Source organism: Lepidochelys kempii, chromosome 27, assembly GCF_965140265.1.
Source record: "Lepidochelys kempii isolate rLepKem1 chromosome 27, rLepKem1.hap2, whole genome shotgun sequence".
Classification (NCBI taxonomy): domain Eukaryota; kingdom Metazoa; phylum Chordata; order Testudines; family Cheloniidae; genus Lepidochelys; species Lepidochelys kempii.
Genome location: NC_133282.1, coordinates 19348860 through 19471942, shown reverse-complemented (window position 1 = coordinate 19471942; position 123083 = coordinate 19348860). Strand labels below are relative to the sequence as shown.

Here is a 123083-nt window from a genome sequence, read left to right as displayed (position 1 = left end):
CTTGAGTATTCCACAGAAGTGCTTTCTTCGTACATCACTCCACAAGTAACGAACATTCTGGTATCTACTGATGTTTCTTGTGTCATCCAAACTGAAAATATAAATGGTTATAAGCAAGTCTGGGGGGCAGTGGGAATGTCAAACAAAAGTGTGTCCCCAAATTCTATATAGGCCTCTGGCCATTGGTTTTGGAAGGGATCATTCTCACAAGGACAAGGGCTCCAATTAGAGCTGAGATGGCAGGCACCTTGCTGATACACCTGTGTGAATGAGATACTGGAGGTTTGTTTAATTAATCTTAGTGTAGCTGCTGAAATCAGAACATTAAATCTCACAGGGAATATTTTCAAACCAAACGGAATGAGGTCATGAATCATCACTGTTCTGCCCTGGACACTGAAATATAGCTGGTTATATCTTCTGAAAGAACTCTGCTCCTTTCTGATGTGTTTGTCACACTTGTTTCTGGAATGCCTCTGGGTATTACCTGCTGTTTCCTTTGTTACAACTCAGGGCTATCTGGGGGTGAGCAGAAAACAGTGTCCTTTGAAATGATTAGTTGAATTTATCAGTCTTAAGTTCTTGTTTCTTTTTCTCTTGGGATCAAAACTTTCTTCCAATAGGCATGCAGGTATGTTTATGTGAATTATGTCTGAATATACATGTCCATAATGTTCTATGGATAAATATTTACTATAGATGCACTCAGGGCTGGATTAACTCTCCTGTGGGCCCAGGGCTATTAGATTTTGTGGGGGCCCTGTATACAAGTCTTTTCCCTAATTTAAAACAAAATGATCACAATTATGGCGTAGAGGCTATTAAGTCTATACTAAACTTGCCTTTTAATCAACATAAAGCCATTCTGTGGTAATATTTCAGTCTTAAAACATGCAGAATATAGTTAAATTAATTCAAAATAGCCTACTTCTTACCTTAGAACAGCTGTTATATTAGTTTATTTCTGGGAGGGAGTTTGGGTGCAGGAGGGGGCTGGGGTGAGGTGGTGACCTGGGCCGGGGTGACCTGGGGCAGGGGTGAGGTGCAGCCTCTGGCTGGGAGGCGCTTACCACAGGTGGCTCCCAGCCGGTGGCGCAGCAGGGCTCAGGCCCCCTCCATTCCCAGAAGCAGCCAGCTGCTGGTACGTCTCTGCACGCTCCTGGGGGGAGGGGGACAGCGTGTCTCTGTGCGCTGCCCATGCCTGCAAGCACCACCCCCACTATGAGGACGGTGGTGGGGGCAGGAGCAGCGTGCGGAGCCGCTGCCACCTCTCTTCCCCCCTCCCCCTTGTCAGGGGCCGCAGAGACGTGCCAGTAGCCGGCCGCTTCCAGGAGCAGCGTGGGGCCACAGCATGCAGGCAGCCTGCCTGAGCCCTGCTGTGGCTGGGGCCCCCTTTAGCCCAGTGCCCTGGGCTTCAGCCCCTAAAGCCCCTGCGTTAATCCAACCCTGCATGCACTCCTAATCAATATTCAAGATCATCAAATTAGTAATTAATCATCTAACGAACTTAGTCCTTTTTTTCTGTTTCCAAACTTTCCACAGACAGACTAATTTTTGTGAATGTATTCACTGTTTGCAATTGTTTGAACACTTTATGCAAACAAATTTTAGCCTATGGATTGTTTGCAAACTATTTGCTTTCATTGTTTATGCTGTGTGATTGGTTGCCTATGCTGCATGGTATTGTTTCTGCTTCCTGATTAGATGACAAAAATTTTTAAAACAAAGGAGCCTAGCAAACCACAAGTGAAGAAAAGGAAACACGTCATAATCAATTATCTTGTTTGTGCACATCCTCTTCAGCATGTGAAATCAGGTGCTAGTAGGACGAACAGCCATTCCCCAAACATCCATGTGAGTAAAAACATGTTCATACAAAATGTTCATGGATATTGAATTAAAAGGAGCACAAACACAGGCAAACTGACCAGCTGTCTGGAACTCAAATGGAGGCGCATGAAGATTATTTTGCAGTATTCAGCCAGCTCTGTTATCCACCCCATGATATCACAGAGTCTGAGCCAGCCCCAAAGTGACAGGAAGTGAGTAACAGCCCAGCTTCCATTTAGGCATTACAAGAAGTAGCTCCATTTTGAAGAGAGCTCAGCATGGTGGGTACACATTGGCTGCCAAACTCCATTAAAAATCTGGCCACTCATTTAGGTGCTTAAAATAGGAGATGAGCAAGAAATGGACCCTTAGTGACCTCTACTGATCTCAGATCTGCACTGGAGCACTAGTAGCCAGCTGATTTTATGAGATGTGTCTGAGGACAGGATCCAGCCAAAACAATCCATAAACCATGCGGCAATTTGATATCAGTGGTGTTTGTTTAACCTCATTTTAATCAGCAAACACCAGATTCGGAGGGAAGCACGAGACTGCCACCTTCATGCACAATGGTCATGTACCATGACATAGTCCATCTAGCGTGCTCTGGGCTTCCCAGGAGCTTTGAAGAAGGTGCAGTCTCTGGAGGATTGCTGCAGCACTACCCACTTTGCAAGGCCTCCTGGTACAAAGAGAGAGAGTCCTGAAGAGACACAGTTAGGACCTAATTCACTTGAGTTATAAAATATCTGATGCAAGTGTTTTGTGCAAACATGCTGCAAAAGTACCAATATGATTCCAAGCCAGAAACACACTGAAATGATATCACAGTGCTATCATTCCATCTAGAACTGTCTGGAGGTGTTTCTCAGTGATTTGGGCACCTCCTAATTTAAGACAGTTCTTTGCCAAGTTGCCAACAGGGCACTTTACCTATAAAATGCCCTGAATGTTGACACCCCCATTCCCCCCCTTTTATAGTGTAACTAATCCTGTTACAGTTGCCAATGCATTGCTCCGATTTTGTCTCAAGATATTTAAATGCCCTGAACATCCCCAGCTGTCCCAACAATGCCACATGAAATTGGCCCCTTTTCACCAAAGTTTGGAGTATATCAAATTATAAATAGTTTTAGAAAAAAATATGGTGTCTATTCCTTTTGTTTAATGTATTCTAATGTAATGTTTCCATATTGTAACAGAATCTCTCTCTAACTTTCTTAGAATTATATATGAAATGTTGAGTTTTTAAAGGACTGAAATTCATGTTTAAACATTTGAAGGTAACATCTATTTGCTATCAGATTGTGTCATGCTATTTGCACATACCTGCAAGCCAGTATCATACTGTTTGTATTTTGATGTTACTCTGATGCACTGATAATGACAGACCCTAAATGTTCTAGCAAACTCCAGTCTCTGTTCTTTATTCCCAATGTATAAGCTTTGCAGAAATGGTTGGAAGCCCAGTTTCATATCTGAATTGTCAGTTAAAAAAATTATAACCATGTTACACTTTGCAAAAGATGTCCAAAAAAATAAATACAAAAGTTAAAGTTACCAAGAGTCTGGGATCCTTTTCCAGAGCTGAGAATTATTGTGTGTACTGAGCAAAATCATCTATTCAGATCCTTTTCTTTTAACATCTCCAACCTTTGTATGACTGATGGCAATGCACAAAGTTAAAATGTATATAATGATTTTAAAAATAAAGTGACTTGGTGAGGGAAAAGTTATACACACTATTTTCCTATTCAAACAATAAAGCCCATAAGAGAATATAGGTCTGTATAGAAATTTTAGAGGACATATTTTTATGTTCAAAAATTTTTAAGTCTCTAAAACTTTCCTTTCCATTAATCAAGAGACAAGGTAAATGAGGTAATATCTTTTATTGGACCAAATTCTGTTGGTGAGAAAGGTCCTGAAGAAGAACTCTGTGCAAGCTTGAAAGCTTGTCTCTCCCACCAACAGAAGTTGGTCCAATAAAATATTTTACTTCACCCACCTTGTTTCTCTCATAGCCTGGGACCAACATAGCTACACCAAAACTGCATACTTTCCATTATTTATATTTCTATTGTATGCTTGAAAAAGTAAGATTACTGACAACTTCACCGGCTTTCAACAGGTGACAATGAAATGTCACAACAGCTTGGGAGATGTTCAGATAATGGGCAGCAATGGCCTGTAATTCTCAAGACGTTCATGAAAACCCTTAAAAGCATCAGCTGGAGGCATGAACACATATCCCAGTTCTGTGCTCTCCTCCCAATACGAGGATGTAAGTGGCACACGGCCCTTGTGCTGGCCCTGTGCACAAGGATGAATTTCACCCAGTGAGACAATGAGTGCACACAATCTCAGGATGTTCTTTCCTACTCCATTTTATTGGTGCTAGCACACAATTGCTGTACATCCTGAGCAAAGACAGCTAAAGCATCAGTGAAGCTTCACAGAGCCGACTCCACTGCCCTGAGTGCTGCTGTGTTCATGAGCCTTAACCCTGACACGTACACACTAAGCCCCCTGTTTCAGAGGAGTGTTCAAAGTCACTTCTCAGACAGGTGGACAGATCTCCAACCACAACCAACATCTACCTGGAATCCCTCTGTTTGGGATTCTCCATCTAGAGAATACTCATGCCTCCCCACCCCCCCAAAAAGAAAAATTAAAATAACTCCTGCACTGAACATAAAAAGGATTTCACAGTGTAGTCATGACTTGGCAAGTCCTCCCCACTAGCACCTTTTAACAATTAAGGGAGCATCTGCACTAGCTAGCTTATTCTGAAGTCAGATATTACTGAAATGAAATATCAGCTTCATTTTTTCTGACTTCTTTCCTGCCGATAGGCTTGTGTTAGTGTTTGTTGGATGGTTTGTATATTTATGAGAAGACACCCTACCTGAGATCTTGTAGGCAGAGAACTCTATGCTGCAGCAGTAAAGAGTTAGGCTCATAATGGTGGGTTCCTGACAGACAGCAATCAGTGCTAAGGACTGAACCTAAAAGCCCTAGACAAGAACTCACTAGATGGAGGCAGAACCCAGGCTGGCAGGGAGCTGTCTAACCTGGCAGCAATGGGCTGTTGTTGTAACCTAAGCAGGGCCTTTCATGCTTTCTGATTGCTTAAAACTTAGAAGGTGACTTTTAGTTAAAACCTGCTTAACTCAAACTCCCAACAAATGCTTAAGAGAAAAGCTCTTTCTGTTTAAGTGCTGGTTAACCATGCAGTTTCCTGTGAGCATTTGATTAACAAACTCTCCAAAGAGGATAATTCCTGGAGGATATCCCAGGTCTTTGGGCTATTTAACTCCACATCTAACTCAGACACACATCTCATCTTCATTCTGAGGAATGGGACATTCCATATGGTGCATGTGTGCTCTTATGCTCACTTCCCTATAAGCTGCAAGGGCAGTATTGCTATGTGCCCCAGCCCATAACTGTGTTTGGGCAGTTCCTAAACTGCATCCAAAGCTGGCTCTATGCTAAAATCTGCTGGGGCCCTGACTGCTGACAGAACAAGCCAAACCAAAGAGCAATTCAGACTGACTCCTCACATTGGAAAGAGGATAATAAATCTTCCCACATGGAGAAGCAGTCCACAGTGGTAGGTTGGATTCCAGTTCCATGGCCCTACAAAGTGTATGAACAGGATCTCTGTGTGTGCCTTAAATCACAGCTTCCAACCAGGAGTGACTCTTGAGAAATAACGTACAGTCACCTGTGAGCCAGGCCCATTTGATGCTGGAGCTTCCACATGAAGCCATCTGCTCATTCTTCAATTTTAGTGTTTTGTGCAGGAACATTTAATTCCTGACATCAAAGCTTTTGACCCTTGAACCCTTGGTGCCAAGAATCTTTCAGGAAAAGTCAGTCATCTGTGAGCAAAAGCTCTGACCTGCAATTATTTTTCTCAGAAATACACATTAGGATTTATTCTCCTCACAGAAAGGAAGTGAAATATTTGGGGATGTTTGGCAACACTTCCCATGCATGATTCTCAATAAATAATCTGTGCACAGTCACCAACATACCGTAGGATGAATAGGGCAAGTCTGAGATTGGTGTACAGATACTTCCACAGGAAGTGCATGCAGGCAGGGAAATGAGGCTTTCTTCCCATAAAAGGCCTATTCAAAGAGACCCAGGAGGAATGGAAATCTCTGCTCAAGCTCAGGAATATGCGCTGTACACCCCTGTTTGTGAAGTTATTATTTAAAATGCACTGACAAAAGTAGGAAGAGCATTTTCTTTGGATTCTTGGATTCACAGATTTTTGAGGCCAGAAAGGACAATTATCATGGGTAGCAGGTATCGTAGGCAGGGGGAGGCTATGCCTCCCCAAATAACCTAGGGCGGCCCCACCCACACTCCGTCCCCAGACCAGGCCTCCTCCTGCTGTGCTGTTCCCACTGCTCTGCCCTGGCTGGCCCAGGCTGCCTGGGGCTGGCTGCAGTGGCTGCTGCCGCCCACAGGGACTCAGGGCCGCTGAGGCTGGGGCCATGCTGCCCGCCTTGTGCTTGGAACCCCCTGCCCAGCACTCTGGGGCTGGCCACCTGGAGCACTGGGCCTGGGGCCTCGTCGGGCAGAAGAGGAGAAGGCAAAGGGGGCCAGAAGGGGAGGGGAGGGGTCTCAGTCACAAGGGAAGGGGCCAATGCTAGCCTCCCCAGGCGGCCTAGTCTGACCTTCTGCATAACACAAGCTCTAATTTCTTCTCTGTGGTGTTCAGTACCTCGCAATTGCAGGTTCTGTGAAATTTTGGTGATCCATCCTGGATACTGGACTAGATGGACTGTTACTCTGAACCAGTATGGCTATTCTTTGTTCTTATAAAGTCCCACTTCCTCCTCTGACTCTGCGTTCCCCCTCACTACCCCGATGAGCTTGTGAAGGTGACTTTTTGCAAAAAATTCCAATGGTTTTGCAATTTCACAAACTGTAAATTTCATATAAAATTACAGTCTCTACAAAACTTGGGCAATTTTAAATTGAGCAATACAAAGAAAATCTCATAAATATCAGAATTATATAGACAGACTTAGTCACACCTATTCCCCACGTCAGGTGGGGAGAGAAATCGTCTTGGACATATGCATTCTGGTTCCCCTTCCAGAAGCTGAATGGAGATCTATACACACCAGGTGGAGAAATACATGTCTTTAAACTGTAATTTTGGGAAGCTGGCATGAGGAAAGAGACAATGAGGCCAAGAGCAGACTGGCCATTGTTGTTGCTTGTTGCCAATATGATGTGGCAGCTGGTAGAACAAGTGACCAGGAGAATCACAGAATTGTAGGACTGGAAGGGACCTCGAGAGGTCATCTCCAGTCCCTTGCACTCATGGCAGGACTAAGTATCATCTAATAAATAAATAAATAAATAAAAACACATACAAATACCAACTTCACTGTGGCCAAAGGGGAGCATCTGAATCTATGGAGGATCCCACCTACCTAAGATGACCAGACATCTCAAAATTATTAGGACGATTCAGATATTAGGGGCTTTGTTATAAGGCCATTGCGGAGAAACTAAATTAATTCTTTGCATTGGTCTTCATGGCTGAGGATGTGAAGGAGATTCCCAAACCTGAGCCATTCTTTTTAGGTGACAAATCTGAGGATCTGTCCCAGATTGAGGTGTCATTAGAGGAGGTTTTGGAACAAATTAATAAACTAAAGAGTAATAAGTCACCAAGACCAGATAGTATTCACCCAAGAGTTCTGAAGGAACTCAAATGTGAAATTGCAGAACTACTAACTGTAGTGTATAACCTATCATTTAAATCAGCTTCTGTACCAAATGACTGGAGGATAGCTAATGTGACGCCAATTTTTAAAAAGGGCTCCAGAGGTGATCCTGGAAATTACAGGCCTGTAAGCCTGACTTCAGTACCAGGCAAACTGGTTGAACCTATAGTAAAGAACAAAATTGTCAGACACATAGATGAACATAATTTCTTGGGGAATAGTCAACATGGCTTTTGTAAAGGGAAATCATGCCTCACCAATCTACTAGAATTCTCTGAGGGCGTCAACAAGCATGTGGACAAGGGAGATCCAGTGGATACAGTGTATTTAGATTTTCAGAAAGCCTTTGACAAGGTCCCTCACCAAAGGCTCTTAAACAAAGTAAGCAGTCATGGGATAAGAGGGAAGGTTCTCTCATGGATTGGTACCTGGTTAAAAGATAGGAAACAAAGGGTAGGAATAAATGGTCAGTTTTCAGAATGGAGAGAGGTAAATAGTGGTGTCCCCCAGGGGTCTGTACAGGGACCAGTCCTATTTAACATATTCATAAATGATCTGGAAAAAGGGGTAAACAGTGAGGTGGCAAAATCTGCAGATGATACAAAACTACTCAAGATAATTAAGTCTCAGGCAGACTGCAAAGAGCTACAAAAGGATCTCTCAAAACTGGGTGACTGGGCCACAAAATGGCAGATGAAATTCAATGTTGATAAATGCAAAGTAATGCACACTGGAAAACATAATCCCAACTATACATATACAATAATGGGGTCTAAATTAGCTGTTACCACTCAAGAAAGAGATCTTGGAGTCATTGCAGATAGTTCTCTGAAAACATCCACTCAATGTGCAGCAGCAGTCAAAAAAGTGAACAGAATGTTGGGAATCATTAAGAAAGGGATAGATAATAAAACAGAAAATATCATATTGCCTCTATATAAATCCATGGTACGCCCACATCTTGAATACTGCGTGCAGATGTGGTCACCCCTTCTCAGAAAAGATATATTGGAATTGGAAAAGGTTCAGAAAAGGACAACAAAATTATTAGGAGTATGGAACGGCTTCCGTATGAGGAGAGATTAATAAGACTGGGACTCTTCAGCTTGGAAAAGAGACGACTAAGGGGGAGATATGACAGAGGTCTATAAAATCATGACTGGTGTGGAAAAAGTAAATAAGGAAGCGTTATTTACTCCTTCTCACAACACTAGAACTAGGAGTCACCAAATGAAATTAATAGGCAGCAGGTTTAAAACAAACAAAAGGGAGTATTTTTTCACACAATGCACAGACAACCTGTGGAACTCCTTGCCAGAGGATGTTGTTAAAGCCAAGATTATAACAGGGTTCAAAAAAGAACTAGGTAAGTTCATGGAGGATAGGTCCACCAATGGCTATTAGCTAGGATGGGCAGGGATGGTGTCCCTAGCCTCTGTTTGCCAGAAGCTGGGAATGAGCGACAGGGGATGGATCACTTGATGATTACCTGTTCTGTTCATTCCCTGTGGGGCACCTGGCATTGGCCACTGTCAGAAGACAGGATACTGGGGTAGATGTACCTTTGGTCTGATCCAATATGGCCGTTCTTATGTCTTATATAGGCAACTATATCCACCACCCCGAAAAAAACATGTCCCGATCTTTCACACTTGCTAACTGGTCACCCTGCACCAACCCATCATCCCTTGATAAGACTCTATTCCCAGCATAATCCCCCTCCAGCCTTTCTTTTGGGGATGGTCCCTTGCATCACCAATGGCAGAAGTACTGCTCCCCCTTGTGTTGAGGGGGGTTACTGCCCCCTAAAATCTTCAGTAGTCCTTGGGGGCATGGACAATGCTTCGCCACTCCCACCAGACTGCAGCAGGAGCATCACAGAGCTGTTCCCTCCTACTGCTTATGGCAGATTTTTTTCCTTACTGGTTCAAAGAGAGCACAAAGAGCAGCCAGGAGTCAAAATGGCTCTGCTAACCCACCTGACTAGATGGGGAAGGCACAGCCAATCTGGGAGCCAGAAAAATACCATGTGACCCATCCCACTCAACTAGCCCAACCCAAAATACAATACAATCATATGACTTGTTGTTTGCATTTACTGCCCCAGTCAGGGATCAGAGCCCCATTTCATACGCACAGCACCTCACACAACAAAACAATGGTTCCCAAAAGCTCTCAGCTGAAATTTGTCACAAATTTTCCACATTCACCCTATCAGCAAAAAACATTTCACATGAATTTTGCTTCCGTTTCCTGAACAAAAAACTGAGCAATTTTAGAGGAAAACACCACTGTTCTGGATTGTTGATCCAACTTTCTAGCTGCTCTGTGACAGTCCAGTGCATGATTTTATGTTAAGTAAACAGCAGCCATGTCAGATGGGCGACTGCTGGCTATTTGTGGTAGTTAGCAGGTGGGAATAGGTATTTATTTACGTTTGAATTTTAAGTAGCACTCTGCCTGTAGCATGGCTCAGGGCACAGAGACAAATAACCTTCCCCAAACTACATTATTTCCTACCAAGCTTGACAAATCCCCTTGAGAAACAACTTGGATCTGGCACTATTCCCTCAGAAGACAGGCTCCTACTCTGCTGAGCTGTGGGGAAAATGAATTCCAGAGTTAAGGTCCACAGCTGAGAACACCCTTCCCCCAGGGGATCAGTGCAAGTGGCCCAGCTGACCTTGGGCTGCCCATAGCACACATGGGACAGTGGCAATCACTCAGCTTGCCAGGACCCAAGCCTCTAGGGATTTCATTTGAGAGCATGAATTCTCTCCCATCCAGCCTGCACTTCAGGATGGTGGCTGAACCAGCCACATCTATAGTAATTAGAATCCAGAAAACCAAACAAAATGATAGATTTCCTCTTTTTCCCAGTGGCTTTTTAGAACTTCATGCTAGTAATGCTGCTCTGAATTATCAGGTTATTTACTTACAACCTGGACTCAGTCTATGTCCCCACCCCTTGGCTCCATAAGATGATTTAAGAAACATTTTAGTACTTTCTCATTCACCTAATTTTAAAGTGATTCCTGAAATAAGTGGCTATCTGCTAGGACAGCTTGAGTGTCTGAGCATCGAGAGAGGTGGCTGCTACATTATAGTCTCTCTATATAAAGTTGTCTGGAGCATAGACCCCACTCACTATGCAAGCATTGACAAGCAGGGAAATCACGTAGAAAGCTACAGAAAGTAGAAATGTTGGAAGGGGTGGAGGACAGAAGGAGAGAGACCAGAAACCTGAAAAGGGCTGAGGTGCTGCTGTCCTACTGAATCTGATAATAGCTCTGCAGTGACATCAGGGTTAGGATTAATATCTGATTAATGGAGATCAGCATGACCTAACCTATTTTATATCATAGGAGTGTCCAAAGTCCTGGCACCTCTCTCTCTTTAGTAATGTCTGAATCCCGGCTGCTGGCTCTGAACACTGAACTATTTCCATCCTGTAGCCAGGTTCTGATTTTCTCCCCACCCCCTAAACTGAGCCAGCTTTCTATTCTTACCCCATTTCAGTTCTCTTATTTCCATTGAGCCATACAGTCACAGAGTATAGTTGAATCCTAAATAATTTCCACCATATTTCAGACTACACTAAATCCCGGAACTGAAATGTTTTAACACTCTCTCCTCCTGCTTGGTGCTACGAGTCCATGGTTTCTAACAACATCAGTGCCGTTTTCATTTCCCACACTAGGGACTTGCTCCTGCACAGCATGGATCACTCTAGGAGTCCATGGGACTGCTCCAGAGCTCAAAGTTAAGTGTATGCTTATAAATGGTTTGCTGGATTGGGGCCAGAATACTCACCGCTAGCAAAGGCTAAAAGCATCATGCATACATCTCACTTAACAACTCAAACACTGTTGTTTAAAATAACTTAATCCGAAAGGGCCCAGCTTCCTAGAGCAACAGTCCGAGCTGCTGCTGAGCTGAGAACCACCACAGTATCTATTGTAGAGACATACTTTATTAGAGGCATCCTAGGAACAGAGGGAGCCTGATGATAGAGTGAATGCCTGAGCTGCTGCTTAATTGAGTCAATTTTTGCACAGATGGGAAGCGTTCAGCTCATGCTTGCTCACGCTCTGCATTGCTGACTACAGAACTTGACAAGTAAAAAACAAAAGGATAAAATAAGGATGAACTGTGATTAATGTAATTTGTCTTTTTCTTAGGTTGGTTATGTTAAATCAAATAAAATCTTCTCATACTTTTTTTAAGTGGCCTCTTGTCTCACGTGAGACAATACACCACCCAATGAGGTGTCCCAGTTAGAATTCCACAGTAATAATTACGTCTCCTGTAATAATACTAATAAGGATAGAAATAATTAACAGATAGTGTAGCTAAACCTGTCTGGGCAAGAGCAGGGAGTTTATTACTCGACTATTAATCACAATCCCCATGTAGAATCATGAAGCCTGCATGAATCATTATTAACTCTATTGTTCAGCCTCTGCAAAAGCATTTCTAAGGAGGTGATAGCTACAATATTATGAGATAGAAAATGTTATCGTGTTCAGAATCCCAGCTTCAAATGAAGGATTTCAGTTCATTCCTTAGAAATATTGTCCTGGTCAAGGCTGGCTACAATCAAATCAATAAGACACAAATAGTTTAAGGTGGAATGGACAAATAAGTTTATTTCCTCTGTGTACAGATATAAGAGATTGTTATTATTCAGTGTTAATTAATGCAAGCAGTGTACACTGGAAAAGGTAATATGAACTACTCACGGACGTTGCTGGATTCTATATTAACTATAACCACTCAAGAAAATGATCTGCACATAACTGTAGACAACTCACTGAAAACCTCTGCTCAATGCACAGTGATGGTAAAAAAAAGCAAACAAACTATCCAGTTGATTTCAACGGGAGTTAGGAGCCTAGACTCTTGAAAATCCCTCTAGGCTGCCTATCTGCATCTTTAGGTGCCTCAATGCCTTTGAAAAGCTGACCTATCCTTCTATTTGCCATCTCTCCTTATACAAGAACAAGGGAACATTCAATTATATTGAAACCCAGCCAAGCGAATACTAACAAAAGGAAACCGCATTTTACGCAACACAAGTTGTTACCAACGCTTTTCCAACCTAAAATCAACAGAGCTCCTGAGAAGAAATGTTTTACAGTCAGCACTTCTTGGAGAATAAGGACAGGTGTGTTAAGCAAGTGCATGAATCAGGAGAAATGACAAATTCCTGTGTTAGAGAAAATGTTCAAATTCCTTTACAGATGGATGGGTGATGAGAATTGTGATCTGGAGGAGTTTGCCTCTCATATTCTGTGATCTTCTTGTCAGTGAGTCCATGCCTAGACTAGGAAAGCAGGTTATGTCTTCTAATGTGACATGATCGTCAAGCAGGATTTTTGCATCCAGTGTAGACAATGCAAATCTATCTGTCTTCCGTTTTATACTGCTGCCCATCCTTGAGGTAATGCCTTCCATGTAAAATTGATAGCCTAGGGGATGTTGTGGAGTCTCTGCCTCTCCTCCCTTTTGGGGTAAAAATGCTGGAGTATTCCTTTGGTTTTGGTTGATTGGCTACAAGGGTTTTTTCTGGTGGGTGGGGAAGGGATGTTTCAGTAGATGTAGGTGCCAATGTTGTGAGTGTCGTGTTTAAAAAGGCGTTAGCTGATTGTTGTCACCCATGGCTCACCACAACCAGCTAACAAATTTTTAAAACAATCTGTTTTCCTAGTCTATACAAGGCCTTTGTGCTCTGTAGTTCCAGCTCAGGACACAAGAGGAAATTCCCTCAGCAGTGGCTTTAACTATATTGTACCATCTCTGCATTTCCTTCAAAGACTTTGGTTTTCCCCTGAAGCTCCCTGAAGTCCCCTGTGATCATTAGTGTGACAGATACACTTTGAACTGGCGCCATCCCAGGGAATTTCCCATGACTTTGTCACATTCACATTAGCCCTTACAAGGAGAGGAACATACTTTGACACTGGAAGTGAACTTGATTGAACTAAATTAACAATCTAGTCTAAATCACAGACTTAATTTGGAGAAACAGCCCTATAGCACACACAGTAGCATCAGCCTTCATAAATTATACCTCGGCCTGGAGGGGCCACTCAGGACCCTAAACCATTTCCACATATTATAGCTCCTGCTGGATGTAACTCTGACTCCCTAATTCGGAGCCTTTCTCTGTCAGGATTACAAACTGGTGAAAGGCCTAAGGAATGGATACCTGCTCACAACTACACTTTTCACCAAGCCTGGTAATAAAGGTGTCCAATAAAAACACAACATTTCCTTTTCCATAAGGCATTACTTAAGTGGATATGACTGTATTTCATCAGGGAGACAGTCGAGTGAAAAATTGAAAGTAACAGCTCTGTTTCCCTTCAAACACTTTAAAAACCTATGACATAGCCTTGCTAATGTTTTCTTAAGCCCACCTGCTCATGCTTTTCCCTGACAGTGTGAGGGGCGAAGATCTCAGAGAGAATACCCAGTCTCCACAACGGTAAAACTGTTTGAATCTGCCTGCTGTAACTGGAGGGAAAGCTGTGATGTCTTCTACACATCCTCCCAAGGGGACCATTGAAAGGGAGGGGGAAATAAGGTGCTAAAGAGTAACAAGCAAGACAAAATATGCAGGGTCTCTGTGTCCATAGGATCTACTCAGCCAGAACCACTGGGTTTTTATCCAAGTAAATTTGTGATCCTTCTGGGGCAGATAACTATTCCCTTCCTACTAAGCACAATAAGTCTGGACAAGCTACAATTATATGACACAACATTAAATTACCTGCCCTTCCTGAGTTCCTTTTCCTCTGACAGTTTATTCTGTGTAATGGATGCCAAAGTTTAATGAGGTGGACAATGGCTCTTTTTATCACAGAGATCTGGTCCCAGCATTCAGAGCTGTTCAGAAAAGGAAATTAGACAATGTTTTTGCAAAGTAACCTCAACCCAGCATAATCCGGGGATACTTTATCATATGAAACGGTGGTGGCACTTCCTGAAGCTGAGCTATGTCACACAACCCTCCTGGCAAGCAGTTCTGAGAGGACATCTCTTCTTTGGAGTAATGACAATTTAAACTTTGCTTCCTGTCCAGTGCTGGAGGCTTTGGTGGAAGTTTGATCCATGCTGTATACAGGTTACCATTACACATATCCAGTTGAAGGGTGTTTTCCTGCTGCACAGTAGAGTTTTCATGGAACAGTAGGCATTGTTATTTGAGATTAAGTGTTAGCTCCTATCCATCTTCTTCCAGTGTTTGTGTTGCTATGTAGTTGTGTAGGGCCAGAAGCAGGCCAGAGGCCTTCAGTCCTGTGTGTGCTTACAGCACATAGCACAGCAGGCCCACGATCCCTGACTAGGGTCTTTAGGTCTACTAATAACATCTCAGGGTTTGTCTACATAGGGACACTCAAAAAAATTAATCTGAATTAAGTAAAGATATGAATTTAAAGTGAATTAGTTAAACTGCATTAAACCCCTTTGCGGACATACTCATTCAGCACCGGAGTGGCCTTAATTAATTTTAGCCTAATTCACTGAAGTGAATTCACTTCAAAGTGAATTAAGCTAAACCAAATTAAGGCCACTTCAGTTCTGAATGAGAGCATCCAAACACATTTTTCATAAAGTTTAACAAATCCCCTTTAAATTCACACCTTTAGTTCATTCAGATTAATGTTCCTGAATGTAATGTCCCCATGTAGACAAGCCCTCAGATAGTTTGATGGCAATTCCACTGCCCACATCCTATTTTAAAATATGTTGAGTTTCCCAGCAGAGTAATTTGCATTGTGAAACACTGAAAATGCTGTTGCTGAGTCTGAGTTTGGTTCAGATCCCAGTTCTGACATATCTGCCTAGCTAAGTGATCTTTCACTTTAGTCTGCTGTAGCTTCCAGATAAATACCTCATTTACTGTCTGACACTGCACACGGGAGAGTGTGTCAACTTCTTGTATACATTACGAGTTACCCAAAGCCTAGGTCTGAACCATGTGTTAATGGTCTCGTCTCTTTTCGTTCAAATACAATGGTGATGGGTCCCAGATAAGAGCACAGGACAGACAGATTTTTCAGTGCTGACCATCAGACTGCAGGGTGAAGCTAACTTTATGGAAGTAATGTGATTCTCAGGAAATGTTAAATGTGAAAAGCAACTTTCAATAGTTTGTAGATAAGACTCCTACGCTCCAGGTATTTTTATTCAGTGAGTGTACAATGCTTTTATTATGTGTTTCATTGGCTGTCTGTATTGTCAGTCAATATCTTGCTGGGCCAGTGATGTGGGAGGAGGCTGGAATAAGCCCATACTGTCTTGCTCATGTGGGTGAACTTAATCATTTAGTAAAATCAGTTATTTTTCTAACTCACCTCTAGGATTTTTACTGCTGTTGCTCTGGTCACAGCAATGAGAATGAAGAGCTATCACAAGGAGACCTTTCAAAATGCTCAAGATGTATGCAGTGTTGTCGTAGCTGTGTCAGCTCCAGGGTATTAGAGAGACAAAGTAGATGAGGTCGTATATTTTACTAGACCAGCTTCTGTTGGTGAAAGAGAGAAGCTTTCAATCTTGCACAGAGCTCTTCTTCAGGTCTCCCATACTGGGACAGGTTTCAGAGTAGCAGCCGTGTTAGTCTGTATTTGCAAAAAGAAAAGGAGGACTTGTGGCACCTTAGAGACTAACAATTTGTTTGAGCATAAGCTTTCGTGAGCTACAGCTCACTTCATCAGATGCATGTAGTGGAAAATACAGTGGGGAGATTTTATATACACAGAGAACATGAAACAATGGGAGTTACCATACAGACTGTAACAAGAATGATCAGGTAAGGTGAGCTATTACCAGCAGGAGAGCGGGGGTGGGGAGGACATTTTGTAGTGATAATCAAGGTGAGCCATTTCCAGCAGTTGACAAGAACGTGTGAGGAACAGTGCGGGGGGGAAATAAACATGGGGAAATAGTTTTACTTTGTGTAATGACAAATGCCACTATCCATCACCTTCAGCCCCCAGCTAAAACCTCTCCAACGCATCATCAAGGATCTACAACCTATCCTGAAGGATGACCCATCACTCTCACAGATCTTGGGAGACAGGCCAATCCTTGCCTACAGACAGCCCCCCAACCTGAAGCAAATACTCACCAGCAACCACACACCACACAACAGAACCACTAACCCAGGAACCTATCCTTGAACAAAGCCCGTTGCCAACTGTGTCCACATATCTATTCAGGGGACACCATCATAGGGCCTAATCACATTAGCCACATCATCAGAGGCTCGTTCACCTGCACATCTACCAATGTGATCTATGCCATCATGTGCCAACAATGCCCCTCTGCCATGTACATTGGCCAAACTGGACAGTCACTACGTAAAAGAATAAATAGACACAAATCAGACGTCAAGAATTCAAAAACCAGTCGGAGAACACTTCAATCTCTTTGGTCACTCGATTACAGACCTAAAAGTGGCAATTCTTCAATAAAAAAACTTCAAAAACAGACTCCCAACGAGAGACTGCTGAATTGGAATTAATTTGCAAACTGGATACAATTAACTTAGGCTTGAATAGAGACTGGGAGTGGATGTCATTACACAAAGTAAAACTATTTCCCCATGTTTATTTCCCTTCCCTTCCCTCCCCTCCTTCCCCCTTCCCCCCCCCCCGTTCCTCACACGTTCTTGTCAAGTGCTGGAAATGGCCCACCTTGATTATCACTACAAAAGGTCCGTCCCCCGTCCCCCGTCCCCCCACCCCCCACCCCGCTCTCCTGCTGGTAATAGAGTAACAGCCGTGTTAGTCTGTATTCGCAAAAAGAAAAGGAGTACTTGTGGCACCTTAGAGACTAACCAATTTATTTGAGCATGAGTTTTCATGAGCTACATGATGCATCCGATGAAGTGAGCTGTAGCTCACGAAAGCTCATGCTCAAATAAATTGGTTAGTCTCTAAGGTGCCACAAGTACTCCTTTTCTTTCTGCTGGTAATAGCTCACCTTACCTGATCACTCTTGTTACAGTCTGTATGGTAACACCCATTGTTTCATGTTCTCTGCGAATATAAAATCTCCTTACTGTATTTTCCATTACATGCATCCGATGAAGTGAGCTGTAGCTCATGAAAGCTTATGCTCAAATAAATTTGTTAGTCTCTAAGGTGCCACAAGTACTCCTTTTTCTTCATACTGGGACAGTCCAACATCCCAAATTCCAGCTGCTGCTTCACACATCGAATAGATGGATTTTTCTATTACCACTTTCATGCCAATTACAGGCATCTCACAACACTTTACACAGCACTGGGTTCTATAACGACAGTGCAACAGGTCTCCTGCACACAACTCACACTTTGTCTGAGACACTAGCATTAGTTTTATTGACACATGAATCATGGTCTTTTAGTGCCCATCTAACACTAACCAATCGTCTTTACCCAATTGGTGAAGTGTCAGCATAGTACAGGATCCTGGTATGGGACCCACGGAGACAGGAGGCATACTGGTTGTGGTGGCTTTAGATTCTGCATGCTTGCAATGAAAATGGGTCTCAAATGGGGACACTTGGTTATGTGCAAGTGGCTTTTCAGCAGAGGGGGGACATCACATTCCAGCTGGCCTCTGAGGAGTAGAATGCTGAAAGCTAAACAGACTGGTCACCAGATGTGAACTGATGCAGTGGGAGGACAAATTGAACTGGCAGTTACAGTGGAAGGCCAATATATCCATGTTGTCATTAAATCAGTGCAACTCCCACCAAACCAGAGTTGCATCTATTGCAAAACAGTTTAATTGTTATGATTTAAGTGGAGTCAATCATTGTTAAAAGACAATTTGTGTATGGACATGAGGAAAGTTATGGCAGCGCACTCTCTCATGCAGACAACCCCTACAGGACTGCATTGATAGTACTAACAGAGTTTGGTTTAACATCCCCTTTGATGGGAACATGAGAACAAGTGTTATCCTGTTGTCATTATATCACTGCCATAAAAGCCATTCTCCACCAGGCAATTGAAAACTGGGCAGCATAGAACTTAGCCAGTATCTTCCAGAGACTTAGTGAGCCATTCCCAGAGGCTTGTGATAAAACTGTGTCCCTAGACGCATGAGGCAGGTCTTCTTCACCTTGTGCATTAAGCTGATGAAGGAATGATTATGCCAAGTGAAATTCTAAATGGCACCCACATAAAGGGCCAGGCTCAGTCTTTCCGGGCACATTCCTGACATTTCCTGAAGGGTCTTGCTTGGGTGCTTGCTCTCTGCCTTTAGCCTGTAAAGGCTCTAACGAATCCTGAAGCAATTTATCTTGCAGAGGAAATGAGAAAAAGTTCCACCATCTGCACTGAGCCAGGTGTCCACATCTGGGCTGCAGGCATGTGAACTTCAAAAGGGTCACTCCCGTTTGACATTATAAACATATAGATAAGCCCTGTGGGTGAGCATTTCTGAATATATAGCCTGAAGCACCAGGCTGAGTCACCCAAAAGTGTAGGGGCCCAGAAAATAGGCAAAACAGAGCTCAGAGACTGCCTGCTGGGACGCTACTTGGACACCTCCCTCAGATACTCTGCATTCCTAAGAGATAATTGTCATGCTCCTGTATCAGATATGGACAGGCTATAGAACTTCCTTATGAGCCAGATACATACCAGATGTGTTCACTATAAGATCTTTTAATGCTCTGCCTGGAATGGCTAAGGTCAACTTAAATAAGGTTTCAGAGTAGCAGCCGTGTTAGTCAGTAGTCGCAAAAAGAAAAGGAGGACTAGTGGCACCTTAGAGACTAACCAATTTATTTGAGCATGAGCTTTCATCGGATGAAGTGAGCTGTGCTCAAATTGGTTAGTCTCTAAGGTGCCACAAATACTCCTTTTCTTTTAACTTAAATTAGGTATTTTACATACAGTGCCATCTAGTGGATGAACAGTATACTACAGTTTAGCATTCCATTCCATCTCCCCCTTTAAGTTCTACATCCCTCTCAATTACAAAATTTACACTAATGTGCTATCTTTGAAGTTCAGTAAGTACTGTTTTAACAGTGATTGTAGCTGTTCCTTTTGCAATAGGCAAGTTAGCTAAGATTTTTAAATGGATGAGCCACCTAAATCCCCCGACTCCTTTAAAAATCTCATCCATCAGACATACAACATATTCTACAGACAGGTACTTACACATTAAAGGTTACAACCATGTACCTACCCTTTTTTTTTTTAAGTAGTATGATTCTGAGTGAGCCGCCTCAGTGCTATACAAACATGGAAGGAGACAGGGTCCATTCCCTGGTTAGTTTACAGTGTAGTCATAGACAAAGCATCTCAGGCACACATTGCATAGGAGCCGGTGTGAATTCCAGATGGTGTAGGAATCTTGCAGAAGTCATTTTTGAAAGGTTTAATGGAAGAAATGTGTTTGGAGCAGGGATTTAAAGGCAGAGAGGGAAATCATTTGGCACACGGGACAAGGAGACTGCTCCAGCTACCAAACAGTTATATGATACAGAGTCCTAGAGGTACTGCCTTCCATTCTCCTGAACAGACATTTCCTCGTTAATGATTGTGACAATGATACCAACAGCACCTTCCTGAATAATAAGCCCTTCAAGGCCAGGTGTGCTCAGGACCTGAACCACAGAAAGTTTTTCATGTGGATTTTATATTTGCATGTTCTACAGTGAATGTCTAAGTGCATAGGGAGGCATTGCTTCCCGTGGCCAGTGTGGTGGTATCGTACACTGTCCCAGAAGGGACGCAGTACTGCTCTGCTGCAATAATAAGTCTCCACTGATGTAATTTGAAAGAATAACCTCCCAATTTTCTCATCCCCTTTCAGTGGATATACCTTATCATGTAACTGGCAAAGCCTAATGTTTGGTTAAGGAGTTCAAAGGTTAATACACAACAGATGGGCAAGTTGCATATTTCTATGGTGGCTAGAGAACGGTTCTACTGAAAATACAGCAGACTTGAAATCTAGGCCAGAAATGTCAGACAATTGCTTAGCATTTCATACTGAAAATATGATTGTTTGCAGCCAAACTGAGCCTTCCCAATATCCTCCCCTTCATGTAGGCACCAAACACGGAACAATGTTGTTAAAAGGGTTCCCATAGCTTCCCATTTTTGAGTAGCTTTGTTTAGGAGGTTTTACACTAATTAGTTAATAGGATAACTTGCATATTTGCAACCTCCCTGTGCATGGCTGGGTCCAGCCGTCAGGGGAACAGAGAGCAGCCACATGAGGAGGCCAGAGGGCCTGCCTGGCTCACTGTTCAGCAGGCATCACACAGAGGCCCCTGGAGGCAGCCAGCATCAGTTGAAGCCCAAGACCACCTGCTTGCCCGGAGCCCAGCTGAATGCACCATTGTCACGCGAAATGCATGACCCGCAGCGGGTCTGCAGGGCTCCTCGTCTTCCTGTTGCACTCCAACAGCTTCTCAGAGGATGCGTCACTGCCCTAATACTCTCATGAGTTAATGTAAAGAACAAATGCGTGTTGTGCACACAGCCCTGTAGCCAAACATTCAGATCACCCAGCCTGGATGATAAAAAAGCCATTAAAAGAATCACTTTGTAACCAGGCATTTGATCAGTCAGTTCTTGTTCTACACACACAAATCCTGCTTCCAATAAAATCCCTCGCTCACAAATCTGGCATAGTTTAGCAATTAAACTTCAATACTGCATGAAACAGCCACAGTCCTTCCCCCTCAGGCCACGCTCATACAAAGTTTCATCAGCCACTATCTCATATTCTGGATAATTCCCATCCCCTGGGGAGGGGGTAATGCCCCTCCAAGAAATATTATATGTCTGCATTAGTGAATGGACTATAAATGTTGGGATCCCTGCAGCAACACAACCTCTAAAGGAATAGACAGGAAACCCATTTTCTCCTAGCGATTATAGTCGACGGGCTTCTGTCTGAGTTGAACCTGCCGGGTGCTGACGGTAAACCAATCTCAGTGTCAGGCTATCAGCTTTCAAGCTGTATTTGTGAATTATGATGGAGCAGTATTCATTGCAGTGCTGGGTGCAGGCAGGTGCCTGCAGAGCCACACGGCTTCCTTTCCCCACCCTCGTCTCACACACTGCCACATTGTTTTAATTTAGCCATAAAGGAGCGGCTTTTATTCAGGGCCAGACCTTTCCCCCCACCATTTTGCACTCTTTTTTTTTTTTTTTTTACAGACGTAAGCAGCTGGTTGTCTAGCAGATCCTCTGGGAACAGATTGCAAAGAGAGATAATGGAGGTGAGTAACAGAGAGGAGGGTGACTTCATGTCAGGGAGACTCGAGTCATGTTTCTTGCTTTCCTTTTACACAGGAAAATGTTTGGTTTGTTTTAAAACCCTCTTACTCATGCTGCGGGTTCCTGGCTTTGAAGCCAGAATCAGGAGACATGTTGGATTTGACACTTAGACTTTTTAATGGCTTTAGTTTTTAATTTCGTGAAATGGATTCCACACCCCAAATTCCCAACCTGTGATTGCCTGCCATTCAGGGTCTCACATGCACAGTCTCTATTCGTCAGGCTCTGGGGTTTGTCTCTGCAGTGAACGTTAACCCAGCAAGACCCCAGAAGAGCTGTCACTTTCTCTGATGTCTCTCTTATGAATGTTTCCCCCCTTTTATTACTCACTGGACTAGTCTTATCTCCTCTCCTCCCTCGTCTATATTTCTCTTGTCAAGGATGATCATCAAATGATAGCACTAATAGATTCAGAACACAGATTCCCCCTTGGGTTGGGAGAAGGAAATCATCAGAGCTAAGCTCATTGCTCCGTCCATCCAACCAGCAAGTGGGGTTGGAGAGAGGGACAAAGGACAGTCTGACTGTCTAACAATTTCCTCCAATATCCTGAATGGACTTTCCTGAATTAAGTTAAACCTTATTGAACTAGGTTTAATACAGTTGGGATCCATTGCATTAAAAATACAATTGCCTATGCATTATTATGGAATTGCATGGAACTTTTCTAGTAGGAGGGGCATGCTAATATAATTTCTCCATTATCAACCCTTCGAAGCCACCCCTGGAGAGGTACGCATATACCAGTTCAAACTGGATTTTCCAGGAACCAAAAGACAAAGAAAGGTTTTTGGATAAATAACCTGGTTTGAAACAAGCTCAGGGCCTTCTTCCTTTCCTGATCCACCAAACGGACACGACCCCTGGAGGGCCCAGTTCTGAGGGAAGGGTTGGAAGGACTGGGCCTACTGAGACCCTTAAGACTGAGGGCTTGTTCTGAGTGGAAGCTGTGATGAACTGCAGACCACAAGGAAACCCTTGGGTCAGGTGTTGATGGGCTGCTCCTGCCAGAGCCCATCTGAGGGGTGGGGTGATCAATGGTAAGGTCACTAGCAGCTTCGTGGATTCTTCTATTGTTTTAATATGTTTTCTCTGTAATTCTTTTTATCTTAAGGATGAAATAGGCTTGCTTAGAAAGAGCTGTGTGGTGCCTCACAGCTGTGGCAGTCACACTGTTAACTGTCTCCGAAGAGAAAGCCAGCAGGTGTGCTTGGGCATCCTGTCTCTGCCAGGAATAACACAGTGAAGGCAGGGAACGGTTCAGCCTGGGCCCCCACTCAGAAGGGGGAGAGACGTATCTCCACCCAACAGAGGTGACTGCCCGGAGAGCTGGAAGAACCAAGAGTGGGCGCCCCGGCAGCGCCATAGAGAGGGGTACAGGTTGCCTGAACTGGGACACAGCCCTCTGCTCCCACAGTCAGCAGCAGCAGATCAGGCTGCCCCAGGATTTGCCAAGTCAACACAGAACCCCAAGAAGTCAGTGACAGAGCTAGCCAGGAAATGCTTTTTTCCTGTGAACATTTTTGACAAAAGTGAAATTATTTTGTTTGTCAATTTTGATAATTTTTCGGGGGCGAAAGCGGGGAAGCATGTTGAAAAGTTGAAAATTTTCAATCAAACAGGCATTTTTTCTCAGACATTTTCCTTGAGTCAAAAAGTGTTTCAACGGGAATTTTTTTTACCAGGTCTAGCTCCACTGGCACCCAAAGATAGCACCACTGCACCTTCCTTTGCCTGAGCAATTCTGGTAAAAAAATGAAAGATTAATCTGCCTCGTGACCTGTCCGGAAGCTCCTGGGGATTTCTGACCTCAGGCTGGAGTCCAGCCCCAGACACCCAGAGCTCAGTCTCTGGTTACCAGCCTCAGCCCACCCTGACAACAGAATTTCATGCAGATTCCAAGAGAGTTTTTAAAGGCAGTTTGAGTCCTGATCTGTCCACAAAGCTGGAATGGGGTCATCTACAGAGTCTGAGTGTTTGCAGTGCCAAAGTGGGGCTGCAAAATGCAGCCATAGCAGAAAAGTGAGTGGATGTAAAGAAGACAACATTAATTCAAGTAAAACAGGCAAATGCTGCTCTGCTCTCCTAGATTCGTTCTGCTTTTAAATGTACATCTACTTCTCAGAGAGAGAAGCAGAATCCAGAGGAGGAAAACTCAGAAGAGAATCCAAAGGAGACTAGTCTGCCCTGGTCTGGCAGTTCCTCTGCTCCAGTGCTAAGGAGAAAGAGTTTAATGGAATTCTGCTGTTGCAGAGCAGTGAAGCAAATCTTATTAAGAAAATTAACTGAGCTCTTACTTTTATCAAACTAAGGGGGATTACAACACACAGGCATCAAGGACCCCAATTCTATTCTCAGGCTGTGAAGCTCCCCTTGCATATTGTTTGCTCTGATGCTGTTCTCTGTCAGATTTCATTTCTCATGAATGAGTCTCTCCCAAAAGTTTCTAAAAAACGTATGATTTTTTCCCTGCAACATCTGCGTTTACACGTGGCAAGTTCATAGTCAGAGGAGTTCCTATCTATTGACTCCGGGCTCCATTTATCACATTGATGCCCAGACTACCTCCCATTCTGGCATGCCAAGATCTAGAAAAACCTGTATGTTCACAGAAGATCAGGGACCAAGATACCGCCTGTCCTTTGACAACAGATAGCTTGGTTCTTGATGTTCGTGCACCTCAGAGTTGCCAGGCTGAGATGAGCATTGTGTGGGACAGCTATAAATATGGGAGATGTGTCCAGTTCAGCACGGTGACCATCTGCTTCGGGAGTCTGCGCACTTTACTGTTCTCATAAGGGCGGTGTGGGGAGCAGCTCAGTTGCTGCCTCTGATAACCATCACGGGACCAGGACATGCTCCACATCCCTCACCTCTCTGCACCCTGAAACCACAAAGGACTTCCAGACATCTGTGGGGTGCAATGTCACATCCCCCATGTGCCAGCAGCAAAGCTGCAGAGAGGTTTCTCCCCTTTCCAGACGGTGCATGGGCATGGCTGGTGGCTCTCTGCTGCTCTGGCACCATTCCGCTGACTGTAGTCTAAGACGGCTGTGGTGTCTAGGCTGATGGAAGCCACGCATCTGCCCTGATGGAAAGAGAGCAGAACAAAGGCCGCAGTGCTTACTGCTGGGAAAGGGCTCGGGGATCTAAAAGGGAACAAGGTGACATCAGAACAAACAGCAGAGAAAACCATTAATTCGTACCAGGAGTTTGCAAATAGAGAAGAAAACAGGAGAAAAATATAAATTAAAATTTGCTGTCACTTGTGAGTGTGTCTCAGCTTAAACACGTGCCAACACACGTGCATCTACCCAACGGCCCAAGCCATCTGCTCTATCAGGAAAATACAAGGCTTTATTACGCACAAGGCCTAGCAGCATGCCAGAATTGGAGGGTGCTTCCTAACTGCAAGTAGCCTCGCTTCAACTGAAATATGTTATACCAAAATGTCCTTTAAATATCATGTCTTTAAAAAATGTCAGTAAAAAGGGGAAATAAAGAATAAGATGGGAAACTTCGGCCTCAAAGAGAAAGATTTTAGAGACATCTCCCTCTTGTTTATTTGTAAAAGGGAACACAGCCACAACTGGTATATGTTTTACATTACACCAAATAAGGGCTTGTGGCATTCCTGTCTGCACTCAAGACATGTTTATACTGTTGGGTTCCATTATGAATCTGTTTAATATCCTGTGAATTCTCAGAGTCCTTCAGACACTCCAGGCAGGAAGTCTTTAATGCACACACTGGGAAGAAATTTCCAACCATTCAAACTTTAAATAAATAAGCATTTAAAAAATCTTCCTATTGCAAGAATTAAATTCTTCCTGCTCAAGTGTCTTTACAACAATATCTTGCCTGTAGAAAACTGGCCTGATTTTATAGCATGGTTGCTCATAGGCTCAGAGAAATGGGCATAGGGGAAATAAAACCCAGACACAAATATAAGGGGCCTGATTCTGATCTCACTTGCACTTTTGATTTGTATTTGGTAGCACTAGAGGCCCCAGCTAAAATCAGGGCCCCCGTTGGGCTGGGCACTGCACAGCCACATAAGTAAGGGAAAATCCCTGTCAAAAATGTTTATAATCTAAATAGACAAGGGAGGCAAAGGATGGGGGAAAGGAAGCATTATCGCTATTTTACAGAGAGAGACCCCAGTGACTTGCTCAAGATGATACAGGGAGTCTGTAATAGAACTGGGAAATGATCGAGATCTCCACAGTTCCACTCCAGTGACTTAACAACATGGCCTTTCTCGCACTGATGTGACTCATAGACTCATAGACTTTAAGGTCAGAAGGGACCATTATGATCATCTAGTTTGACCTCCTGCAAAACACAGGCCACAGAATCTCACCCACCCACTCCTGCAATAAACCTCTCACCTGTGTCTGAGCTATTGAAGACCTCAAATCATGGTTGAAAGACTTCAAGGTGCAGAGAATACTCCAGCAAGTGACCCGTGCCCCACGCTGCGAAGGCGAAAAATCCCCAGGGCCTCTGCCAATCTGCCCTAGAGGAAAATTCCTTCCCAACCCCAAATATGGCAATCAGCTAAACCGTGAGCATGTGGGCAAGACTCACCAGCCAGACACCCAGGAAAGAATTCTCTGTAATAACTCAGATCCCACCCCATCTAACATCCCATCACAGGCCATTGGGCCTATTTACCACTAATAGTCAAAGATCAATTAATTCCCAAAATCATGTTATCCCATCATACCATCTCCTCGATAAATTTATCAAGCTTAATCTTGAAGCCAGATAGGTCTTTTGCCCCCACTGGTTCCCTTGGAAGCCTATTCCAGAACTTCACTCCTCTGATGGTTAGAAACCTTCATCTAATTTCAAGTCTAAACTTCCTGATGGCCATTTTATATCCATTTGTTCTTGTGTCCACATTGGTACTGAGCTTAAATTCCTCTCCCTCCCTGATATTTATCCCTCTGATATATTTATAGAGAGCAATCATATCTTCCCTCAGCCTTCTTTTGGCTAGGCTAAACAGGCAACCTAGTGACAGAGGATGTGGAAAAAGCTAATGTACTCAATACTTTTTTTGCCTCTGTCTTCACGAACAAGGTCAGCTCCCAGACTACTGCACTGGTAGCACAGCATGGGGAGGAGGTGACCAGCCCTTTGTGGAGAAAGAAGTGATTCAGGACTATTTAGAAAAGCTGGACGTGCACAAGTCCATGGGGCCCGATGAGTTGCATCCAAGAGTGCTAAAGGAGTTGGCGGATGTGATTGCGGAGCCATTGTCCATTATCTTTGAAAACTCATGGCAATCTGGGGAAGTCCCGGACGACTGGAAAAAGGCTAATGTAGTGCCCATCTTTAAAAAAGGGAAGAACGAGGATCCTGGGAACTACAGGCCAGTCAGTCTCACCTCAATACCTCAATTCTCAGTGGCAGCGGATGACAGGAGAAGGAGTAATGATCTCAAGTTGCAGTGGGGGAGATTTAGGTTGGATATCAGGAAAAACTTTTTCACTAGGAGGGTGGTGAAACACTGGAATGCGTTACCTAGGGAGGTGGTGGAATCTCCTTCCTTAGAAGTTTTTAAGGTCAGGCTTGACAAAGCCCTGGCTGGGATGATTTAATTGGGGATTGGTCCTGCTTTGAGTAGGGGGTTGGACTAGATGACCTCCTGAGGTCCCTTCCAACCCTGATATTCTATGATTCTATGATTCTAAGCCAAGCTGCTTGAGTCTCCCTTCATAAGACAGGTTTTCCATTCCACGATCATCCTAGTAGCCCTTCTCTGTACCTGTTCCATTTTGTTACCTAGGCTCCTCGCACTGGTGTCCAAACATCTTAATTTTTGCTGTTTGGCCTCACTCACTTTCTTCACCTGATTAGGCACTCCACTGACTTCAGGGGAGTTACTCCTCATTTACACCAGTGAGGGATTAGAATCAGGCTCAAAATGTGTCATTACCAATGATAAATCATTGTCTCTTTTGTACCGTGAGAAGTGCGCAGCCAGCAACAAATTGGAAGAGCAGCTGGCAAGGAAGTTTTGTGCGTGGGACTCTCTAGAACTGAAGAAGAAACCCTAGGTTTGGGGCCAAATGTCCCAAGGCCAATTGAAAGCTGGTCTTCTGGACATTATCTATCAGATGTTCCCAGGAGCAGTTGCAGTTGCTTTGCCATCTTTTACACATGCAAAGAATATAACACATGATTTGGAAAACAATGTAAGGTTAATAATGTTGGATTTGGATTATGGACATAAATTCAAACATGAAACTTGGCAAGAATTCCACTTTCCTTGGCAGCTGCTTGGGCTAACTCGAGTAGCATTATTTTAGCGAGAAAAATGAGCTCCCTTTTATTACCATCTTCCCTCTGCAAAAATGTCACTCTCTCTATGCCAAAACCAAAATGAGAGGATGCCAAGAAAAAGGATGAGCTCATGGCATTTAAGTGTATGAGATCTTCCAAATAAAAACCTACACTGCCTTGCTCAGAGAGACACTGGCCATGCGGCAGAGTTAAATAGCAGGTGTCTTTCTAGTGGCAATGAAAGGAAACTGCTCCATTCTTCAGGTGCAAATGGTGGTTGCTAGTGCAGAGAATGTATTTCCTGCAATATTAAATAGATCATTCCACCATGAGCCCAACCGTGGGGCACTGCTCTCTGTTAGCCTTATTCCTAAAGCAACCTTTGGTATAAGATAGTTACTCAGGGCCTGATTTTCAAAGGTGCTGAACACCAGCAGCTCCCACTTACTTTGCTGCATTGTGTGTGCGCTCAGCATTTCAGAACATCAGGCCACCGCTGATACTTGCAGCAAGGCTCCAGACGCTCTCATAAGCTCCCGGCGCATTGGGAAGGACAGATGTCAGGGTAAAGGGTGGGGAAAGGTCGCTTTGTTTTACAGAGTTTGTAAGGCACCTAGGATTTGCTGAGATGCTTTTATAAAATGTAAATGAAGATAATGCAGTGTATGCATTGCCCACATCTCTCATTGTAGGGTGAGTCCAGCTCCATGGGCTGTCAGCAACCTTGTGCGTGCAGCCTGGCTCTACCCCAGCCTTCTCCCTGCCTGTCCTCTCTCCATTAACTGTGTGGGGTCTTTCAAACAGAGAGTTATGGAACAGTTTAAATCATAGAATATCAGGGTTGGAAGGGACCTCAGGAGGTCATCTAGTCCAACCCCCTGCTCAAAGCAGGACCAATCCCCAATTAAATCATCCCAGCCAGGGCTTTGTCAAGCCTGACCTTAAAAATATCTAAGGAAGGAGATTCCACCACCTCCCTAGGTAACGCATTCCAGTGTTTCACCACCCTCCTAGTGAAAAAGTTTTTCCTAATATCCAACCTAAAACTCCCCCACTGCAACTTGAGACCATTACTCCTTGTTCTGTCATCAGCTACCACTGAGAACAGTCTAGATCCATCCTCTTTGGAACCCCCTTTCAGGTAGTTGAAAGCAGCTATCAAATCCCCCCTCATTCTTCTCTTCCGTAGACTAAACATCCCCAGTTCCCTCAGCCTCTCCTCATAAGTCATGTGTTCCAGTCCCCTCATCATTTTTGTTGCCCTCTGCTGGACTCTTTCCAATTTTTCCACATCCTTCTTGTAGTGTGGGGCCGAAAACTGGACACAGTACTCCAGATGAGGCCTCACCAATGTCGAATAGAGGGAAATGATCACGTCCCTCGATCTGCTGGCAATGCCCCTACATATACATCCCAAAATGCCATTGGCCTTCTTGGCAACAAGGCATACTGTTGACTCATATCTAGCTTCTCATCCACTGTAACCCCTAGGTCCTTTTCTGCAGAACTGCTGCCTAGCCATTCGGTCCCTAGTCTGTAGCGGTGCATGGGATTCTTCCGTCCTAAGTGCAGGACTCTGCACTTGTCCTTGTTGAACCTCATCAGATTTCTTTTGGCCCAATCCTCTAATTTATCTAGGGCCCTCTGTATCCTATCCCTACCCTCCAGCGTATCTACCTCTCCTCCCAGTTTAGTGTCATCTGCAAACTTGCAGAGGGTGCAATCCACACCATCCTCCAGATAATTTATGAAGATATTGAACAAAACCGGCCCGAGGACCGACCCTTGAGGCACTCCACTTCATACCGGCTGCCAACTAGACATGGAGCCATGGATCACTACCCGTTGAGCCCGGCAATCTATACACCTTATAGTCCATTCATCCAGCCCATACTTCTTTAACTTGCTGGCAAGAATACTGTGGGAGACCGTGTCAAAAGCTTCGCTAAAGTCAAGGAACAACACGTCCACCGCTTTCCCCTCATCCACAGAGCCAGTTATCTCATCATAGAAGGCAATTAGATTAGTCAGGCATGACTTGCCCTTGGTGAATCCATGCTGACTGTTCCTGATCACTTTCCTCTCCTCTAAGTGCTTCAGAATTGATTCCTTGAGGACCTGCTCCATGATTTTTCCAGGGACTGAGGTGAGGCTGACAGGCCTGTAGTTCCCAGGATCCTCCTTCTTCCCTTTTTCAAAGATAGGCACTACATTAGCCTTTTTCCAGTCGTCCGGGACTTCCTCTGATCGCCATGAGTTTTCAAAGATAATGGCCAATGGCTCTGCAATCACATCCGCCAACTCCTTTAGCGCTCTCGGCCCCATGGACTTGTGCTCGTCCAGCTTTTCTAAATAGGCCCGAACCACTTCTTTCTCCACAGAGGGCTGTAGCCCAGGACCCAATGATTAGGGCACTCACCCGGGCGGTAGGTGAGCCCTTGGCAAATCCCTTGTGCTCATCAGGCAGAGGGGCGAGTTAAGAACGTGAATGGGCAGACTGCATCAGACCGATGGCCCAGCTAGCCCACGGTCCTGTCTTCCCACAGCGGCCAACGCCGGCTGCTTCAAAGGCAATGAACAGAAGAGGCCGATTCTCAAGCGATCCGTCCCATCGGCCCCCTCCCAGCAGCTGGCCGTCAGCGGGTGAAGGACGCCCGGAGCACGGGGCCGCGTCACTGACCGCCTCGGCTAATAGCCACGGGTGGACCCATTCGCCATGCACTTTCTCAGTCTTTCTTTTCGAACCCACTTACAGTTTTGGCCCACCCCACCTCCACCGGCAACCAGTTCCACAGGCTGACTGCGCGTTGCGGGGCGAACTACTGCCTTTGGTTTGGGTTAAACCTGCTGCCTGCTCATTTCAGCGGGTGACCCCCTGGTTCTTGCGTTGCGTGAAGGGGTAAATAACACGTCTCGATTCCCCTTCTCCACCCCAGTCGTGACTGGCTAGCCCTCTGTCAGATCCAACCTTAACTGTCCCTTTTTTCCCAGCTGAACCTGAAGCAGCCCCCAAGCCCCATCACGGACGAGGCCCCCTAACCACGAGGTTAAAAGTTACACGGGCGGGGCGGCCTCTGCCTCCTTCCCCCTGGGCTGTTTTGTGGGGCGTTCGGCCGGTCCCTAACCAGCTCACGCTAAATGGGTTAGGCACCTAAGTCACCGGAGGGATTCCTGGCCGTGGCTGGCAAGCAGAGGGCGGTACCTGGGAGGGGAAGACGCTGGGTCGATTTCCTTCTCCCCGCCTGATGGGCGCCAGGGAGTTGAAGAGGGCTCTGCAGTCTCCCAAGTGTGAGCCCCAATACTGAAGTAAAGGACAGCCTGAGGAGGCTTGCTCGTTGTAGCTTGTCGGGGCTGTGCCACTTTCATGAAGTGGTAACTGGCCAGCCTTGTGCCATGAATCCCTCTGCAGTCCAGTGGTTTGAGTACTTACCCAGTGTGTGGGTGATGCTGGTTCAACTCCTCCCACAGCTTGCTGAGGAAGGACTTAAACAAACAGCCATCTCCCTGCTCTCAAGTGAGTATCCAGCTTCTGGACTAAGAGGGATTCTCCCGGGGCGCTTGGGCCCCTGTCCCCCTTTTTTTCCTGCTGAAGCTGTTCCACTTACATGACATATTCGTGGGGCCAGCAGCCCACCCAGCAGCCCGCTGTAGTCTGGTGGGTGTGGTGTGCACCCAGCGTGTGGGAGGCTGGGGTTCAAAGCCCCTCTCTTCTTGCTGAGAAGGGATTTGAACTTTGATCTCCTGCCTCTCAGGCGAAAGGCCTAAGTGCTGGGCTCGGAGGGATCTCCAATATGGGAGATCTCTCGGTCTTTTCTCTTGCAGGAGGGCCATGTTCGGTTACATATTCACGGGGGCAAAGGCAAAGCAAGTGGCCCTGGGTAGTCTAGTGGCTTGGTGAGCTGCCCAGCAGGGGGAAGCCTGGGGTTCAAATCCCCTTTCTTTCTTTCTTCTTCTTCTTCTTGAAGAGAAGGGGCTTGAGCCTTGATGACTTATCTCTCAACTGAAAGGCCTAAGTGCCTGGCGAGTGGGATGTGGGGGATCCCTCAGTCTCTTCTGTTGAAGGCGGGCCACTTTCAGGAACTATTACATGAGAATTGGGAAACCAGCTTGCCAGGGCTCCCTGTGTAGTCCCGTGGGTTGGCTATTTGCCCCAGAAGCAGTGAGCCACTGTTTCAAACCCCCTTTCTGTTTGTTGAGATCAAGGCTTGGGAGCTTAATCTCTTGCCCCGCCAGCGTTCCGCTTTCACTATATATTAACCGGGGCAAAGGCAGCCCTCCAAGCCCTCTATGGTACGGGGGTTAAGGTGCTCACCTGGCGTGTGCGTGCTCCTGGTTCAACTCCCCTGGGCGTTGATTGAGATGGCAGGGGGTGCCTCGATCTCTTACCGCTCCAGCCTTCCACTTTAACTATATATTAACCGGGGCGAGGTAAGCTCTCAAGTCCCTCTACGGTATGGGGCTTAGGGCGCTCGCTTGGATTGCGGGTGACCCTGGTTCGCATCCCTGCTTGGCAGGACAGGAGGGCCTCTGGCGGGTGAGAGGAGGCCCCTCCTAGCTGAGCAAGAGGTCTGGCACAGGGCCTCTTGCTCTTTTAATTAAAGAGGCAATGCTGCTCTACAGTAAAACCCCCCTCTCACTCTTGTCCACCCTGATCAGGATACATGCCCAGGTTGTGGCAGACCCCAGGGCACTCCCCTGCTCTTTTGAGGGGTGTGAACTGGGGGCCGCCACCTCCTGGGGAGAGTCACTGGCTTCAGAATTGATTCCTTGAGGACCTACTCCATGATTTTTCCAGGGACTGAGGTGAGGCTGACCGGCCTGTAATTCCCAGGATCCTCGTTCTTCCCTTTTTTAAAGATGGGCACTACATTAGCCTTTTTCCAGTCGTCCGGGACTTCCCCGGATCACCATGAGTTTTCAAAGATAATGGCCATTGGCTCTGCAATCATATCCGCCAACTCCTTTAGCACTCTCGGATGCAGCGCATCCCGCCCCATGGACTTGTGCTCGTCCAGCTTTTCTAAATAGTCCTGAACCACTTGTTTCTCCACAGGGGGCTGGTCACCTCCTCCCCATGCTTTGCTGCCCAGTGCAGTAGTCTGGGAGCTGACCTTGTTTGTGAAGACAGAGGCAAAAAAAGCATTGAGTACATTAGCTTCTTCCACATCCTCTGTCACTAGGTTGCCTCCCTCATTCAGTAAGGGGCTCACACTTTCCTTGACTTTCTTCTTGTTGCTAACATACCTGAAGAAACCCTTCTTGTTACTCTTAACATCTCTTGCTAGCTGCAACTCCAGGTGTGATTTGGCCTTTCTGATTTCACACCTGCATCCCCGAGCAATATTTTTATACTCTTCCCTGGTCATTTGTTCAATCTTCCACTTCTTGTAAGCTTCTTTTTTGTGTTCAAGATCAGCAAGGATTTCACTGTTAAGCCAAGCTGGTCGCCTGCCATATTTACTATTCTTTCTACACATCAGGATGGTTTGTCACTGTAACCTCACTAAGCATTCTTTAAAATACAGCCAGCTCTCCTGGACTCCTTTCCCCCTCATGTTATTCTCCCAGGGGATCCTGCCCATCAGTTCCCTGAGGGAGTCAAAGTCTGCTTTTCTGAAGTCCAGGGTCCGTATTCTGCTGCTCTCCTTTCTTCCCTGTGTCAGGATCCTGAACTCTACCATCTCATGGTCACTGCCTCCCAGGTTCCCATCCACTTTAGCTTCCCCTGCTAATTCTTCCCGGTTTGTGAGCATCAGGTCAAGAAGAGCTCTGCTCCTAGTTGGTTCCTCCAGCACTTGCACCAGGAAATTGTCCCCTACCCTTTCCAAAAACTTCCAGGATTGTCTGTGCACTGCTGTATTGCTCTCCCAGCAGATATCAGGGTGATTGAAGTATCCCATGAGAACCAGGGCCTGCAGTCTTTTGCTCTCCCACCTGGGAACCTCAAAGAGGTTTATAAACATCCATTAGCAAAGCCTCACAGCCCACCTGCAAAGCGCCCAGTCTTGTCCTCATGCTACAGATGAGCGAACGGAGGCACCAAGAGTGAAAGTGATGTCTCCAAGGTCACACAGGAAGTCCGTGACTGATGAAGCAGGATGTTCAGCTGGAACCCCTCTATCCCTCGCATCCTTCTAGCGGGGTGGGGGGACACTGAAGTGAGTGGAAGTTACAGACATTCAGTCATCGGAGCCCTGCAGCATGACTGCATCTTGCTTGTGTCAAAGATGGACTGGGGCTGCACTCAGTGGCCAGACAGATAGCGACGCACACCAGACTGCCTTGTAACAGCAGATAAGGAGAGCAGGGATATTTTCCACAGATGCCATAGGTCCCAAACTATCCAGTGATTTCTCTCTCATTACCAAGGCCTGAAATGCTAAATCAACATCTACATCTGGCAACAAACAGAAAACAGTGCAAAGCATGGCACATCAATGTTCTATGCTGTCACAGCAACTCCTGTCTTCTGCACTGGCTTGAGCAGTTGGCTGCTTTTCCATTGGCACTCCTGTCTGTGGGACTCAGTAATTGCTCTGAAACACTGGAAGATAGCAGTCCTCATGCACTCTCTGCTCATCCAGTTTGCCAGTTATTAGTTTAAGTGTCTGGTAGGTGCGTACACAGCTTTCTCTGTTCAGTCTAAAGAGGAGAGAGCCAGGGCTGAACATATCCCAGCTGGGGTCATTCACATATTATGTCACACTTGCTGAACATCCGCTTTTGTTTTTTCCAGTGTAGAATTGCAGGCTAATGCAAATAACTAGTGTTTGCAGACAGAGTAAATCATGCGTTTAAACTGTCTGCTGGTTTCCCATTTCTGTGCCGCAATAGGTGAGCTCTTGGCTGTGCTTTGCTGCCTGCTGCCAAGTGCCAGGAATTATGTCATAAAATACAGTTATCTTTTCATGATTGGCCAGAGATTTTTTCTAGCCTTTTTCAGCTGCCATTTAAAAATGGAAAATAATTCAAAACATAAGCTGTGCATTTTCTGCTCTGATTCCCCTGGGGGAAAGAAGTGTTCTGAGGGGGCCACCTGCCCCCCACATGGGGTCTGTTTTGTGTCGTCTATGGCACAATAGAGCAGAGCTGCATAAAAACACCACAATAAATAACACAATAAGCTGTGCTGTGGTGAAGGCATTGCCTTCTGCCTGGCCTGCAGGGGCAGCAGAGTCACACCCTACATGGAGGCCCAGGCCACTCTAGATACCTCACCTCCTTCGATGAGCCTTTACTTAAAAGGGTCTGTGCAGTCCTCATTTGACTCTGCATCTCACTTCACTTGACCCTTGACAATCTGTGAAACAAACAGTTCGGTCTGGAACCACTGGAAAATTTGCCCTAGTCAGTGGGGTCACAGAGCAGGTGCTCAAACCTATCCTTTCAGGATGATGGAATTTACTTGCATTAATTTTGGATTATTACAGAGATTTAATGAATTTCAAAAGTTTAAGTTTTATTAATAAAACAACATACAGGGGAAAAGATGACGTGCAATGAGAAGATGAATTAGGTTTTTCAGTTCAAACCGCGGTTCAGAATTCCATTCTGTGGCTTATTGCTCTGTGAACTCCATGGGTCCTGCAAGATCCTGCTGGTGAAGGAGATGCTGTCACAGGGTGATGCACTGTTTAGGAGTCTCCTCTCAGGACTGCCAGCCACAAGTGGCATTGGCTCTCCTTTACTGCCCTCCTTTCTGATATGGAAAGAAATTAGAGGGGTGTCCCAAGGAAGCCCCACCTGGAGAGCCTTCCTAGATCAGATCATGGCATAATCAGCATGCCTGCCTCAGTTTCCCCCTTCAGGTAACCCAATAACTTCACTTCAGTCTTTCTTGTCTCAATACCAGCCCTCCTTGGGGCTGGGATATTTTAACATAGTCTAAAGAGTCTTTAACAAAAAATCTAAATAGTCCATTTCTCAGCCCAGTGCAAGCAGTCATTAAAACTCAAGACATCTCATCCCTTGCTTCCCCATGTGCCACACACTGGCGCCTTCAGCCATGCCTGGACTGTTAGTCCTCTCCTGTCCTTGTACCAGGACAGCCACCCTGGCCCTTCAAACTGGAGCACAACCCCACTCTTCCCAGCAGGAGCCCCCACAGCCTCTGTTAGGTGCACCCCCGACCCTCACTGTTCCTCTGGGTCCAGCTCTCTGCTTTAGAGCTAGAAGACTACTCCCACTGCTGCTGCTCCTGCCTGCAGCCCTCTCCCAGCCCTCCGGCCCTGGATCTCTGGCAGGAGGACATGGACTACCAAACCTCTCTTGCTACTTTCCTGTCCCCAGGCTTCTCCTAGGAACCCACCTTCTGCATCCTTCCAGGACTCCTCCAGTCCCCTGGTCTCTGGCAGCTCTTACTTGCCCTTCCTATCTGAACCAGTCTGCTGTGGCTCACCAGGACTCTCCCTGATCCTTGTAGACTCCAGGTGCTGCCCCCACTTACCTGGCCAAATGGGAGCACCTGCCCTGGCACAGGGGTGCTGGACCTACTTCATTGACTGGGGCCAGCCATCCTGTGACAGAGGGGGTCATACTGGCTCTGTGCAATCTTTTCACACAAAAAGGGGGAAACAGTTCAACAACCATCGCAGTCATGCTTCTAAAGCCCCAGATTTGCTTGCTTCATTTGGCGTTTTGCTTTAAAGAGAGAATTTGGTGCCATCTGGGGAGGCCGAGTCCTTCCTTTATCAGGAAGGTACAGCATGGGCAGCAGCAGCAAAGCAAGCTTCCCAGACACCCTCTCCCTGCTACATGACTTATCCCTGTCCTGCAAGGGGCCAGCTCTAGAAATGACAGGGAGTTCTGTGTCTCCTTCCACCCAGTCCTTGGTCTCACTCCTGCAACTGCCAGCAAGGGGGGAAACTCATGTCAGCTCTAACACTGTCAAAATCTGCTAGGATCCTACCAGCTCCTTTCCTGCAGGCTGTACAGCCAGCAGGTGACGGTGACTATCCATCACTCCCAATGGCTCACATTCAAAGGAGATGCTACAGGTGGAAGGCTCTGCTCTGTCTTGCAGTGTAATCCCCTGGTCGACCAGTTGAGGGTCTCAGGGTCTCTTTTTCAGAGAGTCAGAGGACTGGGATACCCTCTTCTCTCTCCTTTGTCCCCCCTGCAATCTCCATGGAGCACAGAGTCCCCCCCCCCGTTCCATTCCCACTACTGCCTGCTCCAAAGATTCATTGACAAGCAGTGACCTAATTTATTATGGCTGCTAAGAATCGAGAGAAATGAAATCCAGGGTCTGTAATTAACTGGGGTCAGGCTGAGATGATTTATGACCCGAGGAATGTGCTCACTGCTGACACTGTCACATGACCAATGGTATCACTTGGGCCAGCAGGCGGCAAACCGTGGATCCAAATTCAAGCCTGCATTTTCAGAAAATATGCTAAATAATATCAACAAGAAGGAAGAAGGCGAGGGGGTGGGAAACAGGGGCTGTATTTAACCTACAGAGCAGGGTGCTTTCCCTGGACCTCTCATTCCAGGCTGTCAATCAGTTAAACCTCAAACCTTGATTTACCATGATTCAGGGGAGAGATGCTGCCAGGAATGGGCCCTTGCCAGGAAAATTTCATCTGTCTGGAATCTAACAGGAAAAAAGAGGCTTGGAAGTTTCAGAGGAAGCTGGGATTTGTGCCGGTTACAGCGTCTCTGTTTGTGTTCACTCAGCTGGCCCGTGTTAGCAAGTTAGGCTTGCCGAGGAAAAGCGTCAAACGTTTTTTCCATCACTCAAAAACCTTGAGCTTGATCCCAAGGCAGCAGGCTGCATCGTGTGACCTGTGACCCCAAACAGCAGGAGCCTTCAGCAGGTTTCCCCAAGCCTTGTGCTGGATATCTTAAATCAACAGCTCTGTTTTCTCTATGGGCTTTAAACAAAAAGATTACAGAAGAGTTACTCTACTTTCTAATTCAAGGCCCTTTAACACGCTTCAGAAGTTAAGTACAACATGAAAATAAATTAATTCAATTTCATTTTAATTTCCTTTTAAAATATTTTACTTTGTTTTTCTTTTTTCTTGTTCTGCCTCTCCCTTTCCCCTCTCTTGGGCCCTGTCCTGCTTGCAGAATGGCACCAGGATTCAGCCAGCCTGGAGACTGGCATGCCCTGGTGCCAGTGGCATTTCCACAGTAAGCAAAGCCCGAGTTTAATAAGCAGCCCTACAGCTTTTTGTTCCTGGGAGGGCACACATCACTGTAGCAAGAGCAGCTGCAGTGGAAGTACAGGATGCGCATTGCCAGGGCTTGGAAGAAAGGAACACGTCTTACTGATAACTAATCAGTTTTTGCAAAGCTTATCCCAGCACTCTGAGTATGGAGTGCAGGCGGAATGACCCTGGCATGCTGCTCAAGAGGCCCTCCGGAACACCCTTGAGAAACCTGCACTCTGTCAAAGTCTGGAAATATTTGTGTTGCATGGAGTGATATAACAAGTGTGATCTTGGTTTTTTGTGTACTGCCTTTCTATAAATCTGCAGAGGTAGCTGCCATTTTGTGTGGCTGAATTGATGCAGCATGTTACTAAGGAGGTCCGTACTCTATGTTCTCACTTACAGACTTAACTTTTGTTCCTTCTTGGTTTACTGTTTTCCCTTTATCAAAAATTAAAGAATTTTATTCAGGATGAAAGTCCACAAAACCTGCTAAGGTATAAGAAAAAGTCCCCCTTCTCTCACAGCCACCTCCCCCTTCACCTTTCCCACAGCACCAGGAAAGTATTTCAATGCAGCTTTCATGCTGTTAGATGGTTTCTTATTTTTGGACAAATTCTGTTCCAAAACATCAAATGAAGAATAAAACCTCAAAGTGCATCCCCCAACCCAGCAACATGCCCATGCTGGGGCAGCTGGGCCAAGCTGTGAGGCAGTGCATTTCATGGACTCAAACTCTCTCCTTGGGCTAAATGGTGTGGGCAACTCAGCTGGTGAGAAAGGACCTGGCAGCTCCATTCAGGGCATGGGAATATTTGATGTGGCAGTAAATTCTTTATTCCTGGAGAACTCAGCAGATACTCAGAAGCACCAAATAAAGCAAAGGGCTTAGGGGCCAGAGAACTATACTGAGAGCATTGGACAGCTAGAGGTAAAGAAGGGAACTGACAGTGCCCAGTTGCTAGATGTACTAGGGAAAGAACTTCCCTTTAGCTGTATGGCAAATGTGAGCAGCCATGAAATACAGAATTTCTCAGGAAATAAAATTAAGGGTCAGAGAGAAACTAAGAAAAAAGCCTGCACCAGGCAAGGACCAGTAATATTGCCCTTCATTCCCTAGTAACCTGCATTGGGTCATATTAGCCTTTTATCAGAGCATTCCCATGTGGAGAAGCACGTTTGGGTCTGGTATTAAATGCCCAGACAGGTGACAAGATCGGTTCCTATGTGATGAGTCACCTACAGGCTATGGTATGGTATGGCAACCCCCATTTTTTCATGTTCTCTGTATATTTATATCTTCCTACTGTATTTTCCACTACATGCATCTGATGAAGTGGGTTTTAGCCCACGAAAGCTTATGCCCAAATAAATGTCTTAGTCTCTTAGGTGCCACAAGTACTCCTCGTTCTTTCTACAGGCTGTAGTTCTCCCCGAGGAGCTGGAATCATCTGTCATATTCAAAACCTCTTTTCTAAATCTTATCCAGAATAGGATTAGTGTGTCCTGGACCCAGCATGGATGTGCAGGGGAGACGTGTGCTCACCCTAATGGGAATTTAGCCTGTACTCTATCTGCCTGGTGCGTCTCTGAGAGATGAACCATGATGGAGGTTTCAGTGTTAGGACCCGTGAATACAGGAGGGACCCTAATGGGAGCTGCAAGCATTTGGTTTCATGATGTCTCCCCTTTAAACAGTGGTGTTCTTCCATTCAGTGCTCAACTCCTGGCTTTGTTGGGAGCATGATCGTGAGCAACTGGGCTTGAGAGTCACCAGTGGCAGTAACCTTGGAAATGCTCTTAAATTCCAGCCATAGCACCAGCACCTTACCCCCGTACCAGTGCAAGGCAACATGCTGCAAAACGTATGGGTGGTACTTGAAGACACAAGGGAGGAAGTGGAGATGCAGTGAGCAGTTATCGCAGGGAATAATCCTGCTTTGGCAGGGAGATGGACAGCAGGAACTGACACAGCTCTCCCTTCTCTAAAGGCTGTGACTGTCGGTGCCCTCCTGCATTGTTTCCTCCCTGGCTCAGAGGCCTCATGCGCTGTGCCCCATCTCCTCACTGCTGCACTGCGAGGAGTTCCTCCACAAACACCTTTCTCAGATTTGACACCCTCTCTCCCCACTGCCTGACTGGCTGTGATGTCTCCCAGCTGCAAAGCACATGACCTGCCCTCACACTGTGACACACACAGCTGATGCTACTTAGTTTGGATCCCACCAAATGAAGTTTCTTTTCTCCCCACCTTTGGGTTAGGGGCATGTGAGGGTTCTGATCATCCCTCAATCCCCATCCCCCACACTGCAGCCTCCAAATTCACGTCCCCTGCTTGCCTGCCACAGGCTGGATCCAGTGACCCTCAGACCAGAGAGCCCAAAAGCCCTGCTCAGGCTCTTAGCAGTTCCCTGTCCCACCATCCCTCTCATTTTGGTTGATTTTGAAAGGCCATTTTGCTTGAAAGAAAAAAAATCTGCCTACTCTCCAGATTCTAACATTCAGTGCTTTTTATCAAAGAATCAAAGAATTAAATGCAGGACCTGGGCAAGTCCTGCATTTCGCTGGGCTAAGATTTGCCCAGCTCTGAAATACGGGGAAGTGGGAAGGAGAAGGAAGGAGCCTATTCCAGCAGGAAAAACCTTTCACAAGGATACTTTCTCCCCAAATTCTGTTTCTCAACTTTGAGATGTCCCAACTCATAACAGGGAGAAGAGGCTTTTACTTCAACAGACAGCCCCATCCCCAAACACAGGCTCCAGGCTGAGTCCTAGGGAGCCCTGTTTATAAAAGCTTCCAGGTTTGACTGTGAGTTCCTGATGGGGCCTGCACCACCAGCCCTGCCTGATTACCCTGCCCATCACCTGCTGGCTAGCCAGAAAGGGAGTTAAGCCTCTATCTGCCAGGGCCCAGTAGGGGTACCCAAGGAGGCTACAGCTACCTCTCAGGAAGAATGAATTAGCTCCTGTAAAGCATTGGGAGATGCTGTGTAGTGGCAGAGTGTTGTTATTGGATGGGTCACGACAAGAAGTAATTTTCCCTCTGCTGATACTCACACCTTCTTGTCAACTGCTGGAAATGGGCCACCTTGATTGCATTGGCCTCGTTAGCACTATGAAAGTAATTTTCCCTCCCTAGGGATTCACCCCTTCTTGTCAACTGTTGCGAATAGGCGACTTCCACGCAGGGGTGAAAGTGACCCAGTTCGGGCCGGTACTGCGTACCGGTAAGAACCCGCACCGGACTATACCCAGCCCACATTCAATGTCGCTGCCCCTTCCCCCCGTTGGTGGCCCTGTCGGTAGGGTCCGTACCGGCAGGGCAGCTGCCAGGGGAGGCAAAAGGGGCCGACATGGGGAAGGAAGCAAAGGACCCTGCAGCGCTTTAACGTCCCTGCCCCTTTTGCCCTGACCTGGCCGCCAACGGGCCGGGGGGTGGGGGGGGGCAAAGGGAGCAGCTGCCCTGGGGCCAGCGATTTAAAAGGGCCCGGGGCTCTGGATGCCGCTGCAGCTACTGCAGCAGCAGCGTCCAGAGCCCCGGGCCCTTTGAATCAATACAGGAGTCCTGGGAGGCATGGGCCAGGTGGCCTGGAAGGGCTGGCTGGGGGATGCTGACCCCCCCAGCCCCGCTTCTTCCACCTGAGGCCCCGCCCCTTCTGTGGGCCGGAGCCACCCCAACGCTGTACCGTGTCCTCAGTTACTTTCACCCCTGCTTCCACCTTAATTGAATTGGCTTGTTAGCACTGACCCCCCACTTGGTAAGTCAACTCCCATCTTTTCATGTGTTATATATTCTTCTTACTATATTTTTCACTCCATGCATCTGATGAAGTGGGTTTTAGCCCATGAAAGCTTATGCTCAAATAAATTTGTTAATCTCTAAGGTGCCACAAGGACTCCTCGTTATTAGCAGTGTAATTGGAAACAGCCTGCACTTCCCAGGTTGGGATCCACATACTCTTCTTCCAGAGGAAGAGGGGCAGATGAAATCCCTGGTTATTACTGCCCCCTTCCCTTGGCTCTCCTGCCAGGGGGACTCCTGAGCACTCACAGCTCCGGCCTGGGAAATGCTAGGAACATAACCTCAGCTTTATAAACCCTTATCTCCAGCCCTTGTCTGCGGGATTCAGTTACTGGCTGCAGTGTGTGGAGATGAATATGTTTGGCCCTGCTCTTTGCTACCTGTACTTTCACTCCCAGCCAGGCAGGACAGAATAATGTGAGCTATTTATTCAGCTGTACCGCTCCCTGGATCCTGGGGAAAGAGGATGTGTTCTGGCCTCATTAATCACTTCATTCTTAGCCGGAATAAACAGGAGGAGCTGCGGGTGGTTGTCTCTGCTCAGGAGGTTCTGCAGGGCTCAGAGTTAGCTGAAAGGGAAGCCCCAAACAAAAGAACTCTGGCACTGGAAAACGCTGGGCTGGTTGAGCCCGAGGGTGCGATAGGGGGATGAGCAGCTCCCATCCAGATGGGCCAGGGGATGCCAGGCTGCCTGTCACTTCTTAATCATTAAACAGACTAACATTTACAAACAAAAGTCTGCAAAGAGAGTGGCCCAGAGGCAGATGCAACAGGCCAGAAGGAGCTCGAGGAGAAAGGGGGGTGCATTACAGACTTCCTGCTTTATAAATCTGTGTGTCCCCAGCCTCTGCTTTTTGACTGGCTGCAGGAGTGCAGGATGTGGCAAGGCTGCAATGGGCCTCTGTGCTCCGTTAATCTGGAGTCAATCAGGCCAGTCATAAAAGCACAGACCCCTTCTTCAGAGCTGTTAACCTAACTTAACTATGCATACATCCTGACCCCAGGGAGCTGCTTCCTCCTGCAGACTCCCTTCCCCAGCACCGCACCCACAGGGCAGGCCCAAAAAGCAGCAGCAGCATTGCCCCCAGTGCGATGAGGAAGAAACCAAAACGTGCTACACTCCGAGTACTCCTAGAGTCTGGCCTTATTTCACAGTGGCTCCATGTGAATCTGCTCCAGGAGAGTCTCAGAACCAGGCGCAGGGCATGACTCTGAAGTTGCTTCTCATTATCCTTATCTGACTCCATTCCAGCCACCATCAGAGGTACCTTGTCCTTCCTTGAGTACAATTCAGAACTCCACGTCTTGACTTTCCAAGCTGCAGCCACCCCCCCCCACCCCGCCCCACACTGATTCCCCTTTGCTAGGCCCAGCCTCCTCTCTTCCCTTCACATGATTATCCAGGGGAGAGGACTCTGCCCCTGCTCTTCTCTCCTCTACTCCCCACTGCTTCCGAGCTGGGCAGAGCAGAGAGATTGCTGGGTCACTCATGCTGCGCCATCTACCTGTTACCCTCAGTCTCTTGTCAAGAGCTGCCTTTTCCCTGCCGCTCCTGACTTGCCCTCTCATTGGTGGCATGGAGCTGGACAGAAGTGGGCATGCAAACCCCAGATAGGGAGTGGGATGTCTGTGCGACTCTCTGGGAGAGCAGACAGGATCCAGCACCGATAAAAAAGTCATCTGTAATGTTTGTGAAAAGTTCATCATTGCTGTGCATTTCTGAGGCTATTTTCTGTCCCTGAGACTTTCCCCTCCCCTGTCTCATTCCTCCCTGAGAACAGGAGCTGCTTTCTGCCAATGGGCAGCGTATTCCCTCAAGGACTAATGCTCTGTGCTTCCTGTTATTCTCTGCTTCATCCCAGGTGGCAGGGGGCGGTGAACAGTGTGGCTTCTCAAACTGGGGGGATTTCCGTCCTGCCTGGAACAGCTGCTCGGCTCTTGGTTACCTTGTCCTCTAGCCCTCTCCTGGAGCAACACCCAGCTCTGGTCTCACATTTTCCCTCCGTCCCATCATGCCTAGGAAGTCAATAGACATCTAATAAGACTCAAAGAGTCTCGTGGGAGATGCTGTAATGACATCCTCCTCAAATAAAGGATTTAGGCGAGATTTCCCAGAGTTAAAAACACATTTCCACTTGTAACATACACGTTTTAAACGTCTCTCCAAAAAGCCCCATTTATCCCATGCTGTGGAGCAGGAGGATCACTGTATCGAAAGTACCCTGTGAAGGCCAGTGAATCGTGTGGAACAGCAGCACTTGTGAGGGGTTCCCTATCCACGACCTTCCCAGAGTGAGGGGAACCCATCCAGTGACCCTGCTCATGGTGAAGAGACATCTCACCAGATCTGGGCCTGTGGGGTGAACGATCTCCAAAGACAGCTACGTCTGGGGTGAGACTCCAGGACAGTAATGGCTTTTACATCACCACGGAGATTATATGAGCTATCCAGTCGAAAATCTAACCTAGCCTGAAAGCTCTTTTCTAATTTGCCCCTAAAATGCCCTGCCCAGCTGTGATGCCTGAGAAATAACAGAAAACAGCTGTCCAAAATTTTCTGAGCTGTTATGTCACTCCAACAAACCCATCCCCTGGAATAATTCACTCCAGCCCAAGAGGCACAGACAGAATTCCCCCCTCACCAGGACTATGCCAGGGCCTTGCTGTGAAGGCTTCTGGTGGAATGCACTGGGCGATATAGTGAATATTGCATTCTCAGGGGATCAGGCATGCAATATACCCACATTTGGGACCATTTGGCTATTGTTAGACATCTGTGAACCTTAAACACGCTTGGAATTGCAGCTGCCATATGACATGACTGCGCTGGAAGGTCAAGGGCCCCCTGTAGCTCATCAGGAGTGAGATGAGTTGGGCCACCTCAAGGTTTCATGGGAATCAACATTCCCAGCCTCATTGAAGGTGGAAGCCCTTTAAGCAAAACAAATATTTTAACTTCATCCAGGTCTGGAAAGGGACTAAACACTTAGAGGGAAACAAACATACAGGTCAAGGGGGAAAGGATGTGGTGAGAAAGTTTGAAGTATTCCAGAGCTCTGCTAACTCTGTTGCCGAACATGAACATATGGCCGTGCCCAGCTCCACTCTGGGAGACCCAGTGCCACGGGTCCATGGGTGACAGGGATCCTTCAATCACAGGCTCTGTATTTTACTTTTCCTGTTGTACTGTTGATGTCTAACGCCACACTGTGGCGGCTGGTGTGAGTAAATACTGAGGGATTCTAATGAAACTCAAACCTCAGAGAGTGCCTTTGAAAGAGAAACCCTTCCTCATCTCAGAGTCCCCCAGACCTCAGCCACCTCCCCTCAGTCTGCTCTGGTTCTGCTCAAAGACATGGAAAATCCTCCACGTTCCAGAGAGAGAGAGAGAGAGAGAGAGGAAGCCAGAATGGGGATGGGGTGTACGAATGAGTGGGTGAAAGTACAAAGAGTTACTGGCCTCAACTGGGAACACAAGGTACATGAAGTACCATCGCTGAACATTTCAGTGACATGTGGGCCTTTGAGTGCTAGATATTGCTTCCAATACTGCCATCTGGTGGTGGTGACTTATAGCACATCAAACTCCTGTCCAGACGCAGACTCACCACAGAAGTTAGAGAAGACCCCTTAGATCAGTCAGTCCATCTGACAGTACAGGATTGTTCCCTGCTGGGCATTTGCTAGTGTCTTTTTCCATTACTCACAAAGATTTTCCCTGGCTTTTCCCATACAAATAAATCACTGCTCAGGGAAGATGACACCATTTACACACTGCTGCCAACATCCCAACAAGTAAAAGTGCAGACCACACTACCTGCAAGCGCAGCCTGAATTAAAGCTGTCTTTCATGGAGTCAGTCAAAAATTTTCATATGAATTTTTGTTAGTTTTTCAAACCAAATTTTTTCATGCACAATGTGCCTTTCTTGTTTCAATATATTTTTACTGAATTTTTAAAAATATTTTTTGCTTTCTGCAAAATCAGTTTTGGTACATGAAAGATTTCAATCACCATTTTAATAATGTTTCCTATAAAATTTTCACACCCTCCCAAAAAATCCCTTTAATTAATTGAACATTTTTTGAAAACATGAAAAATGAGTTTGTTTTGAACATTTTGAAATTAAAACAAGTCCAAAATTTTACAACTTTTTCATTAAAATAGGTTTTAATTTTTTGACCAGCTTGTCTTTCAGATTTCTTTACAAGATGCATCTCTGCAGCTGGGGACACAGTCACAGTTTTTAATGTTACAAAATGTGTCCTGTCCAGATACCAACATAATCCAGACTATCCAGAGAGGAGGAGTCACTGGACAAACATAACAGAAACAGAAGCACAGCTTATTGGTCACCAGTGCAGCCCTGAGTAAATCTCTGGGGTTTGTACATTTCATGGACTCTCAGAAAATAAATGCAATCAACAGCTGATAACTACCTCTTAATTTTAAATGTGCGTTGGGAGTGAGGAGGGGGACCAGAGCACCCAGGCCACATGGAAAACCCAGAGCTGTGAAAAATGTTCTTAGTCTCTGCACATCTTCCTCAGGCCTTGCAACATGGCTGGATTCCTGGCCATACTGCATCCCAGCCCACCAGCCAACAGTCAGTACCCCCTGTGCACTGTGTAAAAGCCACGGACTGGGTCTTACTGCTGTTCAGAGACTTCTCCCCTGAGTAAAGGGACACTACTGTGACAGCATGGAAGGATCCTTGCCCCTTCCCTCACCCCATGAATCAGGCCCTTTGTGACTCAGAGCTGCGTATACAGTTTCACTTGCTCACTTTCTAGAGGGTAAACTTGCAGTATCTCCACTTAGCTGCCGTGCTCTAGAGCAGTGGTTTTCAACCTTTTTCCATTTGAAAACCCCTAAAAAATTCAAATGGAGCTGTAAACACTTTTGGAAATCTTAGACATAGTCTGCGAGCCCACAGTGATCCGCGAACCACAGGTTGGAAACCACAGCTTTAGAACAAAAAGAAAAGGAGGACTTGTGGCACCTTAGAGACTAACAAATTTATTTGAGCATAAGCTTAAGTGAGCTACAGCTCACTTCATCGGATGCAGAAATGACACTGAGATGCACTGACAGCATGCTTTTGGAGAGTGGCCTCTAGTGGACTGTGTATGTCATTGCAACCCCATCCTAAGTTTTCAAAAACACAGGTACGGGTGTGGTTGGGAAGGGAGAGGGCAGTCCTGTGAAAAGTGCTGCGAGACCTTTAATGAGCCCAAAGGGTCAAGGCTCAGGTAATGGGCACTTCAGACATATGATGGTTTAGAGACATAAATGGTTCTTTAGAGTGATGCTGGAGGTTACTCTGCTCTGTAGTTGGAACAAAGCAGTCGGGGGAGGAGAAGGTTCTGAGAATAGCCAAGCAGAGCAGGTTTCAGGAAATGGCAAAATATTCCTAGGTTTTGGGAGGGGCCTGGAACTGGAGCCAGGAGAAAGGCGAGCTCTTCTGGGGGAATCTGCTCCTAAACCACTCAGCTGCTTTTGAAAAGGCCCAACACTCTGCTCTTCCTTAGAACCTGTGACTTGTTTGTTGTGGCTTCCCCACTGCACAGGCATGACGCTGTAGAAATAAAGGACTAACTCTTCAGCCACTGCATACTGGGGCCCCTCCACTGGAGTGAATGGAGTTAATGCCTGCTGAGTATCTGGCCCAATGCGTAACAGCAACAGAAAGAACTTTGCTAGCAGCTTCCACTGTGTCCTGAGGGCAGTTGACATGCTGTATTGAAGTGAAAATCAGATGAGCTATTTAAGGAAATGAAGAAGGTGCAAACAATTACACAGCACTCAATAAAGGTAAAGAAGAGGCACGCAAACGCAAACACCATTGGTGAGGAAGGTGTATGGGGCCTGTGTTGGGTAGCTAGTTGGGAGCAGAGGAGCTGTTAGCAGGTACTAGCAACTCTACCCATCATGGCTGAAGTAACCACCAAGAAAATCTAATCAATGAAATCCCTTTTAAGTTGGTTGGATCACTGACCCAGAAAATAGCTCCCCTGCAGAAAAGGAAATGATAGTCAATAAAGTGAGAAGTCAATGGGAAAAATCTATTAAAGAGAGTGAGCTACCAGGAGACCTTTGGTGTTAACTGAAACCTTTTGGAAAGAAGCCACAAAACTCACAGCAGACTTTTAACCCTTCAAATCCCAGCTTGCCAAAGCACAACCAACATTCATGCCATGCATCTGGCAGAGGATATAATCCATGTCCTGGCTCTACACCTGCCATCTCCTGCCAAAACCCACGTGTGCCTGACAGCAATGGGGGATGGGGTAGGACTATCAGGCAGGCAGAACCTCAGGTTTTGAATCTCAGTTAAAAGACCCAGGCACATTAGGAATATATTACTAATGGACAGACCCTGCTGGGATTTGAAACCCACTACACTGTCCCCTTCAGAATACACGACCCAACAGCAACCCTGAAAGCTGCTATGATATTTCTCTGTACTAAGGAAGGTGGTTTATTTTAGGCTGTGATTTAGGAGCAGAATCCCACCAGAAAGAGATTCCCCCGGAAGAGCTCGCCTTTCTTCTAGCTCCAGGTCCAGCTCCATTTTCCGCCCCCCTTCAGTGTTTTTCAAATGCTAATTAATGAAGCTTCATAGACCCCACCCTCCCCATGAGGCAGGTAATTGGGGTGGACACATCCCTTAGGGGAGGATTTATTAAAAGGGATACTCTATATCCTAGTAAAGAGGAGAAGATAGAAGCTGATAAAGTACAGGTAGGAGCTAAGAGCCTATTCAATTATATCACATGAAGGCAGACAGCTAAATATTGACACATTTTATAAGTGCTTGTATACAAATGCAAAAAGTTGAAATACTTGGATAAGTGAACTTGAGTGCCTGGCATTAAACAAGGATATTGATATAACCAACATCACAGAAACTTGGTGGAATGATGATTATCAATGAGACACAGTAATACCAGGGTACAAAATGTGTAGGAATTTTGTCATGCTTGTGGGATTGGCGCTATATGTGAAAGAAAGCGTAGAGTCAAATATAGTAAAAATCTTAAATGAATCAAACTACCATAGACTCTCTATGGATAGGAATTCCATGCTTGAATAATAAGAGTATAGCAGTAGGAATATACTACTGACCACCGGATCAGGCTGGTGCTGGTGATGCTGAAATGTATAGAGGGGCTACACAAACAGAAAACCCAATAATAATGGGGGATTTCAACTATTCCCATATTGACTGGGAACATGTCACCTCAAGACAAGATGCAGAGATAAAATTTCTAGACACCATTAATGACGGCTTCTTGGAGCAGCTAATGTTGGAACTCACAAGGGGAGAGGCAATTCTTGAGTTAGTCCTAAGTGATGCACAAAATCTGGTCCAAGAGGTGCATACAGCTGAATCACTCCGTTATAGTGACCATAATGTAGTTAAATTTAACATCCCTGTAGATGGAAAATATCAAAGAAACCTACCACAGTAGCATTTAACTTCACAAAGACAAACTACACAAAAATGAAGAGTCTAGGTAATCAGAAATTAAAAGGAAACAGTCACAAGAGTGAAATGCCTGCAAGCTGCATGGAAACTTTTTAAAAACACCATAAGAGAGGCTCAAACTATATGTATACCCCAAACAAAAACAAAACAGTAAGAGGACCAAGAAAAGTCACAATGGCTAAACAACAGAATAAAAGAGGCTGTTATATACAAAAAGATCCCTTTTAAAATTGGAAATCAAATTCTACTGAAGAAAATAGAAAGGAGCATAAACTCTGGCAAGTCAAGTGTAATTAGGCAGGCCACAAAAGAATTTGAAGAGCATCTAACAAACTCCACAAAACCCAACAATTTTTAAAGTACATTAGAAACAGGAAGCCTGCCAAACAATCAGTGGAGCCACTGGATGATCAGGTTGCTAAAGGAGCACTCAAGGAAGACAAGGCCGTTGCAGAGAAGCTAAATGAATTCTTTGCATCAGTCTTCACTGCAGAGGATATGAGGGAGATTCCCACACCTGAGCCATTCTTTTCTGGTGACAAATCTGAGGAACTGTCCCAGACTGAGGTGTCAGTAAAGGAGGTTTTGGAATTGGTAATTGATAAATTAAACAGTAATAAGTCACCAGGACCACATGGTATTCACCCAAGAGTTCTGAAGGAACTCAATATGAAATTGCAGAACTGCTAACTGTGGTATGTAACCTATCACTTAAATCAGCTTCTGTACCAGATGACTGGAAGATAGCTAATGTGACACCATTTTTTTAAAAAAGGCTCCAGAGGCAATCTTGACATTTACAAACTGGTGAGTCTAGCTTCAGTACCAGACAAATTCGTTGAAACTACAGTAAAGAACTGAACTATGAGATGAACACGATATGTTGGGGAAGAGTCAGCATGGCTTTTGTAAAGGGAAATCATGCATTGCCAATCTATTAGAATTCTTTGAGGAGGTCAACAAACATGTGGACAACAGTGATCCAGTGGATATAGTGTACTTGGCCTTTCAGAAAGTCTTTGACAAGGTCCCTCACCAAAGGCTCTTAAGCAAACTAAGCAGTCATGGGATAAGAGGGAAGGTGCTCTCATGGATCAGTGATTGGTTACAAGATAGGAAACAAAGGATAGGAATAAATGTTCAGTTTTCACAGTGGATTGAGGTAAATAGTGGGGTACTCCAAAGATCTGTACTGGGACCATGAATTAGACCCCAGGAGTCTTGACCCCAGGTCCCCTTCTCTAATCCCTATACACCATTCCTGCCCCAGAGCCAGAGATGGAATGAGCCCTGTATGCATGTGGGTAAGTGAGGCCCCTGCCAAATCTGAGTCAGTTAATTGTTCCTGTCACAGTAGCCAGGACCCTGATCTGCCCTGACAAATTCCCGCCTTTGAACCTACAGGGCCTGAACCTTTCTGTTTTGGTTGTGGCTCAGGCTAGAGCACAGAGGGGCACATGTGCTTTCACCAAAGGAAGTGTCTTATTAAAGGTGACTTGGAAGAGTCAGCCTCTGGGGTTAGTGAATCCCACAAGGTTAACTGTAAGAGCCACTGCCTGACAGAAGAAAGGCCACCCCTTCTTCTTCCTCATCAATTAAAGGGAGTGGGGACCCCCACCCCCCAGCTTCACCCCCAGGCACCAGAGAAATGACAGGGGAGATTATTTCCAGGTTGTTGTCTCCAATTTAATTTTCTCCACTCTAATTAGATTGTGAGCGCTTTGGGGCAGGAATCGAGCCTCGCTGTTTGTGCCTGGCCTGGCACAATGGGGCCCTGAGGAGCTTGATTACTATGATCCAATCCAGTGATTCTGTGCAAGGAGCTGGACTAAGAGCCCTGGAGGGCAAGGGCTTCTGTTTGTTCATAGAGCAGTGTCCTTCAAGAGTGCCTTGCCCTGATCCAGAGGGCCTTGCGCTAGGGGGCGAAAACAGGCATTGGGGCTGGAGTGGCCTGAGCTGGTGCAGTGTGTTGTTTTGGCTCCCCAGCTTGCTCTGCTGCTGGTGTTGGATGCTCTCCTTTGTTGCTCCTACCCTGTTAGGGCCCCACTCCTGTAGCACTTCTCCCCCCATCACAGCAGAGAAGAGAGCAAAAAATTAAATGCTGAAGCACTGGGACTTGGAAGTAAGAGACAAGAGGGGGGAGGAGGAGGAAAGTGCTCTAGCCCTATTCTCTTCCCGGCAGGTACAAGGCGCTGGAACGGAGGATGGCAGACTGCTGTCTGCTCCCATTTCCCTTTCTCTTCATTTTGTCTTAGCACTTCCCGAACAGACACATCTCTATTTGCTGCCACAACTGCCCTGGTGCATTATAACAAGATGACAATCAATTAACTGCTCACTCTATTGCAATAAAGAAGCCACCCAACCTTATATAACTCTTTTTAATTGTTTTCTTACATTATAACATTTTGCTAAACTTATTCTGCCATAAGTTATATCGTTTAATTTCTCAAAGTGCTAATAATTTAATGGCTTCCTTCCTGAAGACAAAGTGCCTGAACTGTCTTCTCCCATTCAGAAGATTATAAAAAAGGAGCTGGCATGAATACCTAAAAGGGCCGTTTTGGCTGGAAAAGAGGTTTCTCCGAAGTCTCTATGTTGAGTCTGAGACACAGTTGCAGAGGTGCAAAATACCTGTCCACTGCTGTCTCCTTGTGACTAGGGTATACGTTAATTGTAGTCAGTCACCTAATTACAGGATTGTTCTGTAAATATCGAGTCTCGCACGAAGAATCCTGTGGCTGTTGGGAAGCTCCTTAGTGCCATGAACAACCCCTTGGGAATGAAAGAGGAAATTTCCTTCAAGTTGCTAATAAGACCTTTCATGATGCTGCAAAGCTTAGACAGATTAGTCCGTAATTCGCAGTGCAATCACTTTACACTTTACATAGTTGTGCTTGAAAAAGTGAATTTACTAGCAGGCTTTGATTAATAATCGGCTGTCTGCAATTTAGACTTCCCTAGTCCTCTGCCAGTTGTATTCACCCTGTTTCTAGGAATATGGATTGATTATACCAGTGCTGTTCCTGGCCTTCCCTAGGCACACACCTCTCCTAGTTCCAGATTCCGTCTGCAGATGAGTTATGATGGGGATGCCATCAAATATCCTTCTAGGAACTGGGATTGTTTCACTTAACTGTTCTGGCTCAACTTAATGCTTCAGCTCACAGGGTTACAGACCCAGAGGGCAGTGTCCAATTCAGTCAGCTCTCTGACAGTGACACATCCTTGGGGATAGATCAACTGCTAATAATCGGATTACATTATTAAAATGAAATAACGTATTAAATGGTAAGAGGCAGTTGAATCGCTAGGACTCATGCAGCCTGACCACTTTGTCTTCTTACACTACCACATCTCTGAAGGTCAACAGGGTTATGGCAGGTAGGTTCTGGAATGGGAGATCTCCAAGTAACATCTAGGCCTGCTAGAAGTAGAGTTGCCATTACTGTCCTTTGAGCTAGTACCCGAGCAAGGTGGTGAAGGGCATAGTCATACCAGCTATAGACAGTTGGCTGTGGTGTAAAATCATGGTCCTGATTCTGTGTGATTCTTGAAGGTCCCATGACACTTTGTGTAAGCGTTGGTGTGTGAACTCCACTGCCCTGATCAATTTACATTTCTGCCAAACTAAACTCTGCACTGCAGTTTCAGTTGGGTACAAGACTCTTCTCTTTTTCTGTGTGTCACATTCCTGCTTGCTGCTAACCAGTGGCTATGTTACACACCAGATTTTCAGTGGCAGCTAGTGTGACTGTGTGTAGTTTGAGTTAGTAAGTGCTTTGGGATCCTGCAGAATGAAAGGCCCTACAGAAAATATAAATTGTTTTTGTGATCATAATTGTAATCCATCTTTCTGTAGCATTCGCAGCTGGGAAGGCATGTGGTAGGAGCATGAATTTCTGCTGGTTTAGGGATTTCACTTAACAAATTCCACAAGTAATAACAGCAGCTGGGATCTCATCTTTGGACCTGATTCCTGTTGATCATGACAAAGAACTGGCCTGATCCTGCAGTCCTTTATGCAAGCAAATTCCAGACAAAGTCAATGGATCTTTTTCCGCATGAGGACGGCAAGATGATTTCTAATATTGATATGATAGATAGCAGTGGACAAGTCTAGGTAATACTTGCTCTCTAGCCCTCACTGGTACTTTGGAGATGTTCATCTGTGCTGTGGCATAATGAACTCTTCTAAAAGCAGCCCAGATTAGAGAGAGAGCCATTTCTACTGCTGAATGAGATCTACAAGAATTGCCACAACACCGAGCTCCCAGTCCTAAAGTGATGCCTGCAGCAGAAATGCAATAGGTTAGGTAGAGGGCTATGTATAAGAATGAGAGCGAGAGCGTAAACTCACACATAATGCTCTTTCTCCTTGTGCTACTCCATAACAGTAAGGAGAGCTCAGCCCTGAGCTCCAGACTCTGCTGCCACTCTCTTCCTGGAGCAGGTCAGGTCAGGGCATGCTCAGCAAGATTCCTGCCCAAGTCACTTCATATCAGGCTGCAGGGAAGACACCCGCCTGCCCAAAGGGCAAACAGTACAGGCTTGTCAGCAGAGCAAACCCACTCACACACTCAAGAGCTATCAGCAGGGTTTGCCCTTCAGACCTCCCGCACCACAGCGCACTCCACTGGCAACAGAGCTAAAGGAGTAGCTGAGTGAGCTGGTAGCAATAATAGGGTGCTGTTTTTGAAGTAGGGGACTGGCCACTAGCAAGGGTTAGAGCAAACTCTTTGCCAGTATGTTACATGAACATCCATGAAAATGATAACCAGGAACTTTGGGTCAGTCCTTCTGGGGACAGCCCTCTTGGGCAATGCTCATTCATTTGCTGGAGTTTCCCCTTTCACAATCAACTACCCGTTCCGTTTCAGCTCCTTGCAGTGTCAGAAGCCAACTTGCTGTCTCCAGTCACGCGCCTCTTCCTGCAGAATGAGAGATGGAGGCAGCCCAGGCTGGGAAAGGGTTAGAGAGGCAGGCTACTCCTTTCTGACCCCCCCCCCGTGCCTGAAGGCTGCCATGTGTGCAGTTCCATCCCACACCACACACAGGCATTGGAAACGTGTCTCTAGTGTTAGGATTTCTGTGTTTTCTCAGATATCACAGCATCTTGCTAGACAAAGATGGCTAATAGCAATAGGCAATTAGTAGACTTAACACCTTATTCAGGATATTCCTGTCCAGGGAACAACCGGGTATTGAAGAGTGGATGGGCTGGTTTCACTCCAGATGTTAGGAAACCTGAGCTCTTCATCCAGCTGTGTATTATTATTTTTATAAAACATAAAGGTCTGTTCATGCCTCCCTCCTGAAAAACAGGCCCTTTTTTCAAAATTCAGTTTGCCACATTTTTAAGACATTTGCCATTTGTTCCTTTTGTATCAGGATCCATGACTGAGAAATCTGCATTGTACTAACCATAAATGGTGCGATTTACAGGGCAAGGAGCTGAGAACGAGAACTGGCTTTTCTCAGACCAACAGGCTGAGGAGGCAGGTGAATGGGTTGGGGGGGTGGGCTTAGCACAGAACTTAAGTGCTACTTAAAAAGAAACAAGCCACCAAGCAGTGAAAGAAACATCAGACACAGGTGACATAGGTCTGATTGTTTGGAGTAAATCCATGGCTAGTCCTGAGGGAGCAAGAGCCAATTGCCCTCTGTTTTATATTTCCCTTCAGTACTTCCACACTGGCAGAATCCCAGTAATTAATCATCCTGAGTGTTAATTTTTGGGCTGGGAAGGATGGACACCGGAACCATGTGTCCAAGCCCAGTTGCTTGGGCCTTTGTTAACTAGACTGGACAAACCGAAAGAACAAACACAACAGGGACCAGTTCGGGTCTAGCAGGAGGGTGAATTGGATGATCTAATAGGTCTCTTCTATCTATAACTTGTATGACTCTATGATTCCTTTGCTCAGTCGGAATTTTCCCATCCTGGCCTCAGCTCCTTTTGCACAAACAACACAAGCCCTCAGTGTTTTCCCCACTCCTGAATGATGCAGTGCCCTGCAATAAGAATGTTAATGTCTATTTTGCTTCTATTTTATTTGTATGAGAGTTGAAGAAAAGATTTGCTTGCTAGCTTGCTCTGGGGCATGAGTCTTCCCCAAAGCTATTGTTGTCATTGAGGGATAAATCAGAGAATTGACCTTGCTAGTGATAAGTAGCCTCTGTTTCACATTGAGACACTTAACTCACCAATGAGGTCAGCCGTCCCTATGATAATTACTGCTTCATTCTATTACTGCCTCTCTTGTATCGTAGCGTAATGGGTTTCTTTGCTCTTAAGGCAATGTGCTACCTGCTTTTTATTTCCAGCCTAGGAGCTCATAATATGAGTGAAACATCTCAAATAATTGGACTAAATTGCCCAGACCAATGCGGGAAAGACATCTTTTTAGTTTTAGTCATTTTTATGCTTTTGCTCTCTTCCTTGCTAATTACAGCCTGGATAGAAGTATCAGAACCCAGAAGAAGCCTGGTGAATCCTGGCCATCATAGCCTGGGCATTCTCCAGAAACCAAGAAATTCAAAAACCAGTCTGTTCCCACTACTGGCCCCCAACGCTCATGAGATTGGCTTGAAAATCATAATTTTTTTTAACAAAAAAGATAAATTGGGGGTTCTGTTTATGGCTTTCTGGTTTATGAGCCTTTGTGGTTCATGTTTTCCACCTTTTCACTGCTACAAACTAGTCAGGAGCTGTGGTTTTAGGAGGAACACCAAATATCCCTAGACTCACAATAAAATCTTGAGAGTTGTCAACACTGTGTTCCCATGGATTTTCCTTTGACGTTTAGTGTTTACGCTGATCCACTGCAAGACGTGAGGCTGAGGCTGTGCTCTAAAGGGAAACACGAATCCAGAGGGTGAAGTTCTGCTCTGGGTGGAGGGCACCAGATCGAGACCCAGCACCCAGGGACCACTTGGCCTCCTCCTAACACACTGCACAGGAGGAAATTGAACCTAGCATGAACATACAGGCCAAGCTCCCCTAGGAGGAGGAGTCATTTCTTAGAATTCCAGCAGTGAAGTGGGGAAATCCCTATGATGACTGTTCCTGGTGGGATTCAAACTTCAGCCCAGCAATTAATTAATATTATCTACCTCAGTGGTCTCCAAACTTTTTGGCTCGCGCACCCCCAGGATGAAGACCAGAAGACCTGCCACAGACACACCTCCGATGGAAGAAGACTGGAAGACCAGCCGCAGGTGCACCGCCGCCAGAAGAAGACTGGAAGATTTACCGCAGGCGGGCTGCTGACAGAAGAAGAATGGAAGACTTATCGCAGGCGGGCCGCCGGAGGGGAACACCGGCCGTGGACGTGCAGAGCTGCCACTGAAGAAAAAAAACGGCAGAGTGCCGTCTGGCAGCACTTCTGCTGCCGCACACCCCCTGGGACCATCTCGTGCACCCCCTGGGGTGCGTGCACCCCAGTTTGGAGACCACTGATCTACCTAACTGACTTATATGGCACTTTGTGCAGGGCTCAAAGCGCTTTGAAGAATTTCAGACTTTGGATCAGATCCTGCTTCTGCTGAATCCATGGCAAAATTCTCACTGAATTCCTTGGCAGAAAGATTGGGCCCTATATACCATAGCTACGAGGAATCAGGTGGCTCTCATAAATATAGATATAGATGTAGATAAAATCTTCATACCATGTATGCATGCACACAGATGCACAGGCATGCACAAACACACATACATATATACACATTTGCACAAGCTTGTCTCATCCAGGTGTAACAAGGCCCCAGTCTAGACTAGTGCCTCTGGGCACTACTGGAATACAAACAAATGATCAATAAAATAATAATAATTAATGGTAGCCTTGCAACAGATTTTAATGAATCACAGTGAAAAATGGCATCACCATCCAATTAGTGAAAAGGATGACTACTATAACACACACACGCCGTGTGACTCTCTCACATATTTGTTCACACTTGCTCACAGTGGGAAAAGGGAAAGGGAAGCAGTAGCTTTGCAGTAGACTGTCTGTACAACACGGGCGTGACCCTGGACCCTGCAGAACATTTGCTTGCAGCCTGAAATGGGGTTGGCTTTGTTTTAGACTTTATATCCTGTGCAGGTGAGACAGACCAGACCAGGGACTCAGAGAAGCCCAGGGCCAGGATCTGGGATTCTGACAGCCTGGGGCCATAGTATTGGGAGTATACCACCTTTCCACCTCTTCACACACTGGGGTAAGTAGCAACAGGGCCCTTCCATTCCCTTTGCCCTGACAGCTGCTTCCAGAAAGCCTGCCACTAGCCATCCTCCCCAAACATGCCACAAGGTGGCAGCCTCTCAAAGCATTACTGTGGTGGCCATGCTGGTTTGGCTCAGGGTTCTGCACTCAGAAGATTTCAGAGGAGCAGCCGTGCTAGTCTGTAGTCGCAAAAAGAACAGGAGGACTTGTGGCACCTTAGAGACTAACCCATTTATTTGAGCATGAGCTTTCGTGAGCTACAGCTCGCTTCCTCGGGTGCGTGCCAGAAGAGTTAAAGGTCATGCACTGCGGTAACCCAGAGGCTGTGAGGATGGGGATTACTCAGGGCTGCTGTTATGGGAGATGATACTAATTTACATCACAGCCCCGCTCACCCTAAAGGGCTTTACAGAGGGCAGTGTGGGCACACACCGGAATCACGGTGCCACTGCAGGGCAGCCAGCTTCTGTGTGAAGGCTGATAACACACTGCACAGTAAGGCAGCTTAAGGCAAGGACACCAGGGAAAAGCTCCTGTGAGAAGACTCTGAATCGCCACCATCTCAATTGCAAAGGCTAAGGGAACCTTGCCGGGTTCCTACCTGTGACACCAAGGGATCTGGGCGGATGAACTAATGCACATGCCGCTTGGTATCTGCCTCAAGTGCTCAGGACATGTCTTGCACAAAACTGCCTCTTACAACAGTGGGTCAAAGCCAGCACCCCAATGAGTTGGCTCCTAACGACCACAGCTATGGCTTTGTTAGAGCCTAATCTGGGATAAACCACTACTGTGGGGCTGAGTAACACGCTCTTGTTTGGGGTGACAAGCACTGTTGTGCACAGGGCTGGTGTCCCGAGAGTGAAGGGACTTAAGTCCTGTGCTAGCTCTTTGCACAGGGTTGAATTTCACCCTGATTCCATCTTATTCAAGGCCTGTTAAACCCAGAAGCATCCACTAGGTGGCAAGCTTCTGGCCAGAACAGAAAGGACAGGCCTTAGGGTCCCCAAATGCTTTCAGCATCCAGGTGAGGACATGTACCCTTCTTAAGCCTCAGCAAAGCAAAATATCTCCTTGGCGCGTGCCCACTGGGAGCCCCATGTCACATGCAAGCTCTGCAGCTACAGGGCGCACCCTAGTTCTTCCTCTGGCAGCAGGCATGGAGGAGAGGAAACCAAATTTGCTAGACACCCACCCACACAAACATGCCTGTCCTGACTCTCCCTCCTCCCTTGGCAGAGTAGGGTCCTGTGCATTGCAAAGCTGGACCCCCTGTTCCTCTCAGTGCCTCTCCTCCCTCCATGGAGCTGGCTGGGGGTAGCCAGGGTGGAGAACAAAACCTGAGGTGGCATGGCCATTGGGAGAGGAGAAGCAGGTTTATCTAACTTCTCTGATTCCTCCAGCCAAGATCAGTGAGTGTGTTCATGGAGCACCCTCCAAAGGAGAGCAGAACTATTCTCCTTTGGGGCTGAGAACATGAGCAGGGACATATAGGCCTGTGTTGCACAGAGCATTTGTCTGCAGAACGTCTGCCTTGTCCCCTTCCTTCCTGGGGGCTCTGATGAATGCGCATGGAATGCACATGGTGAGTTTCATGCTGTGGAAACGTGAAGGGCTGCAGTCAGTTTGGACACATGAGTGGGACAGCCACCTTCTCAACACCCTGCAGCTGTCAGAGAGGAAGGGAAATGCTCCCATGCAACAGTCTGCCACTGAAATCATAGAATTATAGGTAGGGCCCTACCAGATTCATGACCATGAAAAACACGTCATGGACTGTGAAATATGATCTCCCCTGTGAAATCTGTCTTTTACCCTATACTATAAAAGTACCCAATATTATATGGTAAAACTATACAAAATACACAGCATTTCTCAAACTGGGGGTCCTGACCCAAAAGGAGTCACGAGGCTATTGTAGGGCTCATGGTATTGTCACTCTTCCTTCTGCACTGCGGCTTGTGGCAGAGCTGCCTTCAGAGCTGGGCGACAGGCCAGCAGCTGCTGCGCTCCAGCCACCCAGCTCTGAAGGCAGTGCAGAAGGAAGGGTGGCAATACTGTGACCCCCCTACAATAGCCTTGCGACCCCCTTTTGGTCAGAACCCCCAGTTGAGAAACGCTGAGTCTTAAGGGCTTTACATGTTTATAGCTTGCTGTTTTCAAATACATATTCATGTTTTGTTACAACACTGTGACATTTAAGATTTAAATATCTGAAATCATGAAATTCAAGATTTTGAAAATGCTATGGCCATGAAATTTACAAAAATGGACTGTGAATTTTGTAAGGCCCTAATTATAGGAGGTGGTGATGGGAAAGGCCTGTTGGGTCATTCTGTCCCTCCCTGAGGGCTCTGTGCAAGATTACACCTTACAGTACCTTCTCCAGGGCTTCCTCCACTCTCAATGGAGCTTTCGCCACTTCCATAATCTAGGGCACACTGTGAGGAAATGTTTCCTGATATTCACTGAGTCATGCCTAGCTATGCTCTAACCCGTTTCTTCCCCTCCTTGCCTTTTATGCCCTTCACATAACTGTAGATGGTTAATATCACCTCCCTTAACTGACATGAAAAGGGGTACTTGTGGCACCTTAGAGACTAACAAATTTATTTGAGCATAAGCTTTCGTGAGCTACAGCTCACTTCATCAGATGTATCCGATGCTCAAATAAATTTGCTAGTCTCTAAGGTGCCACAAGTACTCCTTTTCTTTTTGCGGATACAGACTAACACGGCTGCTACTCTGAAACTTAACTGACATGTGGCCATGTTGTACGTACTCATCCTTTAATATCCCTGCAGACCCCTCATATTTGTTGACTAGGTGGCACAGTCACCTATTCTAGATCCGAATGAACTAGAAACCAGATTCTCAGGTATCAGGCCCTATAAATTAATCTTCCCATCCATCAAGTCTGAACTGTGAGCCAAGCTTGTATTGAGGCTGCTCCTAGCACTAACAGCCTGTCTGGTCCAGCAAGCCATGGCTACATCCCTTAATCATAAAGTTGTGATGAACTTTAAAGGCAACCCTTTTGTCCAGCCAGTTTGGCTTTGACACGGGCATAGGGTGTCAGAATTCTGTTTCCAAGCAGAACTGGACACGCCAGATCTGAAACCTTAGCAATGAAGCAAAGGTCGATGTTCCAGTAATATAACTAATAACTGACATTTGACACCACCAGTGGGGTGGCTTCGGGAGACCACATATAACAGACAGGACCTGGATGACATAATCTTTGTCTGAATTCGGCTTTTTTATTAAATGTTTCACACCAGTTCTAACATGGGTGCTGTCACTATATCACTGTATAGTAGACGTGCTCTGAGCTGAGTTAGGGGAACAGTGGTTAAAACAACAGCAGCTCCATAAAGCCTGGCTCTTTAGCTCAAGTATAGAGGCTCATGCTTTCTGCTCTGGAGATGCCTGGTGTGTCAGCCAAGACACAGCCTCATGAGTCCCATCCTCACATCTTCTGGGGTTTAAATGAATGTAGAGGCCTGGCTATTGCTTCTCAAAGAACTGCCTTCCCCAACCACAGCCGTAGCACATACAACAGTGCCTAAGGGGGGGAGGGGGGGCTGTTGTAGCAAAATTGCACCTTGGAGGTAAGAAAAACTTGTGCACAAGCAAAACAGGAAGGCATTTCTAATTAAAGCCTTGGATCATTTTTCTGACTCAGACCTCTCTGAACTGGCCTAGATAGACCCACGAGTAGAGCAGAGAGCAGTCTCTAGCTCCCTAATCAGTTTAGTTAATTCTTTAAAGTGATTTTCTTTGAGATGTGGATTTTCGAGGAATATGTGGAGAGGCTCTGTAAGGTGGCAGAGGTGGCTTTTCTTGCTCCTCTTTCCCTGCCTGTCCTGGTGTGTGTGTGTGTGTGTGTGTGTGTGTGTGTGTGTGTGTGTGTGTGTGTGTGTGTGTGTGTGTGTGTGTGTGTGTGTGTGTGAGAGAGAGAGAGAGAGAGAAGCGCCTGCATTGTCAGTGTCGAATATTCACACCCGCGGAAGGCAGTTACGCTTGAAGCTGCACTACCCTGCTGCGTACCTTGTGTGTCATTCATGCCAGTGCAAAGTGGGTGCACATTGCTGCCTGTCTGATCCAGGAGTGTTTTACACTCAATTTGCACTGGGGTAAATGATTGTACAAGGTGCAGGGCAACAGAGAGTCAGCCCTTGCCTATGGCTTTCGGTTCCAAACGTCTCAATTTTCAACCATTGCTCCCCCCACCCCTCCCCAAAATGGAAAAAATTATACAATAAAATACAATTGTGGGGGAGGGGGCTCCTAAAAGAGGCTGAGCCAGAACTTGAGTTGCTCTAGTGACCCTACAGTAAATAAAACATCATCTGCCTCCCTGTCTTCTGCACTACATTCCCTTGTAGTAAAGGGAAGAGGCCATAGGCTCCCATTTCTGTTCTGTTTTTAGCCTTCTTGAGATTTCCTTGTCCATTTTTCTCCCTCGTCCTGGCTTTAGGGGTTTTTTTGGCAGCTCTCAGAATTAGATTTGATGTGGAGTGAAATTTTCATAAGCAAATATGAGCCAAAATCCTAGTTAATCTTGAAATTCCTCAGCAGGCAATACCCTGGCTTACAAAGCACCGCTCAGCCTCTAGCCAGGAGGGCCCTTGTGGCACATAACACCATTTTCTGCCGTTCCTTAGTGTGAAAAGTAACAGCCTTCAACACCTACTTACTAATGCGAGTGGAGTTCCGCTTAGGAAAACGTTTGTCCTCACGGCACATAACTGCACCTCCCTCCCTCCACCCCCTTTCAACTACAGGGCAATGACTTCACTTCCTTAGGGAATGCAGACTCTTTACCCTGAGGGTTTTTACAAAAAAGAGAGAAATCTGCTCCTGAATATTTAGAACTTGATTATCTTCTCATTTGCACTGTTGTAAATCAGGAGCAGTCCCAATGAAGCCAGCAGAGTTATACTGCGATAAAAAATGCTGTAAGTGAGACAAGACCCCAGGCCCTAAAACTGTTGTGAAGTCCAGTTCACCGGAAAAACTTCTTTTCTCCCTCCAGGCTGGGCACAGGTGATGGCGGAAGGGAGCATCACTGATTGATGCTGTCCCCATCCTTGCCCCCTGCCAGATGTTTTAATAGCAGCCATGGAGCCGCCCACTCATTCACCTGCCTTACAGCTGGAGGAAAGTGTTTGACTCAAGGGTGCTTGAGCAGGGGGACACGGTGGCAGTGGGAAACGGGATGCAAAAACAGAACAGATTGGTGGATGTTTGCAGAAAATCATGGGGAATTTTCCTGATTTTTCTGCAGACTTTTAAAGATTCTTTTGCATGCATTCACTGTCATGCTCCTTAAAGGACCTGGCTGCACTATAAACAAAGCCATGGTTGTAGGCCACTCTTTATTACCTGTGCAGTCAGGAATAAACATGCTACAGCCATGTTAGGGAACTACTTTTAGCCTCAGTCCATACCAGGGTTAAAGACATGGTTTTTTAGAAGTCTTTTCTATGGCCCCCCTCCCATCACCATGATGCCAGAGCACCACACAAACATTAATGATTTTATCCTCTCCAACCTCCTGGGAGGTAGAATTGTCCCCATTTTAGAGGCATGGAAAGATTAAGTGACTGGCCCAAGGTCACAAAGGGAGGCTGTGGTAGAGCTGGAAATGGATCCCAGAGCTCCTGAGTCCTAGCCCAGTGCAGTAATCACAGGACCATCCTTCCTCGGAACCTCATCCTGTCCCTGACTTGTATTACTGCCATGCTTACACTAGTACTGTAGCAGAAATAATTCTTAAAGCCTTAATTAAGGTCAGGCTTGACAAAGCCCTGGCTGGGATGATTTACTTGGGGATCAGTCCTGCTTTGAGCAGGGGGTTGGACTAGATGACCTCCTGAGGTCCCTTCCCACCCTGAGATTCTGTGATTCTTAACAATGTGTAGGACTAATTCTGTAGTATCGATAATACAGCTTGGTTCCAGCTGAAGCGCCAAAGCAAAATGCATTGTAACAAGGCACTGACACGATTGTTTTCCCACTGTAATAGGCTCTTACGACTGGCTTCAGTCTTCCCCTTCCAGACACTGTAATAAGGGCTTGGCTGCTCAGAAAAGTCATACTGGTGTAAGCTAAGGTGTGAATTTAAGATGCTATGGTTATACTGGTATAATTCCCTGTGTGGACACTCTTATTCTGGTATGACTATTTTTAGTTTAGCTTTTGTTGCTTGGGAAAAGGTTTAAACGAAACAGAAATTTTATACTGGAATAAGAGTGTTCCCATGGGGTGGGGGTAGTGGAATTATACTGGTATAATTATATTGGCATAACTAGTGAAACTTTCCCATGTAGACAAGGCCTAAAAAGCTGGTTTTTGCAAAGCCCTCTCTTGCCAGATGATCTGCACAGCAGTTGGGGTTCTGAGCTTTGAGGCTCATACTTCATTCAGGTGCCTGGATTGCTGGGAGCTGACATTCACACCTTGGCTTCTGCTGCTGACCTTTGGCCTGGAGGAAGGTCATTCTACAAGGTCATTCGACCAGGTCCAGGGCATGGTTATCCTGTCTCACCAGAATGCTGTGATGGCTCAAATGAAGAGTCCACACACTGGACCTGAATGAATGCAATCTCCACCCCGTCTCCTCAGAAAGAGTCTCATCTATCATTTATATCGCAGTCATGCCTGGATGCCTCAGATGCATCAGGACACCATTGTGCTAGGTGCTGTACAACACATGTTAAATGATGGTCGCTGCCCCCAAACAGCTCACAAGCTAACACATATGAATGACTGTGGGGGAAACCCCTAGTCTTCTGTACTCCTTTTGATAGTTCTCCTGAGCCAATGGCTCATGGGGCTGATGTGATCAAGGCCAGTCAGTCTCACAGTCAATGGTACAGGGGAGTAATGACTGCCCTAACCAACAGATCAGGTACGCATTTTGCAGCTCGATGAGTTGGAGGTGGCTTTGATAGGGGTGCATGAATTTTTCTTTTGATATGAAATGTCTGTTGCAATTAACCCTTTCAGCTATTAGGAGAAGAGTATGAAATTGGGGAGGTGAATGACAGGCTGCGTATTTGAAGGTAAAAGGCTGGGGCTGCTCCATTTGTCACTATTAGAGCCTTGGAGTCTCTGATGTTAACACAGTAACGCGTGTGGGTGGGTGGGTGTGTGAGAGAGAGTGAGTGTAATACAGTAAAGATTGCTAGGAGGGCCGTTTGTATTGTTCAGAGGTATGGAAAGTAAAAAGAAGATGTTTACTGAGGCCTCTTCTTCCTTCTGCAATATTGCTACTGCCAGCTGGGTGGGAAATTAAAACACTGTAAAGTAAATAAATATTGCAGTAGAAAATCCCATCCGGTTTAGAGGTCAGAGTGTAACCATATGTTGAAATCAGAGCTGAAATAACAAAGGCTCCATTATCTCTCACCCAGGAAATGTGCCACCAGTAAAAGTCAAGTTGTTGTTTTACAGCAGTCTGCACAAGTGAGAGTGAATTATAGCATGAGTATTTGGTGTTAATTAATTATTTTAAGCAGAAATGGAACAGATAGATCAACAATAACCTAACTGGGAGGTTCTTCCCATTCAGTCTCATCCTGACTATTAAATACAGATTAATATTTATAGCCTGTTTGTTGTTCTGGAGGTCACAAAATATCTAAAAATTCATGGAAACGAAAAATATCCAGGCAATTTGCCTGAGCTGCAATCTCAACAACATAATCTCCTGCATTGAGGACTGAGTCCCAGCTAAACTACCCAGCTGCCTTGGTTGTGGGGAAGAGGGGAGGAACTATGCTGAAAGATGTTAATTGCATGATAGAGTTAAAACATTGTTCAGTCTTGTCTGTGCAGACAGTGTTGAACTGTGATTGAGCTATGTTTTCAGATAAAGCTACAGCCTGATTTGGTAGAAGGGTTCAAAAATGTTTAATTGACTGTTATGCCAAATAACAGTCTGAGACATCCACATACCAGAGAGAGAGAGAGAGAGAGAGAGAGAGAGAGAGAATGTCTTGCTCCAATCTACCATACTGAGGTTCCACATTGATATTTGTGATGTGCAGAACATGTCATTATGCCTAGTTTTCATGTAAAGACTCACACCTTTTTCTTTCTTTCTTTCTTGACTCTCTCTCCAGTATCAATCTTTGTCTAGGGGATAATTTCCCCCAGAACAATATCTTCTTGTAACTGAGTCCATGGCCCCATGGAACTCTAAGGAGAAATTTAAAAACTTGAGTCTACATAGGTTTATGAAAAACATTTATTTGGATATGCAAATGACATTTGAACAGGTAAATGCAAGAGATGGAGCACCTGGTTTGCACACACAAATGTTGACTGTACATGCAGGTGTTTATTTCTGGGTGTGCAAACTCAGGGACTGGAATTTTATTTTATTTTATTTTATTTTATTGGCACTAAGTAGTTATACCAAAGAAATTGGTATTGAAAGCCAGGGGCGCCTAGCTGGTACAACGGGACAGAAGGAGTGATAAATGCGAGTGATATTTTCAAAGTCTCACTGAAACTTTAAAAAAAATCCTTCATAACAGGAGTGTAGATACTTTAAAAGCTGCTTTTAAATGACCCCCACGTTGAGTGTGAGTTGGCAAGCCTGGATGTGTGTATGGTCCTGAGGGAGTCTGATGGTGTGAGCCGTGCACGCGCCGTGCCATGCACAAAACTCAGCTCAGCCCAGCTCTGGCTCCCCGTCCCTTGCAGACCTTTATGAATGAACTTTGGGAGTTTTTTTATGAATGGGAGCCCCAGCCTTGAATGAATCCCAGAGTGACGCGATCTGATTGGCCCTGGAAGCCGTAGCCTCTCCCCCTTCTGCTCTGGGTGAGGGCCAAGCCGAGCTGTGATTGGCGGGCGTGTCCCAGCCCGGGGCTTCATTCACAAAGTCAATGAAACAAAGAAGCAAGAAAGCAGAGCCTGGGAAGGAGGAAATGCACCAATGGGAGGCTCCCCCCGGGCACACTGTCTGAGCCGCCAGCAAAGCGAGCCCTTTCCCTGGGAGCGGGACTGGGGGAACATCTGCACGCACAGCCCTCGGGGCTGAGCCGCTCCGGGAGCCCCGCCGCAGGTGAGAGCCCGGGGGGACTGGGCGGGGGTGCAGGGTGGCAGTTCCCACTGGGGAGCGAGGCATCACCCCGCCTCTTCGCACAAGTTTTGCCAGATGCAGCACGAACGACGTCTCGTTGCACCTCACACCCAGCGCTGCAGCCGGGGAGCAGGGAGGGGGCGGTGGGGCTGCTGCTGGTAACCTGCCCCCAGGGTCGTTTTAGGAAGGGGCTGAATCTTCGAGCCCCGCTCCTGTAGCTAGGACAAGCCCGCGGGGGGGGGGGGGGGCGGGGATGGGGAGATGCCACGAGGCCCAGCCTGGGACGTGGTGGGCTAAAGCAGGTGCAGCCGAGACTAAGGGGCGCGCCCTGTTTGCCCCCCAGCCCTTGTGAAACAGGCTCCCTCTGCCCGTCTCCCGCAGGTCGCTGCGCTGAGCTGGCTGCTCCATGCCCACGAGGAGCTAACGTATGGACGGGAGGATGAAAGGGTACTTGGACCAGCAAGTGCCTTACACTTTCACACACGTGAGTAGCGCTAGAACCTCAGGGCCGAGGCTGCAGACAGCGCCCAGCTCTCAGCCCCGGGGGGAGGTGGCCCAGGGCCCAGTCCTGACATGACTTTCCCAAGCTGGTTTGTCCTTTTCTTCAGAAACCGCCCGGAAATGGGACCCTCAGCAGCCGAGCTCTGATGGGCACCAGGAGACCCATGGACCCAGGCTTAGCACCCCCTCAGGACTCGGAAGGTAAAGGCAGTTGCAGCACCCCACGGGCAGTGGGGGTGGGGGGGGAGGCAGGGCTCATGGGGGACAGTGGGTGGAGGTAGCAGGGGGAGGGACAGGGCTCATGGGTAGGGAGTAGATAGGGACCAGACCCTCCCCTCCCTCTGCTTCACTCCCCTATTTCCCTGCAGTGTTTGTGTTTCTTTCCCATCCCACATCACCAACCCTGGAGCATCCTGCTGTCAGTCCAGCCCAGGCCAGCCTTCAGTAAAGGCACCTTTCACTTTTCTTGCAGACCTCTTCCAGGATTTGAGCCAGTTTCAGGAGACTTGGCTGACAGAAGGTAGGCACCCATTCCTCTTTTTGTTTGTCTCTCATTTGTTTGTCTTTGGTGTTTGCTCTGTTCTTCCTTTACTTAGTTAGCCTAGTTCCAAACATTAAATATATTTTTCAGCCTGGCGAAACTCTAGTCTTGTGTAAGTCAAGGATTATGAATCACACTATTGTGCTGGGTATTTGCTTATGAATGGAACTTCGCCCTTGGCCCATTTTCAGTGTCTGCTGGCAACTGCTGGGATTTTGTGTTAATTTGTCACTTATCTTTGTTAGTTGCCAAAACACTGATGATTTCTTTAATAAACAATGGAATGTTGCCTTCAGTTTTGGGAGCAAAATGCTCTTCTGCTAATTCAGAAAAGCTAGTGCTCTGAGGAGGTTGTCTTGGAATTTCTTTGTGTCTCTAAACTGTGTATTTAGTTTTGATGTCTAAACTGTTTTGCCTTTTAACTTCAGCACTGAAGGGAAATTATAAAATCTCTATTAGCCTAATTAATTTAAATTGAAACTAATTCTAAGTGGTCTTTTGTATTTGCTTTAACTGTAACGCTACCAGCGGCCTGTCCTCTGAAAGAGTTAAAATGTTTGTTTAATTTATTTATTAGCTGAAGAAGTACTCTTGTGTCTCAGAAAGCCCCTAGTATGTTGTTGGTACTTAACAAATATTTAATAATAATATCCTAAATACATATGGTAATCTGAGCAGCAATCTTTCCCCTAATTCTACCACAACAAGAAAATATACTCCTGCAAAAGCAGGATTTTTTTAAACAAAAATTTGTGAGTGGAATACAAAAAATTGGCTTTTATTTAAAAAAAATGTTTTCTATTCAGTTAAAACCAAAGTGAGAAGACCTTTTGATCAGGCAATGTTCAGGAATGCAGACTTCATGGACACAAAATATCATCTGGAGGCCAGTCCAGGATTATAATACCCATTGTGTTCATGCTACAAGGGAAAAAGAGGAGGATTTGCTTGAAGTCCATCTATGTAAACACCCTTCATACACTCAGATTATGAAAGAAGTTCTTTTAACTCTCAAAACCTGTGGAGGTGTTAGTAAAAGGACTTCATGTCAGACTTGGGTTCTGGTGGAGTTTCAATTCTGGGCCTTCTGCTCTCTGATAGTTGTTTTAAGTTTGACACCATTAAAATTGGAAGAGCTTGCACAGAATCTCTTGTGCAATGTTCCATAAGTAAGCCCTGCAGTAACTAATTTGTGAAATTACTAGAGGGGAAGGAGAGGCCACATCAAGGTCTCACTGCTATGGACAGAGATAAGATTTCATTAGATAGTAATGCAAACCACAAAAAAATATAGTGAAGAAATGATGGTTCTCTGCCTGGGCATACGTTGGGTGAAAGTTGTGGAAAGCTGCCTAATGGTTAGAGTGCTGGACTGGAAGAAAGAACTTCTGGATTCTGTTTCCCAGCTTTTGTCACCGGCTTTCTGTGTGACCTTGGACAAGCCAATTCACCTCTCTGATCTCCAGCTTCCCCCACTTGCAAATTCATAATAAATGTTAATCCTTTTCACTTCTATAGTAACCTGCCATTCCAGGATCTCAAAGCACTTTACTGACAGTGATGAATGAACCTCTGTGAAGTATGTATTGCAATTCCCCTTTTGAGGCATGGAGCATCTCGGAGACTTGCTCCAGGTTGCACAGCAAGGAACAGACTCCAGGTCTCCTGATACTTGGTTGCACGGTATAACTGTAGGACCACACTCCCAGTCATGGGTGATAATATGGACCCACTTTACCCAGGCAATAAGTGTTTGTAAAGTGCTGTGTCATCTTTGGATGAAAATGCAGAGTTGTTATATTTGATTATTGAATATTTGTAGATGGGAAAATGAGATTTTTTGCATGGAGGAGTTGGTGGACTGGGGTAGACATTTCCCTTCCCCTGCCAAGGAAAGCATTAGATACAGTATATATTAGGGAGCGAAGAGAAGACCATCCATGATAAGTCTGTGAAGCTGCCTGCACCATACCAAACCCTATGGACTTTCCATTCCCACCACCTCTTTGTCTTTCATAAGATCTGACTTCCAGCGCAAAACTAAAGGGAAATCTTGAGCTTCCCAGTTATTTATAGACCACCTGCATTATAAGAAATGACTGACTATAACAAAAATGATAGTATTTATTTGTAAAAAAGTGAAATGCTGTTTCTGCGGGCACAGTTCTCCTGGAAACTGCCAAACTGCTAGTATTTTAAATCTAGCTCACTGAGTCTAGTCAGAGTCCAATTGGAGCCCTAGTTGAGATTGTGCACATGCTTTAACAATCCAGGTTCCGTTCCTTAGACTGTATGTGTATGGTGAAGTGGCTCTTCAGCTAATCTGAGATGCTGTAAATTTGTAAATGAAACAAACAAATTGCAGGCTGAGGATTTAAGTCCCAATTTCCCTGAGGAGAGCTCCCCTCTCAAGCAGGCTATTATTTGTTCTCCGTACTCGCATTCGCTGACGTGTTTGATAATCAGTTATTATCTAATGTCTGTGTATGTGGAGCTATCTGCTAGCATTTTTGTATCAGATTCAGACAATTCTAAACTACAGACATATCTTTGAACAGTGCCAGGGATAACTGACAAATTTAAGAATTATGAATAATGTGAAAAAGGTGAAACTTTTAAATATTTTATATATTTCCTGCCTCCACCTCATGCAGTTGAGAAATATAGCTTTCTGTTAAAGGCTTCCTGCAATTACTTTTAAAATAAAATACCGCAGGAAGGAACCAACTTGTAAATATAAAATCAGGAATTAGTTTGTGCCAAGCATCCAGCTATGCACAAAATAAAAAATGTAAGTATGTAACTTAACTTTGTTCTACAATTGGTTTAATTCAGGAGGTTTTTATAGCAGCAAATAGGGCCCAATTTCCACATTGCACTGGTATAAATCACCGGTCTCTGTACATATGTAAGTCTTTTTTAGCAGACACTGGAATCTTAGGCCTTATAGCCACAACTTTCATGCTCTTTTCCACATCACTTTCTGTTTGAATTGGAGTATGTTAGAATGAAATGTGACTCTAGCAGTAGATAACTGTGGAACTAGTTTTGTGCCAAAGCTTTCATAAACGTGACTCAGGATTCAAAGATGCAAAAGCTTCCCTGGAGAAAAGTTTCTGAACTTTCCTTAGTTGCCTGTGCGGACTCCATCTCTGTTTTTAGAACCAGTGGGGAAACGGGGTGGGGGAAATATTCTTCTTTGTGCGCCTCTGGTCTGAATGTGTTGGTTGTAACCCTAGGGAGCCCGTAAGTGCTATGGGATAAGATGGGGCAAGTGTTGATGGATTCAGGTTAAGTGACTAAAATAAGTCAGGAGAGAGGCTATGAGAAGCCTGTTTAGTTCCCAGCTCTCTTGGAAGCACGTCTGGTGGCTTAGGGGCAAAGAGGTTGGAAGTAAATTTCTTGGTTCTGTTGCAGTTATGTGAGATGGAGAACAAATTTGGAGAATTATGTTTCTCATGTAAGTGAGACTGACTGACAGCTCTGGCTTCAGGGCACAGGGCCTGTTGGTGCATCCTCCCACTGCCCTCCCCCAGCTCTACAGGGCTGTAGCTCTCAACCTTTCCAGACTCCTGTACCCCTTTCAGGAGTCTGATTTAGCTGGTGTACCCCCAAGTTCCACCTCACTTAAAAACTACTTGCTTACAAAATCAGACATAAAAATATAAGTGTCAAAGCACAGTATTACTGTACAATTGCTTACCTTCTCATTTTTACAATATGATTATAAAAAAATCCATTGGAATATAAATATTATACTTACATTTCAATGTATAGTATATAGAACAGTATAAACACATCATTGTCTGTATGAAATTTTAGTTTGTACTGGCTTCACTAGTGCTTTTTATGTAGCTTGTTGTAAAACTAAGCAAATATCTAGATGTGTTGCTGTTCCCCCTGAAAGACCTCTGTGTACCCACATGGGTACGCGTACCCCTGACTGAGTGCCACCGCTATAGGGCATCACACCTCAGAGTTGCATTCCAGCCATGCCCCTTCTGTTTGATTCCTCCATCTCAGAGCAGACACCATCCACTCTGTGGGGCTGAGATATGGACCATTGCCCTTTGTTCTCTGTTACCCTGAGTAAAACTGTCAGCAGCCCAGGGCAGGCAGCTGGCCATGATGCTCTATTAAAAATAACAGAATAGACATAGGTTCTTCGGGCAATAGACTGAGACCCCCAAACTCAGCTCATCTGTTGCTGAGACTGAATTTTAACCTACAGTCCCTTTGGTGCTATTGTCCAACTACTGCCTGGAGCCTGGGTGCCCTCGTCAGTCACTTGCGATGACAGAGTTCTCAGACTGTTCACTCTTTGAATTCTGTAGGAATTTTCTTTTCTTCACTCTTGGTTCCACTTAGAGCCATGCAGATTATTTCAAATGACAGTAAGTTGAGCTGGCAGAGTTTTACTGGCTCCAGTCTAGTCCGTTACTCAGACCAGTACTGGGTTATTCCCTACAGTATATTTCAGGGGTGCTTTGTCCAGTCTAGTTTTAAGTGCCTCACGTGGTTGGGTTTCCACCAGTGGATGTAGCTGGTACCTAGTCCTACTATTGTAGCATTCAGGTAGCTGCTAGTCCTTCCCTACCTCTGTCCTTTAAAGCGTATGGTATCTATCCCACTTTCTGCAGTGCAGTTGAAAATGGTTTTGTCCATTCAGCACTAGCAGCCGAAGTGTTTTCAGCAGCAATTTGATAGAGGCTTTGGGGAACAAGCATTCGCAGCTGGTACTCGTTTTCCTGCTGTGCAAAGGCCCAGGAAATGCTTGTAAGAAATAATAATAAAACATTAGCCGGGCCTGTGCTGTCTGGTCTGTATTGTCTCAAAGACAATTTTGTTTATGGCAATGGGCAGGTGCGGGCTCCTTTGGCAGATATCTTATGGACATGCCCTTTGCGGTCTCCGCACTGCGCTAGTGACCCGACGGTGTGTAACGGCAGGTCTGTCTGAGCGAGGCTCGGGACTCTGTCCCTATTTGTGTGTTCCAGAGAGCAGAGTTAACACTTAGCTAAGAGGAATTGGAAGAGTGGGCAGTGTGCACACAATCGCTAGTTGCCACCCTGATTCCAGCTCTGTCCCTGGGAGACTGTCTTGGGCTGTGAAGGAAATGTTTCCTGATATTCAGCCTACAACTTCCCCTGACCATTCAAGTGAACTGGCTATCCCCTGGGATCACACCCTAGTTTTCTCCCATCCTATGGTCTTCAGAGACTTGCAGATGTTTTTCATTCCCTCCTGCCCCCATCTACATTACCTAACATTTTCCACTCTTTCACCTCCACTGGTGGTGCCAATGCAGAGAAGGGTCTTGATGCTGCCGCTGTGGTCACATAGACCTGCTCTGAGCAGGGTTGGCATCAAGGTGTTAGCGCACTAGCAGCTGCTGGAGCCCTGTCTATACTGGAGCCCCAGGGGAGCTGGACCCTTGGGAGCAGTGGCAGAAGCAGCCGTAGTTGCTATTTGTCCAAGCAATGCACATTTACCTCTCATCATTGCTTTTTGTGAATCAGCTCGAGTCATTTGTGCTGCACTTTTGAGTTCCGGTGCTTTATTGGCATATTCCTGGCTGGAGCAAATGAAATGGTCACATGCTCTTGGAGTGTTAAAAACAGGTTACAAAAAATTTGTACCAAAGGAAACTTTCCCTTCCTAAGTGGTGTCGATCAGACAGCTGCTCCTGCACTTGCTGCTACCGCCCCTGCCCCAGTATGGCTCCGGCTGGAGATGCAATAAGTCCCCTCTTGCCCCCCGTGTACCATGGGGCAGTCAGGACGGTCGTTTTAAATTACACTAAACTACCTTTTTTACGCCAGCGTTTAAGAGTTACAGCACAAATGTGCTCCCTGCTGTGCAACAAGAGTGACCTCCTGTGGCAATTCAGGCAGCTCCTAAGTGCAGTGTCCATGGGCCTGTCCCCAGGGAGCACTGTCGGCTCTTCCTAGTTCAACTTGCATCTATGGTCAGCGATACATATTGGTCACTGTGAGTCCCAACAGTCGGGATTCCAGGTGGGATCAACTCCCTTCCAGCAGGCTGGAACCCTCTTTGCCGGGTTTCTGCTTGTTACTTCGTGTTTTCTCAGCACTATCCCTCTACTGCTGGGAAACTCAGAGGGGCAGTTCGCTTCAGACAGTTTCTCTGTTCAGTCCCCTTTGAGTCACTTCCAGTTTTTCGTGGGACTTTATCTCCCCTCTCCAGAAGGGAGGAAGCTGTGCACTTCATTTTTGGGGCTGGTGAATGGTGGGGCTAGCAGCTAGTACCCCTGGGGGGTAGCTCTCTGTTTAGCAGCAATAGAATCTGACACTGGTGGCTGCAGCTGACAGGCCAGGTCCCTGCACTGTCTTCTCCACTTATCTGTGATACCAGGGAAATCCTTGTCTAGCTTCACTCCCCTGCATGATTTTCACTAGCCTTGAACTTTGGTTTGTAGAGTTAACTGGAAAAAAGAACAAAACAACTTGCACAAAAACTATCCGTTTGCAAGTTTCCTAACTAGGTTTAAATGCGAACCCTTAGATCTCTCCCGAGAACATACCTCTGCAACTAGACACTGTGCTGCATCTTATTGTTCCTTAACCTGCAGAGCCTGATGTCTCCACGCCCCGGCTTCTTGACAATACAGATGAAAAACTTTGGATATGGAACACTTTCAGCCCCTGAGGAAGAGCAGCGTTGTTCCAGCCCAGCCTGGCAAAGATTAGTGCTATTGTTTCCTTTGGTGTCACTGTCAGTTTCCCCCCGCCCCCATTAGTTTCTGACAAGACTAGAGGTGGTGGCAGCATAAAGATCTCTCTTTAATCTGTTAATATGCAAGTAATATGGTAGCTGGTTGTTTAGACCCAAAATATTGCCTAAAAGTTAGAACTTCCTCCAGACCATAAACTTCTCTTTTTACCTGTAATAAAATAAACTCCCTGCTCTAGCCAAGGTGAGAACACGAGCTGTTATTTTCTAGTTCCTTAAGAAACCAAGTGAGTTTTTTCCTCTTCCTCCTGCAGCAGCAGCAAAGAGATGCTATTCTCTGGACTGGGCTGGCTGACCTACCTCACTGATGCTGTGAACAAAGTAACAGTAATAATATGTATTAGTATCTGTAAATTAGGCTCTTGTGTTCTCACCGCCCCTTGTAGGTGTAGGTGTAGGTGCTGTCTACATTACAAAGTGCAGCTATGCTGTGATCTGTTTTCAGGATTCATCTATATTAGAAATACCACCAAGACTTGCCTCTGACAGTGACATTATCTGTGGACCTGGCCATGATTAGAGAGCTCAGTTGTTCCTAGATCACAGTCCTGTGCGCTGTCTGCTAGATCACTCTTACAGCGTACAGAAAATGAGCTACGTTCCTTTCAGTTCTATTAGACACACAAAAGTTAGCCTTTTCACATAAAATCCATCTTTCCCAAGTGGACAAGAGCAAAAGCCAGTAAATACATCATGTTTCTCCCTTTGTTTGTAAAACCCAGTTCAAAGTTCTCATTGCTTTTAGAAGCATCTTTTCAACAAGAAAAGCAAAGCTGTATTCAAAACACACAAACCACTTACAAGTGAGCCAATTTGATCTCTGCTGTCCAAATCTAGCATTTAAAATGCATGAAACAGAGCACATGTAAATGTGGAGAATTTCCATGTTGCTTATCTCTGCTAAGCAGAGAAATACATATTTTCACTAAGCAGAGGGAGTAGGGTTGCCATGTCTCTGTGTATGTGATATACATTTTTCCTGCATCATAGTGCCATGATACAAAATATATTTCAGGGGACTATCCCATGGAAATCGAAATGGATGTCGGAGCAGCTCTTCTGAATCATGTTGTGATGTCCCTTTTACAAGCCCGATCTTAAATACTCACAGTGAGATTGCAAGTCTTGATTTCTGAACTGCGCAGTCTTTCTTCTAGTACTTTAGCCTCATTTAGACTAAAGTTCAGCACTTACTTCTACAACTTCTTGCTAAGTCTCCTTTATTTCTATTTTAAAAGTTTCTATAGGATTTTGATCATCTCATTTTAAACCTCAACAGATGAGCTGCTGCAGCCTGACTCTCATTTTCCTTACAGATTGTTCAGATTTATATTTATATATATAGGGATATTTTTTTCCTCTGTGGTCTAACTAGAACATCTCACCATAGTCAGTGGCTTGGTTCCTTAATTTGTTTCATACAGAAATGCTTAAAGGGATACTGTCAACTTGAATCTGGTCTCAGATTTAATTTTTATTTTCTTTTTTAAAAACCCAAGCTTTTATAAAAATGTGAGACTGAAATAAATGTTTCCACCATTTAAAAAAAAATTCAGACAAACAGGTTTTTTGGAAAGGCTCAAAACCCGAGCAATGCAGAGCCATAAACTTGACAATGAAACTAGATATAAACAAAAGATGAACCATTGGCTAAGTCCACATAAATTGCATCCACAATTTTTTTTAAAGGGTAACATTAAAATCTATTAATCTATTCTTTGGCCCCATGCTATTTAATATCTTTATCATTGACCTGGCTAAAAACCCCAAAGTCATCACCAATAAAGTTTGCAGATGACAGAAAAATTGGAGGAGTAAACAATGAAGAGGACAGATCTCTGATTCAGAGCAATCAGGATCACTCGGTAAACTGGGCACAAGCAAATAATGTGCATTTTAATGTTGTTTTTCTAGAAGATTTGCTCTAGGAATTATTTTGGGACAGTTCTATGACCTGTGCAATATAGGTCAGACTACACGATCACAAGGGTCCCTTCTGGCTTTGGAATCTATCTATGAGTCTCCTCACCAGCTAAGAGAAATACAAAAAGTGAATGAAGAGCATAATATTGAATGTTCCTAGTAACCTAGGGAAATAAATGTACCTGCTTGAAATGTGTTTTCAAGTTGACCAAGTCGCTCTAAAGTTCTGGGGCCTAATTGTTCCATCAGCAGGATCAGTCAATGGGAATTGTGTGTGTTCTATTGACAGGATAATGGGGGGCAGCTCCATGTCCCTCTAGTTCTAACCTCTTCTTCCATTATTGGAGCTTTATCTGATGGATAGGGCTCCGTGTCTGTCACGGAGGTTGCAGAAATCACAGATTCCGTGACTTTCCGCGACCTCCATGACTTCTGCAGCCACCAGTGTGGCTGACCCTGTGCTCAGGTAGACCTGGGGACAGCCACACTGGCCATTGCTCAAGTTGCTCTGCAGCCAACCGCTCGGGCGGCCCCGCAGCCAGCTGCATCAGCCGCTACTGGAGCAGCCCCGGGGCCAGCCACACCGGCCGCTGCTTGGACAGCCCCAGGCAGCTGGCCCCGGGGACTGCCTGAGCAGGGATCCTGGGGGTGGCAGGAGCAGCTGCTGCTCGGCAGCCTCCGGCAGCAGTCCTGGGGGCAGCCAGAGCAGTGGCAGTTGGGCGGCCCTGGGGGTGCCCAGAGCAAGCAGCCACTGCTCAGTGGCCCCCAGCAGCTGGTGCTGTTGACTCTCCCCGGCAGAGCCGCGGCCCTCCCTGTTCCCCCCCTCCGCAGCAGTAGCCCGCCAGGTGCCCCCCAGAGCAGTGGACCCCCACCTAAGATTTAGTCAGGGATATTTATAGTACAAGGCCATGAATTTTTTATTTATTGCCCGTGACCTGTCCATGACTTTTACTAAAAATACCCCTGACTCCATGCATCTGATGAAATGGGGTCTAGCCCACGAAAGCTTAGGCTCAAATAAATTTGTTAGTCTCTAAGGTGCCACAAGGACTCCTCGTTATTTTTCCTGACTAAATCGTAGCCTGACTGAGGGAGCTAGCAGTGATAGATCTCATCTGGTGCTTCTGGCTGCTCTAACCCCTTGCAGTGAAACTTGATGTAGAGTGCTGGTTCTCGGGTTTTGAAGCAAAGGATTCTTGCTTCTTGCCCCACTCATGTTTGTGTGTTCTGTATGTGTGTGTTCATTTGCTCTGACAATTGTCCAAAGGCCTGGTACTGATGATGTGTCAGTGCAGTGGAACTGGACAATCAGGTGCCAGTTGTAGGCACTATGTGTCCTAACCCTTGTCCTATGGCTTTGCTGTGGGAATCATAGGCGCCGACTCCGTGGGTGCTCTGGGGCTGGAGCACGGCAGCTCCCCACCCCCGCCCAGCTCACCTATGCCTCGGCTCCACCTCCACCTCCTCCCCTGAGCGCAACACATGCCCACGTTTCCCCCCTAGCTCCCAGCGCTTGTGCCGCAAAACAGCTGTTTCGCGTGGCTGGGGGGGAGGGGTGGAGGGGGAACGCGGCACGCTTGGGGAAGAGGTGGGGCCGGGGCAGGCATTTTGGGAAGGGGTCCAGTAGGGGCAGGGAGGGGGCGGAGTTGGGGCAGGGACTTTGGGGAAGGGGTTGGAATGGGGGGGACGGGGCAGGAGCAGGGAAGGGGTGGAGTCAGGGCAGGGCGGGAGGGCGCGAGCACCCTCTGGCGCTAGTGAAAGTTGGCGCCTATGGTGGGAATATGATGAAAGCCCCTCGAGTTGTGTGGCAGCTGAGGCCCCCTTTGAAGCCTGATGCCAGCCTCATGGAATCTGTGGCAGGTTCTGTTTGGGACGCCCTGAGCTCCGGGGTGGCTAATATGGGCTTCAACCACTGCTTGTACTTTACCTAACTGCCTGTATCCTTCAGATTAGCATCCCAGATTGTTCTGTGTGACTCCTTGGGAGGCAAAGCGTCCCTGGTTTCTGAAGAGACAAGTCTGGTTTCTCGCCTTCAGGCCTCACTCTAGATTTCTAAGGAGGAAACTGGAGCTGTGCTTAGCCTTATCCTGTTAAATTTGCATGAGTGATGCGATTCGGAGGAAAAGGAGCATCTTTTATGTCGTGATAAACCTGCCTTGATTTGCCTACTTTTGAGCAGTTTGTTCTGAACCCAAAATGTGGACTTTTGCCTCCAGTGAAGAAAGATGTGCAAATCACCCCGCCTTCCCTCCCTACACATTCACCCATGCCTAACTACTGGGAGTCTGGGACGTTCTTCAGAGTAGCAGCCGTTCTTGATTGCTAGAGAATTTGTCGACACTGACAAGCTTACAGCAGCACAGCTGTACTGTCCTGTGCCTCTGCAGATCTCCCGTGTAGCTGCTTCCCCAAACCACCCCCAACAAGCGGTGGTAGCTACGTTGGCAGAAGAGCGTCTCGCACTGACATAGTGCTGCTTCAAAACATAGCTGCTGCTTGTGTTGACTCGTGGCATTAATTCAAGCCAGCTCTTTGAACCCTGGTGAAATGGAAAGAGTCTCAAAATTCAATGACAAGCTACACAAGTGTTGCCAAAGTGTAAAGGTGACAGGAGAGATCATGTGTCTCTCAGAGGTGTGTACAGGCCAAGCTCCTGCCGAGGACAGGGCCTCACAGCGTATCTAAGCCTTAGTCCCCTGGGTCCAGGGTCCTTGAGACTAAGTGATGCCTGACTTGCCAGAGCTGCTAGAGGGCAACATGCATGTCTCAGCAGAGCTCCAGGGAACCAGACTTGGAAACATGCTGCATTGGCTCACAGGGAGCGCCTTTGTGGGGACTTGTGATGTGTTTATAACTTGTTGACTGTTGTCCTGACCTCCTCATTACTGACAGTTTTCTTTAACATTTTGCATGTTGTACCAGCACGGTGCAGCCCTACGGGGCAGTCTAATGCAGATGAGGTGCCAGTGTGTCTGGACTTGTTCAGACAAACTGGGAAGGCAAGCAAGAAAATGCAGGTGACTAGAAGGATAATTAGATCTTCCTGCTTTGGCGGAAAAGCAATAGCTCTGGAGGCTTTTCATTTGAAAATTGAAGGCGTATTCTTCTGTGTGAGAAGGTAGGGTGGGAAGGTAAACTTAGGGGGAGGGGTGTTTGCACAGAATTGAATGCAGATGTGCAGCTATTCTGAAGAAGTTCGTTGGGTGTGGGAACTGCAACTCCCAATATGTTGCTTAGGGCTGAAATCTCTGCACAGTGTAAGCTCAGACTGGCTGGAAAAGAGTTAATTGTGTATTGGTACAAGGGCCAATTTCTGAGCAGCAAATGCTATGCTGAAACCAGGATTTGATTCCTATACTGATTGCCTCAGTCTCTTTGCTGTTCTTAGTAGCTCACGAATAGCTCACAAAAGCTTATGCTCAAATAAATTGGTTAGTCTCTAAGGTGCCACAAGTACTCCTTTTCTTTTTGCAGATACAGACTAACATGGCTCCTACTCTGAAACCTTAGTAGAAGTGTGTCTTCTCATCCAGAAATTAAGGGTGTTCTAGAATAAATACAGCTAGATGTTGTTGCTTTTGAAGACAAAGCTGGGTTGGTACCTTTATTTTTTATATTTTTGTCCCATAAGGGAGACGATTATGAGAGAAGAACTTCAACAACACTGTACATCCTAGGTTGAGGGCAGTCTATTTGAAGTTAGGCTGGACCAACATGGCTCTCAATACCTGGAAAGACACTGAACAAATTATTAATCAATTTGTTAGCATCTAGAGGATAATAGGGTTATAAGGAGAAGCAAACTAGGGAAATGTGATCTAGAGGAAATTACTATAAGGTGGGTGCAAAGCTGGCTGAATGATCGTATTCAAAGAGTACTTGGTTTACTATCAAACTGGGAAGATGTATCTAGTGTGGTCATGGAGGGGTCTATCCTGGGTCCAGTACTAATCAATATTTTCATTAATGACTTGGATAATGGAGTAAAAGTATACTTATAAAATTTGCAAATGACACCAAGATGGGAGGGGTTGCAAGCACTTTGGAGGACAGGATTAAAATTCGAAATGACCTTGATAAACTGGAGAACTGGTCTGAAATCAATAAAATGAAATTCAATAAAGTCAATGCAAAGTACTACACTTAGGAAGAAAAAATTAAATGCACAACTACAAAATGGGGGCGGACCGGCTAGGTGGTACCGCTGCTGAAAAGGATCTGGGGTTAGAGTGGATCACTAACTGAATATGGATCAATGTGATATAATTGCAAAAGAGGCTAACACCATTCTGGGGTGAATTAACAGGAGCATCATATGTAAGACATGGGAGACAATTGTCCTTCTCTACTTGGCATTGGTGAGGCCTCAGCTGAAGTCCTGGGACCAGTTCTGGGCAGCACACTTCAAGAAGGATGTGGACCAATTGGAGAGCATCCAGAGGAGAACAACAAAAATGATCAAGGGCTTAGAAAACCTAAGCTCTGAGGAGAAGTTAAAAAGCCTGGGAATGTTTAGTCTTAAGAAAAGAAGACTGAGGGGTGACCTGATAAGTCTTCAAACCTGTCAAGGGCTGTTCTAAGGAGGGTGGGGATCAATTGTTCTCCATCTCCTCTGAAAGTAGGGCAAGCAGTAATCAGCTTAAACTGCAACAAGGGAGATTTAGGTTAAATATTAGGAAAAAAATTCTAACTAAGGCTAGTTAAGCACTGGAATAGGCTTCCAAGGGAGGTTGTGGAATCCCTGTCATGGAAGGTTTTTAAGAACAGGGCCCTGGACTAGATGACCTCTCATGCTCCTTTGAGCGCTACATTTCTATTCTCATATAGCTACAGCAGAAGGAAAATGGCACAAATAACCTGGGAGGAGGGTGTGTCTACAGACTCATTATAATTGGAAAATCTGACTGAATTACTCCTTCTCTGAATGTTTGAGGGGAATGTTCATTAAAGCTCTTCCTAGCAAAAAAGAAAAGTGGAACAAGAGCAAATCCCTATCTGCCTATTCCCTGAAACTGAAAAGACGTATAACTGAAGGGTGCCTATCTAAGGTATTAGTAGAACAGGAATGGGCTGTAGCATTACGGCACTATTAATATAAAGTTTGTAGGCTGGAATACCCTTTCCAGGGCATGCCCATAGAATTTGCTATGTCAGCTCTCCTGGTGAAGTGGTTTAGTCCTTGTTCCTTTACTGTATATGTTTTACTCTATTTTATTGTTATTTATACTGTGATCGTGCCTAGGCAACTCAGTCATGGACCAGGGCCCCTGGTTCAATCCCAGAACAAAGAGACAGTCCCTGCCACCAAAAGCTCACAGTTTTATGACCAGAAACAGGTAGATACAAGTAGGCGGGGAGCATGAGATAACAGTGAGTCACCGGGAGTCAGCATGATAGGCAGCTGCCCAGCACACCAGCTGCCGCACCATTGTCAAGCTTTTCACAGGCCTCGTGTGGAAGGAGGATTCTAGGATTTAAGTCTGTTTAATTGAATGTTTGTGTTAGCTGTAAGAAAAGTTGAAACAATAAAGCCTGAGAGGGGTGATTAAGATTCTGACCACCCTACAGGCTTGTAACCAGTTTGTGACCCATAATGTACAACATGGTTAAAACTTGCTTACCAACCAAAGTGGTGACAGTGTTTTGTCCCTGCCCGAGCCCTAGTCTGGAGCACAGATGGCTATCTGAGGTCATCACACAGTGGACAGGGCGCCCTAAGTATATTTGTGTAACCAGTTTGGCTGGGCGTACTTACTCCCAGCTGCCTGTGAACTAGGATTCCCCAGGGTGCATTGTTCTGTATGTCCTCTGGGCACTATATCCCCTACAAATCATGGATTTGCACTGCTACAAACATGGTCACGATACAGAAAATTTGCTGTGTGCAGACACAAAGTGTTACTTGTAACCAACTATGGCCACTGCACAACCAGGTATGGCAACTGCACATCTACCTGGGTACAAAATCACAGTTAAGCGCTGCAGTGCGGAGAAGGCATACATGAATTCATGTCTACTTGTCTCCTGGTGCCTCAACCTGAGTTGAGGCATCTCCATGAAAACTTACAAATGTATGCTTTAAAGAGGGTCAAAGAATTCTTATCAGAAGAAAGCAAAGAGCCGTCCCTGGAAAGGATTCTTCATTTGTTCTAGATTCTTTATTTGTGTCTCTGTAGTAGAGGCTGTGGGGATCTCTGCACATGAGGTTTTATAGCTTTCTCCAAAGTCTAAGCTTTCATTTAAAATAATAATAATTAATAATTCTAGGCCTTTGGGATGTGGGGAGAAATCAGAGAAATCAAACTGCCTAGCTGTTGTCTTTTCATCCCTGCAGACAAACAAGTGTGGCTTGATGAGGCATTAATTCTTGAAGTCTTGTTATTACTATTGAGTTGCTAACGCTGTTAACTATTTCATTGCTCTTCGTGCTCCCACAAGATGGGATGGTCCACGGGGAATGAGGCTGCAGATATTCAAACACCTTTATCAGACAGTTTCTGGATTATTCAAAAACCACAGAGGCACTTGCTATTGTCATTATGATGAGCTCTGTCTACAGTATCTTCAGCAGGAAGTGCAGGCCTCCTGCAGTGTGACTGTGAGCTGTTCAGTGTTGTCTTTGTGAAGAGAGAGGTCAGGTGTTTGGCAGGTCATATAAGATGCCAATATGCTACAATTTTCTCCTAAATTTCCCACCTGAGAGATCATGCATACAGAGGGGAAGCTTTCTCTCCCTTTCTCCCACACATACATGCAGAGTTTAAACGCTTTCTCTGAAATGCTCCTTCTCCTGTTAGTAACTTACGAACTCCAGCCTTCCCCCTCAAGCAATCTGCTTTTTCTGGAACGATTGCTTTGCAAAGGCTACGTCCGTGCAGAGACATAAATGTTTCTTGCTTCTCTCAGGACCTTGGCATATCGTTCCCAGCTTGAGTTTCTCAATCAGTAGCTATTTGTGCCACAATGAATTCTCTAAGATTCCTGGGTATTGGGAAATAATGAACCCTAGTTAGAAAGTCATCTTGACTTCGAAGAAAAGAGGGAAAGAAACGGAGGCCTGATCTACACTACAAAAGTAGGTTGACAGAAGCCACCTTATGTCAACCTAATAATGTGTGTGTCTACAGTACCGGGTCCCTACCGCTGACCTAATTCGCCTGTAATGTCGACTTAAGTACTCCACCTCTGCGAGAGACATAGCGCTTAATTCGATGTTGATGGGTCAACAGAGAGGTGGTGTAGACACAACATTGTGTGAGTCGACCGAATTAGCCTCTAGGGGGTATCCCACAATGCTCTGGAGACTGTTTGCTCTGGAGATAGTTTTCAACTCCGCTGCACAGCAGCCAAGTACACAGGAAACAGCACCTTCCCTGTTAAAGCCCCGGGAACTTTTGAATTTTCATTTCCTCTTTGATCAGCATGGAGAGCTCGCCAGCCCAGCTGATCATGGTAACTCAGTGCCCCAAACATGCTCCAGCCTGGAAGTTGTGGATCTTATTGGTCTGTGGGGAGAAGAGTCTGTGCAGGCACATCTCCTATCCAGCCGAAGAAATGAAGACATCTGTGAAAAGCTTGCGCAGGGCATGGGAGAGAAAGGCTACACCAGGGGCATGCAAGAGTGCCATGTGAAAATCAAAGAACTTAGGCAGGTGTACCAGAAGACAAGTGAGGTGATCAATCATTCTGGTTCTGCACCACTGATGTGCCACTTCTACAATGAGCTGCATGCGATTCTCAGCGGTGACCCCACCCCTGCCCTCAAACGCAATGTGGGCACCTCCCAGGAGTCTGAGTCCTGGGCCACCTCAGGCAACAACGAGGAGGACATTCTGGACGAGGAGAATGTGAGACAGGCAAGTGGTGGATCCATTCTCCTCAAGAGCCAGGAGCTACTTTTAATCCCATAGCCCAGCAAGGCACAGGACAGCATGGTGGCCAAGCATGATTCTGGGGAAGGCACCTCTGGTGAGTATGCAATTCCAACCAAACTGTAGGGGTTACACGCTCTTATACTTTATGTTTAAGATGAAGAAAAAGAGAGGTGCAGTGGGAATCCGCTTCCCAGTGGCCACTCCAACTACACAGAGGGTGTACTCCGGAAAAGACTGTTTATGTGCACAGGGATGGTCTGGGAATCCTCCATGGAGACCTCCAGGAAACTTTTGGAGGTACTCTGCAATCCTTTGCAGAAGGTTTCTGGGGAGGACTGCCTTATTTCTTCCACCACGGTAGGATACTTTCCCACGCCACTCCAGTATTAACTCTGCTACCCTCATTGTAGTACACAGCATAGCAGCATAAGGACCAGTTCTGTACCCAGACGCTTGCAGCATCTGCTCCCTTGCCACCTCTGTCACCCTCGGGAGACTGATATCACATAGGGTCACCTAGGGGAGACTGTGGACGTTTTCATTACAAGTGCTCGGACCACAAACAATCATTCATGGTGATTTCCGAGTCTCTCAACTACGGTTTCCCTAACATGCCAGTGTTTTGGTTGGCAGGGAATTCAGAATCTCCAAGCCCAGAGCGACTGTTGCCTGCTGCGTTAAGGGAAGGGGAAGGTGTGCTTCCTATGTTTTCTCATGGCCGCAACGCCCTCCCCCCCCCCACACACACACTTTGGAGCTGCCTCAAATAAAAAAACCTCAATTTGGGAGGCTTAACGCTGGTCCCCAGTCTCCAAGCACCGTCCATGTTGCTAAAGGGAAGAGGCATTGTCCACTTACACACCTGGGCTCCCAATGCGCGTTTCCCACAAGTTGCAGCACAAGGCCCGTCGCCCATGCCACTGGGACATATTCACCACGGCAGGAACAGCAAACAGGTTTATTGAATGGCTAGAGATTCTGATTATGTTCTGGCTTGCACTTGAGTGTAATAAGGAGAGGGATATTTAAATAGCATCCTTGTACCAGACCCCAGGTATGCACTGACAGTGGTTGCCTTGTGCTTTGCATGCCTTACAGTGGAAAGCTTGGCCTTCAGCACAGCTTCCACACCAGCAGAGAGGCTTTTGCAGATTAGAGGATGGAAAAAGAGACCGTGTGATGACTTGTTCAGCGAGATAATGAATGTGTCTGGGACAGCGGACATGGAGCTCAGAGCCTGGAGGATTTCATTGTCTGAAAAACGACATGGACAGAGAGAACAGGAGAGCATCCCAGGAGCACAAGAGGGCTATGCAGGATGAGATGCTGCGGATTACGAGGAACCAGTCAGACATGTTGGAGCGTCTGGTTGAGCTTCAAGAAAAACAGCATGAGGCTAGACCCCTGCAGAATGGCCTGCAAACATCACCCTATTCCCAATTGCCCTCCCCCAAACGTTCCAGGAGGCGGGGGGTGGGGGGGGGAAAAGATGCAGTATCCCTTCCACTCAACACCAGTGGAGGGCACAAAGAACAAAAGGTGGCCATTCAAAGACCTTTGATGGCCAGGACTTCTGTGCTTTCACAGACAAGCTGACTTGGTTTCTCCCCTCCCAATTTTATCTCGCGGTTTACCCAAGGTTAAAGTATTTCCCTGCTCTTTCAGTTTCTGTATGTTTGTGCAATAAAAGTCAATGTTTCGAGAATGAAATGCTCTTTATTTATTGTGAGCATGAGGGTGTGGGGAGGGGGAGGCGAGGTGCAGGAAAAATGATGCAACAGAGGAGATGGTATGGGAAGGCACAACGCAGATAAACAGTGCACATTACTGTGGCTCATTACTGAACCAGGTTTTCAAACCTCCTGGAGACCGAGCTGCTCACTGGGTTCTTCTTATTGCCCTGGTATCTGGCTGCTCAAAATTGGCTGTGAACCTATCTGCCTCCATGCCCCACCCCTGCGGAAACTTCTCTCCCTGGGCCTCACAGATATTGAGCACACAGCAGGCAGCGATAACAATGGGGATATTGCTTTCACTGAGGTCTAACCCAGTAAGCAAACTGCTCCAGTGACTCTTTAAATGCCCAAAGACACATTCCACCACCATTCTGCACTTGCTCAGCCTATTGTTGAACCGGTCCTTACTGCTGTCCAGGTGGCCGGTGTTCGGCTTCATTAGCCATGGGAGCCGGGGGGCTGGGTCTCCCAGGATCACTATTGGCTTTTCAACATCATCAGTGGTTATTTTGTGATCTGGAAAGTCCATGATTGCAGCTTTCTGAAGAGACCGGAGTTCCTAAAGATACGTACGTCATGCACCTTTCCTGACCATCACGCACTGATGTCGGTGAAACGGCCCCTGTGATCCACGAGTGCTTGCAACACCATAGAAGAGTATTCCTTTCAGTTTTATGTACTCTTTGGCAAGGTGGTCTGGTGTCAAGATAGGGATATGGGTTCCATCTATAGCCCCACTGCAGGTAAGGAACCCCATCGCGGCAAAACCATCCACTATGTCCTGCACATTGCCCAGATTCACTACCCTTCTTAGCAGAAGTCTATTAATGGCCCTGCACACTTGGATCACAACAATACCCACGGTGGATTTACAAACTCTGAATTGACTCCCCCCAGTCTGGCCTTGCAAGCTTCCTCAGAGAGATCGCCACTCGCTTCTCCATAGTCAGAGCAGGTCTCATTTTAGTGTGGCTGCACTTCAGAGCCAGGGAAAGCTCTGCACGAAGTTCCTGGAAAGTGGCCTTCCGCATTCAAAAGTTCTACAACCGCTGCTCGTCATCCTGTGGTCATGCTCGTCATAGCTGCGTAATGATGCGATCCCACCAGTCACTGCTTGTTTCCCAGGGCCAGAAATGACACTTCACCATGTTCACCTGCTGTGCAACTGCCAGCAGCAATTGGGAATTGTTTCGTTTCTTGGGTTGCAGCAGGGCTGCTTGAATAACATCACAATGTTCTGTGCGGCGGCTCCTGTCTCAGCTCTGGAAATACTGCAGGATAAGGCTTGAGGTGTTTGTAATGCTCACAACAAGAGTAAATAGGTGAGCTGGGTCCATGCTTCTTGGTCTATGGCATATGTGCAGCTAAACCAGGCTTTCAAAAAAGGCACAAAAAACTATGGGTTGAATGCCGTTGCTATCAGGATAGGGAGGGAGAAAACTACATCGTGTGAGGTTGAAGCCATGTTCCCATTCTCATTCCCCCCTGCAACAATATTTTGGTCCCATGAGTCATTGCAAGCCCTTCCCAAAAACCCCTGCAGCTAGTTGCACTGCTTTGTGTATTGATGCAAGGGCTGCTGGTGAGGAATGCAAGGGCTGCTAGTGAGGACGCACTCCACCGACACAATGAGTGTGGTATAGACTCACCGAACCGACTTAATTCCTGCGGCGGCTGGATGTCGGCTTACATTAAGTCGACCTAACTTTGTAGTGTAGACGTGCCCTGAATCTGCAGGGGGAAGAACTGCATCAGTGTGCTTGTAATCCCTAAGGGAAACCAGCCCTAAAGAGCCTTCCAGCCGAAAGTTCTGATTTTACACACAGAGACTCATTTGTGCCTCACTGTTTAATTACAGCTTACTAAGTGCCAGATCTGAATCTCCGCATCTCTCTTTCTTCCTCTTTGCAGCTCAGGTTCCAGACAGCGATGAGCAATTTCTGCCTGACTTTCATTCGGAAAACTGTAAGTACCGTGGGAATGTGTTTATGGGGAAGGGGCAGGAGCTGCTTCAACCAAACAAATGTATCAATGAGAAGATCACTGTGCCACATGGAGAGTCAAAGCAAAGGCACGAGCTCCCTCCTGCACCACCCAAAGTAGAGGGATAGTGACCACCTCTCCCTTTCTTGAGAAGACAAAAATATCCCTATCTAATTCCAGTCAAAGGCATTTGGCACATTCCCCTAATACTGAGGTTCCAAGGCTGTTGGCGTTTGGTGGCAGATGTGTATGATGGTTAATTGGGCAATTCCAGCCAGCTAAGGAGTGGCATTGGCATGAAATGCAAGGGCGAAACCTTCACCTATAGCCACCAAGCTGAAGGAAATTGGCTCGGATGGAGATGTTCTCACTGGAGGGAGAGGAGAAGAGGGAAAATAAAAAAGGAGGGGAAATCCATCTTTAGTCATAAGTCAATTATTTTTGGTTAGGATTTTATTTACAAAGCTCTTGAGGTGGGACATTAACAGTACGGAATTGGGGTCTGGGTTACAGATGGCATCAGCTCCTTTAAATCTCTGACGTCTGGAGTCTGAAGGCATGTACCCACCTTTGGCCATAAATGGAAGTGTGCTGAGAGCTCCCTTGACGTATTGGGAACCTCCTAATTATCACTTCTGCTGGGCTCTGATAATCAGCTTTGACACCTGCCACCTGGGCAGGGGATTGGATTAGGAGCTGGGTACTGTGTAGGGGGACTTGGTGCTGCCCAGATTGGAGACACTGTGAAAACTGAACTCTCCTGAGGCCGACCTGCAGTGGAACAATCAGTTTCCTAAATAGATCCATGCTCCAGCCTGATCCTTGTGTTTTACCAAACTTCAATGAAACAATCAAATGGGTGTGTTTGCCCATGTGTGTGGGAGCATTTATATCACCCACCCTCATTCTAACACCAGAGCACTTCTGTTCACAAAGGAGGGTCTGATACAGCACGGTTAGTGCAGCACCAGGGAGCTGTCTCTGTATAATAATGGTGCTCAGTCCTTGCAGAGCACTTCCATCCTCCAAGGGCTGAGCAGGCCCTAAGGAACATCCCCGGGAGGGATGGCTACTTCCTAGGTGTGGACCCAGACGCAAGGTCACACAGGCGTCACTGGCAGCGCTGGGAAGAGAGCCCAGGAGTTCCTGCCTCTCCATTCATGGTCCATCCCTTTCTCCACTCCAGGAAGCCCCTGTGCTGACCCCAGCCTGTCTACATGGCACAGGGTAGTATTTTGAGAGCCTAGCTGGATCCTCATCAGAATTAACCTTGTAACTGGGAGCCATTGAACCTGCTGTCCGTTGTCCTGTGCAACTGCCTGTCCCATCCAGCTGATGTTAACAGACTGTTTTGAGTAGAGAGTCTGTGTTCCAGGCTGGCCAAGAGAGCCCAGAGCCTGGCGTGTCAGAGCTTCAGGAAGCCCCGCTCCCCTCTCCAAGCCCCTGCACATGTGAACATCTCACACTAACTGAGAACAGAGGGAGATGGATGTTTAAAGCCCTTCCAGACAGCTCTGTGCTTTTCCAGGGACGATGCTCCTCACTCCCCATCAGCTCCAGGGATGGGTTCCCCTCCCCCTTTCTGTGTCTGCTCATGAAAAAAAGGACAACGCACTTTTTCTGATTGCTCCCCTCTCACCCTCACTGGGATTTGGCTTTGCAGCACTGGCCCAGCATGTGCTCTAAGTCATATGACTTCTTTCTTCCTCCCGCTGACCTGGAGCTGAGGAGAGGGCTCGTCCCATGTTTCATTCTGAATGAATGAGCCAGTTGTAATGTAATAGCCTGTTCCAGCTATTAGGGGCCGGAAAGGGTTGGCCGCTCCTAGCACACTTTGCTTCATGAGGCTTGAATGGAGCTCAGTGTACTGGCCAGTGGGGTTTTTTCTCTCCCTTGACAGCAGCATTTTTGTGGCTGGTTCTGTAGTTTCTGTTTACTCTGTAAAACGAATTGAGCTGTCACAGACAGAAGGGGAAGGAGTGCTCCCAAGCTATGGAAAGAGACGTCTCTTCTCCACCCCTGCTCCTGGGACCTGCACTGTTTGCACAGATGTCATGCTTCAGACACTGAATCTCTCCCAGGTGTGGGACAGGCCCTGGGGGGCGGGGTTTTGGGGGGAGAGAACTCGCTCCTGTTCGGTTGTGCAACGAGCTATTCATGAGCATGCCACTCCACTGTGATTGATGGACGCCTCAGGTTTGGCTGTAGGATCAAGCCCTCAGCAATAAGGACTAGGAGCCTCCCTGCTGTTGCGGGTGTATTTATTGGTGTTGATTTCTACCTGAGGGTCTGGATCCCTTGGGGGTCAGGAGGGATTTGAGGAATAAGCACATGGGCTCTTCTCCTCTGGGCTGAAAGTCAGAGCAGGTGAAGGGGGTGAGGCTCCAGGTGCCTGTCTCTCTCTCTCTGATTGAGAATGGATTTGTTTGGAATGACCAGGCGTGGCCTAGAGCCACACTGCGGTGATAAGCTGCCCCCTTCTCCAGTCCTGGGATGCCTGCTTATTTACAGTTGAGGGGCCACACATGTCACCTCCACAGAGAGCTTACTTTGGATTTGAACCCAGGACCTCTAGTATCATTAGCCAATATTGTACCATTAGGCCATTGTAACAGGGCCAGCCACCTCCTAGGCCTCTCCTCTCATGGCCAGAATGCCCTGCTACCAACTTCTGCCCTCATCAGGGCCCCTTAATAGCTTACAAGCCACAGGTAATTTCAACATTCCTCTCCTGAGCTACCTATATTGAGTCCTTACATAACAGGCCTCCAGGCTCCAACCCCATTCAATCCCTCTCTCCCTTTATATATGGAGTTCCCAGCCCTCCTTCCTAGGGCTAGGCCCCAGGTCAACATCTTTCAGGCTTTAGCTGAAAGCCTCTCTCAGCTCTCTGGCTTCCAGTCCCTCACCCTTCTCTTGGGCAGGATCCTTAGCAGGAGCCTCCTGCTCACTACAATTCCTTGCTCACAGACCCTTTGGGCTCAGAGTCTCATCCCTGCAGAACCATTCACACTCTCTCTGCCACAGCCTACCCTTCCCTCCTTCATGGGAGCCTCCTGCTGCTCTTTATAGGCAGCCACCCTGATCTCTCCCAGGAGTGGATCGTTCTCTCCCGCCCATAATGGGTGAGCTACCCTATTATAGCCTCCAATCCACTTCTACCCCAGGTAGGTTGTTTATGGGGCATCCAAGGGACCATCTTCAGCATCTCACAGAGCAGAAGAGAAACACCAAGGGCCAACTCTGCTTTCAGCTACAATAGCATAATTCCAGAGTAACACAAAGTCATTGCTCCAGATTTAGATTGCTGTAACTGACAGCAGAGCTGCTTCCAAGCATTTGTTTCCAGCAATATCTGCTCATGAAAATAGGAAAGTTAGTACCTAAAATGTTAGAAATTTAAAAAAAACCAAACAAACCCAAGCCTTGTCCTGGAGAGCTCTCAATGGCCAGGCTCCTGGGTGCTCAGTAAGGCTTCAAGAATGCTCAAAGGTTCCTCCTTGTGCAGCTGAAGAGCAAAGGTGGCTGGGCTGGAGAACGACTGCTGGGGGTGATGGGAATAAAAAAAACTGGGCAACTCTTGGCAGTAAACTAGCCTGACACAGTTGGGGTGTTGCTCTTGTTATTCCTGGGGGGATTCTCAGGGGATTGTTCTCCCACCTCAGGCGCACTAAGAATTTCAGAATTCACTTTGACCCCCTCTTGTAGGGGGTGAAGTACGTCTTGCTCCCTTCACCAGCTGCTGCAGGGCGGAGTGCACAGCACAATCCTCATGGACAGAACTCTGCAAATCAGCCAGCGTGGCTCATCTCAGAGAGAGCTGTCTCCTGTTGGCAAAGGGTCTGGCATGAAGTTGACTGGCCAATTAACATCTCAAGTTACTTAGTGCTAAAATAAACTGAGCAAGCCATTCACAGATCAGTACTTAACCTTCCCTAGGTTTTTAGGGAGATTTTTAAGCATCTGAACCCCTAGTAAGTGAAATGGTATCAGCTAGAGTGGATGGAATTTTTAACTAGGCATGAACTGGTAATTGAGGACCAAACATAGACCTGGTGCAAGAGTGCACATCTCTCTGTACCTAACCCCTCCACTCCTTATGCTTCTTCTTCCCTTTTCTCCCCTCTCCTTGTTGAATGCTCAAAATGGGGCATAACCCCTGTAGCTCTTTCCTTCCTATGTCCAGCAATGACTTGAAGGAAGCAGTGGAGGCAAAGTCAGAAGGTACTTACCTTGTTCATAGAGCTGCATGTGGCCCTTAGCCTGGGACATGCTCCTCGGAAGAGCCTGTAAAGAGATTTTGCTCCCTGCTGGATTTAATTATGCATAAGAAGTAACAATATCCGCATCCCACTTCCTGACCCTGTAAACTGCAACCCACGTTTGTTATTCATTACATTCTAGCCAGCTCAGAAATATTTCTTCCCGCCTGCATCAGGCCAAAGCCACTGGCTGGAGCGATGAAGATGGGACAGTGCTCTTTCTTTAAATAAGGAATGCTTTAGATGAGTGTGGAATCAACCAAACATGCGCACATACAGAGGACTGCGATTAATTGTTTTCCATGATCGCTGAAAGTAGGATAAGAAGCAATGGGCTTAACCTACGGTAAGGGAGATTTAGGTTAGGGATTAGGAAAAACATTCTAACTCTAAGGATAGTTAAGCTCTGGGTCAGGCTTTCAAAGGAGGTTGTGGAATCCCCAGTACGGGAGATTTTTAAGAACAGCTTGGACAAACACCTGTCAGGAATAGTCTAGGTTTACTTGGTCTTGCCTCAGGGCAGGGGACTGGACTTGATGACTTTTCGAAGTCCCTTCCAGTCCCTTCACTTCCACAGTTCTGTGATTCTATACCTTTCCGCAATGGTTCATGCAGTAACATGGTCCCCACGCCCATCACTCACTCCTCTTTCTCCCTTCCCCCCCACATCTGCGCACACGCTCCTATGGGGGGCTACTGCATCTCCTCTGCAAATTCACTCTCTGGCAGTCTAGCAGTTTGGACCAAACAGGCTGCTTGTTTCTCCCTGCCCCTCCTTCAGCATGGAAAGAAGCCAAGTCCACCAAAGGAAATTGCCACAACCCACCATGCCACTGCTGCAGAAACCTGGAGCAAAGTGGCAGACACTTGAGCTGTTGCAGGATGAGTGGGGTGCAGAAAATGTAGGCACGTGTGTGCACTGCAGCTGGGAGCTGGGAAGCATTGTCCTTCCTGCTGATGTGTAATGTGCTAGCACCTGTCCAGAGAAGTGGTGGCACATTGAAAATTAAACGGGACAAGACACTAGGGAGCACTGGGTCCCCGAGGGATGGACTGCGTGTGACCTAGTTGGGCTTTGCCAGCCCTAATTAAAACATTAGACTAGAAAACCTGCCTTATAGTGATAGATTCAAAGGAGCTACTTAGCTTAACAAAGAGAATGTTAAGGGATGACTTGATTATAGTCCATAAGGACCTTACTGGTAAACAAAGATTTGTTAACGGGCTCTTCAATCTAGCAGGCAAAGATCTAACGTGATCCAATGGCTGGAAACTAAAGCTACACAAATTCAGACTGGAAATAAGGTGTGTGTTGTTGACAATGAGGGTGGGCGTCACAAGGGAACTCTCTGGCTTGTAGCTGCCTACTGGCTCTGCCTGGTGGCTTTCCATGCTGTTGATGTCAGTAAGGGCCTGTTGGTTTGTATCTGATTTTGGTCCTTATCTGTAGGGATTCTGGATAAAGAGCATTTCCTAAAGATCTAAGATAAAATGCACTACCGGCAGACTGACTGTGTGACTTTAAAGTACACAGTGCTTTGCTGAGCTGTCACTCACTAGGCAAACATTTACCTGGCTACATTGGGCCTTTCTCCAGACAGCTGCAACCCAGAACTCTGTGTGACCTGCACTGTTCTCTGTTCTAAATAGATATTGAAAAATAAAAAGGAGGGTGTTGGGGAAGCAGTGGTTATGTCTCCTTCACAAGAAATATCTCCTCCTCCCAGCTTCATGAGCAGTCTCTTTGCAAGAGGGCACCGGGGAACATCCCTCATGGTTGTATGTTGTCTGAACCCATGCTGTCAAATGTCACATAGCATGCAGCCGGCTGTGTAATGGTGCTGCGGGTGTTAGTGAACTGTGTGGTTACACTTAGCTGGTTCCCAGGAGACAACCTGAAATTTCTAATGTTACAAGGGGGCATCTTGCTGATACTGCTAGTTAGGAAGGGGTTTTAATCTTCCAAATTAAAAAAAACAAACAAAACTCCCTACCACTGAAAGCTTTGACCTCTGAGCTGTGAGTCCAATGGTCCTGTGTGATACAGTCTGTACTGACCTCTGGTCAGAGACCTTGGATAAAATTTTCAAGAGCCCCTAAGTGACTTAGAAGCTGAACTCTCATTGAAAGTGAGTGGTATTTAGACTTTTAATTGTCTAAGTAACTTGAAAATGGAATTTAGCCTCCTAAATCACTAAGGGGCTCTTGAAAATATTAGTCCTTGCTTTCTTCTGCATTGGTACAGGACTAAGGAGCGAAGATGGCTCAATAAGTATAATAATATTTCCCTACAGACATCCTTCAGCAGCCAGTGTAGCCGTTTCTATGGTAACCATCTTAAATTGTTTGTCCTACAGGACAAACTAGCGTATCATGAAATGTACCTCATGAGACTGTCAGTACAGTATGGCACAATGAACAACATGGCGATGTCACTCACAACACACTGTTAGCACCCATGTGAACCTGAGAGCGTGGTTTGCATAATGCAAAGCCAGACCTTAGGGTCTAGGTGTTGAAAAGCAGAATATGAATGTGTTACCCTTTGGGTTATAACACAAAATAATTAGACACCCACTCACCATGTCACCTCTCCCCTGAAGGGCTCAGTATGAACCTAACTAAATATTCGGACAGCAGCTAGTGCAAACAAAGGGTATGGAGGGGTATTTGGGACAGAGTTCGGCAAACTCCAGAGAACAGTTGTACCCATTGTTATTCTGCTTCACCTAGAGCCAGGTAAGTAGGTCAGGCAGTGTGTGCACATGTGTGTCTCAGTTGCCATTAGTTTCTCCGCTGGCACAAATGCCATCTCTCCAGGCCCAGGAGGAGTTTTGACTTGACTGTTTCTTTCTCTCTCTCAGTAGCTTTTCACAGCCCTCCTGCTAAAGTTAAGAAGGAGCCACAGAGTCCCTGTTCTGACCCAGCACTGTCCTGCAGCCATAAGCAGCCATTTCGGTACCGCAATGGCGAGCAATGCCTTTACGCCAGGTAATGCTGCTTGCATGCAGGAGGGAGGGAAGGGTAACTAAAGGTGAGGGAGTGCTATTGCAACGTGTCCTGTTCAGTCCCTGGGTCTCTCCTGACATGCTAGTGCAAACTGATTGATGGGTTACTTCCCGTTTAACACTGCACCCCCGGCAGCCTCCTCATGTGCTAGTTTATTGTACAGTATTACACCCAAGAAAATCAGTGCCAGGCAGGAGCGGATTTACCATGAAACAAACCATACAGTAGCCCAGGGCCCCCAACAACAGGGGGGCCGCCAAAATGCAGGACAAATACCTGACAGCGAGTCCCCAGGTCCTGGCTGGTGGCGCAGCAGGGCTCAGGCAGGCAGGCTGCCTGCATGCAGTGGCTGGTGGCCCCACACCACTTCTGGAAGTGGCCAGCTGCTGGCAAGTCTCTGCGTGCCCCTGGTGGGGGGAGGCAGCTCCACACGCTGCCCCACTAACTCTGAATCTGCCACTGGTGCCAGCCAGTTTACTTGTTCAAATAAAACCCTCCTAATGTAGCAGTGCTCTGCTGTACCCCTGTCCTCAATCCCTGCACAGTCCCCTTGCATCTCCTTGTTGATGTCTTGGCTGCCCCTAACGCTTAGAACAATTTCCCTCTTCTTGTCTGCCAAGCACTTTCCCTCTCCTCCTTCATCCCTCCCTTCCCCAGATCCTCCCTGTACTGACCTTCCCACCACTCCTCTGCACCTCTTTGTATTTGCACTGTAAGTGCTTCACCACCCAGGCCTTGTCCTCCCATTCATAAGAACATAAGAACAGCCACTCTGGGTCAGGACAAAGGTCCATCTAGCCCAGTATCCTGTCTTCTGACAGTGGCCAATGCCAGGTGCCCCAGAGGGAATGAACAGAACAGGTAATCATCAAGTGATCCATCCCCTGTCACCCATTCCCAGCTTCTGGCAAACAGAGGCTAGGGACACCATCCCTTGCCCATCCTGGCTAACAGCTCCATGAACTTATCTAGTTCTTTTTTGAATCCTGTTACAGCCTTGGCCTTCACAACATCCTCTGGCAAGGAGTTCCACAGGTTGACTGTGCGTTGTGTGAAGAAATACTTCCTTTTGTTTCTTTTAAACCTGCTGCCTATTAATTTCATTGGGTGACTCCTCTGTAAAGTGCCATTAGTTTGATCAAGGAGAGCGATCAGTAATAAGAAAGAGGGAACTTTACTCAGAGCGCTGCATTGCCAGGTGACAGCCTGTGGCACGTTCTCCCCAGGTGAATGGAATGGGTCGCTGTCAGGAGATTGTAATATTCCAATATCTGTTTGACTGTCCCAGTGCCTATGACCAAACCAGACAAGTTGGACTCAAGTCCCCAAACCCAGGAACCCCGATACAGTCACCGCTTCAACATTTCCCTAGGCAGGACAGGAGCTTCCTGAGCCCTCGGGGGCCGTCCCAACCCACATCCAGCCGTGGATTCCTCATGGAACACAGGTGAGTGTCCACAGCAGTAGCAAGGTGGTAGACAGCCTCCAACGAAAGGGGCTCCCCTCCCCAAAGCTCCCTTGACGTTCTCCCCCCTTCCCCCATATCTCAATCAAAGTTGTCTCTTTCCAGCAATCATAGACCTTCCCTCTTGTTACCAGCCTGGGTCCCAAGCTGCTGCCCTGTGCCTATGTGGGGGAAGTCTATTGTCTGAAGCCCATTCAGCTCTATAGCCGTAGCTTCTATATGACCTACGGCTATGCAACAGCCCCCGGGAATACCTTGCTAGAACTGTGCACGTGTGTCTCTTTTGATTAAGCTACAACCCTCTAAAATCCCTGTTCCTCCTACCACTGCATACGGGTCTCAAATAGTTTGTGATTAGGGAAAGCAGTCACCACAACAGCTATTTCCCCCCATTTAGCTCCATCTACCAGCCACCTACGGAGATGTGCCGTTCCTTCCCCTCCTCTCAGGCCATGGGCCGAGACGCTCCAGTTGCCTACCAGCGCCAGATGTCCGAGCCCTGCCTACATTACCATCCGCAGGACTTTAAACAGGAGTACCACGACCCAATGTATGAGCAGGCAAGCCAGCTGGGGAGCAGCAGTGACCACTCGTACCCAGCGGGAGTGGTGATCAAGCAGGAGCAGACAGACTATGCCTATGACTCAGGTAGGGCAGGAGAATTATCCTGACTAAAGCAATACATGCAGGCCAGATGCTGCTGGGTGTGCTGGCTCCTGGGGAACCTTCTCGCTGGCATTGTCACGGGCTATGGGGCAACAGCACATAGGTGCTTTGGCTAACAGCCTCCCTCCCCCTGCAAAACCTCCCCTCCCTATTTCCACACCCTGAGGGAGGTTTTCTGAGAGCAGGGAAAGAGCTGTGAGAATGATTCAAGGTTGGAAAACATGACTTAAACTGAGTGAGAGGCTTCAGAAGCCCAGTTGGTTTAGTTTATCCAAGAGAAGGTGAAGAGGTGACCTGATCCCTGTCTATACGTACCTGCCTAGGGAAGACATTTCTGACAGGAAATGGCTCTTTACTCTAGCAGAAAAAGGCAGAACAAGACCCACTAATTGGAAGCTGACATGAATAAATTCCACCTGGGAAAAAGGCACCCATTTTTATTAGGGTGGGTGATTAACCATTGGAACAATTTACCTAGGGCCATTGTGGATTCTTCATCCATGAAGTCTTTAAATCAACACTGGGTCTCTTTCTAAAAGACAAGCTCCAGCTCAACCAGCATTTAGAGGTTTGATGCAGAAATTACTGGATGAGGTTCTCGGGCCTGTGCTATGCAATAGGTCAGACTAGATCAGGGGTTCTCAGACTGTGGGTTGCAACCCCATTTTAGACTTGCTGACGCCTGGGACTAAAGCCAAAGCCCGAGCCCCACCACCAGGGACCAAAGCCCAAGGCCTAGGCAGCAGGGCTGAGGTTACAGGCCCCCGGCCTCGGGCTGAAGCCTTTGGGCTTCGGCTTTGCGCCCCCCCTACCCCACCAGGGGTGGTGGGGCTCGGGCTTTGGGCTCCCCCGGCCTGGGGCAGCAGAGTTTGGGTGGGGCTTAGGCTTCAGTCCCCTCTGCTGAGGTCATGTAGTAATTTTTGTTGCCAGAAGGGAGTCACAGAGCAATGAAGTTCGAGAACCCCTGCACTAGATGATCAGAATGACCCATTCTGGCCTTGAACTCTGTGAATCGATGAATCAGACTTTCCAGGCTGCAGAAGGAGAATCCCTCAGCTGCAGCTGCCCAGTAGGAATTTATGTTGTTAGTGTATTATTTCTATTTTAATATTGCCTAGGGGTTCTGGTCAAAGAGCAGGACCGTATTGTGCTGGGTGCTACGTACACACATTGGATGTCCCCAAAGGGAAAGGGGACAGAGCATCTCAGAGGGTCTGCGGGAGATTACAGGTCACTAGGCTACTCCCCAAGTCTGTCCTCTACCTTCCCCTAAAGCCTACGATTACATCTCAAAAAGAGGTGTGGCCTCCCTCCCCCCTGTGCCTGAGCACTAATTACAGGAATACTGCCCTGCCAGAGATACTTGTGGCCCCCAGAGCTGGGAAATTAATGAAGGCTAATGCACAGTAATGCATGTTCTTTACTAGCCTGTTATTGACAATCTTAAGTGGTGAAGCAGCCAGAGATGGAGGCCAAGAAGCGTAATCTCTCTGCCTGGCCCTAGTTGGCCTATTACAGAGGACATTCCACGGGCTCTCTGGAGCAAATTCCTTTCTCCCTGAATGATAAAGTGGAGGATTTTTGGAAAGCAGTGACTTTTGAGATGATGATGAGTCTATAATTGCTTAGAAAATGGACTGCTGCCCTGCCAGTTTCCAGTGAAACCTCAGAACTGCTTGGCAGTATTGGTAGGGATGCCATGTCCCGCCTGCTCAGCATCCCAGTGGGTTCTGTGCTGCCCACAACCCTGCAGGGGTGGGACGATCCTGCACTATTGCGATCAATGGCAAAGCTCCATCAGCAATGCAGGACTGGGCCCTTATTGAGCCCAGTTTGTAAAGAGTCATGGAAGTGCCTTGGAAAAAAGCTCAAGTCCTATATTCAGTCTTTGATTCATGCCCCACAATCTGCCTGCTAACAATAACAATAAATAATAACTTACGCTTCCTTAAAAAGATCAGAGAATGTTTCCTGGTAGGAATTCTGACTCCTGCAATCTGCAGAAATGCTCTGGCAGCTGGCCAGGCTGCAATGACCTCCTCTTGAGGGATCTGAGAACACTGAGCAGGACTCTTGCTTTCTGGATGTATTTTTAGTCATGTTCTGGTTGGATTCCAAGGGTAAGTCCTCAAAAGAACAGGTTTCAGAGTAACAGCCGTGTTAGTCTGTATTTGCAAAAAGAAAAGGAGTACTTGTGGCACCTTAGAGACTAACCAATTTATTTGAGCATGAGCTTTCGTGAGCTACAGCTACTTCATCCGATGAAGTGAGCTGTAGCTCACGAAAGCTCATGCTCAAATAAATTGGTTAGTCTCTAAGGTGCCACAAGTACTCCTTTTCTTTCCTCAAAAGAAGGAGCCCTTTTCTCTGGATCCAGACCTGTGTATGGGCAGGGTAGGTCACATCTGGTTTCTCTGCTTCCTTGAAGAGTCCTGGGGGTGCCTTGTTGTCTTCTGACCCCTCCCCCAGCAATGCACAATCACTAATCCAGAGTCCCCAGTGAATGAATGAGTAAGTGACAAAAAACAGAGGGGAATGGAACTCTGTGTGTGTTCCTCATACCACAACATATGAACTGCCACTCCTGATCAGACCAGGGGTTCATCTAACCAGGCTTCTCTCTGCAACAGTGCCCAGCACCAGATGCTTTGACAAGCGATGTAAAACACCCTACAATGGACAGTTATGGAATAATCTTCCCCTATCCCCAGGCACTTAGAGGTTGGCTCATGCTCTGAAGAAAAAGTGTTTAACACCCCTATAAATTTGTATTTTTTAATGTAACTCTGGATAGCCTCATGATTTACATAAATGTCAAATCCCACTCAGCTCTTGGCCTCAAAATATCATGTGGCAGTGAGTTCCAGATGCTAAGTATGCATTGTGTTTAAAAAAACCCAAGAAGGATAGCATCTCAGGAGCTTCATTTGCCCCCTTGTTCTTGTGACAAGGCAGGTGAGATAATATCTTTTATTGGACCAGCTTCTGTTGGTGAGTGAGGCAAGCTTTCGAGCTACACAGAGCTCATCCTCAGGTCTGGGAAAGGTACTTGGTGTGTCACTCACTTGTTTTGGTGTCATGAGATGAGTCAGAAATGAAACACTTGTTAGTGAAGACCACTAGGGGCTTCAGTGTGGCTCTTGGTTTTGCATGGAAAGTGCTCAGATACTGTGCTGATGGGAGGCTGCTGTTACTCCCTATATAAGAGGTGTGTCGGGTGGGATCGAGCTTAGTGCATGAGCTAAAAGCCAACTGGTTGTTAGCTAAGGTCTGTAGAGCAGACTCATTTTATCTCGCTCTCTCTCTAAGTGGTCTTGGTGCCACTAGATGGGCCAGAACACCACACCCAGAAGGTGTGTGGGTTACACTAGCTCTTAGAAAAGGAGTACTTGTGGCACCTTAGAGACTAACCAATTTATTTGAGCATGAGCTTTCGTGAGCTACAGCTCACTTCAAACATCTGATGAAGTGAGCTGTAGCTCACGAAAGCTCATGCTCAAATAAATTGGTTAGTCTCTAAGGTGCCACAAGTACTCCTTTTCTTTTTGCGAATACAGACTAACACGGCTGTTCCTCTGAAACCTGTCACTAGCTCTTAGGAAGAGCTTTGGCCACCTAGGAGGCAGCAGTGGCCAGAGGGAATAGCAAGTGGGTTCTGCAGAAAGCGGTTTTCTTACCCGAGCCAGTGTGTGCCAGGGACGCTGGAACAGTTTGTATAGTTGAGGTGCTGAGAGCCATTGAACCAAACTGGAAAGGCTGTATATAATGGAAACCCCTTCAAGGGAGGCAAAGAGTCCTGTGGCACCTTATAGACTAACAGACATATTGGAGCAGAAGCTTTCGTGGTGTTCCAATACGTCGGTTAGTCTATAAGGTGCCACAGGACTCTTTGCCGCTTTTACAGATCCAGACTAACACAGCTACCCCTCTGATACTTGACACTTCAAGGGAGCAGCTGCATCCCTAGTTCCAGCACCTATGGTGTGCACGCTGCAAGCTCCCCTGCATTCTGTTTAGCTCTCTGCAGACTTTGCTGTGTTCAGCCTTGCAGAAGTTGCACAGAAATCCCTTTGTCAAGAGCTGCAGGAGGGAGTCCAGTGGCTTGGAACTAGGACAGAGAATGCACTGCGGTCTCTGCAGCGCCAGTGACCTTCAAATGCTAGGGGAGCTGGAGCACTCCTCCCCAGTGCCAGGGATTGCATTACATAACCTTGAACCGTGCTCCCGCCCTGCAGCTTGGCACACATTGCTCCTCTCCCTCTGAATGGAGTCAGAGGAATTTCATTCACAAAATGGAGGGCTGGGGAAGGAGCTGAGCTCCCAGTTGGGCTGGCGGTGGTGTCAGCTTTCACCACATGCTTTCTTTTCATAGGCAGCTGACATCAGCCGGTGGCTGGTAACATGAGCTGGTGTGTTGCTGTCTGACTGCTGCCTGGAGCGAGTCAGGGACAATGAGAAACGACTCCCTCGTTTGGAGGTTAAATCGCAGGATAAACCAGCTTTGTTCTGAGAAGCAAATCTTTTCTTTTTACATCTGTGCCACTAACACCAAACTGGAGAACGGGAGCCACTCCCAGCACAGCTGGGCCTGTCTGCTGCGCTAAGCAGAAATTTCTAATCAGCTGGACTTACTATCTTCCTCTTGGCTCTGTCACCCCCACAGCAAGCATCCTGGGGGAAGTCAGGGGTGAAGACCCAGTATCTCAGAGGATGCCAGAGCTGATCACAGCACTACAGAAATGTTTATTAATAATCTCCAAAGGGGGCTGCCTGGGAACCCAACCAGTCAGGGACTAAAGTTAGTTTCTCTCAGTGAAAAGCTTATTTTCCAGCAGACTCCTGCCTGAGGTGTGGGCACATGCTGCCGTGATCCATACTAGATTAATCCCCCTTTGAAGAGAGAAGGCTGCTCCTGTTCTCCTGGTGTTTTAATGGCCACTTTGGACTGGTTTTTATGAGCAAAAATAAATTCAATCACATTTCCCACTGGGGTTCTGAATGTATCTCTGTGTCCGCCATAGAGACATACCCCTCACTGAGTGCCTCCACCCTGACATGGGTAAAAATGACCCTGCTTCCAGCAGAATGGCTTTCGTGAAACTAGTTTATGTCTGTAATAATGTACAGTGCAGACTGCAGTCAATTCAGTGTACCCCTGCCTTTAGCATCAGCAGAAGAGCGCTGAAGGCAACTGCATTATACAAAAAGGCATGAGAAACGTGAGAAAACTCTTCCAAAGTGTCCAGTTAGTTCCCTCATTCCAGGCGGGGCTGGAAAATTAATGTATAAACTACAGTAACCAGTCATACTGTATGTGCAGTATGGAACCTTTAAAACTGCTGCCCTCTTTCACACCCACCTTGTTTTTACCCTTTCACTTTTTCTAATGCTCATGAGAACTAAGACCCCAAGTGCTTGCAACAATATACCTGAAACAGACTGTCCATAGGAGCACTATGCAGCAGGGGCCCTGCAGTCCATAGCTGCACTGTAGCAAAATAAGAACATAGGAATGGTCAGACCAAAGGTCCATCTAGCCCAGTGTCCTGTCTTCTGACAGTGGCCAATGCCAGGTGCCCCAGAGGGAATGAACAGAACAGGTAATCATCAAGTGATCCATCCCCGTCGCCCATTCCCAGCTTCTGGCAAACAGAGGCTATGGACACCATCCCTTGCCCATCCTGACTAATAACATCCTCTTCACCTGTAACAATCAGAGTGCAGTCCAGTGTCACGCATAGCTGCCGACTCCGTGGGTGCTCCGGGGCTGGGAGCACCCACAGGGAAAAATTGGTGGGTGCTCTGCACCCACCAGCAGCCAAGCTCCCCACCCCAGCTCACCTTGCCTCCGCCTCCTCCTCTAAGCGTGCCGCGTCCCCACTTCTCAACCCAGCACTTGCTGCCGCAAAACAGCTGTTTCGCAGCGTAACAAGCTGTGGGAGGGAGGGGGGAGGAGCGGGAATGCGGCGCGCTCAGGGGAGGAGGCCGGCAAGAAGCGGGGCCGGGGCGGGGATTTGGGGAAGCAGTCCAATAGGGGCAGGGAGGGGGAAGAGTTGGAGCGGGGACTTTGGGGAAGGGGTTAGAATGGGGGCGGGGCAGGGCAGGGATGGAGTCGGGGCAGGGGGGAGTTGAGCACCCACTGGCACCAGGAGAAGTTGGCGCCTATGGTGTCACGTCACCCTAAACCCTAAATGAAGGAGAAATAGCAAACAAATTTAACCTGTGTTAATATTTCCGCTCTCTCTTTGTCATGGTGGATAAAAACAGTGCTTTGGGTGGTGTCACAATTGCACATTAATTTAATCCATGGCTATTGAAAATGTGGTGAGAGGACAAGCCCTAGAACCGGTCTGAGCTGGAGCAAAGATGGGATCTAGAGTCTCAGTTTTCTCTTAGGAGGGCACAAGGCTAGTGGTTGGCCCGGCTGTTTCAGGGCCTGAGGCTGTGATCCCGTATGATGAGCAGGCCGGCTCTGATACTTGTTGTGCTTGGCAGTGATCTGTGTGTGTTGATCATTCTGTAGATGTTCCTGGCTGTCCTTCCATGTACATGAACGCTGAGGGGTATCAAAGCCATTCAAATACCGAAGGGACATTAGGTAAGAAACCTCCATGGCTCTGTCTCCTCTTCATCTGCTCCTGCAATGGACCTCACTCCAGTGCTGCAGCTTGTCTGTGTTCTCTGATTGCATCTGCTGCTGTCTCTTCCAGGCTATGGCTACAACAAGCAGATGAGGCCATTTGCTGATGATGTCTGTGTCGTCCCAGAGAAGTTTGAAGGTCAGAGAGAAACCTGTGTGTCTTCCAAATCTTGGGGTAGAATGAGGTTACCCCAAGCCCTATGTAGCCATGTGAGTGGGCATAGTCACTGCCAGCTCTGCTCACTCTATTTGTGACCCTATTCATTCGGAGATGCCGCACCTGGATGTATGAGTCATGGCTGATGTTGTGCTTCCTGGGAGTTTGTTTTCTGAGTTTTCATAGAAGCAGACAGACATTTCAGCAGCTGAGCCCCGATCACTGCAGTTGGTGGTGAATTTCTCCTCCTCTTCACTCCTGTGCAAACTGAAATGTTGTAGGCAAACACTTGAGAGATGCTGATTTCTGCACAGTAGTTGAACCCAGGATCACCCAGCCAGTAGCCCCATTTCCCAGCTTTGTTATTGGTGTTGGGGCCCAGTCCCTCTTGATTACTGTCCCAGCTCTCCACAGGCACCCCCAAACCTTCTCGCCAAGATCACTGCCCTTTCCTAGTGCCAGCTGAGCACGGCACCCCAGGGCCTCTTTACCAACCTGGCTTCCGTTTACAGTAGTCTCCATACACCCCTAGAGTCGCTGTGTGGTTGTCAGTGTCACTCTGAAGGCAGTGCGTCTAACATGGGCTCACTCACAGTAATGGAGCTTGGTCCTGATGTGCAGCCTGCCACCCATACAGGTCAGAGTGTGTGGGATTGCCCTGGGATGAGACACAAGCTGAAATCATTCCGATGTGCTTTGCTGCTGCAGGAGTCAAGCCTGAACATGTAAATGCCTCGTGCCAGAAGCCAGGCCCGGCATCTGCCCAGAATCTTGGCACCTGTATTTCTCAGCCTCTCTCCTCGTCCCCTTTGGGATTCGCCCACCCCCATTGGGACCCAAGGGCCAGCCCTGCCTTTTGTGAACATTAGAGGAGGAGATTACCTAATGGGCTTTGATGCTGGGCATCAGCCAGCTGGGCTATCTGCACATTAACAGCAGTTCTGAGCCTGGGCCTGAATGAGTTGCTAGTGATTCCCCACTGCCCAGGGATGTGGGAGTCAAGGGAGGTGGGGGCCAGTCTCTGAAGGGGGCAGTGACGCTGGGGGGAAAGCACATTTGGTCTAAAGCTCTATTTCTGCAGAGTTCTCTCAGAAATCAGAGGGCAGCCAGTTCCTTTAGCATCCATCTCTGGAGGATGGGGCTCTACTGGGAGCGGATGCCATGTCCTACTGCATTAGGGTCTTGTTGCATTTAAACTGTGAAGTGATCCCTGAACTACAGTAAAACTCTCCCAACTTCTTCCAATTAAACAAAGAGCAAGCAACTCTTTCGGCTGGCTTGTCACACGATTCCTGCTGCACTCTGGGCTCTGGCTTTCTGACCAGACTCTCCTCTTGGGTAAACAGCAGGTGAGAGGAGGTTAGTCCTCAGGCATCCCTGTAGTAACCTCTGTAGGTGGCCTGGAGCCTGCTTTGTCTTTTGTGGCTTTCCACCGAGAAGCCCTCTCTGCATCTTCCTCCCGTCAGGAGAGGCAGAACTGCTGGAGGGCAAGGGAAGGGACATAGCAAAACCCTTTGTGTTTGTTCTGCTCAGCAGGAGACATCAAGCAGGAAGTGAGCGGGTACCGGGAAGGACCCCCATACCAGCGCCGAGGGTCTCTTCAGCTCTGGCAGTTCCTGGTGGCTTTGCTGGATGATCCCACCAATTCCCACTTCATCTCCTGGACCGGCAGAGGGATGGAGTTCAAACTCATTGAGCCTGAGGAGGTGAAAACTCTTCGGCTTCTACCCATGGAGCAAGAGGGGCCCCTGGGCTGACTTACTGATTCTGCAGATTCCTAAGGGCCAGGGCCTTTGCCACATGTAAGGCCTCCTGCCTGCCAGTTGCCCTAAGGGTCACCACTGAGGCTGGGGTTTTAGAGGAGGAGGCCACAGCAGCTGAGTGCCAAAAATCCCAGCTCTATGATGGCGGCGCCCATCATCTGAGCTTCAGCAGGTGAACAGTCTGGGTCAGTGGGTTCCAGATACAGGAGATGGCAGTTTCCCCTCCAATAGCTCCCTCATTAGGATCTCAGAGTTGCTAAAGGGAATTGCAGTTGGTGGGTTTCTCAGCTGGTCTCCTTCTTCCAAGGGGTTTTACTCTTGGGCTGTCCCATGTTGGTTCTGTGCCACCTATCTCATGGTCAGTGCCCGATGCTGTCTCTGAGATCCGGGGCAGGAGTGTATCTCATTGATCACAGCATTTTAAATAAAAATCTGGGAGAAACCGTGTCCTAATCTGGGGATGGATGGATTCGAACTGCAATTAACAGATATCATTTCTAGTGCCACCATGTTCCAAACAGAGCAATAAACTCTGATAATAGCTGGGAAATGTGTCTGGAACATCCATTAATGTCAGGATCCGATTTATGGCTGTGTTTAGCAGCTGCTCCAGCTAATCCCCCGGCTCTTACGAACATGTGCAGCGCAGATGGGCTGAGTCACTTTGCTGGGTCACTTCACTATTAACATTCGTTTACAAGTGTTTTCTCAGCCTCTTTTTTGTATAATAGTGCTCATCGTTCAAGGGTGAAGGTGGTTTCAGGTGAAGTGGTCCTTTCCCAGTGCTGACCTGGCTGTGGGCATGTCCCGCCAATATAGAGGCACTGGCTAAAAGTGCCAAGCACTTTGCATGTAGTCTGTAGTAACATATGACCTTTTCATCAGCTACTCAGCACCCAGGATTACCAGTATTCTCAAACCCCTTACTTTCCGTCAGAATGTTGGGGGATCGAGGAAGGTCGTTTGTGGGCCGGTGACAATGTTTGCCTATTGATGGACTTTTCCATCAATACAATTGCCACAGGGACATTTGCACGCACACATTCTCTCAGTGATGAAAGGAAGCTTCTGTTTATCAGCCTTGCCCTCCTTGTTCACTGCAGTGAAATGTGAACGATGCTGTATTTATTAGTTGTATTCCATTGTTTGCCTACTTTAAATTATTATTTATATTACCTTTTGAGCAGCATCCTTCTCTCAGAAAGGAATCACACGGAACATCCCCCAGACAGATAAACACAGGCATTTGTCATGCGCTCCTTTCCTCAGAGCTTACAGACATTAATGCACCCTGGTGTTTTGTCCTGCAGGTGGCCCGGCTGTGGGGTATCCAAAAGAACCGGCCAGCCATGAACTACGACAAGCTGAGCCGGTCCCTTCGCTATTATTATGAGAAGGGCATCATGCAGAAGGTCAGTTTGTGATGGGATCCAAGTTCTATGCTCGTCCTGACACTTGTCTTGCTTGTGATTGGAGGTTTGGCTGGCTCATGGCAAGTTCTGAACCCCCTGACTTCCTGAGGTTCCCTCTTTCCCTGCAACTCTCTCCCTGGCCCACCATTCGCAGAGCAGGAAGCAAAGAAACAAGACCCCTGAGGAAAGGTTGAAGGAGCTGAATCCAGGCATCCTAGGGGAAAGCCGATCAGGGGGCGGGGTCATGCTTTCTCCATGTTCGCCTGCGTTGGGGAGCAAGGGGGGGATCCTCTCTACAACAGTCAGGGTGCCTGTCATGGGATTAGTTGCCAAGGGAGTCTCTTGTTGTTATTAGTGCTAGTTAGAGTTATAAAAAGGCTAAAGGTAGCACCTATCCATGTGCTCTGGGCACCCTTAACATAGCCTATAAATACAGCGTTCAGTCCAGCAATTGAAGATAACCCACGACAAATCCTGGTCCTCATCGAATGGTTCTCCAACCCGACAGTTAAAAGTCTCTTTCCCACCCTCCCCATTTCCAGCCCCCTAAGAGAAAAGCTGTACCTTGCAACATGGCCCGCCTGCTTATCAGGTTGAGATGTCACCATCCCTGGAGCTATTTCAGATGGGACTAGGGCAGCAGCCACAGAGGATGCTGGACGAAGTGGTGAAAACTCCCTCTCTGACATGGGGACGGTCTAGAGGAGCCCAGGGTCTTTCCTAGCTCTATGGGGTCCCTCTCATCCCCCACTGAACAACTCACATGCCCATGGCTGCTGTCATTCGCTGGGAGCAGCTAGCTGCACGCCAACTGGGTGGGACAGAGACTGTAGCATTCACCTTGTCTCCTCCCTGCAGGTTGCTGGAGAGCGCTATGTGTACAAGTTTGTGTGTGAGCCTGAAGCCCTTTTCTCCCTGGCCTTCCCTGACAATCAGCGGCCAACCCTGAAAGCAGAGTTTGACCGGCAGATCAGCGAGGAAGATACTGTTCCTCTCTCCCACCTGGACGAGAACACGGCTTACATCCAGGATCTTGGGAGCCTCCCTTCCCAGCCTTACAGCAAGGGCTACCCCTACTAATTCCACCAGTAGCCTGCTGCACAGCCGTTGTGTTTGTATCTATGGAGACGTTTGTTAGTAATCGATCTGCATAGAAGCTTTCCTGGGCCAGCTTGGGCTCCACTAGACTCTTTGAATAGCTGCCTTTGAAACAGGCAGAGGTGATGCGAGCCCATCCTTGGACAGCTCGCCAGCATCTGAGGCTTTGAAAGACATTGGCTGCACCTCATTCACCCAGGATGTGGCCCCAGACTTGGTGCAATGGAACTGGCTCTCTCACCAGTACAGAAACCTCTCCGGGCTGCCAGCAGCAGCATCCAGAGCCAGTGCTGCCTTCATTCAGTTAAATGTGTGATTGTGTCACATCCCTGCATCGATCCTGTCTCTGGCTATGACCTCCCGCCGAGCAGGGTGGGGAGGAAATGGGACCCTGTTGGGCTCTCTCCTCTGATTTTATGATTCTGTGAAAGCTGTTAATTCCCTCGCTTCCCCAGACACACACACTCCTACAAAGCTTCCCTCAGACACCCAGCCCACCTACAAGCACTGTTATTACCCCCACTACTTCTTACGTGCTGGGGACGTAAGAAGTAGTGCAGTAAGCAGGGCAGTAGGGAGCTGAAGGCTTCAGCTCACACTTATTCCATACAAACAGCTTGGCGGGAATGGGGAACATTTCTTCCCTTGGATGCATTTGCTCCTGTCTTGGTGCCTTCTTGCTCAGGATGCTTCATCTCTGGGCTGTTTAGTGTTTGAAGCCTGTTGTCATTCTGGCAACGACAGGAAGGGGACCAGCTGCCACCAGCCAATGCTGGCGTGGTTCTGGTCTGCTTGATAGGAAATGTCACCGAGGGTGAGCCATGGAGCCCCTGGACTCCACTGGCCTGGAGTGTGGCTCTGAGCCAGAGGAACCCTGCAGATAACTGGGAATTTGAGGATAGAGAGCAAAGTCTGAGATGGGGTCCGAGGAAAGGGATGCTGGTGCCCATGGGCTCCAATGCCCAAGCCAGTGGCTGGGCTGCTGATTGCTCCTGACTGAGCAGGGGCTACCTACAGCAGCCAAACTCTTCAAAACTGAAGAGCTTCCACCAAAAACATCCTCAGCAATTTTGAGAGACTCTAAGGTGCCACAAGTACTCCTTTCCATTAGCGCTGGTCAGACCTGCTGTCCCTGGGCAAGTGGGTAAACCCTGGAGGTTAGAAAACAATCTCAGCCTCTGGATGGGAGGCAATTGCTTTGCAAAAAAGCCACACTCTCCTTGTTCATCTGATTCTGGCCTTCCCAGAAGGGCACATGCGAGGGGTAAGGGAGGAGTTCATGAGACGCTGTCAGGGGTCCCAACTGGTTAATGCAGCACGGGCTGCATAACGAGAGATTGTTATGCCATCTCTCACAGCCTTCTCACTGAGAGGCCCCCTCCCCTGCCCCCACTGTGCTAAGCAGCCCCACCCAGGCACAACCACAGCAGGATCACAGGAGCAGCAGTGCCTGTGTGGTGGAGCTCAGCTCTCCTTGCGCCCTGCTGCTCCTCTGGATGACTTTCAGGCTCCTGAGGGCAGAAGGCTTTTGGCTCAGCCTCATGTGGCAGTTTGGAGGGAAAGTTTTTTATATTGCTTAAGAGGCTGATTTCCCAGGAACTTCCTCTCTATGCAGCTAGCAGGGATCCTCGCTTCGGCCCCAGGTGCAATGTCTGGAGGGGAAGCTCTCTGTGACCCACAGCGTGGTGGGCATGTTCCATTTACAAAGTGCTCAGCCTGCTCCTCTGCCCCCTTGTGAGAACCTCCCTCCTCCTCTACTGGCCCCACCCCTCCTCTGGGCCTCTGCAGCCCTCGCCCTGCTCACTCCTCTTGTGGGAAGCACACTTTCTCCATTGCCCCACGAGTGAAGGAGAGGGGGAGCTCTTCCCATCGGCATCACTTATTTTTATTATTTATGAGTGTAAAAAAATACTATAATCAATAAATTGGTCTATATCTTTGGCCGGTGCCCCTTCATTCAGCTCCCTGGCTTCTTCTACCTTCCCTTCTAAGCTTGCTCTGCTTGTGTCACGGGCATCAGCATGCAGCTTTGTATGGACTGATTCAGCCAGACGGGGGATGTGCATTTATTTTCATGTTCGGTGTAGGCCAAGGTACTGTAACTGGCCGGAACCCTGTGGACTAGTGACCTGCTCCTGTGCAATCACTTGCAAAGGGACAGTTCCCACTCAGCAGCCTCCAGTTCCTTGTCCTCCAACCCAAGTCGTGTCTGCCCTGCTGAAGCCCACTCCAGAGGGCGAGACAAGGACAGGAGCAGTGGCAGATCATGGGCTCGCAGTGCGAGCTGGACACGTGCAAGTTTTATACCAAATATTTGGGGGGATGTTTTTTCTCACTGTGTGTTTAATTTTTCTACCTGGCTAACAGCATTTGCTTTTTATGATTTGCTGTCAACTCTCAATGAAAACAATGTACATTATAAGACTGCACTAGGCACCAGCTGCCTAAGATAAAGGTGCAAATTCTCCCAATGCTATAAACCACCGTTTTGGGTCAGCCCCTGTTCAGATAAAGCCTTTACAAATTACAGTGCTGGGCATTACAAAAATCCCTTTCCTACAATCCCAACCCATGCATGATTCACCCTGCAGCCCAGCACCGGCTCCAGTCTTACTGGGCCATTGTCAGGGTGCTGAGAGTTGCTTTAGCAATATACTAGCTGCAGATGTTTCCATGGGAAATGCTATTTGAGCTGTTCAAGCCTGCCCAGGGCTGGCTGCTGTTGGAAGGAGGATGGGGGCAAATACTAGATTTATAAACTTAATATTAAGTGAGAAAATGGAGTGTTTTGTTTTGTTCCCTGCCAGGCTGTGCAGGCAAGAAACCCAGAGTGAATGACTTGCCTTCACACTGGCACCATGCTAGGCTTCCTCTGCATGTTAAACTGCTCCTGTCACAACACCGCATAAGTCCCTGTTTAAAGGGGAAGTCGGTGGTCCAGCAGAGCCTCTCCATTGCAGGAGGGCTGAGAGAGTGCACATGTCCACACTCAGGAAGAGATTGCGATACCTGGACAAACCTATGTGGCTTTTTCACTCCTCAGAGGTGGGCTCTGTGACCTCAGGCATCAGTGAGCACCTTTGGATTTGAGTGCCTGCAAAGTGCATCCCAGCAGGAGTCCTGCACTGAGGGAGCTGGGCCTCCATGCTTTGCACAACTGCCTGGGTGGCGGGAAGCAGGTGAGAGGGCAGTGGTGGGCTGGGGAGAAAAATACACCAGGAAGCAATGGGGCAAGAGAAGAAAATGTGTTTCATAGCTTGTCATTTCGGCACAGGACGACTGGAGACGCTGGCTGGGCTTGTGGGGGTCTGGTCATGCGAGGGTGACGCTGGGACTCTCCCTTTAAACTTGGACAGGCAGGGGTTTTAATGTTGTGGTAATGCCCAAAAGAGGGAAGGTGCTTGTCATGACTCCACGCTCGGCAGACTCTTTACTCCCTCCCTGAGCCTCTCTGTATTCACCATCCTCGGACCCGAATAAAAGAACCCACTGTGCTTCATCCCACCCTGTCTCCATGTTCTCTGTGTGAGGATGTTAGCAGACGGCTTCTCCCCCTGCCTTGGCTAAGAAGCCCTAGGCCTGGGGGTTTCCCCACAGAAGAAGGATTGTCCAGAGTCCCAAATCCCCCGGTCCGTTTCCATGACCACAGACCTTCTGTCCATCTTCTGCTATAGAGTGCCGGGAAGGAGGGAACCCCGGAGAGTCACAAGCCAGGTGAATTTACTTCTGAGCTGAATCTCTCCTGACCATGGGCCTCTTGACTCTCATCGCAGGCAGGTGCATAGGGTCAGAAGGGTGGAAGCTCGTGTTAAATAGGAGGGTTGAAGGGCTAGGAGGGAGGAGCGGGGTGGGTGCTCTGAAGGTGGAGCTGTTGAGACTTAGCACAGGAGGGGAGGCTGACAGCTCTAGGCTGGGAATGGGGGGCCCCAGCAATGCATCTCTCTCCCCAGGTGTCACTGCTGCTGGCCCCGGCCCCATCACCCCAGTTCCTACCTGACCCCAAGCACCGCGGCAGCCACTCCAGTTCCCACAGGTCCTGCTCTCATTTTCATCTGTCCCCACCCACCTGGCGCATGCATGCAGTTTACAGGGAATGACACACCAGGGTGCACCCCCACAGTATTTCCATTGCAGCAGTGCTAGCCTCCACTTCCACACCCTCTGTGCTGGTTCTATCCCCCCCATGCTGGGTGAGAGCCTACCATACTCCTGGATTAAATGCTGACTTTAAGGCTCCTGAGGGTACAGCACAGTGGGGCTGTGAGCTGCGTTGTAATGCACATGTACAGCTACCTCCCAGCCTGGCCTTCAACGTTACAGAATGTGAGCGCTGCATGGGATTCTCTGTGCTTAGTAAAGCTTATAAAGGTGCTCCGTGTAAGCAGGGCACTGGCGACTCTGAACTCCAGCTGAGAGGCCAGGGCACCAATGTGCAAGGTGTGGGATCTGCAGAATCACTGGCTGGAAAGTCCACTTGTTTCTGTCCTGGCTCTATAGTGTTTGCAGGGGTGGGGAAATCCCTGCTCTGGAAACTCCTGGTGTGTTCTGTGGTCCAGTGGCTCTTGCCTGGAAGGAGCTATAGCTGCTCCTGCTGCAGAAGCCCCGTCCTGGCAGTGAAGCCAGGAGCTGGGTTTGTGGTGTCCCCCAGGGTGTTGCTACAGGATGAAGGAGGAGCAGACTGAAGGCTTTGGGGGACATGGGAAGAAGGAGAGTTCATTATCAGCCCAGCCTGCCTCAGCGTGGCCCTGGGGGCACTGCCGTCCAGCTCAAGCGCTCGTTGTTAGGACAGTACACAATGAAATCAGTAGTTTCCTACTGCACCTGGAGCCAGGGGAGTAGCTATCTGCCTCTGCAGAGAACATCCCCCACATTCCTCTGCAGAGTCCCAGGCTGATAAAGGCTCCTGCCATTGGATCTCAGCTCTGTTAATTTAATTAAAATTGTCTTTCCCTGAGCCTGCTCCATAGCACCACCCTCTTGTTGGAAAGTGTCACTGTGAGCACTAGGGATGAGCATGGGGCCATCTTATGGCTGAGCTCCCAGACCCTAGCTGCAGAGCTGCCCGTATAATAGAACAAGGTGCCATACAGGCAGTAGCAAGCAGGATGACATCACCCAAGTGCACAGCAGAGGTAATAGAGAAAAGCCATCCTGGGAGGATGCCGGAGGCGCAGTCATCCCTCAGCTGAGCTTCAGAAACAGCCTAGGAAATGCTGGATCCAGCCAGCAACTGGCACAGGAGCCATCTCTAAGCCCAGGAATTCTTCCTCGCTGCAACATTGCCTCCTGCCCCAGGAAGGTCTTGTACATTCCTAAAAATTATTTTCTCTCTTCTAGGAACCAAACCGTGCAGCTGTGAAAAAGGATCTGAGCTAGCCCGCTGTGTTCCCTGGTGTTGCACTTGCTGTCTCGTGAAAATTAAGAACAGTGGTAGCTTGCATTTATCTAGCGTCTTTCACCCTGCAGGATATGACAGAGGTCTATTAACTCATGAATGGTGTGGAAAAAGTGAATAAGGAACACAAGAACCCCAATGAAATTAATGGGCAGCAGGTTTAAAACAAACAAAGGCAAGTACCTCTTCACACAACATACGGTCAACCTGTGGAACTCATTACCGGGGATGTTGTGAAGAATATAACTAGGTTCAGAAAAGCACTAGATAAGTTCTTGGAGGATAGGTCCATCAATGGTTATTAGCCAGGATGGTGAGAGATGAAACCCTATGCACTGGGTGTCCCTAAACTTCTGACTGCGAGAAGCTGGGATTGGACGACAGGGGCTGGATCACTCAATAATTGCCCTGTTCTGTTCATTCTGTCTGAAGCATCTGACACCAGCCACTGTTGGAAGACAGGATACTGGGATAGGTGGACCATTGGTCTGGCCCAGCAAGGCCATTCTTAGGTTCTTATCCTGAAGTGCTTTGCATACACATTATGCTGCAATTTCTGTGCTAGTGCTCAGCCCAGCCAGCCCCTGTGCAGGGAATTTTGGGGACTAATTCACTTTCAGACAAAAAGTTAAACCTGTGTCTCACTTTGGATTTTTCAAGTCACTGCAATAGGATGGACAGACATGGGGGTTGGTTCTGGGAGCTGGTGAGATCAGGTTCTCATAACTGAGGAGGAGTGAGCTCTGAAGGATAGAGGTTTATAATCAGCAGATCAGAGCCCTGGCAGTCAATAAATCCACTCTGAGTTTCCAGCTCAGCAAGAGACTGATGGGGCAGGTGACTAGTGAGGGAACTGCTCAAATATTAAAGCCCACATCTTCCATCCCTAACTCTGCACCTGAGAGGCAAGTATTGTTCCTACCAGATAAAGCATTTGTCAATTCTGGGCCTGACCTACATAATGGTGCACATGCTAGTTAGTGTATTAACGCAGCAGCAGTTCTTTTGTTACAAAGATCGTTCTAAAGCACAGCAGGGTCTGAACAGAGCGGAGTTTTCTCTTTGACTCCCATCTTACTGTCACTACAGTAGATTTTCTTAAATGTGTTAGCTGCAGTTAATTGCTTGAAAGTGTGTCAAGCTGGCAAAACACACAACCTCCCCCAACCCATTAGAAAAATTCACAATAAAAGTTTTGTTCCTTAATGGACAGATGCGGAGAAAGGCCATGATCTTCTTTATGGAACCGCCAAAAGTCATGGGTTCTGTCACAGGAATTCTGATCAGGACAAAGAGCCAGACAACTGGGTACAGTACATATATTTGTAAAGTTCTCACCATCTTTTCCATTGTTACTGATTACACCTCTTGTTTTAGCCTGGTGAATTATCCACTAGAATGTGACTATGCTACAGGACCAACTGGAAAAAAATTCTCCATGATCATTTCTTTGTGATTTAGTTTTTCCTAATGTGGATTTTCTATTTTCAGAGCAGTTTCTATCGTTGCTCTAGTCCCACAGCTACTCCTGCTGTAGGAATAATACAAAGCCCAGCAGGAAGCATCATAAATCTACTACCCAGAGTCTGATGCAAAGTTCCTTTCTGGTCATACTAAATAATTAACGTAACGTTACAGTCTGTCCCAGATGTGCCCTTAGACTACGCTGTAAGGGAATTAATCCTAATATGAAAGGATGGCGATGCATAACTGCACTAGCATCAGAGTGCAGGCTACATAAGAAATTGTTGGTAACATAAAAGAATCCTCTTACTCTGAAATATTAATGAATAGAGATACTGAAGGACACATGCAGCAGCAAAATTCCTATTGAAGGTGGAGCCATGAGTGAATAGGAGAGGGTTAGGAGAGGAGGATTATATTATATGTTGCATCGGTCAGATGCAATCATTTATAGTGCCTTGTCCATTCTGCTTGGGGGTTCTGAAAATGCTTCCTAGCACCATGAGTGAAGCAGCATTTGCAGCACTTTGCAGGCGAGACACACACTGCTGGAAAGGGATTACTGTCTGGCCCCAATCTCCTGACCTGGGTCAGAGTCCCAGAGGCCACGTGACAGGGTGAGTATTATCATGAACATATTGCTTCCCCGCTACTGTTATGTGTGTTTCCAAATAATGTCTTCCTGACAGCCCAGCATGTTGCTGCTGAACATTCCCTTCCTCCCACTGGCCTCTGCCAGAGAGCCCAGTTCTGTGGGACGCCCAGCCTCTGCATGCTGACTCAGTGGAAAGCAGCTCACCAGTTTGGAGAGAGCTGGATACTGGCCCATCGTTCCATTAATGCTAGTGGAAGGGACTGGAGCATATTAAGCAGACAATCTACCCAACAGCCACTGGGATCCTGACCTGCAGTAATGCCTTGCTCTCCCAGGCAAGGAAATCCCACTGAACAGGGCAGTAACACTGCAACGTGGACTGAGACTCTGGAGCGAACTACACCTTCACTTGTGACCCCATGATGCCCTCCCAGCCCCACCATGAGGTGCGTCAATATCATTCACCGTACGTTACCAAGAAGGAAACAGACACCGACAAGGGAAGTGACTTCCCAGATGCTCCGAGAGGAGTCAGTGCCAGAGCGGGACGCAGGAGTTGCATGCTCCCTATTCTGGGGTCAGCCCCGTAGACCACAAATCCCCTCTGCTTCACCATATCCGAACATTGGGATGGGCACTGGGACAGGGAGCCTGTCCCCTCGGCACATACCCTGCCCCCCCGCAGTGAGAGAGCTGACACACAGCACACCTAGAAACAAGTCAGCCTCCATTCCCTAGGCCACGGCTGGCTGGGTGTCGTGTGTCACTAGGCCAGCCCCAGGGTGGTTTATGTGACAATATTGGGATGTTTGAGTCCTTTACATCTGCGTAAAGCCCCTGAGAAGGAGGTTGGCATGAACTTTGCTGATATTCTCAGGAGATTCGTTCTGTCAAATGAATCAGCCCTAATGCTACCCATACATTGCCTTCCCCTCTGCATTTCAATCACAGTAATATCGTAATCCACTACAACACTGGAAACCACTTGGTACAATGAATATTGATCTCTGTGTACCTTGATAGCTGATATACTCGTGGAAGGGCAGAAGGGGAAGTGCCCACCACCATGTTAAATGAGCCAGACAGAATGAAAGAGCAAAGTAGGGACTCAGCAAGGGCAGCAGCCCTGTTGGTCCAAACTCAGCAGCTGTCCCAACCCCATCCAGAAACGTGTCTGCACTGAAGACATAAGAACAACTATACTGGGTCAGACCAATCATCCATCTACCCTAGCATCCTGTTTTCCATCAGTGCCCAGTGCCTGATGCTTCAGAGAGAACTAACAGAATGGAGCAATTGTTGCATGATCCAGCCTGTCATCCAGTCCCAGCTTCTGGCAGTCCGAAGTTTAGGGACACCCAGAGCATGGGGTTGCATCCCTGACCATCTTGGCTAGTAGCCATTGATGGACCTATCCTCCATCAACTTATCTAATTCTTTTTTTAACCTGGTTATACTTTTGGCCTTCACAACATCCCTTGGCAATGAGTTCCACAGTTTGACAGTGTATTGTGTGAAGAAGTACTTTATGTTTGTTATAAACCTGCTGGTTCGCGTGTTATGTGAAGGCATAAATAACACTTCCTTAGTCACTCTCTTCACACCATTCATGATTTTATAGACCTCTATGACATCCTCCCTTAGCTATCTCTTTTCTAAGATGAACAATCCTTGTTTTTTTAATCTCTCCTCACATGGACGCTGTTCCTTACCCCTAACCATTTTCATGCCCCTTCTTTGTACCTTTTCCAATTCTAATCTATCTTTTTTGAGATGGGGTGACCAGAACTGCATGCAGCATTCAAGATGTGGGCGTACCATGGATTTATATAGTAGCATTATAATATTTGCTGTCTTATCTATCTCTTTCCTAATGGTTCCTAACATTCCATTAGCTTTTTTGACTGTTTCTGCACACTGAGCAGATGTTTTCAGAGAAATATCCATGATGAATCCAAGGTCTCTTTCTTGAGCTGTAACTGCTAACTTAGACCCCCATCATTTTGTATGTATAGCTGGGATTATGTTTTCCAAGTGTGCATTACTTTGCATTTACCAACATTGAATTTTATCTGCCATTTTGTAGCCCAGTCACTCAGTTTTGTGAGATCCCTTTGTAACTCTTCACGGTCAGCTTTGGACTTAACTATCTTGAATAATTTTATATCTGCAAACTTTGCCACCTCACTGTTTACCCCTTTTCCAGGTCATTTATAAATATGTTGAACAGCACTGCTTCCAATTCAGATCCTTGGGGGTCCCTGCTATTTACCCCTTTCCATCCTGAAAACTGACCATTTATTCCTATCTTTTAACCTGTTACTGATCCATGAGAGGACCTTCCCTCTTATCCCATGACTTCTTACTTTGCTTAAGAGCCTTTCATGCAGGACCCTTGAGAAAGATTTGCCACTACCCTATTTATTGAGCACATAACTGCTGCATCTGTCCCTGAAATTCCCTTCTCCATTATTGCTCACTGATCTGTTATTTCATGCTGCATGTTTCCACTTTTCTGAATTCGCTTTATGCTGCCTGCTGTGATTGCACTTTTGCTCTGGTTCTGTGTGATTACATCTGCCTACTTGGAGCTGTCAGCAGTGAGGACTCTCCCATCAGTCTAGGTCACAAACCAGCTTCCAGCAACATCACAGCCCACTGGCTGACTTTCAGTGCTAGAGCCCAGCTGCACCCATTGAACTGCTTCTACCTGCTTGAAAACTCCAACTACCCTGAAGTGACTGATCTAGAACCCATGGAAGGAAGAGCTCTTAGAAGGATGAATGGTTTAGAGAGGGAGACAGGTGTCAGTCATGGAGCTGAGCAAAATGTTGCAGCACCAGGAGCAGAGACTGCAGGAAACTTGCCCGCTTTTATTACAGATGCTCACACAGGAGCAGAGCAGGTGGTTGGCGTTCACTTTATAGCACTGCATTTAAATCAGGTTTCAGAGTAGCAGCCATGTTAGTCTGTATTCACAAAAAGAAAAGGAGTACTTGTGGCACCTTAGAGACTAACAAATTTATTTGAGCATAAGCTTTCGTGAGCTACAGGGTTTCACTTGACCATTCGAGCTGCATTTTGCAGTTTGTCTGAACCCAAATCTTATGGGCTACACAGGGTCCAACAGATTGGAACCAAAGGATCTCATCACACAAACCGCCAAGGCAAAACCTCTGTCAGTCCCCACAGCATGGGGCAAATTCCTTAATCTTTCCTCCCCTTGTGCGTGAACACTGAACTCAGTGCTCCCTCTGCTGGACTCAGGGAGAGTCACTGACTAACTAGTGCTGCCTAGGCCCTTGTCGACCAGGAAAGCGGCTGCTTCGCGCCAGCTGTCCCTGACATCATTCCTCACCCTGGCTCTGCTCCTGGCCAGAAAAAATAGATGGGACCTGGGCAGCTCCACCACAGCCTGACTGCTACAAACCGCAGACAAGTAATGCACACCTTTATGCAAACCTTCCCCCCACCTGCCCGCACACAATGGAAACAGGATCCCTGGCTCCTCGGCTTGTGTCTTTCCCACTATTTATCCTCTCACAGGCTCTACATTTCTGCTTGTTAATGGCAGAGGATTTGGGAGCTGGCAGCACCTGGCATCAGGTTTCCCCTTCTGGGATTTGCTTTAAACCTCTGCAGTTTGTGGAAACTCCGCTTATTGGACCTTCTCCAGGGAAATCGTTGGGAAAATAAATTTTTGGGGGGGAGGAAAAGGCCAGAGCCCTAGAACTGACTGACAGTTTTCTGCCACATATTCGCAGGCACAAGTCAGCCCAAGGGAGCACAGAGCTGTACCCCACACTGGCATTTCTATCCCTCTGCCCCTCATAGGGTGACCAGACAGCAAGCGTGAGAAATTAGGACATGGGGTGGGGGGCAATAGGAGCCTATACAAGAAAAAGACCCAAAAATCAGGACTGTCCCTATGAAATCGGGACATCTGGTCGACCTAGCCCCTCGCAGCCATCCTCAGCTGGGGTAGGTGCTGCCTCCTTTGTCCTGCTGAATTCAGGGGTTTATCCTGAGCTAGAGCAGCCCCAAACCAGATTCCAGGCTTTAGAAATGCAGCAGGAGCCGCACAGGTTGAGGGGACAAAGGGATTGCCTGGGGCCAGGAGGCTGCAGGGTAAAAAAGGCAGCACCCCCCCCCCCCCATCTCTCTAGGTTCACGCTTCCCCCTTGCTGTATGCACACACCATCCCCACCGACCTACTAGACTGAAGAGACTGAATTTATTGCCTGCCACCAGTCACCTGACTGGGGTCAGAGTTGAAAGGGTCAGCACCCTTGTCATATGATAGGTTAGTGTCACCTGATTGCCCAATTACAAAGACCTACCACACATCCTGAGCACACAGCTCAAAGTTCAAATCAAGCAAAGGCCCAGGCAGGCCTCTGTGGGGGTCAGACTCTGGCCAGAGCCCTACACATAAAAGGAAGCTCAGAATTTTTTTTCCAACAAAAATGTTGTTTCTCTTTCATTCTCCTATAATTAAAAAAACTCAGATGGGAAGTTGCTCAGAACTCCTGTTTTGGGGGGGGATATCTGTACCAAACACCACAGTGGTGAATGCTACAGGACATTCTGCAGGTGGGAAACAAGGGTTGTAACGGAAAGTGTTTTCCATCCTGAGCTATGGCGCTAGCTAGTGGCTGTTCTAATATAACAGTGAGAAACCTGCTCAGCGCCCCATTCCCTCTGCTGCAGGAACAGATCATTCACAGCACAGCCAGACCTCAGCCTTTCTTGGCAGACTGCATTCTTGAAGGTTGTGCAGCCCATCTGAGCCACAGCCAGGATGCAGCATTGCTGAATGTCATGATAATTGGTGTTTTTCTGAAAGCTGCAGCTTCCGGAAGCAAGGGAGTGCCTAAGAATCTCAGCTCTCTCTTTTTTGTTTTTTAAGTAAGTTTCTAGCCTTCATGGTTGTGAAGAAAAGCTTGAAAACATGCAGCAAGTGCAGCCTAAAGGCTCAAAAGCCAGAAGGCAAAGGAAAAGAACCAAACAGGGACTTAAAAAAATTACAACTTCATGATTTTAAGACGTCACTTGATTTTTGAATGCTGGGTCTAGTGCTAAGTGGGATGTGCGGGCTGGGCTGCTTGCCTCATGTGTATTTGTGTTGACTCAAGTATCCACTCGATGGAGAGAGAGTGAAGGGTGAGCAGCCATAGCCCAAAGCTTGTCACAGACTTCTCCACCAGGAGATGGAATCAAATAGGTGCCTTGAATTTATTTTTCCGAACTTGAAGGAAATCAAACAGTGGCCTTATGCCAGGGGTTCTCAAACTGGGGGTCAGGACCCCTCAGGGGGTCGTGAGGTTATTACAAGGGGGGTTGAGAGCTGTGAGCCTCTACCCCAAACCCCGCTTTGCATCCAGCATTTATAAGGGTGCTAAATATATAAACAAGTGTTTTTAAATTACAAGGGGGGGTCGCACTCAGAGGCTTGCTATGTGAAAGGGGTCACCAGTACAAAAGTTTGAGAACCACTGCCTTATGCCATTGCTCTCCTTAGAGAGAAACCCTCTCACTTGGACTGGTTTGAGTCATGAGACTTTCTGATCACACCCAGCTAGTAATGGAGGTTGAATCAGTTTTCTGATATGGCTGTGACCAAACACTGTAACACTGTGGTTTGCATCTGTGTGTTTACACACTGCCATAGATCACACGCCATTCTAGGGCATAGCTGCCAGCACTGGAGGCTCTCATGTGGTTTCTGATAGCAAAGTTACTCTTTTAAATACTATTGCCCCCTGTGCTAAAATCATGCCAACCCCAGCCATCTTGGAGGGAACAAACATCCTCTCCAGCACAATTCTATCAGTCCCGTATGAGACACAATTTCTGAACAAACCTGCAGCAAGCCCAGTTCTGTCCCCAGGGTATGTGAGTGCCTAAGCTGTGTGAAGTGAGCGTGCATTAAGAGAAGAACATTAGTTAGAACACAGGACTGGGAGTCAGCACCTAGTCTCTCCCACTGACTCAGAGTGACCTTGAGCAAGTAGCTTCCCCTTGCCTGTGTCCTTGTAGAAGGGAAGTAACACTGAACACAGACAGGATCAGGAAGCATACCTACATTAAACAGGGAGGTGCTGTTTTGAGTGGCATTTTTTGGTGTAGAACTGCACTTTGACTGAACCAACTGCTCACCAGCCACAAGCACAGGGTGATTGTTCTGAATTTAAATAAACTAGTGTGCAGGTTTCTTCACCCCAAGTCTATGGTCAGACCAGCTACAGGATTTATGTATGCTGCAGAACATACACCTATAAACCCCTTTTGGGAGATTCAGATACTCAGTTACCATATTCCCAGCTGGCCTGAAAGAACAATACATTCATAAATGAGAAATTCCACCAAACTGCTAATGGGTCAGTATCGTGACCCTCTCTGTAATTGTCACAAAATCTCATGAAAACCGAATTAGGAGAAAACAAAACTCTCATTGTATGGCAGCACACTGCTGTCACAATGGCTCTGGTAACAAGCCCATTAAATAAAGGGAAGGCAGTTGCTATAACAGATGGAATACGTGTGGTGGTGCCTGTAAAAGTCTTATTTATCTTTCTTGGATTAAGGGCAAAAGGTTGATTTATTTGGAGAGAGGGAGAGAGAGAGAGAGAGGGAGAGTGTGCGTGTGAGAGAAGTTTGATATTTTTTGTCCAGGATACTTTATGTGACAAGCAGGCTGTATGCAGGCGATACATACAAGTGGACTGCAGATCTTCGGCATGTGCAGCTGGAGTTTGGACAAGTGCACTGGATATTTTGTGTCTCCATAAAGATTCACAGCTGTACTCAACAGAATCGGAGGGGAGCAGGCAGGGGCTTCTTGTACTTGTGGGTAGGACAGCATCACACCAACCTCTGGGA

General features: G+C 47.0%; 1 protein-coding gene across 5 annotated transcripts; it reads left to right on the top strand.

Annotated features, from left to right (window-relative positions):
- Window positions 1-66789: 66789 nt before the first annotated feature.
- On the top strand, window positions 66790-110688 carry ETV4 (ETS variant transcription factor 4). 5 transcript variants are annotated; one of them, XM_073325890.1, is made up of 13 exons: window positions 66790-66946; window positions 67346-67448; window positions 67573-67666; window positions 67938-67985; window positions 88204-88257; window positions 95405-95528; window positions 96835-96993; window positions 97409-97659; window positions 104201-104275; window positions 104388-104456; window positions 106011-106180; window positions 107548-107649; window positions 108508-110688. In XM_073325890.1, the coding sequence occupies exons 2-13, from the start codon at window positions 67392-67394 to the stop codon at window positions 108727-108729; spliced, it is 1425 nt and encodes a 474-aa protein (XP_073181991.1). In that variant the 5' UTR covers window positions 66790-66946; window positions 67346-67391; the 3' UTR covers window positions 108730-110688. The 5 variants fall into 5 exon arrangements, with proteins under 5 accessions (XP_073181991.1, XP_073181990.1, XP_073181992.1 ...); XM_073325889.1 differs by having other exon boundaries at window positions 106008-106180; XM_073325891.1 differs by having other exon boundaries at window positions 95402-95528; window positions 96919-96993; window positions 106008-106180.
- Window positions 110689-123083: the final 12395 nt, after the last annotated feature.

Coding starts and splice junctions, on each gene's coding strand:
- ETV4 (XM_073325887.1), top strand. CDS start 67,392: ATGGACGGGAGGATGAAAGGGTACTTGGACCAGCAAGTGCCTTACACT. Junction 97,660..104,200: donor AGACTATGCCTATGACTCAG/GTAGGGCAGGAG, acceptor ATCATTCTGTAG/ATGTTCCTGGCTGTCCTTCC. Junction 106,181..107,547: donor AACTCATTGAGCCTGAGGAG/GTGAAAACTCTT, acceptor TTTGTCCTGCAG/GTGGCCCGGCTGTGGGGTAT.